This window comes from Diceros bicornis, chromosome 7 (assembly GCF_020826845.1).
Source record: "Diceros bicornis minor isolate mBicDic1 chromosome 7, mDicBic1.mat.cur, whole genome shotgun sequence".
In the NCBI taxonomy this organism is placed as follows: Eukaryota; Metazoa; Chordata; class Mammalia; order Perissodactyla; family Rhinocerotidae; genus Diceros; species Diceros bicornis.
Window position 1 is genome coordinate 75,103,896 of NC_080746.1, and position 115,834 is coordinate 75,219,729.

At 50.0% G+C, this 115,834-nt stretch overlaps 3 protein-coding genes across 4 annotated transcripts; 1 reads left to right on the forward strand and 2 right to left on the reverse strand.

Moving 5' to 3' along the window:
* The first annotated feature begins 13,536 nt into the window (after nt 1-13,536).
* On the forward strand, nt 13,537-24,931 carry NCR3LG1 (natural killer cell cytotoxicity receptor 3 ligand 1). Of its 2 annotated transcripts, XM_058546075.1 has the most exons (5): nt 13,537-13,924; nt 15,738-15,811; nt 15,959-16,085; nt 21,640-21,966; nt 23,493-24,931. In XM_058546075.1, exons 1-5 carry the CDS (start codon nt 13,831-13,833, stop codon nt 23,588-23,590), a joined length of 720 nt encoding a protein of 239 aa, XP_058402058.1. In that variant the 5' UTR covers nt 13,537-13,830; the 3' UTR covers nt 23,591-24,931. The 2 variants fall into 2 exon arrangements, with proteins under 2 accessions (XP_058402058.1, XP_058402057.1); XM_058546074.1 differs by having other exon boundaries at nt 15,738-16,085.
* A 7,708-nt stretch (nt 24,932-32,639) lies between these two features.
* On the reverse strand, nt 32,640-35,219 carry KCNJ11 (potassium inwardly rectifying channel subfamily J member 11). Its single transcript, XM_058544694.1, has one exon. It carries the CDS (start codon nt 34,945-34,947, stop codon nt 33,775-33,777), a length of 1,173 nt encoding a protein of 390 aa, XP_058400677.1. The 5' UTR covers nt 34,948-35,219; the 3' UTR covers nt 32,640-33,774.
* A 4,169-nt stretch (nt 35,220-39,388) lies between these two features.
* On the reverse strand, nt 39,389-114,600 carry ABCC8 (ATP binding cassette subfamily C member 8). The gene is made up of 39 exons (XM_058546076.1): nt 114,413-114,600; nt 112,948-113,089; nt 108,084-108,205; nt 102,768-102,934; nt 100,660-100,902; nt 99,568-99,756; nt 92,211-92,375; nt 89,295-89,450; nt 85,124-85,258; nt 84,633-84,795; nt 75,525-75,565; nt 73,886-74,031; nt 71,616-71,721; nt 71,339-71,455; nt 70,887-70,962; nt 70,018-70,123; nt 61,611-61,646; nt 59,970-60,005; nt 59,148-59,246; nt 57,994-58,078; nt 57,219-57,299; nt 55,476-55,613; nt 53,938-54,063; nt 52,926-53,025; nt 52,456-52,697; nt 52,199-52,365; nt 51,051-51,120; nt 50,393-50,550; nt 48,511-48,603; nt 44,536-44,638; nt 43,828-43,941; nt 43,323-43,443; nt 43,059-43,189; nt 42,448-42,526; nt 42,137-42,245; nt 41,620-41,723; nt 40,688-40,821; nt 40,154-40,216; nt 39,389-39,610 (listed from the first exon to the last, which is right to left on the reverse strand). Exons 1-39 carry the CDS (start codon nt 114,558-114,560, stop codon nt 39,473-39,475), a joined length of 4,749 nt encoding a protein of 1,582 aa, XP_058402059.1. The 5' UTR covers nt 114,561-114,600; the 3' UTR covers nt 39,389-39,472.
* Nucleotides 114,601-115,834: the final 1,234 nt, after the last annotated feature.

Consider the following 115,834-nt stretch of genomic DNA (forward strand, 5'->3'; position numbering starts at 1 on the left):
GCTCTTTGATATTAATAATCCTTCTCCTGAGAAGACCACAGTATTCCCCAGTGCTTCTTGGTAACTGTTTTTTACTTTCAACAACGTTAACTGCTAGAAATTCTTGTACTGAATAGCTTTTGCTACCAGTTCAGGTCATTTTTCATTCATATTTTCACTTTATACTCTATCATTTAAGATCAGGTTCTGCAACATATAAAGAAAAGCCAAAGATAAGAGTGGTTTAAACTAAATAGGAGTTTTTGCCTCTTACATGAAAGAACTCTGGATGTAGGTGGTATCCAGGTTACTATCTTTCTGGTCCGCTATCCTCAGCACATGGTTTTTATCCTCGAGTTACCTCATTCTCACCATCCAAGATTGCTTCTGGAGGCAGTGGGGAAGGGCAAGAAAAGGAACTTTCCCTGGTTAAATCAGCTTCCTTTAGACAGTTTTCCTAGAGAACTGCACAGCATTTGAACTTACAGCTCATTGGCCAGAACTGAGTCACATGGCCACCTGCTGCTAGGGAAGCTGAGAATCCATGTGGCAATGTAACCAGCTAAAAGTTAGGCTTCTTTAACTAAGGAAGAAGGAAAGAGGGAATGTTTGGTAGGCAACTTTCAATTTTAACCCAAACAGCTTTGTTGGCTGCCTAAATATCTATGTACATTCTTCTGAAACAGAAGACACTTCTCTCACCCCAAAAGAAAACCACAAAAATCCAATCCATTATTGCATATAGCTCAAAGACCGTATCTGAGTATAGTCCCCTCCGTCAGGTTAGGATGTGGCTTCTTATGCTCTGGCCTTCTACAGACTAAAAAGCAAGGTGTCTGCCCCATTAGCACCACACGCATAATGGTGGTATAGGTGCAGGATAAACTGCAGTCAAGTCGACCTTTTAGAAAAGGGAAAAATGAGAAACGTAGCAGTCACTGATCCATAACAATTAAAAAAATACCGCTTGCCAAAAATAGCAAGGTCTCTCTTCTCTGTCCATAAATATATCTCTTTGTTTTTCCTGATTCACCTTTCTGGGAGGAACTCCCTTGTCTAATGTCCTCAGGGGTCCTTGGTGTTGCCCTCTAGGAAGTTTTTATTGTCCATTAATTTTCAAGGGCACATCTGAGTGGGCATTGGAAAGTGTGCCCTTCTTGGAGCCCGGACAGCCTCAGCACTTCACCGCCTGTTATTGTGGCTTCGGGGGCTCAGGGATTGTTTTAGATAGTTACAGGCTGTTGCAGGCCAGGTTTAGGGTTTTTATTTTGTTTTGTTTTGGCAAGACAGTTTTAAAAACTTGGTAAGTTTCTGGTCTGTTCTCTTCAATTATTACTGTGAGTAATGACAGTCAAAGATCTTGGCAAGACATAGTTTTTAATAAAACACCTCATCTTGTACTTGCTGGCCTCTGTTCTCTCTCTCCCGTGGAGTCTTAAATGAATGGGACCTACTTGGGACCTTGGATGGGATGACAACAATCTTAATCTGATGTTTTTTCCTTGGGATGGCTCCCACTACTTGGCAGAAAATTCTTAAGGGAAATATCTTGAAAAAGGGTGAGGAAGCTTTAGTAGCTTCCTCAGAACCTTTACTTACAACTGTTTCAGTTTGGAGTACGGTAGTAGTAGACTTTTTCAATTCTTCAGGGCTCCAGATTTGGAACTTGGTCAATGTATTTTGTAGACAGAAAACAATTCTCTCAGCAAGGCTATATTCTCTTCCATCTCTGCAGACTTGTTAACCTTAGCTTGGTCACATCTCTCTTGGAGGCCTTTGCTGAAAGAGGCAAGAAGCAGCTAACACAGGCTAGCATTCTGAGGTTCTACCAGCACTTCCTCTGATAGCTTAACCTCAGTTGGCATGAGCTCTCACTGCCCAAAGCCCTGCCTCCTCAAGTAAGCCAACTCTCTTGTTAAGATCCTTTTACTTGCTGCACCTTACTTCTAACTACCAAATTCTGTATGGGTCAAGATTCTTGGTTGTAGGTAATAGAATCTTCTTTAGCTATTAGATGGAATGGGGTTGATTAAGGGGTCTATAGAGAGCTCACACAATCTCTGGGAGGGCTGAAGAAACAGAATCTAGGCTGAGCTTCTAGGAACTGCATAACAAGAGTGAGCTGCCAAAGAAGCTGGTGCTTTTGGAACAGTTGAGAAGCTGCCTGCCAGGTCAGGAAGCCACCTGCTGGATTAGGAAGCCGTGAACAGTTGCCAGCTCCAGAAACACACCACCTTTGCCTTGCTTTGTGGTGGCGAAAATGGCTACTTCGTGTCCTGCCTCTCTCCCCATGTGACTCGGTTCGGAGTAAAAGTCTCAGGTGAATGCATCTGATTGATTGGACCAATCATATCTGGAATCCTAGCTGCAAGGGAGGTTGGGCAATAATCGTGTTTAACTTTCCTTCCTCTGTAGGACAGGAATGCAGGTTTAAGCTGTTGAGTGAACCAATCCACTGTAACATCTCACAATTTTACATTGTTTCTTTTAACATTAATACTTTTCTAAATGCTTAGTTCTCATTTTACAAATTTTAAAATAATCATTGTATACTCCTCCACACATACTTGTGATTTTTTCCCTTAAATCATGGATCCCAAAATCAAATATAGGAATCTAGAAAAGTTCTGCTTATATACAGCTTAAAAAAAACCCCAGGGGCTGGCCCAGTGGTGTAGTGGTTGAGGTCGAGTGCTCTGCTTCGGCGGCCCGGGGTCCGTGGGTCTGGATCACAGGCATTGACCTACACAGTGCTCATTAAGCCCTGCTGTGGTGGCATCCCACATACAAAATAGAGGAAGATTGGCACAGATGTTAGCTCAGGGACAATCTTCCTCACCAAAAAAACCCCCCACTAAAGTCATTCAACAGAGTAATGCTACATGTCTTTAGAGATGGAGAAGAATTCCTATCTAAGGGCCAGCCCGGTGGCACAAGCGGTTCAGTGCGCACCCTCTGCTGTGGCAGCATGGTATTCGCTGGTTCGGATCCCAGGTGCGCACTGACACACCGCTTGTCAAGCCGTGCTGTGGCGGCGTCCCATATAAAGTGGAGGAAGATGGGCACGGATGTTAGCCCAGGGCCAGTCTTCCTCAGCAAACAGAGGAGGATTGGCAGATGTTAGCTCAGCGCTGATCTTCCTCACACACACACACAAAAAAACTTACTAAAAAAAAAAAAGAATTCCTATCTCTATTGTTTAAATTGTAGAAAACATTAAAAAATGGTCTGCAATATCATTTTGTTGATGACTCTGTGATAAGACAGAGATTCTCCTAGGGTAAATTTCTTTAGGTAGTGAACTAGGGTTAAATCATGGAGTAATTGGAAGACAAATTAGAGAAATTTCTTAAAAATGCTTTTTTGGCATGAGTAAATAATGGATGGATATTAATGTAGACATACCTCATAGTTTCCAGCATATTACTATAATTTATATTATGAAAAAACAAGAATATTTAGCTTAACATTATTTATGGACGTAAGGAATTCCAGTTCTTGTGAGTATTAGGCATTTATGAGTGTATATTATTTCTTAGAGAGTTGCTAATAGTACTCTTTCCAGCTCTGTTAGAAAGTATTGGTCCTGTTGAATTTGTTCCATTCTTCATACCTTTTAAGATATTAAATGGTCTTTGGTTTAGCTGACTTAGAGGTGTGTATTATTCATTTGGGGTTTTGTTTCATACATGAATTTTCATGAAGCAAGTCAATTTTATAGTATACTCAGGTGTATATAATTAGAATTTTATTTTAAAAGATGATGGTCCTCTGGAATATTTAACTCTAATTAGAAGTAGTGGTAAAAATCCTTTGAGACATGGCTATACATTTTTTTAACCAAGATTTGTTTACAACAGCATTATTTTTTATGCTAATTGAACAGATGTGTATTACCATAGCCTAAATGCAAATCTGTTTTTCATATGAGGAAAAATATGAAGAAAATTTTAATGTTTTATGATAATGTGATTTTTAAGATAGCCTCGCTAATAAAAGAGGAGGTGAGAAATGTGTTTTTCTTTAGGGAGAAATTTTGACAAGCCCAGTTCTGGTTAGTGTCTAAAATTTAATCTTTGTTTTATAGCTGTGCAGAACAATCAAGAAGAAATGGAAAAAAAGCCAGAGTTAGATGAAGAGCTTCATCATTTTCATGCAATATTTTTATCCCCTGAAGAACCTGCTAGAGAAGTCCACCTTCACTCTTAACCACTGGTGCCTGAACTTAATACTTGAATTCATTGGTTTTTGTTGGAATTGAGAGACTAAGGTAAATTAAGTAAAATGCAAAGTTTACTTTTTCATTCCTTGTGGGTGACAGAATGGAAGACTGTAATGACAACATGCTTTCAAGGTGTGAGGTTTGAAGGAAATTGGATCTTTTCCTTGCTTTTTTAATTTTATTTTTATATGTACAATATCATTAGCAGGATTCCAATCTTTCCCTACCCACATTTTAATTTATTTTTTAAATGAGTAATTAGCTGTGAATTAGTAACCATTTCTTAGAGAATCCAAGAGCTGAGCCAGAGCAAGCAACAGCAGGAAGTGGTGAAGACACCAAATTGAAAGATTTGGATTTATGGTTACCAGCACTGCCAACCTGTTTATTCAGACAAAAGCAAAGCAGAGCAAAACAAAACCAATAAAACTTTTGATTTAATTTTAAGAATTTAGATTTTTTCAAATATTGCCTATAGAATTATGTAGAAAAGCAACTACATTTCATGTTTACAGATGTCTACAGTCTCCACCGCAGAGCTTTTAGCATACATGTTAATTGATGCCAGTCATGTTCTTGATGATGAATGCCGTGTACCAGCTTGGCCGTCAGCCAGCCCTGACAGTGTACTTTTCCTCACACGCTCTCCCTTCTGGATGCCTTCAAAGCTCTGCATGCTTGTAAGCAAGTTTTGTTTTGTTTATAATTTGTTGATAATCTATTGCAAGCAACAGATTTGACTTTTGCTGTGCGAATTTTCTTACCTCCTTTTGTTTTATCCTTAGTAATAAGTATGTTTCCCGAGACTTTCCAGGGTCATGAATATATATCTTGTAGTTAAAGTGGTAAAATATTTTATTTTACAATTCTTATAATTTTGCTACTCCATAGAATTTTAAAATGAGTGACGATTTATTTTCCGCATGATTTTAATGAAGTTATGACTTATCCGAGTGCTTTAAAAGTGAGAGAGAAAAATAAAATTCCATCAGTTCTCCTTGCCATCTCCTATGATTCATTGTATTAAAATGTTATTTTTTGACCCCAGAACCCCCCTTCATGTCCTCTTCCAGCCACTAGCTTCCAAAGACTTGTCACTATTCTGACATCTGTCACCACAGATTAATTTTCTGTTTTTGTACTTTGCATAAATGGAATCAAACATTAAAAAAAATGTTATTTTTGTTCAATTTTAGTCCATTTTAAAAGTTCACCTTTAGTGATATGCGAGTATTGGTCATTTAATTACATCTCTACCCTCACTTTAGATTCCCCATGTATGGAATACGAAGTCCGTGTGCAGCCTGGGCCCGTCTATATTTGTTTGGTACCATGTATTTTTATCTTTTTTGCTGTCTGCTCTTATCCTTCAATTGTTAAAGTGATTTGAGTTTGCTTTGCTTTTGAATTTTATCCTTTCTGTTCTTGGTGTTGCTACTTTGTAAATATTTCCTTATTAGAGTAGTGTTGTCTTATAGATTGTTTGCTTTTTAATACATATTGGCCATGGCTCTGGATGTTTTAAACATTTTTATGGTAGTATTGAAACATTTTTGTCAAGCACAACAATTTAAAACTCCTATCCTTTTTGTGCAGTGATTCCTTCTTGTTCTATAGCATTAAGTAATGTATGTTAGAATTTGTATTTTAATTTTTTTTTCCTAAATCTCAGTTGTCATCCTGTATGCATTTCTTGTTTCCTTTGATGTGTATTTATTTTCACTCTGACGTTCATACTGTTTCACTGAGAGTCAAGGTTGATCTTGGGGAAAAGAAAACCACATTTGTAGGAAAGTCAGGTTTTTGAGAGCTGGTTAGGCGAGCAGGTAGTCATTCCTAGAGTGGTTCTAACCCTGAAGAAAATTTCTAACTCATGAGTCGAGTCCTTGTCTCCTGACTCCTTGCGTTTGACAGAGTGGACCAGCTTATGGAGCAAATGAATATCCCTTGTTCAGTTCTGTAGCTTTTTTTGTACCCTTCTTAAATAATGATAGTTAAAAATACTTTGTGCATCCCAGCAGACATTTTCCACCTTATAGTTGTTAATAAAGAAAAAAAATTTTTTTTGAAATAGAAAGACCAGGACATGAATTCGGCAATCTCTGCTTAGAAGAGAAGTGCATAGGTTATTGTTTCTTAATTACTTTTGCCTGGGTGATCTGAGTTTTAATTAAGTTCTTTCCACTCTATGTACTCTCCCATTTTTCTACTTTTGTATTGACTTATTCCACTATAATGCACCTCCTTCATCACTGGAGAAGGCTTTGAGGGATGTAGAATGTTGTAGCACCATTGCCAGCTGTCTTCAAGTTTCAATAGCCACCAGCTTCATGGGGTTATTATCAGGCCTTTCAAATGAATTCTCCCCTTCCCTCACAATCCAAACGACTCATCTTTTTTCTAAGAGAGTCTGTTGTATTACTAATTAAGACTTTGGGGTTACTTTATTAAAACAGGATTAATTTCCAAAAGATTTATATCAAAGATAAAATAGAGGCTAAGTGTTTTATTTTAAGGACGACTATTGGAAGTCAATTAATGGCCACAGTGACTTTCATTCTTTTGTGATGGCTCTGGTGACTTCTGGAGAGTTCTGTCTGCACCTCTACATCCAGTTTCAGGGCCTAAGAATGGAAGAGCCCTGGAGGCTGAAGTATTGTAGCCAAGGTGGAGGAAAGAGCCCCTTTTCAGAGAAGGTGTTTCTTTCTTCGAAGCTGTTAATCCAGGATCTATTAGCATGTAGGAAAGTTATAAGCCCTTGCAACTTTCAAAGTGTCTGTCTATGTACCAATTTATGTAGCCTCTAATTAAAAAATAATATTTTTGGAAGGAATATGTGTGTGTTTATATGTTCGCTTGTGCCTAAAACAGGTCTGGGGGGAAGACCATTAGTTATTCCATGTCTTCTGAAAAAATTGTCTTCTGGAATGAAAACATGAAAAAAAAACTTTTTTTCATTATTGCTTTTCCTTTTCATGGCAGAAACCAGTGCTGCATAACCCATATTTTTATCAATATTTATTATGTTTTAAAAACCATTTAGGGCCGGCCCCGTGGCTTAGCGGTTACGTGCGCGCGCTCCGCTACTGGCGGCCCGGGTTCGGATCCCGGGCGTGCGCCGACACACAGCTTCTCCGGCCATGCTGAGGTCGCGTCCCACATACAGCAACTAGAAGGATGTGCAGCTATGACATACAACTATCTACTGGGGCTTTGGGGGAAAAATAAATAAATAAAATTAAAAAAATAAAAACCATTTAATAATGATGGTTTATGCATCCTATTTTAAAGTCAGGATTTTAAAGACCTTTTATTTGTTATTACTAATTTGGGGGGATTTTGAAAATTTTTCAATTTAAATGTTGAATTAAAAGTGTAACCTTTTAGGGCTGGCTCCGTGGCTTAGCAGTTAAGTGCGCGCTCTCTGCTACTGGCGGCCCGGGTTCGGATCCCAGGTGCACACCTACGCACCGCTTGTCCGGCCATGCTGAGGCCACGTCCCACATACAGCAACTAGAAGGATGTGCAACTATGACACACAACTATCTACTGGGGCTTTGGGGAAAAAAAAAGGAGGAGGATTGGCAATAGATGTTAGCTCAGAGCCGGTCTTCCTCAGCAAAAGGAGGAGGATTAGGGTGGATATTAGCTCAGGGCTGATCTTCCTCACAAAAAAAAAAAAAAAAGTATAACCTTTTATAAATATGTGGCCAAAAATGTTTTGTTAATTTTAAACTTTGGAAAGAAATTTTATTAGTTTGAAGTGTACTTAGATTTAATTCTTCTTGACTTTTTAAGATAATTGGACTGTTTTTAAAACTACAAATAAATAATTGGATTTTAATTTGATAATCATATAGGTTTGTTATATTTGAATTTTTTTGACTATGTATTGTAAAAATTCTTCTAGTGCAATATTGGAAAATATTCATCATCGTTTGTATAGGTTTATTTTTATATTAAATGTAAAATCAGAAAAATATGTAATATTTGTTATAATTTTCTGGGGAAAAAGACAAATTTGACAACATTGAAAGAATGGATTGTCTGCAAAACACTGACATGGTGGAGTCACGGAGCCGCAGGGCCTTAGAGCTCATTTACCCGTGAAGGAACCCCTTCTCCAGCATCTCCTAGTAGATTCTATCTCCAGCCTCCGCTTCCAATGAGAGCACTGAAGTAGAATTCACAGTGGTTTCCAGGCTTGTCTGCATGTTGGAATCACCTAAGAGTTTCCAAAAATACTGATGCCTGGGTTGCATCTCCAAAGATTGTGATTTCATTCTTCTGGAGTGTGGTCTGGGCTTTGGAATTTTTGAAGATCTCCAGGTGATTCTAATGTGCAGACAAGTTTGGGAACTGCTGGTAAATCATGTGGATAACCACATCACCCTTTTTCAACATGAGAGAATCCACACCGGGGAGGAACCCTGGCTGATGTTACAAAGGTTCTAGAAGCATTTGGGTGTTGCTTCAGAGGATTGACAGCTACATGTACGTGCACACCGGTGTTTGTGTAAGATGTAGGAAACATTTGCACTTAAATTCAAGAACCATTTAATAGGAAGACCTCACTAGTGGCCAAGAATCCATGATTATGGTGTAGTAGAAACTACTGAGGACTGAGTGTTAGGATCCTGGCTCTGTCATTCTCTAATTATATGATTTTTTTTCCTTCTAGAGTTTAGAGGAAAAAGTCTAAAAGTTCTAGACTGTGAGGGTTTAAATTTTTTTCTAACTTTTCAATTTGAAATCATTTCAAACTTATGAAAAACTTGCAAAAGTACTAGGAACAATTCCCATATGCCCTTCACCTAGCTTCCCCAAATGTTACCATCTTACAAAGTTATTAAAATCAGGAAATCAACATTAATTTTATTAACTTATCTGCAAATTTTGCCAATTATCCCACTACTATACTTTTTCTAGGTTAAGAGCCAATCTGGGATCACACATTGTATTTAGTTGTGTGTATATGTGTGTGTTTAATTGTCAACTTTGAAAAAAAAAATTCGAAACCTATCCAAAAAAGTTGCAACAACAGTACAACTAATTCTAGTATGACCTTCCCCTAGACAGATCAATTGTTAGCAGCCTGCCACATTTGCGGTTAAGCTCTCTCTCTGTATAATTCTTTTTTTTTACTGAAGCATTTCAGAATTAAGTTGCAGACATTGTGATCCTTTACCCTAAATATGTGAGTGAGCATCTTCTAAGAACAAGGACTTTTTTTTTTTATAATAACCATCTTATAATTATCAAATTTAGGAAATTTAACATTGTTACAGTACTATTAATCTAACAGATGGTCCATATTCCAATTTCACCAATTGCCTCAATACTGTCCTTTATAGTAGTTTTTTTCATGATCCAGGACCTAATCCAGAATCAAGTTTTACATTTAGTTGTCACATCTCCTTCATTTCCCTTTATCTGGAATAGCTCTTCAGCCTTTCTTTGTCTTTCATGATGTTGATACTTTTGAAGAGTACAGGCCAGTTGTTTTATAGAATGGCCCTCAATTTGCATTTGTCTAGACCAGTGTTTCTCAAAGTCTGTGACTAGTGCTGGTCTACACATCGGTGTCACCCAAGAGTGTCAACATAGAAATAATTTTATGTCTCTTTAATAATAAAAATTGGGGGTGCCAGTGCCAGTCTTCCTCAGCAAAAAAAAAAAAAAAAAAGAGGATTGGCAAATGTTAGCACAGGGCTGATCTCCTCACACACACACAAAAAAATTGGGGGCTTATATTTTTATGTCTTTTGATTTTGTTTTTTTAAGAATTCATTTCTATTATATTTTACAAAATACCAGTCCTCAATGGGTTGGACAGTTTCTTTAAAAAGGGTCCCTCATCACAGCTACTTTGAGCAGCACTCTAGATGAGATTTTGGAGGCTAGGGGCTGTGCTTTATTCATCCCCGAATCCATTACACCCAGACCACACCTGGCAGATTTCAGTAAATGGTTGCCTGCGGGATGATTGAAACGGCCCATACCTTTATTAGAGAAGCTTTTCTTATGCTGAGTCAAAATCTGTCTCTCCATAAATTCTGCATGGGAACCTTAAATCTGTCTTCAGAAACATCATATGACATGTCTACTCCTATAGTTAGGTGTTGGTTTGTCAGAGATTTAAAGATTGATATCCGGGCAGCTGGTGGCGTCGAAATTAAGTTCGTGCATTCCACTTCTGCGGGCTGGGGTTCGTAGGTTCAGATCCTGGGCACCGACCTATGCACTGCTCATCAAGCCATGCTGAGGCGGCGTCCCACATAGAGCAACTAGGAGGATGTACAACGATGACATACAACTATCTACTGGGGCTTTGGGGGGAAAAAAGAAAGGAAAAAAGGAGTAAGATTGGCAGCAGATGTTAGCTCACAGCCAGTCTTCCTCAGGAAGAAAAAAAAGACTAACATCATGTCTTAAACCCCCAGTGTACTCCAAGCAAAACTAGCTCTATTCCTTTTACCATTTATAGTGATTAGGATTAAGTTCTGCTGAAAATGAGAACACCTCAAATACGAGTGGCTTGTTGACTTTGTTTCTTATGTTCCACAAGTTCAGAAGTGTCATTCTAGGGCTGGTGGGAAGTTTCACAAACCAATAGGGACCCAGCACCCCTCTCTTTGCTGTCCCATTGTGCTCAGTGTGTAGCTTCTACACCGTGGTCCAGGATGTCTGCTCATGCTCTAGCTATTACATCTGCATGCCTGCCAGCAGAAGAAGGAAGAGGTGAAAAAGAGCACATTCCTCCCTTTAAGGACATTTCCCAGGAATCACACAAAACACTTCCATTTGTATTACTTTGGTCAGAACTTGGTCATATGGCCACAGTTAGCCCAAAGAGAGGCTTGGAAATGTCGTCTTTTATTTTGGAGGTCTCTGTGCTCAGCAAAAAATTGGTGGCTTTTGTTTTTGGCTAAGATTCACCCTGAGCTAACATTTGTTGCCAATCTTCCTCTTTTTTTTTGCTTGAGGAAGATTAGCCCTGAGCTAACATCTGTACCAATCTTCCTCTATTTTGTATATGGGTCACGGCCTCAGCATGGCTGATGAGTGGTGTATGTCTGTACCCGGGATCCAAACCCACGAACCTGGGCCGCTGAAGTGGAGCATGCCAAACTTAACCACTAAGCCACGGGGCTGGCCCCTGATGGCTTTTTTAAGAAAGAAGGGAAAATAGATATTGGTTGACAAGTAGCAGTCTCTGCCATATTGTCGTCGTATGCGTGTTCTCGTATGTACGTCTCTTCTTAAATCTTCTGATTACTTGTTGGATGTTTTCATGAATTTAAATATAGTTCCAAATTGTATGTGATTTTCCAAAAGCAAGTTGGACATAATGTGTCTTATATAAATGACCTCAGTGTTAACCAGCATTTGAGTACCATGTCTCAATGCTATGCAGCAATAAAGGACATGCAAAGTCAGAGACTTCCATAAACCCCTAAGAATATATACTCATTTGTTTGAGAAGCATTTATGAAGCTTCTGTTGTGTGCTTTGGAGTTGAATGAAAGATTGGCAAAGGTATTAGAAGATATGTTTTCTTGTGTGTTTACAGGAATTAAATAGATGTGAAATTGGTAAAAATGATAACACAGGCATACAAGATTAACATATTTTTATTTTTCTTTAAACCCTAATAAAATATAAATGGTGAAACCTGCCAATATTACTCCTTTTACTTTTTTGGTAATTTCTCCAGTTTCCACAGGGTGATATGTATGTGTCACAACATTGTGAATCACCATTCTGGGCAAGTATAGGGATTCATCATATATTTCCACTGGGGACGTTATTTAACGATGTCAGTAATAGCAGAACAGTAAGGCTCCCTGGAGGAGGTAGCAGTTGAGAAGAGGTGTAAGTTAGGATTTTAGAATTCTATAGCTGGACCTAACCTTGCAGATTTCTACTTGTTAAAACTGTGGCCCCAAATCTATATCCTTCTGATGGTCTATCAGCTAGTTGGTGTCAATGTGGGCACCCTGCTTATTTCCCAGGTCTATGGTCTTTCCAGTATGCACTCTGTTTGTTCTGCAGATAACTGAGTATGTAAATATCTGCCTAGTTACTGACAGTACCGCTAACTCTAAATTCACTATGCCAGTAAGACTACTCTATCAGGGATTTGACCCAAACCTCGCTTGATTCTGTAATTCTTACAAGAGCCCTGCAGGGAATTTTACTATCTCAATTTTAGAGAAGTGGAAGCAGGCTGGGGGTGTGAGGTAACTTGCCCACTGTTCCACAAACATAGCTGGCATAGCTGGCATAGCTGGCATTAGAGTCCAGGTCTGCCTGTGGTTTTCTGTAGATTACACTCTTTTTAATGATGTAAGGAAAAAAAATTAAGTAGGATCAATGAGACTACTGGGATGCAAGATGCTGGGGAAAGAGGCGTGTGCATTTATAATAACAGCAATGCCTCATGTGTTCGGAACTTTGCAGTTTAAGTTGACTATAAATCGGTCTAGAGGTGGTAAAATTTAATGATCTCTGAATGAGCATTTTAGGTTATACTTGACGAGGGAGGTCACAAGCCACTTTTTGGTTAGTAAGGGGATGGGAAATAAAGGACCGCCATCAGACGTTTCACTGAAGCGTCTGGGAGATACAAATTTGGCTTTTGGCTTAGGTAATGTAAGTTTTTTTTTTTTTTTTTTTTGGTAAGATTGGCCCTGAGCTAACATCTGCCAATCCTCCTCTTTTTTTTTGCTGAGGAAGACTGGCCCTGGGCTAACATCCATGCCCATCTTCCTCTACTTTATATGGGACGCCGCCACAGCATGGCTTGACAAGCGGTGCGTGGGGTGTGCACCCAGGATCCGAACCAGCGAACGGAGGCCGCCCCATCGGACCGCGCGCACTTAACCGCTTGCGCCACCAGGCCAGCCCCCTAAGTTTTTTTTTTTTAAGTAATAGAAGTTTACCATATCAATGGTAAGAACAGTCACCCCCAACGCGTGCGGTGGGTTCCTGCATTGCATTCACTAAACACCCTTAGTGGATCCTCATTAGAGCAGCGCCTCAGGCGCCTCGGATCCTGGCCTCAGTTTACAAAGTGAACCGATAGGCTGAACTGTATCCTGGGTCCGGACGCCGCGCGCTTGGAGGTGAGGTCGGCCTGCTCCCTGCGGCGCTCCCAGCCCCACCCGCTCCGCATGCGCCGCCGATCGCTTCCCGCCCAACCCACTCCGCCTGCGCCGCACGCCGTGGCTGAGCGGGTCAGCGATCCTTTCCCGCAACACCGGCTCCCCGTGCGCCGCTGGCGGAGGTGTGGCCGGACGTGTCAGCCGATCGCTTCCAGCCCCACCCGCTGAGCGAGCGCCGCTGGCGGAGCTGTGGCCGGTCACGTGGCTCGCCAAGCGTTTCCTCCCTTGTGAAAGGAGTAACCACAACGGCTTCGCAGAGTTGTAGAAGGGGCCCAAAGATCTAGGAGGTGCAAATGCGCCGTTAGGTAATTCCGTCTGCGTACAAGCCGGGCCGCTGCGCGGGAGTGTTCCTGTCGCCGCGCGGTTTTAGGATCGGAACTTCAGAGAGAGGCTTCGTGGGCGGCGGCCTCCAGGCGGACCTAGGCCGGGGCGATCCCACCCAAACCTCGCCGGGCTGTGAACATGGAGGAGGCGGCAGCAGGCCGCGCATCGTGGGGCTTCGTGCGGCTGCTCCCCGTCCTGGTTCTGGGCCTGTGGAGCACGCTGCCCACCGCAGGTAGGACCGCGGGGCCTGGAAGGGAGGGAAGGAGGGGCAGTTGTCTCTAGGGAGTCCCGCCTGAGGTCGGCATCCCCCTGGGGCTATACTTTAAAGAACCCCAACTCTGAGCTCTCCTTTGTGAAATGCGGATTCATGTACTGATTGGACAATTATGTATTGACATCTACTATGTGCAGAGTCGGCACCTGTAGGAGCCTTGAGACTGAGTTCTTCCTTCAGTGTTGTGCCGAGCGCTCCGTAAACTTAAGCGCCCCTTGCATCATTCTAGGTGCTGGAACTGAGAAGAAAAATCGGGAGGGGGGGAAATAAGTATACTCCACTTGCATACCAATGAGGCATCCTGAGTGTGAGGGGAGTGTTTTAACCTCACGGTGACATTCAGACGTTCCCTTTCACTTTTTTTGGGACACTGATGGACGTTTCTGTCTAATTATCGCACAAGAAGCCACAGGCTGAAAGGCATTTGAAGACATATTTAAACTCATTACTAACAATAGAATAGAAGTTAGAACAATAAGATACCACTTGATACTTATTAGACTGGCCAGAATAGGCCGGGCTATGCCAAGTGGTGGTGGTGGGGCATGTGGCAATCTAAGTGTAAGTGTCTGAGTGTACTTCAGTGGGGATGTCCATGAGCTAAATGTGGATGCTCACCATGGAGAACTGGGCAGCAGCTTCAAGCAATGGGCTAGCTGTACACATAGCAGTGTGGAACCATCTTGAAGGCATAGCGCTAAGAGAGAAACAATGACATAGAACTCAATACCGTTTACAGAAGTTTGAGAAATAAAATAAGACACAGTTTAAAACAAAAACAAAAATAAAGACATTAAACATCTTAGAATGATTGCCTGATAGGGGAGCGCAATGGAAATAAAAAAGCATAGTATTTCTATACATTTGCAATGAGTGATCTGAAAATAAAATTAAGAAAACAATTTCATTTACAATACCATCACAAAGAATAAAATACTTAGGAATAAATTTAACAAAAGAAGCACAAAACTTATTACTCTGAAAGCTATAAAATATAAAACCATTGTTGGAAGAAATTTAAGAAGATCTAAATAAATGAAATGGAAAAACATCCTGTTTTAATCTTCTTGGGCTGCGAGTGGCTTAAACAGTAGAAATTTACTTCTCACAGTTCTGGAGCCTGGGAGGTCCAATATCAAGGTGCTGGCTGATTTGGTTCCTTGGGAGGGCCCTCTTTCTGGCTTGTAGAGGGACACCTTGCTATATCCCCAGGTGTGGAGAGAGAGAGATCATTTCTCTCATCTCTGGAAGTCTTTTATAAGAGCACTAATCCCGTTCATGAGGGCTCCACCCTCATGACCTAATTACCTCCCAAAGGCCCCACCTCCAAATACCATCCCATTGGAGATAAGGCCTCAACAAAATGAATTTTGGGGGGACACAAACATTCAGTCCATAGCACATCCCAAAAACATGTTCATGGATTTGAAGACCACATTGTTAAGATGGCAGTACTCCTCAAATTGATCTATAGATTCAATGCAATTCCCATTAGAATCTCAGCTGACTTCTTTGTAGAAATTGATGAACTGATTCTAAAATTACTATGAAATTGCAAGGGACCCAGAATAGCCAAAACAATCTTGAAAAAGAACAGAGTTGGAGGATCTTACGTGGATTAATGAAGGACTACGAATTCAGGGCCTGTGTACCTGAGACACCCCCTCTCCCCCAAAAAAGGAATTTGTTTCCAATTACATGGTAGTGTTGGAAAGTACCAGGCCTAGTACTTTCCAGGGTCTCCCTTAACTGAATCCTCTTGTTGCCACAGATTTCCTGGAAGTAGAGATGGCAGAGAAGCCTCAGATTGTGTTCCTGAATGACAACGCCACCATCTTTTGCAAGGTCCCTGGTTCCCTACCCCTCGATATCAAGTATATGGGTATCGTCTGGTATCAGAAGAGTCGAGTGTCTAAAACAGAGAGCAAGCTGTTTGAGTTTTTCGGGGACCACCAAGAGGCATTCCGACGTGGAGCCATTGTGTCTCCACAGAGGCTGGAGATGGGAGACGCCTCTCTGCAGCTGCCTGCGGTCCAGTTGAGTGATGCGGGCGAGTACCGATGTGAGGTGGTGGTCACCCCTGAGAAGGCAGAGGGAACAGTCCAGGTAGAGGTTTTGGGTGAGTGCCTGAGGGCAGTGCCCTGTGGTTCCCATGGTGCTGAGGCTTGGGGTGGAGTTGTGGATGGGCTGAGTGGAGCAGAGATTTAAAACATGGGCCAAGGAGTCAGATAGACATGGGTTTGAGTCCTGGTCTTCCATGGACAGCTGGACAACTTTGGGCAGGTTATTAATCATGCTGACCTCAATGTCCTCCCCTCTAAACAAATGTAATAGTACCCACCTTAGAGGATTCGTTGTAGGGAAGAGTCTGCGGAAAAGGCAGGTAAGATGCTTAGCATAGTGCTTGGCCCATTGTAGGTGCTCATAAAAGATAAGCATAATAATTATTATATAATGCACCTGTGGGCATCAGTGTTCACTGAAGAGGTGCCTCTGAGAGGTAGCTGGGAAAGGAGATGCTGCGCTCTGGCTCCACAGCTGAATCCTATTCCAGTTTGGCTGCTTACAAATTGAGTGATGGGGTCAGTCATTTAACATCTTTGGACCTGAATTTTCCCATGTACAAAACGGGGTGGTGAGTCATACCTGCCTCTTAGTGTTCTGAGGATTACAGACGATAATGTATGAACATGCTTAGCTGAGTGCTGTTGTGAGGTAGGTGCTCAGTCAAGACTTATAACAATATCCCCTAAGCACCTCTTTGAGCTCCACTTTATTATAAATAGGTCTGATATATGTGAATTTGCTTGGGAGGTGTATTAGTTTGCTAGGGCTCTCATAACAAAATACCACTGACTGGGTGGTTTAAATAAAAAAAGTTTATTTTCTCACAATTCTGGAGTCTAGAAGTCTGAGATCAAGGTGTCAGCAGAGTTGGTTGCTTCTGAGGTCTCTCTGCTTGCCTTGTAGATGCCTGTCTTCACATGGTCTTCCCGCTGTGCAGGTGTGTCCTAATCTCCTCTTCTTATAAAGACACCAGTCACATTAGATTAGGGCCCAACCCAATGACCTCATTTTAACTTAATAACCTCAATAAACCCCTGTTTCTGAATAAAGTCACAGTCTGAGGGCGTGGGGTGAGGACTTCAACATATGAATTTTGGGGGGCCACAATTCAGCCTATAACAGGGAGGCAATGTCTATGAGCCCTCCAAAATTGTACTTATGACTTTTAATATTTTACACATGTTGATTTTGGGGATAGGGATTTATATTAGTTAGGGTTCATGTCCTCTGCAGTTGACAGAAAGCCTAAAATAAAAGTTTTTATAAAAAAATTAATAGACTTTATTTTTTAGAACAGTTTTAGATTTACAGAAAAATTGCAGATAACAGAGTTCCCATATTACTCCCGCCTCCACACACCACTTTCCCTATTATTAACATCTTGCATAGTACAGTATATTTGTTATAATTAATGAACCAATACTGATTACTTACTATTAATTAATGTCTGTAGTTTATTCAGATTTCCTTAGTTTTTAACCTGACGTCCCTGATAATTTTCCTTGTTCTGAAGGCTGCTTTGAAATTCATATACATAGCTATTCCTGCTTTCTTTGGATTAGTGTTAGTGTAATGTATCTTTCTCAATCTCTTTACTTTTAACCTACCTGGGTCTTCATGTTTAAAGTGGGTTTCCTATAGAAAATGCATATTTGAAGTCTTTTTTTTTTTTTAATTCACTCTGACAGTCTCTGTCTTTTGGTTGGTGAATTTAGACCATTCATTTAAAGTGATTGTGTCTATAGTTGGATTACTATGTCCCATGTTTGTATCTGTTTTCTATCTGATGTACCTGTTCTTTGTTTATTTTTTTTATCTTCCTCTCTTTTTATGCCTTCTCTGGTTTTAATTGAACATTTTGTACGATTTTATTTTCTCTCCTCTCTTTGTATATTAATTTATACTTCTTTAAATTTTTTTTTTTTTTTAGTGGTTGCCCTAGAGTTGCAATGTACATTTACAACTGATCTAGGTCCACTTTCAAATAACACTGTACTGCTTCATGGTGGTGCAGATACTTTATAACAGAGTATTCCTAATTCTTCCCTCCTATCTCTTATAACATTACTGTCATTCATTTCACTTATCCATATGCTATAACCACCCAATACCTTGTTGCTATTATTATTTTGAATGAACAATTACCTATTAAATCAATTAAGCATAAGAAAAATATATGTTTTATTTTACCTTCACTTATTCCTTCTCTGTCACGCTTCCTTTCTTTATGTAGATTCTAGTTTCTGACCTATATCATTTTCCTTCTCTCTGAAGAACTTTTTAATATCTTCTAAGGCAGGTCTACTGGTGGCAACTTCCCTCAGTTTTCGTTTGTCTGAGAAAGTCTTTATACTTCACTTTTTGAGAATAATTTTTCTGGATATAGGATTCTAGATGGGTGAGTTTTTTTCTTTCAACACTATTTCACTCCACTCTCTTCCTGTGTGCATTTCAGAAGTCCTTTGTCGTTCTTTTCCTTGTTCCTCTATAGGTATGTTATTTTTTTTCCTTTGGCTTCTTTCAAGATTTTCTCTTTGTTTTTGTTTTTCTGTGTTTTGAATATGATATGCCTTGGTATAGATTTTTTGGTATTTTCTGTTCTCCAAGCTTCCTGGATCTGTGCTTTGGTGTCTGTCACTAATTTCGGAAAATTCTTAGCCATTCTTTTTCTTTTTCTTTTCTTTTCTTTTTTTTTTTTAAATCTTAGGGAGTTTACTTTATTTTATTTTATTTTTTTTTGTGAGGAAGACCAGCCCTGAGCTAACATCTGATGCCAATCCTCCTCTTTTTTGCTGAGGAAGACTGGCCCTGGGCTACCATGCATGCCCATCTTCCTCTACTTTATATGGGACGCCGCCACAGCATAGCCTGCCAAGCAGTGTGTTGGTGTGTGCCCAGGATCCGAACTGGCAAACCCCGGGCCACTACAGTGGAGTACACGCACTTAACCGCTTGCGCCACCAGGCCAGTGCCAGCCATTATTTTTCAAAATATTTCTTCTGCTCCTTTCTCTTTTCTTCCTCTGGTATTCCTATGACGTGTACATTACACTTTTTGCAGTTGTCCATAGTTCTTGGATATTCCGTTCCCTTCTGTTTTTTTTTCCCCATTCTTTTTTCTCTTTGCATTTCAGTTTGGGAAATTTTTATTGACATCTTTAGCTAGCTGATTCTTTCCTTGGCATTTTTTTTTTTTTTTTGTGAGGAAATCAGCCCTGTGCTAACATCCGCCAATCCTCCTCTTTTTTTGCTGAGGAAGACGGCCCTGGGCTAACATCTGTGCCCATCTTCCTCCACTTTATATGGGACGCCGCCACAGCATGGCTTGCCAAGCAGTGCGTCGGTGCGCGCCCGGGATCCGAACCAGCGAACCCTGGGCCGCTGCAGCGGAGCACGCGCACTTAACCGCTTGCGCCACCGGGCCGGCCCACTTTCCTTGGCATTTTTAAGGCTACCGATGAGCCCATCAAAGGCATTCTTCATTTCTTTTATAGTGTTTTTGATTTCTAACATTTCCTTTTGATTCTTTCCTAGAGTTTCCATCTCTCTGCTTACATTATCCATCTGTTCTTGCATGTTGTCTGCTTTTTCCGTTAGTACTTTTAATTTTAATCATAGTTATTTTAGATTCCTTATCTGATAATTCCAAAATCTGTGTCATACCTGAATCTAGTTCTCATGCTTGCTTTGTCTTTTCACACTTTTCAGCATGCCTGGTAATTTTTTGCTGAAAGCCAAATGTTATGTATCAGGTAATAGGAACTGAGGTAAATAGGCTTTTTGTGTGAGATTCTGTGTTAATTTGGCTAGGAGCTGGGCTGTGTTTAATGTTAATGCTGTAGCTGTAGGCACCAGAGACTTCACTTTCCTCTAGTGTCTTTTTTCCCCCTTCCCCGTTTTCTTTGAGCTTCCCAATGAACTCCTTCTTAAATAGAGTCTGTGTCTTGCAGCTGTCTCAGTTGTAATCTGCTGTTATTATGCTGGAGCCCTGTTGATGTGATTGGGAGGGGAAGCGGTTTATAATCTTATGATTAAATCTCATTCTTTGAGTGGCCTGAGCCCCTAGGCTGTGACCTTCAGAAGTGTCCTGGGTGGGACAGGAAGGTTAGAGGGGGCTGGAGATGGCTAATCATCCTTCTCTCAGGCCAGATAAGGCTCTGTCATGGAGAATACACTGGGTATATTTTTAAATCGTATTTTTCCTGTCTGAGTTTTTCTTGAATATTCACTGTGAGAACCTGGTGGGGTTCCTGGAGATAAAACCATTAAAGTGTGGTGGCCCCCAAGAGTTTTTACTCTCAAACTAGTCTACACTCATCCTTTAGCAACTCATAGTAAGAGTTACTGCTTAAGTGCTTGTACCAGTTATGGCTCCAGCAGCTTCTTTTTACGGTAATATGATTTTGACTGTGATTCTCTCAATCTTCCTGTCTCTCTAGTTTTCAGGGTGGTGGTTTGGCCTGCCATCTCAATTCTCTGATGGATCTAAGAAAAGTTGTTGATTTTTCTTTGTTCAGCTCAGCTTTTTTTCTTGTTTTGAGGATAGGAGCGATGACTTCCAAGGTCTTTACACATCAGAGGGGAAACCAGAAGTCAACAGTGACTTTTAAAATGGTAGTTTAGGGGGCCGGCCCAGTGGCGTAGTGGTTAAGTTCGCACGCTCTGCTTCAGCAGCCCGGGGTTCGCAGGTTTGGATCCTGGGCATGGAACTACGTACTGCTCATCAAGCCATGCTGTGGCGGTGTCCCATATACAAAATAGAGGAAGATGGGCACAGATGTTAGCTCAGGGCTAATCTTCCTCAGCAAAACGAGGAAGATTGGCAACAGATTTTAGCTCAGGGCCAATCTCCCTCACCAAAAAAAAAAAAAAAAAAGGAATTACATTAAAAAAATAAATAAATAAAAGAGAAAATGAAAAGGTAGTTTATTTTTCTTCCACACAAATGTAGCCAAACCAGGGCAGGTATGGCAGTTCTGTGATCATGTGGGACTCAGGACCCTTCTATCTTGTCACTTTGCTGTCCTCAGCTTGTAGCCTCCACCTTGTGTTTGGAAATGGCTTCTCCATCTCTAGCCATCGCATGGTATTCCAGCCATTCTGCAGGAAGGAGGAAGAGTAGGGGGAGAGAAGGGCACAGTCCTTTTCTTTAGGATACCCTTATTATTTAAAGATACTTCCTGGAAGTTGCTCTTGCCGCTTCTGATACATCCAAACTACTAGAAACCCTGTGTTCACATGGCTACACCCAGCTACAGTGGAGGTTGGGAAATGTAGCTTTAACTCAGATGTGACATTGAAGAATGGAAATTGGCAGCAATAGCAGTCTGTACCACGACAGTATTCCAAGGCTTTCCTCAGATTCTCAAAGGTGTCTGTGACACAAAGTAGCTTAAGAAACTGCTTTATAAAATTGCTGTAGGAGTCAAGGTCACAGCATATCAGCACCCTGCTGGCACGGGGACCAAGATATCCAGAATATTTAGCCTGAGCAGAATCCCATTCAGTTCACTGGCCTTTCCTGCAGGCTTGCCAAAGGTAAGACATTGGGCTGATAATAAGGTAGTCTCTACCTACCTTCAAGGCATGACTTCTGTCCCCTGGCAGCTCACCCCGTCAGCAGCTTGTTTCTGAAGCAAGCCATGGTGAACAATAATGAAGACAAAGTTCTTTTGTGTAAGTCAAGTGGGTTCTACCCAGAGAACATTAATATAACGTGGAAAAGGTGGACCCAGAAGGACCCCCAATACTGGGAGGTTTCTGACAGCATTATCACTGGTCCCACTGTCAAGAATGAGGATGGTACCTATAATGTCACCAGCTCCTTGATGCTGAAGCCCTCTCTGGAAGACAATGTGGCCATCTACCAGTGTGAAATTTGGCACATATCTGTGACCATCTCCCAGAAGCTCAACTTCACCCTGACTCTGAAAGGTAAGCATCCCCCTGGACATTTTGCCTACTGTTCACCTTGAGGGGGTATAACATAAAACTTTGGTTCCCAGACAGTCTAGCTGAAGATGAGGGCCAATGGGAAAGGAGAGAAAGCTTGGTCTGGCTTAGCTCAGCCCCAAAGTCAGCAGTCCAGACTAGGTCCCTAAGCCAGGGTAGATGGACTAATAGTGGAGAGTGCTGACAATAGTCCTCATGTGGAAACAGGGCTACTTGTTCGCTCATGGCCGTTTAAGTGATCTGAGTAGTCTATATGCCTTGAAGTGGGAAGCTTGCCAGCTGCTGGGAGAAAGATGACAGTATCCTGTCCATGTGCCCTGAGGATAAGGGTCTGTCAGGGGCCAGGAACCCAGCCCTGGCAGCAACTCTTCTGGTCAGGCTCCAGGTGCACTGCAAACTGTTGGCTGGTAGAGGCTGAATCAATAGTTCTGTCTTACAGGTTGTGCCCAAGATGAGGAGGCCATAGTAGGGTGGTCCTGCAGATGCCCAGGACTTTCCCCAGGCACACTGGATCCTTAGCTTAGGATGACACAACTCACTCCAGAACCCCTCCTGCTGATGGGGTGGGGTTCATTGAGCTCATATCCTGGCTTCTGTGCTCATGGCTCTGGTCCTGAGTGGTTAGATGCATCTGCGTGGAGCTGAGAGGGGTGAGTAAGGCAGGAGCTGACCAGGGGCCCTGGGAGATGTGGTATTTCTGGCAAGTGCTAGCTGGGGACTGGGATAGTCCTGGAGGGAGAGAGGAATTATTCTTGGAAGTGAGGGCTGGGGTGTGTGTGGGTGGTGTGTGCAGGGTATGTGCAGGGCATGTGGAATGTGAAATTGAGGTATGCTTTATGTGTATGGTATAAGGGGTTTTCCTGGGTGATATGTATGTCTTAGTCCATTTGGGATGCTATAACAAATTGCCACAGACTGGGTAGTTTATAAACAACAGAACTTTATTTCTCACAGTTTTGGAGGCTGGAAGTCCGAGATCAGTGTGCCAGCAGGATTGGGCGAGGGCCCTCTTCCAAGTTCAGACTTCTCATTGTATCCTCACATCGTGGAAGGGGTGAGGGAGCCTGCTAGGGCCACTTTTATAAGGGAACTAATCCCATTCTTGTGGGCTCCACCCTCACGACTTAATCACCACCCAAAAGCCCACCTCCTAATACCATCACTTTGGACATTAGGATGTCAACATATGAATTTTGGGGGGACACAGACATTTAATCTCTAGCAACATATAAACAGTATAAGACAGTGTAGTAGTGTGGAAGCTCTGAACGTTGCGTTCATGTGTAGGTGGTGTTTGATATTGCGATGTATTTCTGGCAAGTGCTAAACACACTGTTCGATGTGTGGAGGTGTGTGTGATAGGAATGGAGGATGTCACTACGTGTGGCAGAGGGTTGGTGGTTATCTCTCTGACAGGAAAAGTGACACACAACCGCACAGATCCTAGCAGCAGTTGTGTGGTCTCTCTGGGCTTCCTCTTAATGTTCTCCTCCTCTTTTTCTCTGCAGAATCCGAGAAGATAACCCACTTGGAGATCATTGTTTCCTCTATTGTAGCAATCTTAACTGGATTGATTTTCTTATCTTGGTGGCTTTGGAGAAGGTAAGGGCTCCAAGACAGAGTTTAGCTCTGTGCTGTGGTGTTGGCTCTGGGAGTTCAGGGGTCATGGCCAGTGGATGGGGTTGGGGAGTTCTCAGGGTTGATGCTGTGGGATTCCAAGTGTAGTGTGTGGTTTTTGCTGGTGCTGCGTTGGGAAGGACTTTCTCATCTGATCTCTGTGTGGTAGCTTGTGACTCTGGGGAGACGCACTGCAGAGCTCCTCTGCCTCTTCATAATAATCATCTCACTGTGAATTGAACCTGACCTGATTCGTTCAGATGAGGCCTTTGAACTCTGTGTGGGCAGCATTGTTGTTCTCACACAGAGAAGCCATGGCTCAGAGAGGGGAATTCTTTCCTCCAGGTGCTCAGATTTTGTTCATAGCTCAATGGAATAACTTACCACCAGATTTCACTGGCTTCATCAAGAATTTCTAACCCTCACCCTCAACCCTCATGTTCCCAAACTAAAATATGTTTCCAAATATCCTTATCCCTGACTCTGGCCCAAAGAGCCATTAAAAACACTCAAGCTGTAGAGGCCGGAGACCAGTGTAAATGTGTTGGTTAAAATGGTTCTAGACAATAAAATTGCCCTCAGCTATTTATAGGCCTGCCATGGCAGAATATGTGCAGTAGCTAAGACCTCTCATTATAAAAGCTTTAGGAAAAGCAGAATAATCAATTAATCAAGAAAAAAGGCTGTTTGTTTGTCTAAAGTTGGCCAACTGATTCATGGGACTTATTCTCCTGATTGGACCTAGGCCAATGAGAAAACTGGATATAAAGTGGTTTTCAAGTGTTTCTGGTGATATTTGTGAATGTTCTCTTTTTTCTTGCCTTCCTCTGGCTTCTGATATCCAGGTGCTGTTGTGTGACATTTGGCAACGATATTTGTTGAAAAAGACACTAAAGCCTTCATGGTCAGCCTGGGTTCTGTGGTTTGTAATGATGGCTCCAATCCTTCAGCCTTCTCTGTGTCTGTGTCCTCTGCCATGTAACTTTGCGGTGTTCTCCAACTTGGGGCTGCCCCTTGGGCTCAACCTTGTGACTCGCTTTGACCAATAGAATGAGACTGGAGTAAAAGCGTGCCAGTTCCAAGCCTAGGCCTCAAGAAGCACTGTGCGTTTCCATGTGCTCTCTTTTGCACTTCTGACGTTACTGAGAGGACATGTCCAGGCTACCCTGCTGGAGGATGAGAGACATTGGACGCTACAACTAATTGCTCTGGTGGAGGCCAGTCTGGGTCAGATGACAGCCACCCAATTCCCAGACACGTGAGCAAATCTAGCTGAGATTATCAGTGCTGACAAAGCCAACTCTCAAATGTGTGAGAAATACTTATTTTTTTAAAGATTTTATTTATTTATTTTTTCCCCCCAAAGCCCCAGTAGATAGTTGTATGTCATAGCTGCACATCCTTCTAGTTGCTGTATGTGGGACTCGGCCTCAGGATGGACGGAGAAGTGGTGCCTCGGTGCGCGCCCAGGATCCGAACCCGGGCCACCAGCATCGGAGCGCGTGCACAACCACCAAGCCACGGGGCCGGCCCAATACTTATTTTTTTAAAGCCACTGCATCTTAGGCTTGTTTACACAGCAAGAGCTAACTGATACAGCTCCTCAGGAAGCTGAGTTTTGACCAAAAGGTATGGTTGCCATGGAGATGTGCTGCTGAGACCTCCTTCTAGAGCCTGCTATGAAGAGTGTATTCAGTCAGCGTGCTCCAGCTGTGGCACCTCAGGGATCTGCTGCAGTATTTAAGCTTATGCCATGTTCCCCTGGGCAGCTCCAGCCAGTGGCTGAGCAAGGCAGGAGTCTTTGGCGCTCTCTGTTGGGATGGCTGAGACTGTCTCAGAGTTGCACTGTAGTCTGAGGCTCTTGCTACCCGATCCTCCCTCCTCCTCCCTTCACAGATATCAGATCTGCATCGTGCTCTGAAGGTTTTTCCCGCCTATTCCTGTACCCTCTCCCCTTTATCTTTCACACGCACTACCTCCAATAACTCTCTTGTACTGCCAACTCCATCTGGAAAGCTGCTTCTCAGAAGACCCACACTGAACAAGGAGGGACTGAAGAACTATATCGGGGTGCTTTCACTATGGTGCATTCGTGGCTTATTCAGATGAAGGAACCACTAAAAGGACATTAGCAGTTCTTACACAGAGCCAGACAGCAGAGACCACAAGGTTCCTCAGAGAATGCCTAAGTAACTGAAATTTCTTTTCCTGATGACCCAGACAGCTTGCTTAAGAGCTGACTGTTCAAGCTGCCCTCCTTGATAGCCTCCCACCAGTCAGCTTATCCAAGAAAATGAAAGCAATACTTTCCAAAGAAGACATACAGATGAACAGGAACATGAAAAGGTGCTCAACATCACTAATCCTCAGGGAAATGCAAATCAAAACTTACTGTTTCCACATACTACAAAGCAATAGTAATCAAAACAGCATGGTACTGGTACAAAAACAGACACAAAAACAGATCAATGGAACAGAATTGAAAGCCCAGAAATAAAACCACACATATACGGACAGCTAATTTTCGACAAAGGTGCTAAGAACACGCAATGGAGAAAGGAAAGTCTCTTCAATAAATGGTGTTGGGAAAACTGGACAGCCACATGCAAAAGAATGAAAGTGGACCATGTGCTATCGCCATTCACAAAAATTAACTCAAAATGGATCAAAGACCTGAAGGTGAGACCTGAAACTATAAAACTCATAGAAGAAAATATAGGCAACACACTATTTGACATTGGTTTTAAAGGAATCTTTTCGGATGACATGCCTACCCAGACTAGGGAAACTAAAGAAAAAATAAACAAGTGGAACTTTATCAGATTAAAGAGCTTTTATAAGACAAATGAAACCAGAATCAAGATGAACAGACAACCAACCAGCTGGGAGAGAATATTTGCAAAACATACATCTGACAAGGGGTTGATCTCCATAGTATATAAAGAACTCACACAACTGAACAACAAAAAAGCAAACAACCCAATCAGAAAATGGGCAGAGGAAATGAAGAGACACTTCTCCAAGGAAGATATACAGATGGCCAACAGGCACATGAAAAGATGCTCAACATCACTAATCATCAGGGAAATGCAAATCAAAACAACACTAAGATACCACCTCACGCCCGTTAGAATGGTTATAATCACCAAGACAAAAAACAACAAATTTTGGAGAGGATGTGGAGAAACAGGAACCCTCATACACAGCTGGTGGGAATGCAAATTGGTGCAGCCTCTATGGAAAACGGTATGGAGATTCCTCAAAGAATTAAAAATAGAGATGCCCTATGATCCAGCCATCCCACTACTGGGAATCTATCCAACGCACCTGAAATCAACAATCCAAAGAGGCTTATGCACCCCTATGTTCATTGCAGCATTATTCACCATAGCCAAGAAGTGGAAGCAACCTAAGTGTCCCTCGACTGACAATTGGATCAAGAAAATGTGGTATATATATATATATACAATGGAATACTACTCAGCCATAAAAAAAGACAAAATCGTCCCATTTGCAACAACATGGATGGGCCTGGAGCGTATTATGTTAAGTGAAATAAGCCAGAAAGAGAAAGACAAACACTGTATGATCTCACTCATATGTGGAATATAAACCAACACATGGACAGAGAAAACTGGACTGTGGTTAGCAGGGGCAGTGGGGGTGGGGGGTGGGCACAAGGGGTGAAGGGAGTCATATATATGGTGATGGACAAACAAAAATGTACAAACCAAAATTTCACAATGTTAGAAACCATTAAAACATCAATAAAAAATATATATATTATTAAAAAAAAAAAAACTTACTGTTTCCAGACTGTGGTCTGTTTCCATTTCAAACAGACTGTGGTCTGTTTCTTCTACTTTGTTCAGGGAACTCAATCTATACATGCCAGTATATGAATAAAAGTATTCAGCTGTCCTTTTAATTTAATATCTCTGAGTTATTCTTTGATGGAAGATAAGTGACTTGCTCCGGTCTCATGGCTAGTAAAGAGTGGAGCTCAGATTCTTAATCAACATGCCATACCTCCAAGGAAGGTCCAGGGAGGGGGCAGGGTGGGGTTGGGCTGTGAAGCATAAGCCTGATCATTAGGTCTGGAGGACAGGCTCACTCTGTCCAGTTCTAGTCTGTTCTTAGTGGAGGACCTGTTGGTTGCTACGTTTGGGCCTTGCCTTGTTTTCTGTAACCAAACCAAGGTGGCTGATGCTCTTCCTAAGTGGATGTAAGTATGGGTGCCTCATCCAGGACAGAGGTTGGCCGGGCTGTGGAGGGTCTCGTGGCAGATGTTGGTCACAGGTAAGATACAGTGTGGTTCTGAGTGCAGTTATCAGGGATGTGCAGTTCTATTTCACAACCTTTGTGGGGCAGAGAAGCCCTGTTCCCATCTCTACTGGGAGTTGGACTAATGAGCCTGAGAAACAGTTCTTAGGTCACTTTGAAGGGGCACAATGAGCACATGGGGGCATAACTTGACATAGAAGTCTCTTGGCTTAGAGAGATGAATAGAACAGACTCCCCGTTGCTGAGCTCCCACCTGAGGGTGATGTGGAGTGGCCTCTAGTGGCGGCTCCCAGGATTGCAGATGTGTTGGTGCCTGTTACAAGAATGTTATGATTGGAGGAGCCGATGAATCTCCAAGTGTGCAACTGGAAGGAGGATCGAGGCAGCAGTCAGAACTGTGGAACAAATGAAGTAGTCCAAAGCTGCTGACAGTGGTTGAAAGAGACAGACACCCTTTGGAAAAAAGGAGTAAGGCAATTAAGATTTTATAAATTTAGTGAAAGAAATTATAATAATTTTGTAGAGATAGTAATAGAGTAAAATAACACAAGGGAAAAAAGGAAGAAAAGAAAATTAGATGAGGAAATCACAAATGGGATCTTTTTATAGGAAGATTAAAAAATTAGATGTAAAATGTGGGGGACTGTCGAATAGGCATTATTGATCAGAAGGGACTCTATGATGCAGAAAAAAAAGGCATCGAGGAGTTACTGAGCTCAGAAATAAGTATGCTGGTCAGACCTTGAGAGACCTGAAGAGAGGCACGAAAGAGGCAGAATTATGGGATGACTTTCATTCTTCTACTTCTAAGATGGATGGGAAGCCAAGGAGACAGTAGGAATTTAACAAAAGAGAATCCAAGCCTCAGTCAGAACTGTATTGCATTTACTTCTCTCTGGGTTACCCTGGAGTAACTTCCCTGAAGATAATGGCACTATGAGAAAAACTGGAATTGATCAGATGAAGTAGAGAGCTTACAGAGGCAGGGTACCCCCACTCTGGTTTGCTTTACTTTCGGTGCTGTTGATCTGCAGAGGAGGAGTTCGGGACGTATCTGTGCTGCAAAGAAGGATACCCTTTCACGAAGGGGCGGTATATGACTAGCATGAACTGAAGAGAGCTTCTGGGTCCTGCTGACCTGATCTGTCCTGTACACAGCTTCTCCCAGGGAAGGTACTAGATTGTGGCGTTTCAAATGCTCTTTGTATCACTGTTCCACTCATTTTCTGGAAGGACCCGAGGTCGGGGAGAGGCAGAAGTTCCCGCTCCTGTACCCAAGATGGCCAGTCCAGACGGCCTGCTGTTCACGTCACACCAGAGGTGGGCCTGCCCAGAGTGAAACAGAATAGGGTGTAGGTGGCACCTGCTTCCCTTCGCATGAAGGGAAGGGAAGGTGGACCTGGCAGAGAGGATGCCAATAATCTAGATTCTAGTGCAACAAACCCACTCTCTGGAACCCAGTTCTGACTTGAATCCCACTGTTCTGCCTTTCCCCAGCTCCTTTCAAGCTGGAACAGATGTGTTGTTCTTCAGACCAGCCCCAGTCTGGGTTCAGCATGACTTGGACGTGCAGAATTCATGTTTTCTTCCCCAAACTCTTCTGCATATCTTGGTACAAAATAGGGTGTCTGATACTTGGACCTGGGGAGACCTCAGAGATGAGCCAGAGACCTGTGGGGAGTCAGGCTACTCTGCTCCTTACAGCAAGCTCCCTAGGAAAGTTCTCCTAAGGGAAAGATGTTGGGGAGGAGCTCAAGTGCAGGATGGAGCTGGAAGGATGCCACCTGTGGAGAGCAAGTGGATCCTGCAGAAGCTTGGTGAGTCCTCTCCAGCAGAAGGGCCAGAGGACCACTTCAGTGGGTCACACTTGGGCCATGTGGTGACTGGCTGGAGATGCCAAATCCATAGGCGTTAGGCCTGGCAGGTTTTCAGTAAGGCTAGTGGGCTGGTTTTCCCAGACTAGCAATTTAGTTTCACTACAGGAAGAGGGTGGCTTGGCTTTCCTCCCCTGTTGAGCTCAGGATTGAGGCCCAGGACACATGTCACACCATCTGGGTGTGGTTGGGGACAGACAGGTGGCAGATGTGCCCCATCAGGCTGCATTGCCATCTGATTGGCCGGGGGAAGGATAGCCTGGAAGGTAGGGACCCCAGTCCTCCTGTAGGAAGGAGGGCGATGGAGGGTTCATCATGCACGTGGGTGAGAGAAAGTGTCAGTGAGGTCCCTCTGGCTCCCTGGATGTCTGGGACATAATCTAGGCTGTCACTTTCACAGCTGAGCCTGCCAACAGTCTCAAATCTGGGACCTCAGGGAGGCCCAGGGGCTTCTGAATTACACTTTCCCTCTTGTTCTTGGTCTAGAGACAACTGTCTCCCTGCTCTCGCCCAACTCGCTCTCTGGATTTGACACTTAGAGCAAGGTGGCACCCCTAGTAAAAGCTGGAGTCCAGGTCACTGGGCCTGTGCAGCAGGGAGAAAGGAGCAGGGTTTTGGCGTGAGACAGACTTGGGTCCAAATCTTGGGCCTGCCACTTACTGGCTGTAAGATCTTAGCAAGTTAATGCCACATCCTGTTTCCTCATCTCCAAACTCGGAGGAGAACAGTGCCTCCCCCAGCACTGGACCACGGTGACACGAGGTACTTCCCTTCCCTCTCCCGGGGGCCCAGAGGAGAGCAGGTTCTGCACACAGGGTGTGGACTAGCTTGGACTGTTCTGTCTGCTCTTACGTGATGCCAATGCTGTCCTGGAGGCAGAATATCAGAAACAAATTCTCAGAGAAGTTCCTGCTGGGCTGAGTGGAGCGCAGGGGAGCTTCCTTGTCCAGTTTAGGCCAGTGCCTTAAAGAGGGGGTGCCCCCGGATGGAGGGAGCACTATCAGTGGGCAAGAACATTCGGGGGGGTCAAGGAAGCCTTGGTCCAGCTGCTCCCTCAATGCCTGGAACTTTCCAGCTCCTCTCTGAGCTAAGCCTTAGGCTGGGGGTCTCTGGAAAGACTAGGTCTAGTGGCCCCTGTTTTCTGGGATCAAGTAGGTCTTCTCTGTGACCAGCAGGTGGCGCTGAGCCCTCAGTTCTGCCGGTTCACTGTCACCAACAGCTTAAGGTGTGTGAGGGCATGGAGGAAGGTTACTCTGGATGGCGCCCCAAGGATGGTGCTGCTGAGGGGCTCCTCATTAGTGAGTCTGGCCCCTCCCCTGGCCTTAAGGACAGCCAAGCTGTGTCCCAAGAGCCAGGCACTGTCCTCGGAACTCTGGGCTGACTGAGTAGCTTCTCATCCCTTCTTCCTCTAAACCAGAAACGGGTCAGTTCAGCAAGGGAGAGGGTCAATTTGCAGGACTGTGTGGGTGCAGGGAGGGGGCAGCCTAGAGCGTGGACCAGCAGCAGCAGCTTCCTGGCCCCTCAGCCCTGCCTCTGGAGTAGCTTGGGACAAACTTGCACTGATCCCGCAAAAGCCCTCTGCAGACCTCATACTGCAGCAATGACCCTGGCTTGTTATCCTGCACCCTCTCCATCATTCATTCATTCAGCACTTACTCAGTGCCAGGCACAGTGCTGAGTCAGACACAGTCTCTGACCACAAGGAGCCAAGGACTTGGGGATGAGGAGGCAGACCCATAAACACAAGAAAAGTAGAATGCCCACAAACACAGAAGAAGGGTAGGGACCATCTCTTTTCAGAGGAATCAGGTAAGGCCTCAAGGAGGCATCATTTGGCCTGGACTTTTATGGATTTCAACAGACAGAGATGAGGCCTGGGTAGTCCAGCAAAGGGAACAACATAAGCAAAAGCTCAGAGGTAGGAAGGTCAATGTTATATACAAGGAGGGGATAGCGAGGCTGCCAGGGGGATGGGTGGCCAGAGAACCATAAGGTTGGAAAGCAGGCTAAGCCCAAAATGGCGGGCTACTGGGTCTAGCCTTGACCCAGAAGGTCATGGGGAACTACTGAAGGTACTTGACAGGGGAGGGAATGATCGCAACCCTTTTAATAAGACCACTCTGGTGGCTGCCTGGCCGATGGACTGCAGGGGGGTGATGGAGACAAGAAGACCAGGTAATAGGCTCTGCCACAGCCCATCATCAGGGTCTGAGCTGGGAGGGGACTCTGTGAAGAACATAAGCCCAAGCAGAGAAACTCAGCACCGAGGGGACACGTAACAGCACCCTCTCTGTTAACATTCGCTGGGTCAGCTGTCTCACCATGTGGCTAATTCAACATCCTAACAGTTAACATTTATCGAGCTGTTATTATGGACGAGGCACTTAAGCATTTTATATATGTTTTCCACTTACTCCCACAACAATTCTATGAGGTAGGTACTGTTAGTATCCCTACTTTATAGATGAGGCAACTGAGGCACAGAGGGTTATGTTACTTGACCAAGGTCTTAGAGCCAGAGCCAGGATTTGAACTCAAGCAGCTGGCTTACGCTTCAGTCATTACACTAACGCATAAGATGTCCCCGCCTTTCTCCCTGAGCACCCCAGCCTTCCAGCAGATCCCCGGGAGTGGAGGCAGGGCCCAGGGCTATAAGCCTGGTGGACGCCCAAAGGTTGAGATGGCCAGACAGGCTGGCAGGGCTGGGCTATCTGAGGCAGAAGGGGAAAGTGTCTCTGAACCAGGGGAAGAGGACCAGCCCCAGGTCTTTCTCCTGGCCTCCCAGCTGGGGTCTATGGCACCTCTGGAATGTGGGCTGGCAGCCCCCACCCTCCCTGTCCACCAGCACACCCTCTGCCTCCCCAGCAAGAACAGCCCAGAGTTTAGGTCATGAAGGGGGAGGTTTTATTGACAACGGAGAAGAAGGCAGAATTCTAGGCAAGTACACACAGCTCTGTGCCAAGAGTCCAGGCCTGGGGTCAGTCCTGTCAGGACCAAGGGCCTCTTTGCCTCAGGGACCTCACTCACCTCCACCATCCTGAGCTTTCCAACATCTCCTTTTCTAGCGACTCAAAGACCCTCCACGGCCAGCCTCTGGACAAAGTGAGTGGCAGCCACCAGTGGGGAGCCAATACCAGAGTTTGGTCTGAGGCTCACCAAGTGTGGTGGGCCCAAGACTTTCTCTCCTCAGCCTCTCTCTGGCTTGCTGGTGTCTGCCCCAGCCCAGAGTGGGGGACAGAATGGGGCAGGCAGGCACAGCAGCCCCAGCCCATGGAGCCCTCACCATAGAAGCCTTGGTGTCAGGGGCAATGGGCAGGGGCACAGGGCCCCTCTCTTCTTCCCTGTGCCTGAGCAGGGCTCAGCAAAGCTGAGGGTCCTCATGCCATCTCCTTCCCGTCTGAGCCTGCCCCGAGGAGGGGAGTCCTGTCAGCCTCGGCCTGTCCCTGTCTGTGTAGGCTCCGCACCTCCAATCCTCCAGCTGGAATGCGCTCCCTCATTGACTGGCAGCCCTCCCCAGCTGGCCGGGCCCACCCTTTAGCCCATCACTTTTTCAGGGACCAAGGGCAGTTGTGGCCTGACCACAGGCATCTCTTGGGACCACAGAAACAGAGCAGTAGGCCCCCAACCTGGGGACCGTTTTTCCCCAGCCACCTGCCCAGCTTCTGGCCAGTCCATCATGGGGGCCCAGGACTGGCAGGAGACCCACCTTTAGGGCCGGACACTTCCCACAGCTTTCCCAGCCTTGGGTGGGGGAAGGAGCACCAACCAGTCCTGAGCTGGGGCTGGGAGGAGCAGGGACAAAAATAACCCAGTACAGGCTCCTGCCGAGGCCAGAAATAGCGTAGTGACAAGTGCCTTGTAACACCCTGGGTGAGCAGCAGGGGGGGAGGCTGAGCAGAGAAAGGCCCAGCCTCACACCAGGTCCTGGCCTGGCCAAGGGGCCCACACCACGTCCACTCTACATACCATACTGCCCGTGCGCACACAAGCGGTGTGGGGCCCCAGGGACCATGTCTCAGGACAGGGAATCCGGAGAGATGCTAAACTTGGGCCTGGCCTTGGCCACGGCCAGGCTGCGCTTGCGCAGGGGCCCACGGGCAGAAGCGAGGGTCAGGGCGTCCAGCAGGCTGTGGTCCTCATCAAGCTGGCGGGCCGTGCAGAGTGGTGTGGGCACTTTGATGGTGTTGCCAAATTTGGAGTAGTCCACAGAGTAGCGGCCATCCTCCTCGGCCACAATGGGGACAAAGCGCTGGCCCCACAGGATCTCGTCAGCCAGGTAGGAGGTGCGGGCCTGGGTGGTGATGCCCGTGGTTTCCACCACGCCTTCCAGGATGACGATGATCTCAAGGTCCTGATGGTGGTGCAGGTCACTGGGCGCCAGGTCGTAGAGCGGACTGTTGGCATCAATGATGTGGTAGATGATGAGGGGAGCCACCAGGAAGATGCTGTTGCCACCCACTCCGTTCTCCATGGGGATGTCCACCTGGTGGAGGGGCACCACCTCGCCCTCCGGGCTGGTGGTCTTGCGCACCACCTGCATGCGGATGGTGGCGCTGATGATCATGCTCTTGCGGAGGTCGCCCACACGCAGCATGAAGCAGAGGCGGCTGTGGCGCAAGGCGATGACTGCATGCTTGCTGAAGATGAGGGTCTCGGCCCGCCGGTGGGCCTGAGCAGTCTTCATGAAGATGCAGCCCAGCATGATGGCGTTGATCATGAGCCCCACGATGTTCTGCACAATGAGGATCAGGATGGCCAGCGGGCACTCCTCGGTCACCATGCGCCCACCGAAACCAATGGTCACTTGGACCTCAATGGAGAAAAGGAAGGCGGATGAAAAGGAGTGGATGCTGGTGACACAGGGCACAGCAGAGCCCTCGTCCGGGGCCAGGTCCCCGTGGGCAAAGGCGATGAGCCACCAGGCCATGGCGAAGAGCAGCCAGCTGCACAGGAAGGACATGGTGAAGATGAGCAGCGTGTGCGGCCACTTGAGGTCCACCAGCGTGGTGAACACGTCCTGCAGGAAGCGGCCCTGCTCCCGGATGTTTTTGTGGGCCACGTTGCAGTTGCCGTTCTTGGACACGAAGCGGGCCTTCCGCTCACGGGCACGGTACCGGGGCTCCGCGGGGTCCTCTGCCAGCCGTGTCAGCACATACTCCTCGGGGATGATGCCCTTGCGCGACAGCATGGCTCCAGCGAGCACCAGGAGGGGCTTCCCCCATGGGGGTGCCCTCCTGTCAGAGCCTAGGGCCTGTCTGTGGAGTTCCCTCCCTGGGCACCCTTCCACTCCGGGACCACCCTCAGTCTGTGCTGGCCTCACTTCTGAGATGCCTCCCCAACCAGCCTCATCCTCACCTCCACCTGGCCCCCGCTTCGCTTCTTTATTCCAGCCTCACACCTCAGCCCACCTGCCCATTGCCTAGTGAGCCCCTACCTGTTCCCCACCTGGCCCTGGATCCCAGCTCAACTCTCCTCCACCCGCTGGCCACCCCTGGGTGTCCCCCTAGGACCCCTACTCCCCACCCAGCCTTCCTTCTCAACCCACCTCTCTCACCTCGGAACGTCCCACCTCCGGATCCTACCAACTGACCAGACCTCACACAACCCCCACCGTGTCTCCCGTCTCACCCATTTCTGCCCCCGGCTCCCCTCCCAGCCCCAGTTTCATATCCTGACCGCCCTCAGTCTCACCTCCAGGTAAGCCCCCTCTTTCCTACCCCACCCCCGTGGCGCTCTCGCCGCTCTTCAAATCCCCCTCCAGCTCTCGTCCTTTCTGTCTCCTTGGGATCCTCCGCCCTCCAGAGCCACCACCCCACCCGGCTCAACTCCGGATCCCCTCGCCCCCGGAGCGACCCGGCGGGGCTCACCCGGAGTCTCTGCCTCCAGCCCCCGCCGCCGCACGCCAGCCGGCGCCGCGCCCCCGCCCGCGCTCGGTCCCCGCCCCGCCCGCCCGTCGCCGCGGCACCTGCTCCTGCTCCTCAAGCCGCAGCCGCCGCCTCCCCGCCCCCTCCTGCGCCCGGGCGCTCGCGGCGGGCCGTGCTCCGTCCGTCTGTCCCTCCGCGGAGACCGACCTGTGCTAGGTGGCGGTAGAAGATCGAGGGCGGGGGGCGCCCGAGGAGTGGAGCGGGGGCCGGGGGCCGCCAGGGGGAGCCCGACCTATTCCGGAGCTGGAGGGGGGCGGACACGGGCGCAGGCCCCGCCCCTCGCCATTCACATCCCCACTGCCCTCCTTCTTCGGACTCACAGTCTGGCCTTGGGGGTTTGCCCAATCAGATGCACCAAAGAGGTTCCTCCTGCCCATGGTATGAAATTAGGGCGGGGGGGTGGGTAGTGAAAGGAGTCGAAAGGAGTCATGACCCGCCCTCCCGGTCAGGGCACCGCAGCCCCTGTCGCCCTGGCTCCCCTCCCCCAATTTTGGCATACTCAGTTGGGTCAATATCCGCCTCTCGCGCAGTGCTGGGCTTTGCGGGTTCCCAGCCAAAGGAGGCACTGAGGGGCGACGTCACCAGCCCGGTGACTGGGGGACTTCTGTAATTAGGTGGCCCGAGGACTTCTCAACTGACCGCTAAGAAGAAAAGACTCTCTGGGGACGCTCTGAATCTTTTCTGAGTCGTGGATCCTTTGAGAATCTGATGAAAGCCACGGACTCTCTCCCCGGAGAAAAATGTACCTTAGTGGGTGTAGAAGCACAGTTTAACACCCACCACAGAGGATGCTGGATGCTGCACCCCGGAAGCCTGGGTGGTTGCATCCTCTCAATAGTGACCAACCCCCCACCCCACTCCTGCATTTTGAAAAGGGTTTGACCTACTGGCGCTTGCTTTACACCTCCCTACACCTGCAGCCTGATTGCTTCTACCTTAGGTAATGGAGGGCATCTGGGTCTGAGGGGCTGTATTAGGGCTGGCTTGGGCACTGGGGGACCCAAGCCCTTGGCCTGGATGTGAGTGGTGTTTCTACTGCAGGCATCAGCCTAGGGTTGCCCTGTGGCTTGGGCCCCAGTGGGGGTCCCCAGTTCTCAGCTGGGCCTGCTAGGTCTCTATGGTTGTGGCAGTAATGGCCCCACCTCCTCTCTGGGGCTCAGGTCCTTATGGAGGAACCCTTGACCCATATGTGTCCATTTATTGGAGTGGCAGCTTGAGGCAAGGGCCTGGAAAGATAGGGACAGTGGGGATGTGGGGCAGTGGGGGAGGGTGTGACTCATATTTTTTCCTCTTTCTTTCCCATTCCCACCTACAGGCAGAGTGAACACTACTACTCAGGGTAAGTGTGATCTTGGGCTATATCACCAGAGGTGCAGTGTCTCAGGTGGGGAGGGGAAAACAGGATGAGCAGAGTGAGGAGCTTAAGGAGACAGGGTTATGCAGGAAACCTCTGGGGCAACTAGAGCTGTTCGGCCATCAGAAAAGGATCCCTGGAGAGCTCCCCAGGGATTTCGGGCACCATTGCAGAAACCCCTGGGGTCCAAGGAGGATGGACCTGTAGTTTTGTGTGACCCAAAGTATAGAGCCAGTATAAACACTGAGTGGGACAGAGGCAGGCTTTGATTTCGCGTATGGAAGAGTCAGTTCTAATAACCAGAGATGACCCACATCCATGGAGTGTCCAAGTCAAGGTTGGCAGACGGTCAGGGATGCGGAGAGGGGTTTGGGCTGGAATGGCCTTGGGCATCCTGCAGGACTTCAGTGTGGGCAGGCCCCTGTGACTTCCCTTCAATCCCATGGAGTATGGTGGGCGTGGAGGGGTGGGAATCCTCTTCCCCCTCCCCAGGCTCTGCTCCTGGGAGACCTCACAGTGGAGGGAGCTGCTGGGCCCCCAGAGGCATCTCAGAGCTGGAAAGGCCAGGCCCTGCCTCACGGTGTGGCTCTGAGGCTCCACCCTTTCCAGGAGGGTGAGCCCCTTACCCAAAAGGCTCAGCCTCCTGCTCTGCTCTGTCCTGCTCCTCCTCATACTCATCTCCCCCAAACACTGCACTTCTCAGGCCCCTTTCTTGCTCAGATAGCTTCTCCACTTCCCTTTTGTTCATCGGCTTATCCCAGACTCCTTGTCCTGGCATTCAAGGCTCTCTCATCTTATTCCCACCTCCCCAAACCCCCCACGATAGGCCCTTTTCTCTAACCCTCTGCCTATCCAATTCCTACTCCTCCCATGCCCAACTCAAATCCTGCCTCTCCCAGGCAGCCTGCTGGGCCTTATAAGACTCTCCCTTCCTGAGCTCCTCTGGCTGCTGGAGGATCTGGAAGGGTCTGTGCTGGGCCCCTCTCCAATGACTGGTGCGTTTTCCTCATGTTGTACGGCTCTGACCCCTCACAGTCAAGAGGGACACAGGCCCAAGACTCCTGGGTCTGCACCCCAGGGCCTGGTACAGCCAGTACTGAAGGCAACGTGTAAATGATAATAAAATGATATGTAAGTGAGCACCTGCCATTTCTTGGCTGAGGGCAGGTGTGCACTCCTGTTTCATGATGCAGATGGTGTCTGAGGACAGCTGTTGTTTGGTCTCCCCTCTGTCTGGGCTCCGGCATCTCTTGGCTACCACCTGGCTGACTTGTGGTATATGCACTGTGCTTTCCCTCTGAAAGACCACCCTTCTCCCACTTCTGAATGTCCCTATTTGGGGAGCAGAGATGGGGACATGTGACCCAGGCCTAGCCAGTCAGTGTATTCAGCCCTCTGACCGCAGTGACTGGGTAGGGGTGGGGATGTGACCCAATTTGATCCATTAAGATTTGCTCCCAATATTTTTGCTGGAACTTTTTTCAAAAGAAAGAAAGGGCATCTTTTTTTCAGAGGGGTAGGAAGTAAATTGGAGCGGCTAGTGGTCATCTGTCATTGGGGAGGGAAAGGAAGATGGAACTCAGAAATGGAGACACATCCCTGATGTCAAGCACCTGGATCCAGCTATACTTGAAGTAGTACACCTCCTGGCCTTCTCAGTCACATACGACAAAAAATTACAGTTTCTGTTTAAGCCCCTTGGAGCTGGGTTCCTGTCATTTGCAAGGGAAATAGTGCTAATCCAGGGTACCAAGGGCCCTACAATTTTAATCCAAGAATTAAAGTGAGAGGGAAGGGGGCCAAGCTATATGGAGATCTGCTACCTTATCTGATGAAATAATCACAAAAATGCTATAACCCTTGTTACGGACTGAATTGTGTTGCCCCCAAAATCATATGTTAAGCCCTAATTCATATGTTGAAGCCTCCCAAGGTGACTGTATTTGGAGATAGGCCCTGTGAAGAGGTAATTAAGTTAAATGAGGTCATAGGAGTGGGGCCCTCATCCAGTATGACAGGTCTTCTAATAAGAGGAGAGAGAGACACCAGGACTGTCTCCAGCCAAGGACGGAGGCCTCAGGAGAAATCAAATCTGCTGACACCTTGATCTGGGACCTCCAGCCTCCAGAACTGTCAGAAATAAAGTTCTGTTGTTTAAGCCGGCCAGCGTGTGGTATTTTGTTACGGCAGCCCCAGCAGACTAGCACAATGCTCATTTCACAGACAAAGAAACATGCTTTGCCCACACTCCCACAGCGTCTTCAGGGCTCCCCGATGCCAGAGTCAGGCTGGCTCCACTGGACCCACGGCCACCCCAGCCCCTGCCCACCAGACCAAGCCCTGTTAGGAAATAGCCAGTCTCTTTATTTACACGTGGTTTACAGTTCGAAAACCCAGGTGGGAGGTGGGGGCAGGGTGGCACGGGCTGCAAAAGGTCACTTGTCTGCACGGACAAAGGAGGCGAAGACGCTGTCCTTCCGGCTGAGCAGCTTCTCTGGCGCGTCGAACTCGAGGACGGCGCCGCGCTTCAGGACAATCACCAGGTCAGCGCTCAGGATGGTATGCACGCGGTGCTGGGCGGGGCAGCAGGGGCTGGTCAGCGTGGGGCACGGGGCGGGGCAGCTGAGCGCACTCCCCTGCAGCTTGGAGGAGGGGGCATGGGGCCAGAATGGCCTGTCTCTGGGGTGACTGCCCTTTCCTGGGGTGGCCCTGACCCCAAGGCCTCCATCCACTATGACGCGTTCTCCCCTCACTAAGTCTCAGCTCTGCCTTCCCCTCTAGGCTTCAAGACTCAGGGATCCCCCAGGCCCCTCATCCCCTACTTCTTGTGGAGAAGTAACCCTAGCTCAGTTCACAGGCCTTGGGATGGGGCGGGCCTTGGAACTTGGAGAATGAGGGGGAGGCCTGAGAGAAGTGTAGGTGCAAATCCCCCCTCATCCCAAATCCTGCAATCTGGGCTCCCTGTGAGCCCTCTGGACTCCTTGCCCTGTGCTGCTCCAGGGTCCTCTCTTGATTACCAGGCCCAGGTGAGCCCAGGGGCTGTCCACCGATGGCAGCCTCAGGAGGCCAGCCCTCCTTCAGGGTGTCCCACTGTACCCCCTCAGTGGGGCCCTTACCGCGATAGTGACCACAGTGCGGTCTGCGAAGGCCGTCATCACCACCTTCTGGAGGATGTTTTCCTGCCAGGTGGGAGCAGCAGCTGTTGGTCCACCTGCCCAGTGGATGGGTCTGGCCTAGCTTCGGGGATATGGGGCCCAGGTTTGTGGCCCAGCTCCCATCTGACCCCTCCCTCTGTCTGGCTCTAGTTCGCATAGGACTGACCAGGTTCCTGGCATTCAGGGGCTGGACTCAGCCTGTTGGGAGCCCAGCTCTGTGTACATATGTGTGCTGTGGGTGTGTCTGGGGTGTGCTATGTGATGGGTGATGGGTATGAAGTCTTTGTGGGTCTGTGTGCAGCTTGTGTGTGTGTTATGAACATGCCCTCAGACTAGCTGGAGTCGGGGTCCCCCTGGCCCTTTGCCTTTTCTGCCATAAATGGCCCTTGATGTTAAAGGCAACTTGAGCTTCAGGACTATGGTGCACACTTCTCCCTAATGCCCCAAGAAAACCCTCTCCAAGACCCCCATCCCATGCATGTGCCCAGGACCGACCGTGGCCATGTCGATGGAAGCCGTGGCCTCGTCCATGATGAAGATGCTGGTCTTCCTCACGAAGGCCCGTGCCAGGCAGAACAGCTGCCTCTGGCCCTGGCTGAAATTCTCCCCGCCTTCCGTGATGATGGCGTCTGAAATGAGCCCCAGGGACGGGGAGCAGGGCTGAGTTAACCCTGCGTTGTGAGTGGAGTAGATGGTGTGGCTTAGGGGGGTGTCAGGAAATGTGCGTACAGGGGTAAATATGTGGGCGAGTGTCGTGGGTACTGGTGTGTGCAGGGTTGCTGCACCTTACACAGCAACACGGATGCCACATACGTGGAGTACAAAGAGAAGAGCAGCCCCTGGTGTTGTGCACTGCTGTGGCCCTGGGCAGTTCTGGGAGGGGTGTGTGCACTGAGTGTGAATGTGCTGCCTGTGTGTGGGCCTGGAGTGGGGCATTCTCTGAAGCCACCCCCCACTGCCTCAGGGGCTGCAGCAAATATACCAAGTCTCTGTCGACCGCTGGCCGGGGGCAGAGTCTTCCTAGAAGCCTTGATGAGTGACCTGTGCCTGTGATTTCCCAGTCTGTCCTCTCCTTCCTCCTTCCGGCAGAACTGGGCAGGCAGGTGGACGAGGAAGGGCAGGGCTGAGTATACCACCACGGTATCGAGGACTTGCAAGCTCTGTTGCACAGTGACCCCTACTGTCCCAACCCTGTGCCCTGCAGGAGGGGCCAGACCCTGAACTGACCAGTTGTGTGACCTGGGACAAGTCACTTGACCTCTCTGAGCTTCTGCATGATGAGAGGTAGGACTAAATGGTCTCTGGGGTCCTGCCAGACCCCAGACTCCAAAATCTGGGAAAGCCTGAGACATGAATGTGACTTTTCGCTCTGCAGCCCTCACAGGGTCCCTCAGTGCCCAACCCGCTGCTCAGCCAGGAGTAGTTACCGAGGCCTCCTGGCAGCGCCTTCACTACCAGCTTCAGCTGGGCTATCTCCAGGGCCTCCCACAGCGTGCTGTCGGAGCACTTCTTCTCTGGGTCCAGGTTAAACCTGCAGGGAGACCCAGAAAGCCCCTCAGGGAGGGGAGCAGCACCCTGGCTCCATCCCCGGGGTACCCACAGAGGGCGAGGCTGGTGAAGGGAGCAGTGAGGACTGACTGACTTGGGGGCGTGGCTAGGAGAGGGGCACCAAGGTGGTGGCATCCCAGACCTGAGGGTTGGGGGACCCCTACAATGCCTGCCCAAGCCTAACAGGAAAGAGAAGGGCGTGAGGGTAAAACTCCCCTGAAGAACCAGCGCCAGCCCATGGTGCCTGGAGCCTGAGCAGGGCTGCTTGCCCAGGGAGGTGGGTACCCAGCTGAATGCTCCTGGCCTCACCCACCCGCCTCCTCTTTAGGCTCCAGATCCAATGGAGCTGCGCCAGGCCTGGGGCTGTGGCAGGCCTGGCGGGCTGGCGGGACTCACCGGATGGTGCCGCTGAAGAGGACAGGGTCCTGCAGGATGATGGAGAGGCGCGAGCGCAGGGTGTGCAGTGGCAGTTTGGCGATGTCAATGCCATCAATGATGATGCGCCCTGCGTGGAGACCATGTCACAGGTGGGGCACCACAGAGGGCGATGGTGGTCCTGGGGATGGGTTCAGCCTGGGACATGGATCTCAACAAGGATGCAGAAAAAGGCAGTGATTGCTGGGCCTCCTGTGATGTCTGACCATACACCAGGACTGAGGTCCCATCTGGTGGCTGTGTGTATACGGGGTGCCCACCATACAACTCACCTTCGCACACGTCCACCATGCGGAAGAAGGCGAGAGAGAAGGAGGACTTCCCACTGCCTGTGCGGCCACAGATCCCAATCTGGAAAGAGAGGAGCAGGTATGTCGTGGGCACCTGGCGTGGCTGGGAGCTCTAGTGCCAGCTCTGGGAGTGTGCAGGTGTGGGAGGTCACAGCGTTTCTTCCTGTCCTGGTTTTCTGACCAGCTTCTCTTTGGCCAAGGGTGGGCCTGGGGTGTGGGCTTGTTTCCTGCAGTGGGTCCAGAGGTGCCTCCCATGGGGACCCACAGGCAAATGCAGGGTGTAGATGTCCATTTGCCTTGGCCTGGGTGTGGGCCTGGCTGTGCCTGGTATGTGGCCGTGGGGGAGTTGGGGGCACTAGTGTGTCTCTATGTGCATGGGTGTGGCAGGAGGGCATGGGGGGCTGAGTCTGGTGTGCAGGGATGTGTCTGTGTGTCCCACCTTAAACTGGAGCCATCTCTAACCCCATCGCTTCCTGGTCCTTGGGTACCAACAGAAATGACAGTAAAGGACCGATACAGAGACAGAGATAGTGACAGAGACCATGAGGTGACTCCATGAGGCTGTCCAGCCCTGTGCCCTCCGCACCCCTGACCTTCTGTCCTGGGGAGATGAGGGCATTGACGTGCTTCAGCACCGGCTTCAGGGAGCTGTCGTAGCGCACACTGAGGTTCTGGATCTGGATCTTCCCTTGGTCTGGCCAGTTCTTCGGGATCAGCGATGGTTCTGGAGGCGGGGCTGGGGGTCAGCCACCAGGTGTGGGCCACAGCCAGTATCCGTCCTACCCCCAGACTCTTTTGTGGTCCCCCCTAACCCAAACATGCCCCTTCCCTGGAAGCCCTCCTCCTGTACCCCTTACCCAGCAGCCCCTCGTAACTCTCTGCTTCAGTTTTCAGGAGCCCGTGGATGCGTTTCACGGCCCCCAGCTGGATCTCCATGTCTGCCAGGTTCCTCACCATCCAATTGAGGTAGTTGGAGACCTGTGGGGAGTAAGCCAGTCACAGTCAGTGATCACTTGGTCCTATCTTTGGCCGCCAGGTGGCTCTTCCTACAGCTGAGGGGGGTCCAGAGCCCCCTCAAGCCTTTTGCTGCCCTCTGGCTGGCTGTTCAGGGTGGCCCTCCCTGGAGGTACAGGGAGGGTTACAATGAATGTGGCTCCTCACCCAGCACCGTCTGGGGCCCAGGCCCTGGGTGAAGAGGCAGGGCCCTGCAGTCAGCCTTCCTGCCCACATGGTCCCTCTGGCATCAGACTCAGAGTAGCTTAGGGTAAGGCCAGGGGGTGTTTCAGTTGGGGAAGGTGCCCTGGGGTTCTGACTGAGTGCCAGTGTCTGACTGCTCCCGCAGCCCCTTCTGCTGCCACTCACCATTAGGGCGTAGGTGAGGCCCAGGCCCACCAGGCCGGCGGAGAGCTCCCTGTGCAGGGAGTTGGAGATGGAGGTCACGGCTGCGATGAGGACCACACAGGCACCGATGTACTCCTGTGGAGGGAAGGGAGCTGGCTTGGGCCCTTGGGGGTTGGAGCCACAGCACCCCCAACCCCCCAACCCCACTCCCTTCAGGGCAGAGAGCAGCTCAGCTGAGGCTCAACCCCAGCCCCACAACTCACTACACATCATCAGACACACAGGAGGCCTGGGAAGGCTGGAGCCCCAGGAGACAACACATGCACACAGCTTATGCTCCCCCCACTCCCCAGCCCCCTGTACATGCCTAAACACGCACGCATGCCTCACCAGCTGGCCCACACACGTACACAACCATGTGTGTCACATGACCCACCTCAGATCCATGCTCATCCCAGTTAAACACACAACTATTCTCACTATTGGCACACACCTCAGATACTCAAGCCCCTAGGGAGTGATATGGGGAAGAGGGGCTCAGGTCAGACACAAGGAGGACCACCAGGGCTGGGAGAAGCAGGAGGGCTCAGTAACCCCACTGTGCGCACACGAGCTGGTAGTCCATCCTCTCTTCCCACGCACTGGCCTGTGTTTGGCCCTTGCTCTGGCTCCACAGGCCTATCAGAACCCCCTGTCCCGAGGCTTGGGGTTGGGGAGGGTGGCACTTGCCATGCGGACTTCTAGCCATCTGTTGGCAGCTGTAAGGAAGAGGGAGGCAATGTTGTTGGAGTCCGTGTATTCGAGGAGCTTCTGCTGGAACCGGGCTTCGTACCTTGGGGGAGGATGAGGAGGGTCTGAGGGAATAATCTTGGTCTACGTAGCCCTTGAGACTCTCTCTACCTATAGAGGAGACCACCTGGGCCTCACCAGCCCGCAGACCTGTCACCTCTGCCATTTTATCTATGCTGTTTCTCTGTGGAATGCCCTCCCAGCTCCTTTGGACTTATTGAAACCTGTCAAGAGTCCCACCTCCTTCAAACTCTTATTTTTCACCCCAAGACCTGTTCTCTCTAGGGCTTCCCTATTACAGTAAAGGCCCCTCCACCCACCCAGTTGCTCAGGCCAGAAACCCAGGAATCATCTGGATTCACATCCAATCCCTCAGCAAACCCTCTTATTTCTGTCTCCCAAATAGCTCTTGCCTCTGCCCACTTCTCTCCTGCTTTCTGCCCACCACAAACTCACCTGGACTACTGATCAACTTCCAGATAGGTCTACCTGCTGGCTCCCTCAGTCTACTGTCCACATAGTAGCCAGCGTCATCTTTCTAAGTCATAAATTCATCCTACTTCTCTTCTTCTTAGAATACCAATGGCTTTTAGGATAAAGAACCATCTCCCTGCCAGAAGCCTGTGTGAGCTCGCTTCTGCCAACCTCACCAGCCTCCTTCCATGCCACAGATTCCCTTGCTCAAACGTTGCAGCCACTCTGGATTTTCTAGTTTTATGACAATACCAATTTCTTCCCCACCTCAGGGCCTTGTACATGCTGTTCCTCTACCTGGAATGTTTTCTCCTCTGCTCTTCTCAAGGCTGACTCCTCTCAACCTTCAGGCTTTACCTTAAATGGCACCTCCTCAGAGTGGCCTTTCCTGGCCTATTGTTCTCCATCTCTGCAGCCTGTGTGTTTCATAATCTCTGTGCATATACTCGTTTCTCTGGCATATACTCATCCCCCTTACTAGACTGCAAACTCCATGAGGATGGAGGCCACGTCTGTTTTGTTCACCAGTGTATCCCCAGCAACTGGCACTCTCAATAAATAGTTGTTGAATGAATGAGTGGAACCTTCCCTGGCCCTCTAAGGTAGATGGGATCTCTCTACCAGGAACTCCAGAGGCTTCTTCCTGTCCTCGTGGCCACATCACATTCTCACCTGCATGACTGCGTATGGATCTGCCTCCTCTCTCTCCTCAGCCACCCGCTCAGACCTGGCTGGCCTGGGCTGGGCCCAGAGGAGGGGGCAGGAGCACTTGTTTGACGAGGATTAAAGGAACAAATGAAAGCCATCTCAGCCCTGGTCTCAGGGACACGACGGAGGAGACTCGGAGGACTCCAGACGAGCCTTGTCGGGCATTTGCTTCTCCCTCTCGGGAGGTGTTTGGTCTGCTATGATCATTTCTGGGTGGAGGGCCTGTGACTGAACTATGTGTCTGAGGAGAGCGAAGAGGGTCTCTGATGTGTGAGAGAGTGTGCGATCGCACAGCCACGGGTGGGTGTGTGTGACTGGGTGATGTGTCTGAGGTGAGTGTGAAACCGTACATCTGAAGGGTTTGAGTATGTGTTGAAGATGTGTGTGCAAGTGCATGAGTGTGGATGGGAGAGTCTGGGGGAATGTGTGACTGGTCTGCGGGGTGGGTGTGCGTGAGGGTGTGTGTGAGCATCTGTGACAGGTGTGGACGGTGTCAGGGCTGTGGGAGGAGCCCCAGCTTTGGGGTTACGCAGACCCAGGTTGGAGTCGAGCATTATTACTTACTGGCTGTGTCAGGACCGAGACTCAGTTTCCTCATCAGTAAGATGGGGACAGTAATAGTTCCTACATGGACTGGAACAACCTCTGAGCCCAACACTGAGCCCACAGCTGGGCACTCTTGCAACTCTTTTGGGAAAAAGCGGGGCCTCCTGGCAAAGCCCAGACAGGCCTGGGTTCTAAGCCCAGCACCAGCTCTCATCCTGTGTGACCTCAGGTTGGTTACCTGGCCTCTCTGGGTCTCATCTCTTCACCCGTAAAACGTGGCTACTCGTCCCTATGTCACGGGGCTCTTGTGAGGATTAGATGCAGTGATGCACGTACAGCACTTAGCAGAGTGCCTGGCACGAGGTTAGCGTGCGATCAACACACACTAATTGGCTCTCGACAGGGCAGGCTGCGTGGCAAAAGCCAGTGAATTAAACACATGCAGGGGATGATTAAAAAGTCCTTCATTCGAATTTTAAAATCATCCAGTGTGTCAGTGCAGGGTGTGGAGGCCTCGCTGGGCAGCAGTTCCTCGCCGATCACAGGCTTTGGTCTGAGGCTGGTTACAGGATGCTGGGACCCACTCAGATCCCACTGAGAGGGGCTGGCCCACTCTAGGAAAGTCGCCATTTCTCTGCCCCAGTCCTAGCCCGAAGGCCTGCAGGACGCCAATCATAAAAGGAACATCACCAAAACTTAGAGTAGAGGCCCTGGGGTGTTGGGGGGCCTGGAACTGAAGGCACTGGGGAAATTCAGGCTTGAGAAGAGAGGGGGCTGCGGGGAGACCCTAGAGGCGCGCCAGGCCCCAAGGATCTTCTGTGTGGAAGCCAGCCCAGGCTAGGACAGGGGCAGGGGGTGTCCAGGGGGCAGAGCCAAGGCCAGGGCAGAGCCCGGCTTTGCTTTGTGTTGCTTAGACAAGACCCCTAAGAGGACCTCCACTGGCCCTAGATGCCCAGGGAGTGAATGGGGGCTGCAGTGCTGCCCCAGGGGCCTGGGCACCTCGCCCAGGGTTGCAGCTGGATGTTGGGGGTTGGAGGGAGGAGATATAAGCCTCCCTGGACCCCCTTGGTTGGTCCTTGAGCGCTAAGGTTACTCCTGGACACAGGGCTTAGTGTTGCATGGTTACTGTCACACCCCACACAGCTGTGCCATCCTAAAAATAGCCTGGAATCACTCTCTGGGTGAGGCTTAGAGACCAGAACCCAACTATCTGGGTCAGGGGTCTTTGGCCTGTCTGGCTGGAGGAGAGATGCCCTAGAGAGGAGAGACTGGGGCAGGGAGCAACAGTACCCCATACTCCACAGGCAGCCTCAGATGCTCCCCTCCAGCCCAACATCATGACTCAGGGTGGCAAGAGAATGGCAGGCGCTCTGAAGTTTTCAGGGAATTCCTCCAGCCTGGTGATCTCTCACCTATCCTTTGAGTCCTATCTCCCATAACACCTCCTCTATGAAGCCTTCCATGACTGCTCCCTTCTATACTCCCATCGCCTGTGTCGTGCCCCTCACTTTCATTCAGAGTACTTGTCACATGGGTTTGTCCTGGCCTGCGCAAAGCCTGGACTGTAAATGCCTCCAGGCCAGGGGCTCATCTGACTCGGCTCTGTCTTTTTAGTGCCTGGCATGGGGCTTAGCACATGGTGAATGCTCAGTAAATGCTGAATGAACAAGCGGGTTCAAGTCTGGGCTTTGTGGGACCTTACACAGAGAGGTTATAACTCTCTCAGCCTCAGCTTTCTTATCCGAGACATGGGAATAATCACGCTCACCACCTAGGGTTGCAGGTGCAGAATGAATGAGATTGGCATGTAAAACACTCAACATGGTGTCTGGCTCACTGGAGAGCCTCAATAAAGACGCCCTCAGGGCTGGCCTACATGACATAAGGGCCTTTCCAGCATTGACACGTGGGGACTCTCGTCCCAGCTTTGTTTCTTTTCATGTTCCACCTTAGTTCACAGAGGCCCTGGGTTTGGCTGCAGGGCTGAGATCTTCCTTTCTGGATTGCACAGCTGGAGCCGACCTGGCCTGTCCCCTCTGGTGGACATCGTCTGGGCCCTGGGGCCTGAGGACGGTTGGGAGAGGTGTGTCCTGGGCCTTCCTAGGTGGAGCCCTCGGAACTGAATCTCGTGATCTGTGACCCTGGCTCCACCCCCTCCGCACCCCGACCCTGGGGTGAATCTGGTACCTGAAGGCCCGGATGGTAGTGAGGCCTTCCACGGTTTCGGCAAAGTGCGAGAGCAGCGGGAGCTGGGTGGTGTCATCCAGCTGCTGCAGGTCCCTGTGGGGGGAGCAGAGCGGAACGGTTAAGAATGGTTAAGAGGGCAGGCGCATGTCTCAGCCCGGGTCTGAATCCCAGCTCCACCCCCTACTCCAGTGTGGGCAAACGGCTTCACCTCTCTAGGCCTCAGTTTCTCATCTGTAAAGCACCTCCCCATCAAGCTGTCGTGAGTCCTGGGCGAGCTCGTTCATGTAAAATGCTTCAACAGAGCACGCCGGCACAGTTACTGTGATCCTGGGCTCCACCTACCTCACGTGCACCTGTCTGTGCACATCTGCTGCACGGCCTTGCCCTGCGGTAAGGCTCAGCAGACAGTGTCAGTTTCCTTTCACAGGTGAACAACCTGAACCTTGGGGCAGCTGGTCAGAGGAAGAGAAAGCCCAGCTCAAAGCTCTCTGCCCCCTCCCCAGTAACCACAATAGGTTTCGGCACATCACGGCCCAGGATCTAAGGAACTCCTTGAGGGATAAAGGCCAGAGGTTTCCACGGCAACATAATTGCTCCTGCTCCCCACAGCTGCACTTGACAGGCGCGTTAGTGCCCGCGAGGCCAGGTTGGGATACAGGAAACAGCTTTCCTGGGCAAACAGGCCGGGTTGGGATACGAGAAAGAGCTTTCCTGGGCAAACAGTCTCCAGGGCCAGAGTGGGTGCCAGGGGCATGGGGGAGTTTCTCTGGCAGAAGAAATGAACTTTGTAGAACAGCTTGTACACTGTTTAAAAGCCACTGTGATTTTGTGAATATCAACACGCTATGCTCCTCATGAGTACCAGGGGATGAGGATCTGGAGCATCCAGGTAAAAAGCCATTTATACAAATCTTGATCCTTGTGGGCAAGGAAATTGTGGCCAGAATGTATCTAAATTTAATTATTATTATTGGTATTTTGACCTTAGTTTCCAACCAACTATGTGCACTTGGGGAAGGTACTTAATTTTTCTGACCACAACCTGCAGTAAGAAATGCATCTTACATCACAAATCAGTGCACAGACACACACATACACCCCTACACAACCTAAACAAAGATTTCATGTAGCAAAGCCTGCTGTTACTATGTGAATACAGTCTGATATTTTCTGTTCTATTTCATTTTTTAAAAATGCACGTTGCGATCTGTGACACTGATTTCATGACCCACTGATAGGTTGTAACTGACAGTTTGAGAAACACTGGCCTAGAAGTTCTTTAAAATTTTCCCTACAATTCTTTGAATCTATGAGTTTAACACAATCACTCCCAGAAAGAACTTCCTAGAGAATGTTCTTAGAAAATTCTAAGTAGGAAGGAAGCATATGTGGCTCTGAGGCTCATGGGGGCGAAAGTGATCAATTAGAACAGCTGTGAGAGGCTCCCTCAAGTCAGGGCTTCCAGTCACGCTCTGGACCCATGTGGGCTGGGTTGCCATAGCATCCCTCACATCCATGCCCACTGACTTCACATATCAGCAATCAGCCTGGTCCCTGGAATCATACAACACTCCTGGGCAGCATTTTGGCAAAATGAATGAAGGGCATACACATGTGCATTTATCCTGACCTGGCAATTCCCTTCCTGACCACATCTCTCGAGGAAATAGTTCAGATATTAACTGCAGTGTGTGTGTGCTGACAGATGGTTATGTTAGGGTCATGGACTACGAATATTTCTATTTCCTTCATTTCTATTTTCCTTTTTTGGGGACCATGACTCTACGACTTTTATGATGATGACCTTTGTAAGAGCACCAAACTGCCCACTGCAAAGCACATCCCATCCTCCACCCCCTGAGGCCACAAATGCTACCATCACCTGGATGCCACCCGGAAGTACTTCTGGATGAAGTAGCACACGACGGCCAGGGGCAGGAGGGCCACGAGGAACACAGGTGTGACATAGGAGATGACACCCAGAGCAGAGACGCAGAGCAGGGTGGAGCGGCTCAGGCACTCCAGCGTGGACGGGATGTGCTGGGGGGGTGGTGAGAGAGGGAGGCGAGTGTTGCTATTTGATTCTGTGCCGTGTTACCTGCCAACATGTTTTGCTCTCACTTTTTTACAGGCATTGTCTTATCTCCCCAGCTACACTGTAGGCTCCCTAAGGGCAGGAATCAGGACTTTCTTTTCTCACCATTCAGTACGATGGCAAACAAAGAACACAGGCTGAATCAAAATGAATATTCTCCACAAAATCAGTCACCTTGGTTCAGAATATGCTGGAACCTTACTGTGGGAGCCAGGGGGGTCCTGGATGGAAGCCAAAGGGATGTGGTTTCCCTCAGGCCTTATTATGAGGGTCTCTCAGGGGAGGCCCCCGTCCCTGAGGCAGCATTACAATCAGATGGGGGGCTGCTGGCTTCCTCCCACAGGGCTCTGATCACCGGATCTGGGGAGGCCAGCACCAGACAGGAGAAGCTTCCAGGGGCCCGGCCGTTCTTTGAACTGGGGAAATGGATCGCTGTCCTGCGTACCTGGTCGATGGTGTTACAGTCAGATGAAAATCTGTTCAGGATGCTTCCAAGGGGCGTGGTCTCAAAAAACCTAAGAGGCAACCAGAAGGAAAATTACTCATTCGTTTATTGATTTTCTTCCTGTTTATTGAACAAGGGTAGTTATTTCTTTCATTTCAGTGTCTCTGGAGTCATCCCCGGGTCTGGCTTCCCAGGGGCGGTTGCCTTTGCAGGTCTGTAGGCATCTGGCCTGTGTCCCTGAGAATTCCTGCAGCCTCCCAAAGGCTGCTGGCTCCTTGCTAGCCTCGCTGGCTCACGTGTGACCACTGCCACCTTTCTCGGCTGCTCGCTCGGCCTGACTCACCCAGCAGCTGTCCTCCCAGGGACACAGAGTCCTTTCTAGAGGGACAACCCGCCACGGGGAACAGGCCCTGGGGACAGCCTTTTGGCTGACTTCCCTACAAGGCCATTCTGGCCGTCATCACTCTGGCCGTGACTGGGAATAGGCCCAAGCCCAACCAGAGAATTTGAGAACCACAGATCTGGGGCAAATAGAAGGTAAGTAAACTTCAAGGCAATGTCTGTGGGCCGCAGAAAGCTCACGAGGCTGCAAAGTAAAAAGCGCAGTCAGCTGGTGAGGTCTGTCACTGACAAGGGTCAGATGACCTGTTTGCCTGTTGTGTTGTTAAACCAAGAGGGCCAGCCAATTGGGCAGTGACAGCTTTAAACCTCTTTTACACCAGGCAGCCTTCGGAGTTTTTATCCACCCCATTACGGGAGATTAGAACAGCTATCCTGTGTCCCCAGTGTCAGAGCCTGCAGGCTGGCTGAGGGAGGAGAGAGAGGCGGGGAGGGGGAGAGCTGAACTCGTGAGTGGAGACGGGCAGATGGTACCTGCTTGGGGAAGGGAAACTAACATTTATGCAGAGCCTGCAGACACTCACTTGGAAGGGCTGTTGTGACAATTAGATGAGTAACCATGTAAAATGCCTCCACCGTGTCTGGCTAAGTAAATGGCGGTTTCCCTCTGCTTCCTGCACCGAGGAGGGCACTTTCACACACATTGTCTCCCTGGGTCACCCACCCCAGAGCCTGTGACAGAGGTTGTGTATACTTGTTTCATAGATGGGAGAACTGAGGCCTCGAGTATGGCCGGGTAAGAGGGGTACCTCATGGGAGCCAGGATGATCTGGTTCAGCAGGCTGCGGTGCAACCTCTTGGCCACCTTCAGCCCCGTCCACTCTACTGTGACAGATGTGATGAGGCACAGCACGATGCCCAGGCTGCAGAGCACCGTGAACACCATGGCGTAGACTGTCTGATCGAGGGAGCACTCCTGGGCCAGGTAGAGAGTGAGGCGGGGTCCTGGGGGTGTCCGTGGCTCAGCCCTGTCCCCCCAGCCCCTGCCCTGGGGCTGCGGCCACACCTGGCTGAGGGAGCAGTTCCTGGCCGTGGGGCTCAGGGTCAGGGCGCTGTCGGTCCACTTGGCCAGCCAGTAGTCGATGGCCACCAAGACCATGTGCTTGAGCAGCTGGGAGAAGACGAGCAGCGACAGGAGCAGGATGCCGGCGGACGACAGGTACTTGGCGCAGGCTCTCCACGGGATCTTGGCGCGCTGGTGCAGCACCGAGGACAGGTCGTCCTCCTCCTCGCTCTCAGCCGCCTCCTCTGCAGGCCGCAAGAACCCACCCTGTGGCTGCACAGTTCACATCCCTCCAAGGGTGAACCAGGGGGTATGTTATCCCCACTTACAGATGGGAAGACTGAGGCACACAGACGAGAAGGGATTTCATCAAAGGCACACTATCTCGCCACTCCCAGAACCTCTAACCTTAGTCTCCCCACGGCTGATCAGACCTCAGGCCATGATTTCACTCCCAGTCCCACTGTCTGTACCTTCCTCCTCTTCCTCATCCTGCAGGAGGCCATCTCTCGAGGACACGGCCCGGGGCAGGCCCTGGGGTGGCTCTGTGGCTTTTCTCTCCATGACAGTCTCCTGAAAGACAGATGGGGCCTGGCCAAGTCCTCAGGGTGTGCAGAGGGGAAAAGGCAGTATAGGGGGTAGCTACCCCTGGTGATGACCAGTGTCAGTTTCCAGGTTGCCCCTACCTAAGGGAGGGTCCAGATATGTTTCACCCAGAATTTGCTCCCTCCCCTTCATCAGCTAATAGCACCCCAATATTCCTGTGGGAGACCACCTCTCCCCTATCCTTAGTCTCTGTGATTCAGGTGGGCTGATCATTCTCCCTGGCTCTGGGGGTGGCCATGTGCACCAGGACTGGCCAGTCTGTGCATTCCACATCCCTGGCCACAATGACTTGTTCAGGGGTGGGTACTTGGCCAAAGTGGACCAACAGGAGTCAGTCCTGGGACTTTTGCTAAACTATGGTGAAAGAGACACTCTCTTTCTGGCAGAGTTGTTGATCTGGGAGAATGTAAGCTTGAGACTGCTGATGGTCCTCACTGCTACCATGAGAATGAAGCCCGTTTGAGGGCAGCAGAGCTAAGGGATAGGGAGAAACAGATTCCTGATGACATTGTTTGACACCCTGGATCCAGCTCCACCTGAAGCTATGACACCCCTGGACTTTTCGGTTTCATGAGCCAATAAATCCTTAATTTACCCCCTTTTTTCCTTTACTTAGTCAGTTTGAATTGATCTTCTGAAACTTTGTAACTAAATGGTATCTGACTATCTCAGGAAAGGGGATGGCGTCCACCTGAGTCTGCCTTGGGTAGCTGGCACAGGTACTGGCTCTCCTCTGGCAGGAGTGAGTTCATGCCCAGCTGCCACATCTGTCCTTGGGGGGTTTCCTGGATCAACGAGGGCGGGAAAGCCTTTACGTGTTCAGATTCTAGCAGAACCATCCCCTTGGGAGTGGCTGCCTGGCCCCCAGGATATAGCTACCTTTTCCAGCTCTTGGTCTTGCCGGTTCATGAGGGTCTTCCAGTGCTCAAAGAGCTGGCACTCAGACCTCTGGAAGTCCTTGAGTGTGCCCTCCCTCTGGATGGTGCCGTCCTTCATAGCGATGATCTGGAAAGGGGGAAACGGGCTGGCTGGGGAGGAAGCATGGCGGTCACACAGCCGCCTGACCGAGGAGTCTGAGATGGACACTCGCACATCCTTACCCCCCAACAAATGGCCTCCCGCTCGTCCACTGCAGTGAGCCGGTAGTGATAACCTACCCTTACCAACACACTCTCAGGATTAAGAGCTTGGCACATCTTGGTGTAATTCTCACTGGCTGCCCCATACTTGATAAGAGCAGAGCAAATCAGTGCATCCTAGTCAAGCTGTCTGGGTACCCACAAGGACGCCACCAGTGGCAGCTGTTTGCATATACTTAACAGGCTATTGCACACTACCCTTAGCTCCTCACAATGGAGGGTCTGGTAGGTTCCACCAGTGTTTGGTGAAGCACCTGTTGTGTGTGTGTGTGTGTCCACGCCTCTTTGAAATCAATAGAACTTATTTTATTTGAAATGCTCAATCTTTCATACTTCTGTAGACTCGTCATTAATTCAGAAACCTGATCTCTCACTCGCGCTGGGGTTTAGGGAGGGGTGCCCAGGAGTCCTGTTCACTGGTACTTTAAGGAACCAGGCACCTCCGTGTCCGCCTTCTTTTGACTAAGGATTGTCCTGAACTGTCTTGCAAGGGTCACCACTGAAACCCAGACACAAACCTTCTGCACCTATTTTAACAGCTTTTGTTAAAAATCTGGATTTTTAAAAAATCTTTTCCGATACATAGAAGGAAGACTTATTTGGGGAAAATTAGCAGGGCCCTTTGGCACTGGCCTGAAGCTCAGGGATGACCTCAGTGTTCAGAGACAAATTTATATAGGAGTCAGGCAAGGCCCAGAGGTCAAAAGTTGTATGATTTCCATCTTAAAAAATTAAATGCTTTCCAATTAATTGAAAAGTGACTATTGTCTACATGTTGAGGAGTATGGGAATTTAATTAATGTGAGGTTTCCCCAAATTGCATTCTATTGATAACATTGAAGTTTCTATTACTACTGCTATTGTTTGTTTCCAGATTTTCCATCTGCTCCTAACTTGAATCCATCTACCCTCAATGGGTCAGAGGGTAGGAAGATGGCTCTCCCATCCAAATGGGCACTTGCCAAGGCCAGGGGGATGAGTCATCAACTGGGCAGGAAACAGAAGGTAGGAACTGAGTGTCTGCTTCTTTCTCAGACTCCTTGTGCTAGCCTTGCGTGTACCCACAGGGGCCCCAGGCCAGGAGGGGAATGTCTGCAGCTCTAGGTGACATCAAACCCTTGATCCGTGCAGGGCCTGCATGAAGCCATCCAGTGCTCACCTCTTCTGCTTTGCGGCCCTCAGCAATTACTACTGAGACACTAATCAACTCCTTGGAAGATGTTCGACCGACTCTCCCACCTCAGCCCTCCACAGCTCAGGCCTCTTGTGGCTCCTTACCCAGTCTGCATGCGGCAGGTACTGTAGCTTGTGGGTCACTAGGACCACTGTCCTATTATCATCTCGAAGCAGCTCAAGGATCCCAGCCTGCATCAGGTGGTCACTCAGATGAACATCCAGAGCTGAGAAGGGGTCATCCTGGGCAGAGGGAAGAGTGTAGGGGCAAGTGTGGGGGGAGGGGGTAACAGTGAGTGTAAAAACCATCAGAGTTATACCAGCTCTGCTCTAGGGACTGACACTAGTTAGCTGTGTGGCCTTGGATAAAGCACCTTACCTCTCTGGGCCTCAATGGCCTCATTTTAAAATGGGGCTGTTAAAGTTATCACTCTCAAGCACATCCAATCACAAGCACTTCCTGACTCCTGAACCTCCAGTGGCCCCCCATTGTCTATAAAGTCCGAATTCCTTAGCAATAGTCCAGGCCCTTTACAGCCTGCTCAGTCTTCCTTTCCAGCCTCCCTTCTCATCTGTCTTGTCTAAGCTCCCTATACTCTAGGTTTCCAGGGAACTTGCCATTCCAGGCCGTTGCCTAAGCTGTTTTGCCTTTTGTCTTCCTGATGAACTCCTACTCATCCTTCAGTGCCCCACCTAAGCACTAGCTCTTTCTGTGTCCTTTCCTCACCCCCACGCCTAGCCTTCCCTCCTCTCTGTTCCCGTGATTCCTGCACAAAGTCAGATCTGGTAGTTTGTCCACTCCTAACCGTGAGGCCCCAAGAACTGAGACCCCATGTGCCTATAGCTGGTACAGAGTAGGAGCTTAATAGAAGTTTGCTGAAATAAATGAAAATATCCACTTTATTTCTCTCTAACAAGGTTGTTTGAAGCTCACATGGGATCATGAATGAAGTAATTCTTTGTAAAATGCTGTGCATATGTCAGAAGATAACAAAGACCATGAACTTTACATTATGAAGTGTGTTTAGTGGGGAGGATTTGTGTGTATTGGGGGGGAGAGAGAATAAAGCTGGGATCAGAGACCTGTGTCCAAATGGCCTCCCTCTTTCCTTCTGTTTAACTGACTCACTCTTCAACGCCGTCCTCCAGGAAGTCCTCCCTGATTAGCCCTCATAGTTGTCTCTCTGGCAAGGACCATCATAGCCTGTGCCACACAGTTTGGCTTTCAACTGGGCTGTGGCTCTTGAGTGTGAGAGAGCTCTGTCTCCCTAATCAGACTCTAAATCTTTGAGGCCAACGGTTGGGTTTTAGAATTTTTCAGTATCAACTAAGGTGCCTAACAGAACTCGGCATGAAGTAGGGCAGGGATAACTAAGAAGTTTTATCTCTTGTGTGATTGCTAGTGGTTATCTGGAGGGAGAAGGATTCTGAGGCCAAGTTAAGATTCTATGGGAAAGAAAGCCCTGATTGAATAGCAGTGTCTGCCCTGGCATGAGATGGGAAGTGGCAGCACACAGTCCACATATTTGCCATTCTTATAGTCGGGTGAAATAAGTGTTGATAGCTTGGGGCTGTCCTACAGGGAGGCGGCCTGTGACTACTACTCGCCTCCCCTCACAGCCACTGCAGAGCTCAGCGTGAAGTCCACAGCGGGTCATCGCACTATCCTTGCCTCAGCTTTCCCATCAATAAGATGAGTAGGCAATGTCTCCAGCAGGAGAGGTTTGCTCCTGGAGAGGGAAGCTGTTGGGTGATGGTGTGTGTGTGTGTGTGTGTGTGTGTAGACAATGAGCCAGGGAGGCAGCCAGGGACAAGGGCCCCAAGGGAGGTGCCGGCTGGTGCACTCACCAAGAAGACAACGTTGGTGTGCTGGTAGAGGGCTCGGGCCACACTGATTCGCTGGCGCTGGCCACCAGACAGGTTGATGCCCTGTCACCAAAGGGGAGGAAATGTCATGCCCTCATAGCCCTTCAGGAGAGACTGTCCTGGCACCTTCTCGACTGTGAGCTCCCTGGGATAGAGGCCTGGATCTCTCCACCTCCGTGCCTCTCCTCACCTCGCAGAGAGGAGGAACCTGCACGTGTTTACTGGATTCATTCGGAAGTGGGGAGTATGATCCCCAAGTCTTTGAAGATTCATCATGTAGGTGCTAGGGACCATCTGACCAGTGAAAACCAAGACACAGGAAGTAGGGATTTAAATCACATACAAGGAGGACAGCCATGGGAGGATCCTATTTGTTTAAGTTTTTGGAGGACGGGTCCCACCTGGAGAGGGAACAGGAGAAACATAGCCCCGAGCTAGCACAGCGCTGTGTGGGCTCTCAGGATATACTCGGGGCTTGAATGAAGGACAGGTCAAGTTGTCTCCAGCCTGGGAAGGAGCTCAGCTGACCTTTGCACCAAGCAGGGCTGTAAACTGGTCAAGGTCAGCCACCAGCCCAGGCCTCAAGGACATCCTTTTGACCCCACTGCAAGCAACTCTTCAGCCTTCACCCTCTCTCGTTTCCCAGTTACCTGCTCTCCCTGAGAAGGATCTCAGGGCATGGTGGTGGTGATGGGTGGGGAGCAGGGGAGATGGAGGGCCCCAGCTTCGAGAAAACCCCGTGGAGGCTGCTACGAACCCGTTCCCCAATCTGGGTCTGGTCTCCATGGGGCAGGATGTCGATGTCCGGCTGCAGGGAGCAGGCTTCGATGACCATCTTGTACCTGGAGTGGGGTGGGGCGGGGACACAGCCGATCAGCCTGGACAGAGTTGTGCCTGGGCACTTCCAGAGGGCCATTAGCCTCTGGGCAGCTGTGCCCAGGGTGAGCAATGGCTTTAATGGGCCTCCTGATGGAGTGCAAGCAAACACCATGTGAGCTCGAAAAGAGCTGAGGGCAGCACCTCACACAGTCTCGGAGCAAGTTAAATATTTGAAGGATGAAATTGGACGGGAGCAAATATGCCACATAGGTGACAAGAGAGGGCCTGTGGCCTCTGTGTGGTGGGAAAGGCTCCAGCCAGAGCCCACGCTTGGGGCACTGCCAGAGGAAATCACTGCTGGTTGGTTTCTGCAGTAATGATGATGGCTGCTCAAATATTTGCCCAGCCTGCTCCTCTCATACTTCCCTGGCGAGCTCTTCACCTGGGCAGGTGCCAGCCAGGGTTCATGCAGGCATCAGAGTGTCTTGGTGACACATTCTTGGGTGTCAGGCAGCCTTGGATTTGAGACCCATTTCTGTCACTTACTAGCTGGGTGGCCTTGGGCAAGTTCCTAACCTTTCTGAGGCTTGGTTTCCTCATCTGTAAAATGGGGATGATAACAGCACCTGCCTGCTGGGGTTGTCACTAGCATTAGAGGAAATCACGTGTACAAAGAGCTTGGCACCTGGTAAGAGCTCAGTCGATGTCAGCGGTTATTATTATCACAGGAGGGAAAATAGTGCATGGGCTGCGGAGCTGGGGGAGGGAATCACGAGAATGGAGGGTCACAGAGAGCTGGGTCAGCCTTCCCACTGGCCACAAGAAAAGGCAGCGGGACTCCTCCCCTCCTGCTCCCTCACCCATGGGAGCTGGACTGCCCCATGCCCAGGCACATCTGGATCGTTTCCAGATGGACCATATGGAACAAGCCGAAACCCAGATAAGCAGGCTGGAGAGCAGGATGGCTGGGTGTGGAGATTGAGGGAGGGGCAGGGCAGCTGGTGGGGCTTGGGGACTGGGGGCAGGTGGCTAACGCTGCCCACAACCAATTTCTCCCCTCCCCCAGCCTGCCTCCCTCTGAGAGGCTTTTACCGTTGTTTGTTGAAGGGACTCTCAAAGGTGATGTTCTCCTCCACGGTGGCATTAAGCAGCCACGGTTTCTGAGAAGCATAGGCCACGGGGCCTCTCTTCCTAGAAAAAGCAGGGTGGGAGCAGGGGAGACACTCTCAGGGCTGATTCTCAGAGGCAGTTGTCCAGCTGATGGCTTAGACGGGGGCACGGGGTGGAGGCAGCTCTAAGAGGAGGAGGTGCAGTTGGCAGAAATCTGCTTTGTGTGGCCCCTGGTGGCCTCTCCTTCCCCCAGGGCCGGTGGCAGGCTTGGGTGTCAGGTCTTAGCTGACTGGAGGGGATGGGACCTCAACCCCTCCCTGCCTTATAGCCTTGCCTGCCCTGCCCCTGCAGTCCTTTCTCCTTTCTGAGTCTCTACCCAGAGCCAGGAGGAGGCCAAAGTGTGACCAAACCAAGTAACCACTGGACCCCTGGTCCCCTCCTTCCTTGAGTGGCCCTCAAACCGCTCGACTTTGATGTTAGCAGGGGACTCTCATAACGGAACTTTTTAAAAGAGCGGAACCAAGGAAACCACATTTAGTGTGATGTGGTTTTGAAGACAAAAAAAAATAAGAAAAGGAAAAGATGACCACCAGATAGAAGTGATCTGTTGTGCAGGGAGCAGCTTGATGTACAGATGCAGTGGAGGCTTCCAAACCACCTGATGGAGCACAGAGCCCCCCCTGGCCTCCTCTGCAGCTGGGCTGGGACCTGGGGGGCTGCTCTCCAGAGCTCTGTGGCTCCCTCGGCCTGAGAGCCCCTCTGAGGAAGCCTGCCCTGGAGGCAGGTGCTCCCAGGACACAGTACCTGACTTCTGCATCGGCCACCGGCTCCCGCTCTGGGCTGCAGGGAGGAGGAAAGATGCACCTTCAGTGGACCGCATTCGCCATAGATGTCTGAGCTCCCTCAAACCCAGTCTGAATGCTCTTGTAATCCCTGGGACCAAATCTGCGGCCACAAATGCTGCATGAAGAATGGGGTGTGGCCATCCTGGGGGCACCTCCACTGCCTGAACCCGTGTAGTGTCCAGAACCCACGTGGGGTGTGTGAGGAGGGACCCAGGGTTAAGTTAAGGAGAGTAGGGGGAAGGCACCATTGGTGTAGGCTCGGGGGGGGGGGACTTCTTGCGTCAGAGGAGAATGAGGCCCAACATGCGGCTCCCCCAGACCCAGCCTCGCACCGCGGCTCAAACGCACTGGCTGAGGTCTCAGGCCCACTGAGCTGCACAAACAGCTGAGGCAGGGAGTGCTCTCTGGCCAGAGCCGGGCGGGCAGGGCAGGCCAACATCAGCGCCTGCAGTTTATGGGCGGGGCCCTATAGCCGATGGAACTCCGAGAGGCACCTAGAGAGCCCACAGGGGCTCCAGGGTAATTTGCAGCCCCATGTGGCCCTGTCAGAAGACAGCCGTGGAATCTGGGGGGTCTCCGGGAGAGACATGGTCAGCTGCAGTGCCCGTGTGCCCTGGACTGCCCCTAAGTGCTCCAGTGTCAACTATTCTGTCCCGTTGTTCTCATCCACACGTTCACACTTGTCACATACCACGAGCTCTGATTTTTGGCTCAAGAAATGGTCACCATGGCTAGAGAGGCGGGGCCTGTCATCACACCCTGGCACTTGGGGACAAGGGGGGAAAGGGCAGAGGAAACACGGGGAAGTGAAACCTCTTTGGTGTTGGAGAGCGAAGGACAAAAGCTTAAACTTATTTAAGTTTAACCTTCCCAGTCCTGACTTCCCACCATCTCCAGGGTGCTTCGAATGTTCTTGGGGAGGTGACATTAGGAAGGGTTTTGAGGGTCTCAGAGCCGCATTAACCTATTTCACTTGGACTTTTTAGACAACAAGAACATAAAGCACATTGAATGTAAAGCAACAAGACCAAATTTTCTGCTGGCCTGGGGGATACTCACCTCTTCTCCTTACAGCTGTGTTTCTCAACTTTTTTTTCATGATCACCCCCAGGGCCATTTTAGACTATTTTTTCTAATTGTCCTTTCCCTGCCACATTTCTTTTCCAATTCAGTGGTTTTCATTATATACACAAGGCTGTGCAACCATCACCTCTATCTAATTCCAGAACATTTTCATCACCCCCAAAAGAAACCCCGGACCCATTAGCAGCCACTCCCTTCCTCCCTTCCCACACCCCGTGGCAACCACTCATCTACTTTCTGACTCTATCCACCATGAAATTTTAATACCGCAGAGGCACTGTGTGTCTGTTTATATACTATGGCCCACTGTAATATCTAAGTTTTTTCTCTCCCCAAGAACCAGATTTTGCCCTTGTTGAGAACGCATGTCTTATTACAAGGCCTCACGCCTCTGAAATTATGTAGGCTGCACACCCCTGAATCCATACTCAGGATTGCCCCGTAGAGGCACCCCCTGCCCACACCCAGCCCCTTCCCTTTATCAGGACCCACTCCCAACCCAGTTCCAAGGCTGTACCTGGGGTCCTCTCCCCTCTCACCGTCAGGAAGGCTGCTGGGGCACAAATGGGAAAAAACACCACCAGTTAATTCTCACTCCATTGCCTTTCTCTCCATCACACTGGGGCTTTGGGGAAGCAATCCGCACCCCTCCCACCCATCCCCAGGGTCCCTAAGTGGCTTCCTTGGGGGCAGAAACTGCTCTTCTCAACCTTCGTCCTCCCACAGCACCTGGCCGGGCACCCTCCAAAAGCAGGGCTTAATCCACACTCCTGGCACGACTCGGAGCAGCAGGGAGGCTGGCTGGGCACCGAGCTTGTTTTATAGTCCGGAAAGCCAAAGCTCAGAGAGGGAAAGTGACTTTCCCAAGGGCGTAATCATTTCATATGGTGTTTTCAAACTGTGGGACCCAACAATTGGGTCTGAAATAAATGAATTGTAACTGCACTAAATAAAAAATCAGTGTTCACTGCATGTCATCAAGATGTGTATTTTTTTGTGAATTTTTTCCCTTATCGATCCATGCGTGAACTTATGGACTGTGATGTAAAATGCGTCTCATACTGTGGATTAGAGTGAACGTTTTTGAGAACCACTGAGTGAGGTGACCTGAATTTTGGTGCCAACTTTGCCAGTGCTCTTTCCCCTGCCCCAGGCACCACTCAACCTCCCAGAAGCGGCCTCCTGCCTGTGAAATGTGTACTTCTGCACATTTGGGGAAAAACGATCTGCTCTGTTGTCATACAGATCTTACTTTAATGACACTAAAACTGGATAACATTTATTGCACTTTTATAAGCTATTTTATTTATTTATTTATTTATTTATTTTTGGTGAGGAAGATTGTCCCTGAGCTAACATCTGAGCCAATCTTCCTCTATTTTGTATGTGGGATGCCACCACAACATGGCTTGATGAGTGGTGTGTAGCTCCGCACCCAGGATCCCAACCCATGAACCCCAAGCTGCCGAAGCGGAGCACGCGAATTTAACAACTACTCCACCGGCCTGGCCCCTTATAAGCTATTTTAAAGCTCAAAATAACAGTATGAAGGAGTTTTGACTGTCTCCACTTTACAAAGAAAGTGAGGCTCAGAAAGGCTGAGTAACTTACCCAAAGTCACACAGCCAGCAAGGAGCAGAGAAAATAGATTTGTTTGACTCCAAAGCTTCATGCTCTTAATGACCACACTACACTACTCGACAGTGATTACCCATGCCATAGCTCTAATAAATGCCTTCTTGTCAGGAACACCAGGATGGACAAAAACAGGGATGGAAAGAAGCCTGATGAAATTCTTTTCTGTCCTCTGCTGAGCGGCAGAACTGAATGGATATGTAATCACCAGATCCTGTTCTCCAAACTTTGTGGTCTCATTTCACTCTCAACTCAACCTAACCTCAAGTTCCCTAACCATCAGACTGCTGTAATTTATGGACAAGCTGGTAATGTGAGACAGATAAAAAACTCGAAGCTTACAAATTCCAACTCTGCGGCCACAGCCCAGACAACCTTATCTCTGGAGTCTTCTGCCTTGACTGCTTCCAGAGTTGCAAAGTTTCCTCCAGATAAATATCTGGAGGAAAGCGCATCTGCGGCCTCCCTGAGGACCCAGCGCACAGTGAGCTCTCTCGGCCCTAACTCAGTTTGTATCATTGTCTGGGCTGCTCAATTAGCCCTTATAATGGACTACCTTCCTCTCTCATCAACTCCTGTGTGAGTCTTTTATCCCCAGTGGAATTTTAAGGCAGGAAGAGCATGTTTTCAGCCCCCACAGTGCTTAGCACAAGACAGATCTGTAATAAACGGAGGTTGTTAACTGACAAGTTAATCATTTGCAAAGAAGGAGGGAGGGGGATTAGCACTCAATGCGGGCAGTCCTCATGCTGGGCACTGTGTGAAGTTGTTCATATTCACCTCTGCATCCTCCCAACAACCCCAGAAAGAGGTGTCAGGATCCCCATTTTACAGATGGGGAAACTGAGGCTCAGAGTTTGCACACTGTGCCCAATGTTACAGAGCTAGGAAGAGGGGAAGCTGGGGTGTGAATCCAGGTTCATCTTTTCCTCTTTATATTGTAGTCCCAGCCTCCCTAGAATGAACCTCCCCAAGACTTAAGCATGCATATGTTTTAATCTGAAAAGTATAGAATGGTACATGGGACAAGCACTTTCTCTCAGCAATTGCTGGGCTCTTAAATGAGTGTTGGGGGCATTCGATTCCTCCTCTGCCTGCACTTTTGGGACCAAGCACTGAGCTGAAAGGATGATTCCTCCCAGCTCTCCAACCCCGTATCCTTCCCTCCAGCCAGCTACGGGCTGAGTGTGAGAGCCTGCCCCTGGGGGGCCCACCGTCTGCAGAGGCAATCAGACAGGAACAGAAGGCAGAAAGTTATAAGGGCCAAAAGAAAAGTAGGAGCAAGAAAGAATCATAGAAATGTTGGGGTAAAGTACACACAAACACACATGCAAATGCTTAGAGAAAAGACTGGAGACTTCTGGGCAATGGGATATTATGTGTTTTTTATCTTCTTCTTTATACTTGTATATCTCTTCTAATTTAATGTACATGCTTTTAGAATCAGAGAAAAATGTAATTTTTAAAAGTAGTTTGGAGAAGGAAGAAATCTGAGAAAGTGAGGAAGGGCCCCTAGAAGTTACAGCCGAGCTGAGCCTTGAAGGGGAAGGATGGAGACAGTGGCGATGGAGGGAGGGAATTCTAGGCGGGAGGAGGAGGCAGCCTATGGGCACAGGCAGGGCCGAGAAGTGCACAGAACATGGGCTCTAAAGTGTGTGTCCGAGGGGCTTCTCCACTCACTGGGTGTGAAACCTGCAGCAAGTCCCTTTACTTAGGGGAGCCTGTCTTTCCTTATCTATAAAATTGGGGTAACGGTACAAACCTCACAGCGACACTGGGAGAATGTATTATAAATACATCTCCTAGCTGTTTGGAGGGAAGGATGAGGGATTGGAGAGCTGGGGGATTGTCCTTTCAGTGCTTAGTCCCAAAAGTGCAGGCTGAGGAGGAAGGGGACGGCCCCACCACTCATCTAAGAGCCCAGCAGTAAATAAAAAGGGAAGAGGTGGAAACTGAGGTGGGAAGAGGAAGTTAGGACTCATAGGTCTCTGCAGTCCATTCATCCCGCCCCAGACAGGCTTGTTGCTGCCCTGAAATGTTACCTTTCTCCCACACTGCCCTTTCCAATTGATGTCATTGGGTCCTCATGCCAAGCCTCCAGGAGAGGAAAGGGTTTTTCTCATTGTCCAGGTGAGGAAACTAAGCGTCAGAGAGGTGAAGTAACTCGCTCAAGGTCACACAGCAGGCAAATGGCAGAGTCAGGACTATAACCAGAGACCATCCGGTTCCCAAGCCTGGCTCGTCACCTCCACACAGTGCCCCCTCTCCTGTCTGCCACCATCTCACCACACTGCCCCTCCAGGAAACCTGGGGTGCCCCTGAGCCCCTGACCCCAACTCCCAAAGGCTCCAGGAACTGTATGGTCAGAACGGAGGGACCATAGGGGAGTCCTGAGAGGAGCCTATTTCTCACCCCTGGCGAATCAGGGATCTCAGGAGGCAGCCTTCACACCAACCACAACAAGACAACAGCATTCTGAGGCAGGCCCAGGGCAAGCAGGGCCCAGGCCCCCTGAGTGGGCGCAGACAGAAGTAATGAATAGTTGATGTGTGGGAGCCTCCGCAGGTGGTGGGGGCGGGGCAGCAGAGAGCTCCTCATAAGTCAGATCATCTTCCCCACCCCCCCTCGCCCCAATGCTTTCCTGGGGCCCTGCTTCCTGCTGGTTCCCAGGGGACATTTATAATCATTCTACTGTGGACGTTAATGGCCCTATTCTTTATTTCTAGGCAAAGAATTTCACTTGAGCATATCTGCTAAAATTGACTTTTTATCAAAATGTTTTCCTCTTAGATATTAAGAAGAAAGTCTGCAAATTCCCACGTTGACAGTGCATTGAAGCAGAGAGCCAGGCAAGGGCAGGTGACTATTATTAAAGTGGATGTCTGGGAGCCGCATGGTTCTCCCTGAGACCCGGGGCCGCGTGGCTGATGTGACAGATCTGCTCAGGGCTGCAGCGTAACTCTCCCACCTGGAACTCAGAACCTCACCCCACGGACCCTCCGTGCCCACCCCAGGGCTCTGTCTGCATGCTTCTGTCCACCCAGGACTGGTGAGGTCCCTGAGGGCAGGCCTAGGTCTTCTCTGTAGCTTACATGGAGTGGTTCACAGAATACACATCCTGCGCTGGGCACCTGGGGTACAATGTGGAATAACCCTCCAGCCCTGTCCTCAAGGAGCTCTGTGTGAGGGGGGAGACAGACGCATCAGCAGATAACCACAATACAGTGCAAGGCACGCACTAATGGGATTCATACATTCCCGATGCTGATGGAAAAGTTGGTGGCAGAATTCTGGACAGCTTGGGCAAAGACATGTGGGAAGGAGAGAGATGTAGAGATGCTCCCATAACATTATAACTTTATAATAGCAGTCTCTTGAAGGTCATAAGTTGCCCCTGGTTCATTCATTTAGCAAATGAATTCATTTAGCAAAGGCACTGTGGATATGGAGAGACAAGTAAGATATAGTCCCTGTCCCCAGGGAACTCACTACGGTCTCTCTTGGGAGACTGGCTGGAGTCCAATTAAAGAGTAGTAGGGGACTTATGTTCCTGGCATAGAAGTACATTGTTGAAGAATAATATTTATCATAATATTTATAGGGCATTTACCATGTGCTAGGTTAAGCCTCACATCAACTCCATGGGTAATAAGAGAAAACCGGTAGAGAAAGGCCATGGAATTTCTCAAAGCACAGCGCCCAGATTTGAACCCAGGCAACCTGCCTCCAGAGCCTTTGCTCCTCTCTGCTCAGCCATACTGCTCACTTGTTCATTGAAGGAATAAGTGAATGTTGTACAAACAAACCAATGTCCCCAGGGCATTCTCCATTCTGTACTTCCTAATCCCCCAGCTGCCTGCCTCGTGTCCCCTGGAACCTTTTCTGGCAGCCTAGTCACCAGGTCTTGGCCCCAGTGTGGATGAAAAACCTCAGAGCAGCCTGGCATTGCCCTTGCCTCTGGCTACAGCAGGCAGACTCAGGGGAGGGGCTGCTAGGTCAAAAGCTATTGTGCACTGGGCTCACTTTGCATGTGCATCATCGCCCTGCAGACCTGGGGCCCAGTGTTTGAGGCACGGAGCTCCTGCAAGTAATGGAGGGCAGCCCTCAATACTCAGCCCCCACACTTAACTCACTGCCCAGAATAGGTGGGCTGGACAGAGCTGTGTATGAGTCCAGGGTTTTGAGAGGCAGACAGCAGATGAAGCTGAGTGGTGTCTGCCCAGATTCCTCCTCCTCCCAGCCACTGTGATGAGCTCCTAACCGATCTCCCCGCCCACAATCTCTCTCCGATTCCTCATCCTTTGTCACCAGCATGATTCTTCAACAGCCTTCAGGCTAAATCTTATTCCCAGGCCTGGGATATAGGGGTGTCTGGCCTCAGCCCAGCCCACTTTGTCAGTCCTGTCTTCCCCCACTGCACCCCACACACCCACAGCTCCAGGCACCAGAACCACGTTCTTTCACATCAGCAGCCTTTGCCCATGCAGACACTCCTGCCTGGAACAGCTTCCTCTCCCGCCCCTGCCTTTTCCATCTGATGACACCACACTCATCCTTCAAGGCTCAGACACCACATCCAGATGAGCCTTCTCTCCTTGACAGCAAAGTTCACTGTTCCTCCTCTGCTCCATTATGGCACTGACCTGCTTTCCCCTCCCTTAAGAGCAGGTGCTAGGTCTAATCATCTTTGCAACCCTATTGCTGTGCCCAGGGTCTGGCACACAGCAGGTTCTTAATAAATATGGGGTGAGTGAATACATCAATGTAGAGAGACCAGAGCATGAGTTTAGCATGAACAAATTCCCACAACTTCCTAGGGTTGCCTGCAAGCTAGCCTGATGCGTCTCACTGTGCCTGGGAGGAAAGTGTGCCGTGGAAGAGGGCAAACCAGAGAAATGAGGACGTTCTCACCACCACCCCCTCCCCCCGCCCTGAACAGAGCCCGGAGCTGGGTCCCAGGCTGCCTGTTGAGGAGAGTGAGTGTCGAAGAGGACAGAGCTGTGAGCACCCGTGCAGTGGCTCTGCTGAGGAGGTGGGGGTGTGTCCCGGCCAGAGGGGCTGCTGGCCTTGGGACTGTCACACCAGCTATTTCTTCCTGTTGCTCCGGAGCCCCTTCCCTCTCAGCACACACTGGAAAGCCCATGCACTCGAGCACCTGGGCGCAAATCCCTCTTTTGCCATTCAAAAGCTGGGTGCCATGGGCAACTTGCTTCACCTCAGTTTCCTTATCTGTTAAATGGGGATAATGACAATATCTACCTCACAGAGTTTGAAGACTGACTGAGACAATGAGGTAAATACAGTGTCTTGCACACTGTCTGGCACATAAGAGGCCTCTTGTATCCCCTGGGCTGGAGCAGAGGTTTCTGAAGAGAGTGGAGACAGCAGCCAGACCCTGAGGGTTGGCACGGCTTGGAGAAGAGATGGGGGCAGAGGCAGGGAGGGGCTGAGCTGCTATCCAACATGCCTTCTTCCTCTGCAGAGGACAGATTGGTGCTGATGCTGGCGTGAGGGCAGCTGAGAGTGAGGGGGTTGGGGAGGAGAGGAAGAAAGTGGGGCGAAGGACCAGACTCACAGAGGGTTTGACTCAGGCTGAGTGGGACACTCGGGCTCTGTAATCCCATCTAGAAGAGGCCTGCCCTGAGAGAGGACCTGAATCCATCTTGCCCTCTACGTGGAACTTGGAGCATAATCCTTGGGACAAGGACCCGGGGGCCCCGGCCTAAGGCAGCACCCAGGCTTGAGGGCAAGAGCCCGGGCTTTGTTCCCTGCTCCACGCACTGACATGTAAGTCACCCAACCTCTCTGCCTTCAGTTCCTCCTTCTGTGAAATGGGGGGATAACATCCGCGGGAGGCTTCAATGGGCTCATACTTGCAGTGCACTTCACAAAGGGCCCGGCCCATAGCAGGTGCCCAGTCAATGCTGGCTGCTTTCTTCAGTTCACAGTTCACGGGGGGGCTCCTGTCTTCCTGTCACAGACACACACTGTCAGCCAATGGGCCAGGCTCCTCACTCCAAAGCTGAGGGGCAGTAGGCACAAGGGACTGGCAAAGTGACCCCAAACCCAACACCTGGACCTTCCCAGTCAGGCTGTGCTGAGAAATCCCCAAATAAGACAGGGAATGGAGGCCAAGAACCCTCTGCCCGCAAACACACGACAGTCCCTGATGGAATTCAGGCTCCAGAGACCGAGGTCATGGGAAACCCAAGAGGCTCGTCTGCCAGCCCACAGCCCCGTTGAGGAGGGAAACTTGCCATCTGTTGGATGCACCATTCAGGGACATTCTGGAATAGCAGGAAAGGGGGGTGCATGCAGGCGTTCAGACACTGGGCCTAAGGCCTTTCTGCTCAGTTTTGTGCTCACACTTATGAAAAACCTGACATCCTGAATGATAATTTCCCCCTAGAAATGATTGCTAAAACTTGCCCTCTGCTGAACTGGCTGCAACCTTTGTTCCTGAAGGAGCTTTACAAACCTCCATCAGTCCCTCTTCCCCTCGGTTACTGGGGGGCTCCCAGCCAGGTTTTGTGTCGACTGCATCCTCTGCAGCCATCCTCTGCCGCCCAGCTGTCTGAACTCCTTTCCACCCTCTTCATTTCTCAGCTCTTCTTTTCTTACTTTTTAAAAGGCTTTTATTTTATATGTATCTATATCAACTAGTTTTAAGTGCTTTTTGGAAGGAGGTGGGTATAAATAATAGATTCATGATGGACTCAGCCTGGGGTTCTGCTCTTTAATTAAGACAGTGATCTTTGCCCAGACACCCACGTTTGTCTGGGTTATCTCTGGTTCCTCAAAACACCCACTGAACGGTGTGTGTCAGCTTTGCCGATGACCCAGCCGGAAACCAACGTTTGTGCTGTTGCTCCTCACGCTGGGGTCAATGCAGCCGAGTGAACGTGGGATCTGGAGTCAGACAGAGCTGAGCTCGAATTCCAGCTCTGCCACTTATTAGCTAGGTGAACTAGGGCAGGTAGTTTAACCCTCATCTATAAAACAAGAACTGTTAACAGTGCTTACCTTGCTGGTTGTCACAGGATTAAATGAAATAATGCATGCAGAGGACTTAGCAAAGCACCTGGTACATAGTTAGGGTTTACTAAATACCAATGACAACAACGAGAATAAGAATTAACTGCATTTATCGAGTACTCACTGAACACACAGGAGGTACTCAATAAATACACAATGCATCCTCAACTGAGAAGGATGGTTGAAAGGGGGCTGCCCATCTGCCCACTGTTAGTCTCTCTCCACTAGCTGAGCCCTGAGGATGCATTTAGTACCTGTTCCAGAAGACAGCCCCTGAGATCTTCTGCATCTCCCCTAGGGTGGCCAGGAGGAGAGAGGACTTGCCGCAGCCCACCTGCCCCACGATCATGGTCAGCTGGCCTGCAGGGAGGGAGGGCAGCCGATGGGAGTGGGGCCAGGAGGGAGTCTGAATGACCACCACCCTGAGAGACATACAGACAGATACACCCAATCCTGGGGCCCCCATTTGCTTTCCTCCTTCCTAGAATCCCCAGGGAGTCCTTTCCCCCTTTGAGCCTTTCCTTCTGGAAACCTACATCCTCCTTCTGGTTCCCCAGGTCCTTCCTCCATGGCTGATCCTCCTGCCCCTTCCTAAGCACTCACTTCTCCCTTTCTGTGCTCCCCAGTGTGAGTCTAGCTCCTCATGGTCCCAACAAAAGCCACCCTGGGTCTCACCTTCATCCCACCTCCCTGCTTCGCTCATGGTGCTGCTTCTGCCAGGATGGCCACCCTGCCTCATGGCCCGAGGGACCCTGCTCATTCTCAGAACCGCCACCTCTTCCACAAAGTCCTCCCTCGCTGCTTGGGACGGCTCTTCTTTTTGTGAAGTGCCCACACTGTCTGTCACGGATGGTTTGACATCAAAGCCTCGCTGTCTTGCCCTGTCCTTGCTGCAGCACTCCCACCTAGCACACGGACTCCTCGAGGATGTAGCCCACACCCTCGCTAGCCTTCATTTCCCAGAGCACCCACCAAGAGTGTGCACAGAGAGCAGGTACTCAAGGAAGGCTGATTTTCCCTTTTCTCTCCATGTCATTCAGTGGGACATGGGGAGGGGGCACTTCAGACATGACTCCAAGGGGGATGCTCCCAGACCATGATGGAGAGGTGAGCTGGGCCATACCTCGGGGGATACGGATGGTGATGTTGGACAGTGTGGGGATTCCATCGGGGGTCCACGTGAAGAAGCCTCCGATGATCTTCATTGGCGGCACCCCACCACCCAGAAGAGAACAGAAAGGCAGCTGGGTTCGCAGTGTGACTAGTCTCTTGCCTCCTCTCCCCCATGAAAGCCAAAAAACACTGATTCCAGTCCCTGGATCACTTCCAGGACAGGGGAGGGAGGAATGGCCTTCTCATGCAGATCCCTGCCCGAGGCACTCACCCCCAGGGGACAGCCATGGGCCCCCCACTAGGTGGAGATGGAAGCATTGTCCCTGGTCTCGGGACTCCTATGGACCCCACAGGCAGGTAGGGTGACCTCCGGGGCAGAGGACTCAGCCCTTCAAGTGCTGAGCTCCCTCCTGGAAACGGCGCTGGGGGGCTGGGCATGGGGGTGCAGGATCTAGGACTCACTTGGACACAGCAGTTGTCAGCATCCCCGTCTGCACCGGGGGCCAGCCTCTGCAGTAGGCCTGGGAGGCCCCGACAATCCTCCCCGGCTGGACGCTTGCGGTTCACAACCTTGAGGGGCTGGGGATGGTTAGGAGGAGGTGAGGGCCCATGGGGCTGGCAGCCATGCAGGGAAGGTAGCCCCCTTCCTGTGAGAAAAGGCTGGAGTACGACACAGCAGGGCGGGAGCAGCAGGCATTAGAGAAAAGCGTGAGTGGCAAGCGGAGGCCCGGGCACTCACCACCGCCGGGTACTTGCTGGGTTGGCCCTGGGGCGCAGGCTCCCGGGGAGCACACTGCTCCTTGCGGATCTCGGCACTGGACAGGAACTCGCTCAGCTTTTGCACACTGCAGAGGAGGCACAGACACACCCCCCACCCTGCCAGGGGCAGAGGGCAGGGGAGAGAGGGGAGGGGGAGGCCTGAGGGAGCAGCTCTGAGAAGGTTCTGGGTCCTAGATGTGGCCCCCACAGAGCCCACACTGGAGGGGGATATGGGCATCCCGTTGAGGGGTGGGTAATAGGTGTTACCAGGATTTGTCAGGGCCGACTAGTCAGCTGGAGTAGGTTAGGGTCTGGATTAGGGTGGGATTGGCTAGTTTTAGAGTTAGTTTAATGTTAAAGTGGGTTAGTCTGGGTTATTAGACTGAAGGATGGTTGGTGTTGAATTTTATCACTTCCTCTTAGAGTTAAGGTTGGTCACTGTTAAGGTTAGTTAGGACTACGATTGGTTGTTAACAATAACTAATATTTTCTGAGCACATACTATATGTCAGACACTGTTAAATGCTTTATAAGCACAGCATTTAACCTCCCGCTGGGGGAGGTATGGGGGAGGTGTTATTATTCCCAACTCCTGGAGGACAAGGCTATCCACCTCCGCCCCCCACCCCCATGGAATTTCCCATGGACCCAGAGAAGGTTCGGAAAGCTTCATTCTTTTGATTCATTCTCTCCTATCCCTGGGGGTGTGGAAGCTTGAGAATTGTTTGTATGCTCTTTCCTCCATTTTGTTTGAATGTCCCTCAGGCCTGGGGCCAGACAAGCCCTCCCACTCTCAAGGCAGAACAGTCTGGGGCTCTAATGGAGCAGCGGCCCCAGTTTCTGTTCTGTGCATGACCCGGCCCTCCACCAGGAGGAGACTGCCAGCCTCTGCCGGCTTCCCCGCCCGTCTGCGCTCCAGCACGCTCTCTGCAGTGACCGGGAGGGTGGAGCTGGCCTCGGGTAAAGCTTCAGGTTGGGTCCTACTCCACCTTCCCCAGAGTCTGATCTCCCTCTTTAAAAAGGCCTCAGCTACCCTGGTGACGGTGAGACTAGGAACGTTTGCATATGGAAATGCTCCTGGATCCGGCAAAGGACTTCCCACAGGTGTAGCGTCCTTGAATCTGTGGTTTCTACACAGAATCACAGGGCTGGGGTGGCGGTGGGTCAGGAGGGGTGATCACAGAAGTCACAATATCATGGCCAATAAAACTGAGCCAGCACAGCCAACCCTGGAAACGGGAGCTAATCCCTTTCCAGCCAGCTACTTCCTGGTCAGAGACTCCTACGACCACAGCTCTGCTGAGTTAGGCCCCCTTCTATCCATGAACTCCTGCCAGAGCTTCCTCATGCAAGCTGCTCCTTCCATCAGCTGCTTCATTCCGACAGCTACTCCTTCCTGCAGGCTGCCTAAGATCTGCCAGGGTCCCATGAGACAGGGGTGTTGCTTTCCTCAAGACTGAAAGGGCTTGGGTATAGAGGACGTTTTACTGTCTGGTTCCATTGGCGATGGGAAAGGACAGAGCCAGCTCTCTCAGAGGCATGGCAGGCCCTTGCTTTCAAGCAGCTATTTCTGAGGCCCAAGGAAATCCTCACACTCCAGCTATGGCATTCCCCAGCAAGAGCCTCAGCCCACTACCTTCAGGCCTGCATGCCCAAGAGGGTGATGGCAGAGTCACCACTGGGCTCTAGAGCCCCGAAGTAGGGACCTCCCAGAGCCGTGGGCCAAGTGGGGACAGGACGGCAGGCACATGGTAGAAGTGCTTCCCTGGCTGGGGCTGTGAAGGCTCTGGGACCCATGGACAGAACAGAGGATGTTCAGCCCCAGGAAGACAAAGATTTAGTGGATACCTTCTGAAATCTGAGGGGCCAACATGTGCAGGAGGGATGGCATTCATTCTGTGTGGCTCTACAGGGCAGATCTAGGACCAGTGAGGTAGAATTATGAGGATATATCAATTTTGGCTCAACGTTGAATTTTTTTTTTTACAGAGTTGTCTTGGAGGTGATGTTGAGTTCCCTCTCCTGGGAGATATGTAAGCAAGTTGACTAGTCCCTTCTCAGGATGGCGTGGAGGGAAGCTACACATGGCCTATGTCCGTCTGACCAACCACGACCAGCTGCAGCAGGCCCAGATCAACGGGGAGGTGTGTCCTGGGACCAAACAGCTGTGGTTGCAGTGGTCACCGGAGCCAGCCCTGGGGCTGCCACACGAGCTGCCTGTCCAGTGCCCTTGCTGGACCCTCCTCTCACCTGACTAGAGCTTTGACTGTAGACCGGACCACACTGGACAGCAGGAACAGCGGTGTGACCAGGATGTGGAAGAGGGAGAGGGAGGCGAAGGCCACCGAGGGGGAGAAGTCAGCCTCTTTGAAGAAGCTGACGTGGCCCACGAAGGTCTGTGGACAGAGGCACACGTGAGATGGGGGTGACTCAGAGCGTGGTCCCCTCCCACACTGGCAGCACTCAGCCTCCGGGAAGGAAACGAGAGGGCTGGAACAGGGGACCCAAGGGGACCTTCGGTTAGAGACACCATCATCATCCTCAGTCTCTCATGGCAACGTCCCCAGCAAGTTCAGGACTTCAAGCTGGAGGGCTGGGGCTGCTCCCTCCCTGTGCTGCCCCCTCCTTGCCAGGAATGACCAGGGAGAAGCCCTCAGGTTAGGTCAGCTCTGCCCCCTCTCAGACCTCAGTCCTCAGTCGGGGAAACGTAAACACCACAATTACAGAACCACCTCCTCGCCTGCCTGCCCCTGGCTACCTGGCTGGCTCATGGCCTCTGTTACCCAGAGTTCCCCGAAGAGCCAGGCCAGGAACCAGCCCGATAAATCATGTCCAAAGTGAATTCCCAAGTGTGCCCGACAGGCTGTGAACTCGCCACAGCTCAGGGACGCCGGCCCTGGGGGACATAAATGCATCTTTTTAAAGAACTGCAGCCAGCACAGAAGCCAGGGATGGGACCCCTGGGTGAAGGGGCTGTGGGCTCCTGGGGGCCCAGGCCTTTCCAAAGGGGGCTCACTGCCACCCCCACTGCTGAGCTCACGCACAGCTTTGGTCCAAATCACTTTAGAAAACCACCATTGTAATATTTAACAACGTAGAGAATTGTTCCTGCCATATTCTTAAATTTTAAAAAGCAGGTTAGGGGCAGGCCTGGTGGCATAGTGGTTAAGTTCATATGCTCCACTTCGTCGGCCAGGGGTTTGCAGGCTCGGATGCTGGGCGTGCACCGACACACCGCTTGTCGAGCCATGCTGTGGCAGTGTCCCATATAGAGTAGAGGAAGATGGGCACGCATGTTAGCCCAGGGCCAATCTTCCTCAGCAAAAACAGGAGGATTGGCAACAGATATTAGCTCGGGGTTAATCTTCCTCACACACACAAAAAAAACCAAAAAAAATAAAATAAAAATAAAAAGCAGGTTACAAAACTGCATGTGCAGCACAATCCTATTTTTGTCAGAATGTTATATTACGTGCCTTAAAAAAAGACTGGAAAGAAATACATTCAAGATGTTGTCAGTGGGATTATGGTTGATTTAAATTCTCTTTGCCTTTTCCTTTCTGAATTTCCCAACGTTTCTAGAATAAATGTGTTTCACTTTTATAATTAAAAAGTTTGATAGCTATTTTTTAAAGAAAGCTTAGTTTCTTCAAAGACTAAGCCTCAGGTCTTCCAGGCCCAAAGGCGAGGCCCTTGTCTGCCTGGAGTGGGGGAGGGCCCTCTCTGAATATAGACTTTCAGTCCATCGCTCTGTTTTCAGTCCCACTGCTGAGCCCATCTTCAGAATTATGTGCAGAGAAGGCCAAACCCTGGGCGGCCTCCCACTACAGACATTCCGCGCCTCCCCCGCCCCCCACAATCCCAGGAGATGGAGCAAGGATCCACTTACGATGAGAACGGCTGCAATGGGGATGGCCGTGTTCATGAAAACTGCGGAGGAAGCACAGGGGCAGTTTAGCGGGAAGGATGAGGCCGCTAAAAATGGTGGTCTGGAGGCAGTGCAGCCTCTGGGGTCCGTTCACCAGCCTGTGGGGTGGAGCTGGGTAGGGTGGGAGCAGAACTCTAGCCCTGTGGCACCTCCGGCTCCTCAAAGCTCCTTGAAGTCCTGTTTCCCTCAGGACTCTCGTTCCACGTCTCTGACTTAAGCCTTTAAATAAAGGCTTAAACGCTCCTATTCTGCTCCACGTGGACAGGGTGAGGAAGCCCCAAGAGAAAGTGGCAGGAGAAGGGACTGGAGAGCTGGCTGCCTGTGGTCGACTGTGAGGTCAGCAGCGTGTGTTTCTGGGGGCACCAAGTTGCTACTCCTTCCTGTGCCTTTGGTCCCTGTATCCCCCTACGCCAGGTTCTCTCTGAGGTTTGGAGGCTTCCTAATCTCCCATGGCTCTTGGGAAGGATTTCAAACTCATTTACACTAAGGTATTAGTGACTAAGGACAGCTTAAAACAGGGTCTCCCTTAGCTCTAAGGCTTAGAGTCCATGAGGTGGGGCGGTTGGTTTGCTGGAACAGAGGTTCTGTCCTTATTCTGTTTAAAGTGTGGCCCTCAGATCCTTCAAAAGGACCCCAGAGAGCAAAGAGAGCTGGACTTAAAGTCAAAGAAGGGTGAAGTCCCTCTCATGTATAAGCTGGGCAGGTCATTTGCCTTCCCTGTGCCTCAGTTTCTTCACCTGATTTTTGTAAACGTGTACTTACTTGTCCACACACTCTGGCTCTCTCCACGGTGAGAGGAGATAATATAGGGGAACAGGCTCTGCGAGCCAGAGGGCTGCCTGAATACCACACCTCATGGGCTACTAGCCTGCTCCACGGGTCACTGCTTCTCCGGCCCAAGTGTGAGATGTCCGAGGTCTGGGCATGGGGTCCTGAACTTCCAGAGACAGCAGCCGCCCCCCCGAGTAAGGGATGACCACCCTAGCTGCCACCTTCCCATCTCATCCTCTTTCCTTCCAGGAGTCTCTTCCAGGCCAGCCCAGAAAGGAGTCTGGTTCTTTAATTAGCCCAATTAAAGCAGAAGGAGCCAGGAGCCAGAGGCCAAGGGCTTAGCCTGTGCACGTGAACTCGATCTAACGAACGGCAAAGTCTCTGACACTCTAAAGTACAAATGGCCAACATCATTCCAAGAAGCTGACTGTCCACTTACTCCAAGAATCCTGCACCTAACTGGTACACACACAGTGCATGCTGGAGATGTGGAACCCCATGTGGATGGAAGAACATGGCCCCTGCCCTCAGGGGGCTCCTAGTCTGAGGAGGGAGACAGAACTATGCTTCCAAGAAGCCCCTGATATGATGGGGAGACAGGGAACATGCCCCTAGGGAGGTCGCAAGCAGAGAGGAAAGATATTGTGCCCATTTTGGGGGAATTCCTAATCTCATGGGGGGAGACACAGCCCTGCCATTGGAGAGCTCCCAGTCTCAAGGAGGAGATATGGCTAGAGCTCTCAGGGCCTGCTAATTTCTCTGACCACAGGCTTTGTATCAACACCAATATCACATACGACTGTGCTTTAACTGCCCTTCCTGAAGAAGGCTCCATTGTCTCCAGTGCCACCACAATGCCATAGCCCTCCCTCCCTCATAGTCTCTGGCAGGGGGCAGTATGAGCATTATTGGTTTTCCTACAGTATAAAGGACCCAGATCTGGGACATAGGACATAGCACAGTCATCCTGGCTTGGGAGAGGGAGGGGGAGGAGGATGCCCATGAGGTCTGGGCCCTTGACCATCACCAACCACATAGCTCTAAGTGCGAGTAGCCTTGCCCATCCCCTCCAGGGCCAGTTATTCCAGAGGGGTCCTGCAGGGCAGGAGCCTCCTGCTGTTCCTTTCCTGCCCATCCCCATCAATTACCCAAGAGGAGGGGCTCAGGCTACAGAAGGCACCTGTGCACCCCCCTCAGTCCCTTGCCCCAGCCTGAGACCCCTCCCACACATTCTGGGCTCATCTCCCAGCCAAAGAACAGGTTCAGAGTCAGATCATCAATCGGCCCAACTCTGCTTGGAAAGCAATCTGGCGCTCTGGAGCCACAGCCACACAGAAGTTCAGACTTCTGATCCCGTAATCCTCTCCTGGGAATTTATCCCGAATAATCACTCACAAAGCCCTCAGCAAGACGGTGTTAGCTGTAGCATTGTCTGTCATAGCAGAACAAAACCCACAAGCACAGCAACCAACCATCAGAAACGAAATACACTGGGAGCATCCATCGAGAGGGCTGCTTTAGTAAGCGTGGTACCTCAGCTCTAGTGGGTCCTGCAGCTGGAAAACGTGGGACAACTGACATTTTGTTCTACTGCATGTTTTCCCTGTCGTAATTTTTTTTCATTTATATTTTTTCTATTTTATTGTCTTTATTCTTGAAGCTGCCTAAAGTCCTTTGAGGAACGAGACAAGCCATAAATAAATATGAAAATGAGTGTTCCAAAGCTGATGCAGCAACATGGAGAATGCTTATGATCGAGTTAATTTCTGCCCTGTTCTGGCTGTTATATGGAGATGCTAAAGAATGAACATGTAATTTTCCACTTCCCTCACCCTCTCCTGGAAGGACGGCCTCTGTGTGGGGAGCTCTGCTCTTCGGGGTGGGGGTTGGGGGAACGGAATCACCAGCTGCTGTGTTTTAAATGCCTCTCTGAAGATCCCCATTGGGCTCTGGGGTGGACATGGCTGAGACTGGGGATGTCAGTGCAGAGACGGGAAGGCCTGGGATGCTAAAGGCTCTGACCCCTCTCTGAGCTAAGCAGACCCCCTGTGTCCTAGTGCAGGTGGGGACAGAAGGGAGCTGGGCCTCCAGCTATCAAGGGTTGAACACCTGTGGCCTTGCCTCCATTTTCCTGAGCCACATAAGGCCCTGAAAGACCCTAAAGGTGGTGGAGCCGTGAGAAATATGACCAGGAATAGATTTCTCTCCAACGTTGGCATGGGGTGGGCTGACTCACTTTGATTTGATCTAGGGAAAAAAGAAAAAGGAAGAACACGACAGTGCTCAAATCTTGAATGTCAGGGGGCAAGAAATACTGAGAAATAACACTAAGCGTAAGCAGAAGATTATAAAATGATGTGTGAGTGTGATGCTGTTATGCAAAAGTTTAGTTGCACGTAGGCAGGCCTGAAAGGCCACCTTCAAAAGCGAAAGCCTTCTGTAATGGTGTGGAGATATGCGTAGGTGTGGTTTTAATCCCCCCAAAAATATTCCTTAAGAAATATTCATTCAAAAATTATGTTTTGAGGGTCTTCCCTGTTCCAGGCATTGTGCTGGGTTCTGGGGGTCCAGTAGCAAACAGTGTGTTAGCTTTTCATAACCCCCCAAACAAAACAAAACAACACATCAACTGGAACCAGAGCCGAGCTCTGCTCCCCCACTCCCCGTGACTTTGCCCAAGGAATGCTGCCTGGCCTTGTGGGTGGCAGACCGGCACTGCAATACAAGGAGCTTTTCATTTCCAAAGCCTCGATAAATATTTCAGAAGCCATGTGTCAGGAAGGCACAGGCAGCCACTCGTGCCTCTGATTAAATTCATCTTTGTCCCCCGAGGAAGGCCCAGGGAGGAGCCGCAGGCCCACAGCCTGGGCGTAATCGCAGCTTGCACCTGCAGGAGGGGAAATGTATTTTGAAACGCAGAGGGCTACTTCCCATTCAGTCTGATAGCAAAGTCAACAGAGGGAGAAGGAATGGTGTGTCTGCCGCCGGCAGCAGGGGCAGAAACATGGCAGGAGGCCCGCAGTCGCGCTGATTTCTGCCTCCTTAATTGATGAACTGCCCCAGCTCTCCATCAGCCACCTCCCCTCCAGGATATGCATCAGCAACCCCCTGTGGCTGCCCAGCTGGTGGAAGGAAGGGCAGATATCGAAGTGGTTCAGAGAGGCTGGAGAAGGAAGGGGGACCAGGTCCGGAGGTCACCTTGCCCCCCAACACTGGCTGTTCTGAGTCAGGGCCTCCACCAAGGAGGACAGAAGGAGCACAAGACATGCCGAGAATGGTCAGGCCCTGGGTTGTGGACAAGGGCAGGTGCTGGGTGCCCTGCAAATGGGGTCCACCAGCACCATCCTGCCCCCGCCCCTCATTCACAGCAGATTTGGGTTTTGGGGTTTGATTTTGTTTTCCAAGACACGGTATGAGGCCAGTCACATTCATCCAGGGAGGGGCCCACCTGACTGTGGTTCAGACCCAACTGGGAAGAGGGAAGACCCCCGGCCACAGAACACTGGAAGAGATGGCAAACACGTCTTTCCTTTACTTAAACTCCTTCACTGGCTCCCCCGCCTCAGGAGAAAGCCAGCGGCCTGAACACAGCACACAAGTTGCTGCCTGATCTGGTCTTGTTATCCTCTCCTGACCAAATTATGTTCTAGTCTTGAACACACCATCGTCCTTCTCACCTCTAGGCCTTTGTGCCTGGAACATTCTTCCCCTCATCTGGCTAAGTTGTACTCATCCTTTGGGCATCAGCAACGGGCTTCACCTCTGACAGGGCTTCCCTGACATCCACCACCCCTAACACTAGGTTGGGTACAACTCTTATGGGCGCCTAGAATACCTCTTTCTGTTACTGTCACATGGCACAGCTGTGTGTCAGCTTCCCTACTAGACTGTGAGCAAGCTGCAAGCAGGGACCAATATTTCTTCTTACCACCATATCCCCCATGCTTAGCACAGGGCCTGGCATACAGTAAATATTTATTCAGTAAATAATATAATATTATTCAGTAATAAAATAATATTCAGTAAATAACTGAATGAAAGAAGCAAAAAGGCTGGGGCCAGATGAATAACACAAAAGAGAAAGTGGGGCAGTTGGAACTGACCCCGTGGCTCTGACCACATGCATGGCCACTGTTCATGGCAGGTCTCCCACCGGTCTGTGAGGGCGAGGACCACGCCTGCCTGCTCTTTAACACCCGGGGCCTCAGGAGAGTCTGGCACAGAGAGAAGGCTCTGGAATGGATGCTGCACAAAGGATAGAACGAATTGGCAGCATGTCAGTTGGTTGATTGGTAAGGCCTAGGACCCCCTCCATCACTCCTGCAAAGCTTGTCCTCAAATACATGTCTGGGCTGGACGCCTGGAGTTATGCTGCTTCTGCAAGGAAAGAAAGATTGAAGTGACTTCTAAGGGGGTGGCCACAACACTTTCTTCCAGCTTTTTCCCACTTTATCTTCTACTTGCGTGGTGCAGCCCAAGCCTCCTCTTGCATGGAGCTCTGTGTGAGCTCCCAGCCCACATGGGCTTCCTTCTTCTCTGTTCTCTGCCATTTGCTGGCTGAGGACCTCAGAGAGTCACTTCACCTCACTGAGCCTCAGTCTTCTGTACTGTAAAATGGGACAATAGAGCTACATACCTCACAGAGTTGTTATGAGGATTGCGTGCAGTCAGGTTTGCTAGGCGGCCAGCACAGAGCCTGCCACACTGTTTCATGTATGTTATATAAACTCCTTGAGAACAGGCAGCACATCTTACTGTCTTTTGCATCCCTCCCAGTACTTAGCACAGGGCCAGGCAAACAGGGCTGGGCTCACACAACACCCACTGAGTAACTTACTTACATCTCTGTTTTTCTTTGATTCTGGATTTTGATGGTGGGGAAATAGTACCCACTTTCCTTTTAGCCCCCTGTACTGCCCTGCTCTGCGTCAGCTCAGGGCTCTACGCACAGGAGCTCTCAGTGATGCTGACAGCAAGACCATTAGATAGAGTGTCAGAGGCAACCCTGTCTGCCTGACAGTCTGACTGCCTGGAGTGCGAGGACCGGAATGAAAGGCCAGCAGGCAGCACCAGGATGGGCGGCATCAGGAAACGGGACCCTAAGGCTCCTCTCTGGCGCCAGGACCCCACGGCTGGCGCCAGGGGCGAGAATGAAAGATGCCCCATTACTTCAGGTCTAATCACCTGTGTCCTGATCCCTGGTGACAGAGAGCAGAAGGCAGGAAGTCCAGGAGGAGGTAAATGAAAACACACTCAAAGCATATACGTGCAGCTGGGAGGTGCCCCAACCCTACCACCCCATCTCTCCCTGCCCCATTGCCCACCAACACAAAGAAACCCATTCCAAGAAGGGCTGCGAACAAACCTGAGCAAACAGCATTTGTCTTTCAAAGCCCTCCTGCAGGGCTCGACCCTTTCCCTCTCCAGTGTCCTCTTCTAGGGACTAGCCTGGGCTGCTCTGTTTATCCTCTAGGTTGCCGAGTCCTGGACAGGTAAGGGGCCCTGGGCAGACCCCTTCTTGGCTCCAGAGCCCCTCACTCCTTCCAGAGTCTCCTCAGCTCTCGACGACATGGAGTGTCCTTTCCCCAGGTCCTCCTGGCCCCAGACCCTTCACAAAGCCATCGCTTGACTTCTGAGGCCCCATGGGACAAAAAGCATTTGTTAGATGGGCTTCAGTGGGCTAGCCTGGGAACCTAGGCATCTTATAATGTTGTTTACAAAGGAAAACACGGCTCAGGTTGCAGTTTGGAATGCAGGAAATGAGTGCACATCTCCTAGAAGCAAAGCAGCCGCCACCTGCCTCCAGCTATACAACACGATCTGCCCCTACTTTGCTGCCAGGAATCTTGGGGAGACAGTGCCCCCAATCCCCGTGCTGCTTCCCTCCCCTCTCTCTTATTGCAGCAACGGTGAGCCTGCCCCACCCCACCCTGCTGTGTTATTACAGAGAGGAAGTCGCCTGGCTGAGGGGAAGCCCTCCCCCACCTCAGCAGCTGTTCCCGCGGGTGGGGTGTCTGAAAGCCAGGTGTCTGAAAGCCAGGTGGCTGTAACTCAGGTGGTGTACACAGGGTGGGGTTACTGTTAACACAACCAGACCCGGGGGCAGGCAGAGTTGGCAGAGAGGATGGAGAGGGCCCGGGGTGTGTGGACACTGATTTCTGAGCTCCCCAGATGGTCCTTCCCAATTTCTCCAGTCCTCTGGAGAGTCTCTGAGCACCACAGGGTCAGGGATGAGGGTTGAGGGGCGAGACCAGGAACCCGGAGTGTCTTGGTGAGGAATCTAGAGAGCAATGGCTGCCTGCCATACTCACAGCTCCATTCTGAGAAAATCGGGTCCTAGCAAGACTTTCTGCAGAAAGATGTGCTGTGTATGGTGAATGGCCTGGCCACTGCTGACTGGACCAGGGTCCCGCCAGAGGTACAGGACGCCAAGGTCTGGCTGGACACGGGGAGGCGGGACGCCTGGGGGGCTCAGTGCAAGCCCTGCCCTGTCAGAACCTTTGGGTTGGATGATGGCTACCTGGCCCTACCAGACCCTCTCTAGGCAGTATGGACGCCAGGAACACACAGATGACCTGAGGGACCGTCTCATCCTCCACGAGCCTATCGGGGAGACACAGCTAACACACTCTCCACTACTGCCCCACCACCTGCCACCCCCACAGGGGTGTCCCTTCCTGGCACGCCAAAAGAATCAATTTCAGCAGGGGAGGTGGTCAGCAGTGTCCATCTCTCCTAACTTCCTCCCGTTTCCCACTCCCGTCAGAGCCCATTCTAGGTTGTTTCTCTTCTACTAAGAGAAAATAGCCTGAAAATGATGCCCATTGTGTCCTAAATCTTCTTCACCCCATATAGGTTCTCAGCTCTGTGGAAAATAACACAAGGCCAGGAGGTAAGAGACTGTGGAGGATTTAGTCTGAGCCATGCTGTTAACCTCAGGAGGGACCTGACCTCAGGAAGGCGCCTGGCTCTGGGCCTCAATTTCCATCTGTAAAACCATTCTCCCAACTTGCATAAAACATTTTCCATTTACCTCTCCTCGCCACAGTCTGTATAATTTCCACAGCTCTACCTTTTAAATCACAAATTCTCTCTTCAGCTCTGTTAATTCATTTAACCTGTACACTGAGTTGCTGTTGGTTTACTTTTTGTTTTCTCTCTCTGGGGGCTTCCTCTTGGCCCTTCCTATCATAATCGTTCTTAAACCCGACAGGTCAGGGAACCAGCTGCTAAAGATCTACATCCCAATTATGCACTTGAAAAGTAACCACCATGGGGTGGGTCCATGGAGCCACCAGACCAACTGGGAGAAACTTGGGCCAGGACTCCATCAGCCACCTGACCTCCATCAGCCCTGACTCTGACCTGGGGACTATTCTCCACTGAATTAATTTCAATGACAAAACTTTTAATTTCTAGAAGTTCTTTTGGCTCTCTTTTCCCCCAACACTTTCCTGTTTTGTCTTGTGGGTTTTATACTTCCTTAAGCTCTTTAATTATTTTAAACATATTTATTTTATTCTCTTCTTTAGACTATTCTGTCATCTCCAGGTATTGAGGGACCAATCCTCCTATTTGTTTCTGCATTTGCTGACTTTCACTCTGGTGGAGCACTTTTCTCTGGTGGACTTTTATTCTTTATTATTAGCTCCTCGTTCAACAGGAATGTTCACCATAGGAGCCCTATGTTCTCTGAAAAGTGGTTTTAAACGTGTGTTTGCTGGGACCCTACGAGTTTTATTAGTTTTGGTCTTTTTTTCTCTATTTTCTGGGTTTGGGGTTCCCAAACCACTTGGTTAATGTAAATTCAGTCCCTGCACCTGTGAGTACCTCAAACTTGAGCTTCCGCTCTTGAAAGAGCAAGTTTCTCCTTCTCACAGCCCTGGTAGATGGAAGCTTCCTGGGGCAGTGGAAGCTCAGGCTGACTTATTGAAAGGAAGTCCTCACGCTTAGGAGGATTCAAGATGGTTGTTATTTATTCGTTTATTGCTGTCTGTAATAACATATCAGCTCAACAACATGTCAAAGACCTCATCTGTCTTTCTCATCACTGCATCCTGAGGGCCAGCACAGTGCCCCGCACACAGCAGGCTCTCAGCACATATTTGCTGGATAAATGACGGAAGAACACTGTGATTTCGCGGGGCTGTGCTACAAGAGGAAGTCTGAGGCTCGCCTGGATTGGATGATCCCCAAGCCTCCCGCTTCTGCCACCCCTACCCCCTCACCCAAGCCCTGACACCCTATCCTAGAATTCAGGCAGCAGCACGCAGGGCTGGCTGGTTGGGGTGGACTCACTGGAGATGGAGGTGTAGACGGCGAAGGCCCTGAGGCTGGTCATCTCCTTCTTGCGGGTCATCTCCACTCGCGTGCGGAAGATGTTCTCCCAGGCGTACAGCTTGAGCAGCTTGATGCCACGGAGCATCTCATTGGTCTGCTTCAGCCTCTCGTTGGAATACTCCTGCCAGGGGTCACCAAGTCAGAGAAGGGTTTCCTCTGCCCCCATCCCACCCAGGAGGAAGGAGATGAGTCAATGCTCTCACCATTTCACAGATATGCCCAGCTCCTGTCCCACAGGGATGCCCCTTCCCTTCTCCATTAATCCCATTTCACAGACAAAGAAACTGAGGCCTGGACAATGATAGTGTGGATGTGTGTGTGCTGGGGGGCTGTTTGGTGGCATCTGGGGGAAGAATGAGGAGACCTGCTGATGTGAGGGGGGAGGGAGCAGGCAGATACATGGGGGAAGGATGGGGAAAAGGGCCATGTGTGCATCTGTGGACACTCACCAGTGTGCTCCGCTGGGCCTGAGAGAGCTTGGTGGCCACAAAGTACTGGACAGGGGCCAGGAGAATGATGACAGTTGCCCCGATTAAGGCACTGACTCCGAGGATGTAGTAAAGGAGAATCACACCCACGATGATCTGAGGGAGGGTCATAGGATGAGTTCTCTTTGACCTGGGGGCTGCCCTGCCAGGGAGCGTTGGCAAAATTCCCCCATCCCCAGTCCCCTAAAATGGGACATGCCTTGGTGCCCGGGTTTCCAAATTGTCTTGGGGGAGAGAGGAGGTGTGACAAAGCAATCTCAGAAGGAGGGATTAGCACGATGGGCTCTCACACAAGCAGACAGTCTCTGGGCTGGTAACTAACTGCTTTTGTCTGCAAGCCTGACTGAAGCGTTAACTCTCTCCCAGTCTACTTTCCAGACGGAAGTCTCAGAGCGGAGGCTGCACAATGAGTGTGACAGCACCTTTTGTTCTGCTTGCTGCTTATCAAGGCTGACATTTCACCCTCATTGGAAAAAAGTGATACATGAGAAAAGGGGCCAAACTGCCACATCCGTGTCACGTAAAACCAGTCCAGGGTCAGAGAGTTTACTTTTCACTCTTATGCTCCTGGTGTCTTTAATTTTTTAGTGATTCTGGCAGGTATTCTCTGAAAAGAGAATTCACTGTTTCTCGCTTTATGTAAATGACTGCCTGCTTCTGAATATTTATGAGAAGTGTAAATTACTCTCACCAGCCCCCAAAGCATCAAGATGACAATTTCTCAGGTTGCCTTCAAAAGCAGGCACTTCTAAATTCAGGGCTTATTCTAGAGGAACAGATGTGCTGTCTTCCTTAATTGAAAAAAAAAAAGTCTGCCTGGGTTAGCCCTGCACTCCCGAGCCCTCTACCAAATCGACACTAAGCTCCTCGCAGTATCTCAAGGACAGAGAAGAGGGAGGGTGGCTCTGTAACTTCCATTAATTAGAGAATGCCTCCTGCATCAGCAGGTTCTTAGGGGCTGAATGGCCCCTTCACCACCTGCCTCCCAGTGGTTAACTGATGCGAAATGCTGGCATGGATGGGCAGAGGAGCACATTAGGAGATGAAGAACCGCCCACTCCTGCTGGGCCCTGCTCCCATCACCCTCCTGGCAAAGTATTCCTGGCATCCAGTCCTTTCATTAGCTGCCCTTGTATGGAGGCAATCAGTGTGCCATTCAGCCAACTCGGGTTGATCCAGACACCAAGGAAGCTCCCAGGGCACTCCCAGAGTCACCACCAGGGCACCAGCTGGGGTCGGTGCCTGCACCCCCACCACCTCAAGTGCTGGCAGCCACTGGGGCAGGGGCTGTGCCCACCCCTCGTCCCGCTCCCCAGACTCTTCTGGTCACTCCTCTCTTCTGCATGGGTCTGAATGGACCCCACAGGGGAATATTCCAGAAATCAGGAATTCTGAGTGTGCACAGCAAGTGTGGGGAATAAAACTGGTATTTTACCTCCTAGTCACAGGTTAGGAAAGCAATCTAGTGTAGCAGTGGGGAGATCACCATCCCTGGAGTCGGTAGCCCAGAGTTTGAATGCCGTCCCAGCACTTATTGGCTGTGCAATCTTGGGCAAGTTACTTAACCTCTCGGAGTCTCAGCTTCTTCATCTTTAAAATGGTGATTTTAATGCCCACTTAGCATGACTGTTGTGAAGATTAAATGAACACATACGATGAGCACCTAGAATAGCGCCTGGTACATAGTTGGAGACCAGGTGGCAGACCCTCCTTCTTAAAAACAAACAAACAAACAAACAGGTCTCATGGGAACCCTGTCACTAGGGAACCACAGAAAGGAGATACCTGGGTATGGTGCTGCTACCAGTTTACTGTGTAGCCCAGGGTAAGGCCCCTGCCCTCTCTGGGCCTCTGATGCCCACGGGATGAGGAAATGCAGAGCCCCTCACTATGGCTGAGTTTCTTCCCCTGGTGTCCATAGCTTCAGGGGGCCCATAAAGCCCCTGAAATTGTAGGCAAAATGTGTTAATGCACATTTGTTTTTCTGAGAAGGTTTCATTAGATTCTCAGGAGTATATGTAGATTATATATATATGGTGGTCTAGGGCGGAGGTAGGGATGAGGAGTGACCACCAATGGGTATGGGTTTCTTTTTGGGGTGATGAAAATGGTCTAAAATGGTGATGATGGTTGCACAATTCTGTGAATATGTTAAAATCCATTGAACTGTATACTTTAAATGAGTGAATTATATCTCAATAAATCTGTTATTTAAAAAAAGGTATATGTGACCCAAAAATGATTAAAAACCAGGGAGAGCCCTTGGGGACAAAGGAATGGGCTCCTGAGCTAATTTCAATATTATCGAAAGCCTTGTGTGCACTGTGGCCAACCAGGCTATACCCGGAATTCTGACCAGGTTGAAGGGATTGTATCATAACTCAGTTTGGTAACACTGGGTCTTGAAGGCTGGTCAAAGCTGTAAGTGGCAAAGGCGTAGCCCTTGAGGAATTAAAAATGGAAAACCAAGTCATACTTCATGATAAATAAACAAAGGTAAGTAATTAGTGGAGATAAAAATTCCTACCCCACAGTGTTGCGAGGGTTAATTACACAGGTGAGAGAGGCTGGGGCAGGGCCAGGCGTAGGCCAGGGTTCTTCGTTATTAGTCAGTATTTGTTAGTATTGTTAGCAAGGTGCATGTGCAATAAACATTATAAGTAACAGTAACGATAACAGTGCAACAGGTTTGGTGGACAGAATCTTTTGAAACAGGTTGTTCAGGGGACATAACAGAAAGGATAAAAGGCTGGTGACTGTATTGGATGAACCCTCCAGGCCCTTCTGTAGATCTTGTAGTCACTGATCCAGCTTGGCAGAGTGGAAGGGGACACAGGGGTCTGGGCCTGGGTAAGTGGGAATGGGGCATGGCATACAGGGCTGTTTCCATAAAAAGGACCACCAGCTTCCATGTCCCACACCCCCACCTTGTCTAGCTGCCTCCCTGTCCGAGCCTTTCCTCCTATTTTCCTTTAATGTCTTTTAAATATAAGCTTTACAAGTAAGGAGGACCAATAAAAGTCACTTGAGATTAAGGTTTATGGAATCTGCATCCAATGGCACCAAGAAGCAATGGCGTCTGGACTGGTAAAGTCCTCACTCCCACCACAGTGTGCAAGTTAGAGGATCTGATCTTGACTGAGTGACTGCTCTGTGCTGGGCACTCTGCTCGCTGCTTTACTTACGTCATCTAACTGAATCGTCATAGCAACTCCAGAGGGTAGGGATCCCCCCCATTTCATAGATGAAGATACCGAGGCTCAGAGGGGTTACGTACTTGAATCAGTCTTCTCACACAAGTCTAGGGGTCTATGAGACTTTCCTCTATGCCAGGCAGACCCTGTGGAGCCTGCAGGCCCTTTGGGAATGGGTCCACTTCCAGCCTGAGCACCAAAGCAAAGATTCACTCCCAGGCACGGGACAGGAATCCCAGACTCCGTGGTGGAAGACCTCCGTGGGAGTTAGAGCAGACGAGGCCGAGAATCAAGTAAACCACCCGGAGAATCCTCCCGCTATCACGGGGGAGAATGCACCTCCCTCAGAGCCAGCCCCAAAGGTTGCTTGGCTTTTAAAACAAGCATGTTTCTGATTTTCAAAAATAATACATGTTTATTGGAGAAATAAATGCATAAAGAAAATAAAAATCACTTGTAATCCCACCATGTGGCCTTCCAGTTCTTTTTTCTGTGTGAATCTGTGCACAAGTATACATATAGACATTCCAATTTAGTAGGAAACACACCGAGTATACTATTTTGTAATTTACTCTTTTTGCTTAAAAATACATCATGAACACTTTTCAATGTAATTAAGTACTTTGCTACAACATAACTGTTAATGTCTGCAGAAGTACTCCACATGTGACTATTCTATAGTTTTTTTTAAAGTTGGCTGCATTTTAAAAGTCTTAACGACATTGCCTTCTCTGATCATCAAGCGAGATGCTAGACCACTTGCAGAGTGTGAGACAGTATAGGGACCCAGGGGTACACCCCATGGAGACCCCAGAGGGTGGAGGGTACAGGCGAACATAGAATGGAAGATGGTAAGCTCCCAGTCACCGGTCATGTACCAGCAGATTCTGGTTTGTGTCCCCTCCCACTCTCCTCTCCACAAAGCACACATCCCTTACCTGTACCGGCATAGCCCAGAGGTTTGGGCACAAGAAGAAAAACCACATGAGCTGGTTGGTGTCAATGGCAACCAGGTTACAGATCTGCCCGGCAGTCATTTCCCCCATGGATAGGTTGGAGGTGGACAGGTGCATAATTTTATTGTAAATCTTGGTCTAAAAATGAGAGCAGAGTGTTTCATATTTGTCATCATCATCATCCTAGTCACCACCACAGATGTCACAAGTCTACAATTTGCCAGGGACTTCTCAGACAGTCTCCGTGGAGCCCCAGGGCAGCTCCATAAGGGGCACTGCATTATTGCTCCAATTTTACAAATGAGGCACCTAAGGCTCAGAGAGGTAAAGGCTTTGATTACAGATCAAGCAAGTCAGAGAGGCAGCATTCAAACGAGGAATCCATGCCAGCATGGCAAGCTGCCTACCCAGCAAGCAAGATCTCTCCCTTGGGGACAGGACTTTATTAACTCTTAAATCTTAAAAGCAGATCTTCATGTTCATGTGTTTTCTTGATTTACCAGAAGCCAGTGGAGAACACGCTTCTGAGCCATAAAAATGATGAGGTGGGGCAGCCGTGTGTTTTAGTGTGGCCATCTCTACCCGGGGCAGGGGATATGCTCTGGGGCCAAGTCTTGTCTTAACTGAGCCTTGAAACAAAACAAGGGTTCAGCCTTGTCACATGTGAGGTCACATGTGAGGCACGACACATGAGTGTCGATCAGCCCTGGCACTGTCCTGGAGTGCAGCCCCTCCAAGGATCTTGTTCTGCCTCCTGGAGCAGATGGGGAACAGCATGGTAATGGCTCCCCATCAAAGTTCTGAACCTCAAAGCTCTACGTGCAGAGTGATCATGCCTCCTAGAAAGATGGCAATTTTCAGGCTATGTGCTCTTGAACAAGGGAAAACGCACTCCTGTCTTAAATGTCCTAGGGATGCCTGCTCTTGAATCAGATTCTATTGTGCATTCTGTGGATTCCCAGTCCTTAATTCATCTTTTGTGTAAACCCAGGCTTTTTTATGGGTCAGCTTTGCTTAAAGTACGAAATTATTCTATGTATTTTTGTGATTTTATATACACCACAGGTAAGGTTTAAAATAATGGCAATGACATTTCTGGACAAATCTATGCACATCCTAGATTATGTGAAATCAGTCTTCAAAGAATAATAATAAACGTTGTTTCAGTGAAGTAGGGACATAGAGTAATCTATCAAACAAAGCATTATTAAGTAAAGACCAGGGTAAACAGAAATACACAACCGACTGACAGCTAGTATATCTCAGCTATGTACAATATAGGAATTTTGCTTAATAACTTTTCATGCAAGAAATGTGGTTATTCTCAAATGCATGAAGACATAGACTCTTATCTATAATTTTCTGTAAATCTTTGAAAGGAAGAAGGGTTTTCCCCTAATTTGTTTGCATAATTAATGCCAGTATTAATTGTGTCATATGAATTAATTTCTCATTAATCCAAAAGATTCAGAGAGTGTGAGAAAAACAATTAGATGTTAATACATTAAAAAACCATTTTTGGCTCTTTTAGTGTAATTAGAAATCATTGGGCCAGTGTGTGATTTACGACATACAAATACAAATACAAAACAGATTCAATTACAAAACTGCTTGACTACAAAATTGGCTGCTGTTTGTGGTGATGCATGCCTGCCTGTCTCTGGAGGGGTCTGGGTAGAGGCTGGGATTTTCAGAAAAGTTTTCTGAACTGAGCAATAGCTTGATTCCTCCTAACTCTGAGCCCCTCTAAGTCTTAGAGGGTCTTAGATTTTCCTGGGCTTTTTCCACCATTCTCATACGACATCCTTGAGGAAACGGCTCTGCTTTCTCAATGGAAAACCACTGAGGATGGGCAGAGCTGTCAAGTACAGCTGCACAGGGTGTCCCCTCACACTCTAGGGGGCGCCATTCACATGGACTACACCAAGATACCCAGAGTTTGGACCCTGACATTGTCCCCAGCCCAGGCTATATCCTTCTCCTCTCAGTCCCTTTTCTGCAAAGCCTCTGGTCCTGGCTCCCAGAGGACCAGGCAGTGTTAATGGTTCTGAGGAATATTTCCGAAGAACGAGAAGGCTTTGGGATTTAGTCACAACTTCCTAATGTCCTAATTCCTGGGAATTGCTTGGTATGGCAGAATCCCCCAGTATTCATTCTCTCCTTTTCACAAGGAGAATTTCTAGAAGGCTGGCAGAGCAACATTAGGGAAGGATTCAAGGTCTCCGATGACTGTGTAGCTGCTATACCAGCCCTGACTAAATGTGAAAATAAACCCCTATGCTATTTAAATCACAATCCTCCTCGGCCTCTCCATTCCAACAGCTGAACCAAGATTCTAATGAAAACAGTGGGACTTGGACTTAGACAACTCTCGTCACCACCTTGCCTGCAGGGGCCCTGAAACCTCCCTGACTTTGATTATCTTTCCAACTCACTCTGGGAAGGAAGCCACAAGAGGCAGCAGCAAGAAGCTAGACCCAGGGACCTATCAGGCCAGGTAAGTCTCTGTCATTAAGACCCAAGATCTAAGAGCTCAAATAGATCTTAGAGGCTATCTAGTCCCGTTACGTCAAACACGTTTCTTTTTTTGCACCCAAAGAAGGCTTTCTGGTAGCAGAACTTTGGAGCAGCATCTAGAGAAGGATTCTGAGGCTGTATTTGCGTCCAGCAGGAAAGAGTGCTGTGATTGATTAGTGATGTCTGTCACTTTCAAGGCTGGAAAATGTGGAGGCCTAAACCACTTCCCACCATCCCACACTGCCTTGTCAATGGTTATTGTTGCAAAACACCTTTAAAGGGCAACAGAAAAATAAATTCACAGCAGAATTATTCTTGAGCGTCCATGAGGATGAATAATGCGGGTTTTACTGTGAAGGGCAAAAATAATCATCCAAGTACCTGTATGGCTCCTCTCAAGTTAATTCCGGTTTCAATGGCGACATAGTAGGATGCTTGCAGAAATGTCCTTTGCAGCAGCAGGGCGAGGAACAGAAGGACGGCTAAGACGTAGGCGTTAGCAAGGAACTCTTGGGATGAGACAAAGTAAACCCCGAGAAATTGCGTCTGTTGGGAAGAGAAGTTGAGGTGCTGTCATTGCCAGCAAAATGACGGCCATTAGTACCTGTTACTGTGCCATAATGGCCATTATTAGAGGACCCTCTATGCTTGCAAAGCCTGGTGCAATTGTTTATGAGTGAAATATCAGACAGATAAACCCAACTAAACATTATTCTAACGACAGGGAGGACTGCCTTTACTGTCTTCCTCCTCCCACTGAGGGGCACAGAATGTGGCACAGGTCTAACCTCATGCCCATAAATATGACTCCCAGCATTGTGGCCACTGGACCCAGGGGAGCTCACTCTGAATGGAACAAGAATAAAAAGAGCGAATAGCAGAGCAACCAAAACCAGAACTGCTAGAACAAATCCCACGATGTGTGTTCTCTGCTACAAAAATGGAATCAGCTGAGGCCTTGGCCCACACTCACCCACAGCCTGCTCTCTGGTAATTTCTGGGCAGAGAAGACCAGAGGAAAACACGGCACCGTAGTGCTCCAGGCGAGAGAGGAGAACTCATTGCCTATAACAGACTGGAAAGATCTCAGACCCAAGCCCCCCAGCCTCGTGGGCTCCTGGGACCTCCTTTTAAATTCAAGGTTCTCTTATTGCACCCCAGCAAGATCTCAGATGATAAGCAATGGAAAAAAAGCAAATGTTTTGACTTTTTTGCTAAAGATACCAGGGAACAACAGCATGCCGGTTTCCAAATTCAGCATCAACAGCTCTCAGGAAAACTTTGATCTTGATTAAGTCCCTCACTCCCCAGCAGAGCCACATCAATATTTCCATGAAGACAGAACTCTCCCCTTCCTGAGATTCTGCCCTGAACTCTGCAAGCTATTTGGAAGGCTGTGGGAGCTGCTGCAGGGTAAAGAGTGGTGGGAACAAAGTTAGGAGAAGGAGCCCGAGGGCACATCCGTGACCAAGATCAGGCTGAAAGTGGCAGGACTCTGAGTGGAGTCCTTTTCCTAGAGTCAGCAATCCTTGAATCCTGGATACAGGGTTTCCTAATGGTAGAAAAGATCTTGCCTCTAGGTTCAACAGGGCCCTCTACACCAGCCCTCACTGCTCCAGGGAGCTGGTTCTGCTTATAACCATCTCTCCCTTGCTCTGTGGGACAGGGGTTTCTCCCTTTTGGGGAGAGCAGGAAACAGACACAGGGAGACCATTGAGGGATACATGCAGGACTCTTAGAGGAAGGCCCTACCGAGGCCTGAAGCCCCCAACTCTCTTTCTCATTCGTCAAAGTACCGGAGGGGAAGGCAGAGGGAGAAGGGAGAGGGTGGGGGTGGGCTGGCAGCAGCAAAATGGACCTGAAAATTAGGCTGCAGGGAAGAGGCCTGACCTTACAGGAAAGCGAGGGACAGGACAGAATATTTATCAGGTGCAGAACTCCATCCTCATAAACCCTAATGAGAAGGGTACCATTATTAGCCCAATTTTGTACATGAGGAAAAGTAGTTTCAGCACAGTTAAGTGGCTGGCCCAAAGTCATGTGCCGGTAAGGGAGAACATGTGAACATGAACGTGTGTGATGCCAAAAACCCTACCCTAGACCCACTGCCTAGGCCTCATCCAGCCCTTTGACCTGAGTCTCTTGTTGTCAGCTACAAGCTTGTGGGGGACAGAAACATGCCCACTTGGCTGGTTCTGGGTCAAAAATGAAGGCATGCGGGCTTGGAAAAACCTTATTCTTTTAACACGTCTTGGGATTCTTCTGTCCTACTGCCTTCTGCAGAGACCCAGCTCTGGAGAACAGAGTCTATTATTTTAAAGCAACAAAGCACATCATGGGAATTCCTGCCAAAGGAAATAATTTAACGTAAAGAAATGGCTGTACATGCAAAGATGTCTCTCCCTGGATTAGAGCAGGGCAGAGAGCAAAAATTCATGTAAATGTCCAACCACAGAGAATAGTTAGATATATTCTGATACCCATGGGAACGCTATGCACCCAAGAACACTGATCATCATGAAAGCTCTTGAGCAGCATGGAATGCCGCTCATGTGCCACGTCACAATGATCAGAAAACACAAAGGCTAGAGAATGAGGGCTGGAAAAATCAATGGATCATGAGTGTTGGTTAGGATATGGGTGGTATTTATGAATGCACTCATCAATATTTGTGCTTTTTAAACAAAGCAACAAATTCTCTTTTTGCAGCTCTAAAGGCAAAGACTTAACCCCTTTCCCCTGCAACACATCTCCCCTACGGTCAGAAACTATATTTCTTTGGATCAATAATTTTGTGACCTGTTAAAAATGAAAATCTCCCTGCAGGTATAAGTCATTAGGTCATTATTTGATCTCTCTTCAAAGAGACAGGTTAAAAGGGACGGGGCCCAGAATAACTGTTTTGATTAAGTGGGTACTAGATTAGCCAAAGAGGCCTGCCCAAGGAAGGCGGGCCCTGGTGAAGTCTGGCGAGAAGAGGGTGGTGAACGGGTGTGAGGGCGCTGGCCACCCAGCATGCTGAAGGCCAGAGAGAACAGGCCAAGGACCTACAACTTGACATTTGGTGGGGGGCAAATGCTTTGGAAGATCAGACGCCCTAGTCTCACATTTTCACGAGTTCTCAGGGTAGAATTTGTGTTTGTTTCCGGAGATTTCCCCAGTAGCACTCAATAAATATTTTTCAGTTAATCGATGCATATGATCTTCATCTCGCACCTACTTTCTTCAGAAGTTATCACACATTTCCCCATTTTCCAGTTGAGCCAACTGAGGCCTGCAGCCTGTAGGTGACTGCTGACGAGCACAGAGTCGCTGCAGAGGTAGGACTAGAACTCGGGCCTCTTGACTCCACAGTACCGAACCCCATTGCCCCTGTGGCCAGAAGTGTGGGGGGAAAGGCCCCCTTCCCTTGTCCTCTGGAGCTTAAAGGAGAGGGGGTCACCTGGGGGCTTGCTTCGATTTTGGCAGGGGCCAAAAAGTGAACTCCCCACAGGTCCCAGCCCTGGAAGGCCCTGGGTAAACACAACGAGAACTATCTTTGCCACTCACGGGCCAACACAGCCACCTATCCATCCACAGCCCTTTCACATGTGGGTTAGAGCCTGGACTTTGAGGTTAGCATATCTGTGTTTGAGTCCTGACTCATGATATATTAGCCATTGTGTCCTTAGGTAAGTTCCTCAACCTCTCTGAGCCTCTGTTTCCTCACCTGTAAAATGAGGCCATTAAGGGTTTCTACTTCAGAGAGTTGTGAGAATTCAGTGTAGCAATGCAGATATCTAATGTAAAAGAAACGTTTAGTAAGAGCAAGCACTCAATATACGGTGACTTCTGTATTATTCACTGAAGAGTATTCCTCCTCTGCCTTCTGAGGGTCAGGCACGGAGCTGGGTGCTGGGCACACAGAGGTCAGACAATGCAGTTCCTGTCTTAGGGGACCCAGGGTCGAGGTGGGGAGAGAGACGAGGAATGCTTTCATGGTACAAGCACAGGATGTCATGGGAGCACAGAGGAGGAGCATCAAATTCAACCAGAGGAAGGCTTCCTGGAGGAGGTGACATTTGAGCTGATTCTTGGTGGCTGAGAAGGGGTTAGTGAGGTGAAGGGAGGCACGTCAGGCTGGAGCAGCTGCCTGGGCATTGTCCTGAAGAGACCAACCCACACGCTGACATCACAAAGTCACAGAAATGCATGTAAGTTCACAAAGTCACCCACAGTGATAGCTGCAAACAAGTGTACCAAAATGGGGACACAGACACAAGGAAAAAGACATATCAGGAGACACAGGACAAACAGAGGGACACACATATAGAATCATATGCAGTTCCCAGGAGAAGTGGTTCAGAAACAAACACATACGCACTCACACACCTACACACGTTTTCTCACTGAGGTTTAGAGGCCGTTCGAAGCTTTGGCCCTTAGATCAAAGCCAGATTGTTCTTTCTTTCTCTGCTCAGCTGACAGCCGAGAGCAGTGCCGGCAGGTTTCAGACACCAGCAGTTCTTTATGCATTCAATTCCCTCGCTCTCCAGCCAGATCAGTGGCACCTACGGCAGGTGACAGATTGTGGGTGGGGGTTGGGCAGGAGAGGAAGCTGGAAAGAGACAGATCATGGGCTGTGCCCAGCCTGGGTCCCAACTTTCCCTGGGGAGTGACGGGGGACAAGCACATCAAAGATCTAGCAGGCCATGAGACACTTCCAGTAATTAAAGAAGAAATAAGGAATGTTTGTCCTTGCGGATGCCAAGGGAGGTGTGATTCTTGCCAACTGTGAGTGTCCTGGGAAGGGAAGAGGGGACAAGGCAGCCATTGATAATGAAGTAAACAGTGGTGCCCGGCTGTGCAGACTGCAGCAGGACGGACTCAGGGTGAGCGGAAAGCAGGCTTTCTCACCGCATCGGTTGTCAAACACCACAGCACGTAGCTAGAGCGCTTCCTTCTTTGTAGGTTCATGAAGACCAGAATAGCACCTGCCTCTCCAGATTAGAGCTGCTGGGAGGCAGGGGGATGAATCAAATAACCTCATAAATGACCCCTTTTCCTCATTTTCTGGGCCCAGGAGCCCAAATGAGAAGTAAGCCATATCCCAGGCAACCGCACGATTGAGGACGCCTTGTTGCTGACACGAGACTGTATGTACTTTCCATTTCCCCATCTGTAATTTGCTGATTGTATTTGGGCTGCAGAGAACAAACATTAAATCTGATAAGGCCTGCTGCCACTGAGGCAGGCCATCTGTTTCGGGGATTTACATGCTGACAAGGAACCCAGACAGGAGCATTCCAGTGAGAGGGCAAGGTCTGTGTATAAACAAAGAGAAGGGAGAAGGCAAAGCTGGCGTTCAGATGGGATAAAATTCCAAGTGTTCTCACACCTCTTTGGCGCATCCTGCCTCAGAGCTGTCTCCTTAGGAGACTCCTATAGGAGTTTTGGGGATCACGGGAAGAAGACCATGTGGACAAGCTGATCGAGGACCTCCCTGTGTCACTTCCCCCTAATATTAACAACTGGCTCCATGTTGCTGTGGATTATCAATGCAGAGTATTCTGGGGTCGCCTATGGTCAGACTAACACTAACGGTGACACCCCTGTGGACAAGAGAAGCTGTTTCTTCCCCTCTCTTTTTGGGCCAAGGGAAGCTGAGAGGCTCAAAAGCCATCAAAGTCTAAATAAGCAAAAAGAGTACTCACATTCTGGATTGAACAAGAAATCTGCCCATCTTAGCCTGGCCAATTCATACTCACCTGTCAAGGCCCCATTCAAATTCCCCCTCCTCTATGAAGCTGTCATACCACTGGCTCAGTCAGTCTCTCCCTCTTCCCATATATAGTTCCCTGTATATACCTCCTAATAGTGGTATTTAACACACCATACAAAAATATTTTATTTAGATTTCTCTCTCCTCCACTGGATTTCACAATCCTTGGAGCCAGAGGTGATAGCTTGATAATAATAATAAATGTCAGTTTAGCATCATGGTTGTCCAGACCATGGAGTGAAAGAGACTTGGGTTCAAATCCCGACTCTGTCACTGACTAGCTGAGGGTCCCTAGGGAAAGTTACTTAACCTCTCTGAGCCTCAAGTTCCTCATCTGTAGAATGGGGATAAAAATATCCACTTCGTAAGTTGTATGCTACGTGACATATCTCAATAAAGCTTTTACAAAAAAATTCCCTAAAAGGTTGTTTTACAGATCAAATGAGATAACACACACAGATAACTCCCACATGTAGCCAGGCATGTATTAAGCGGTCAATAAGTGGTTATTATTACTGTTAATAGTCCTCATCATAGCCACTGCCGCTGTATTCCCACAGCCCAACCAAGGCCTGGCGCATAGTAGAGTTCAATAAATGCTTGCTGAACCAATCAGACAAACAGACCTGGAGCATCTCATATTCGCGGCCAAAAGTGCTCAGCTGATTCATTACATCTCTAGAAAAAAATAATATAAACCTTCTGAGGATTAAAGGCTATCTGTGATTTGGAGCCCATGAGATGAATAACATTAAGCAAGGGAGTGTCATAAATTATTGAGATCTCTGATTCTCTGCACCATTTTTGAACTGTCTGTCTGGGGTTAAAAAGTTATAATGATATTCTCGCTGGGAAAACAAAACTCTGAATCTTATTAGAGGTGAAAAGTTTGCCATTTTCTGACCATCTAAACCTAGGTGGCAGCAAAGAAGCAGATGAAAGAATTAAGTACCCCACCCATACCCCCAGAGTGGCTGCCATTGTCCCAAGTGGGGCAAATAAACCCCCAGGAAGATTTTCTGTCTCTTTTGTCCAACAAATGTCAGTTTGCAGCATCTTTAGAGCTGGAAAGGCCATTGGATATCATCTTGTCCAAAGGGTTTCCATTATTTGTAAGACATGGAACGCTTTTTAAAAAGTAATTGTTAGTGGGACAGTCTAACATGTTAATAAAACTGGGGTAGCTTAGAATGAAATCTAGAGTGTAGGGAGAAAAAGGCTTTCTCATGGAGGTTTCCCACTCCCCTCACCTCCGACAGCAGCCCCCGAGATGCCCCTGTAGAAACTCGAGTGCCATGGATATACAGAACTGAAGAAGACAGACCCCTGAAAAGGTATTCAGAGTCTGTTAAGACGACATGAACTAAAAGCCAACACATCCAACAAATCATAGACACTCTAGACACTGAATAAATGCTTCCTGCAACTTTCTGAATGACTAAATAACTGGGAGAGGGGCCAGCCCAGTGGCGTAGTGGTTAAGTTTGCGTGCTCTGCTTTGGTGGCCCAGGGTTCACAGGCTCGGATCCCAGGTGCAGACATACTCACTGCTCATCAAGCCATGCTGTGGCGGCATCCCACGTACAAAATAGAGGAAGATGGGCACAGATGTTAGCTCAGGGCTAATCTTCCTCAGCAAAAAGAGGAAGATTGGCAACAGATGTTAGCTTAGGGCCAATCTTCCTCACCAAAAAAAAACCTAAAAAAAATAAATAGGCAGGAGAGGTATTATAGTGGTGATGGTGTGGTGAGGAGAGCAGGGCACCATAAACCCTCCTGAGGCACAAGCTCGCCTCCTGGCATTTCTGTTGACCGGATGCAGAGCATCTTCTGGAGGGGATGCAGCCAAGGGCCTTGTGCACGTGTGAGGAGCTGCCCAGGGCAGCCACAGCTCACAGACATTGACCTCTTACATGTTCTCATGCACGAGTGAAAACCTTCCGAAGGGTGCCCTGCTCTACCCCTGGGGCAGCCTACCTTGGTCTGGGAGACACGGTTCTCCTTCCCGAGGTGGTCCACGATCCCGAAGATGCACAGCGGTCCGGCAAAGCCCAGCAAGTCGGCCAAGATGCGGAAAGTGCTGCTGAGGACCAGGCGTCTCCCGAAGGCATGGGAGAGTGCCCGCCAGATGGCCCGGGCGCCCTGCATACTCTGCGCATCCTTTCTCTGCCCAGGGAGACCCACAGCCAGGTCAGAGTGACCGAGGACCTGTTCATGGCAGGGCCTGGCCTCCCAGGAAGCCCCTGGCTCTTGCTGCCTGAGGAAACCCAGTGGCCACATCTGCTGCAAACAAGTGAACTCCAGGAAGAAATCATGGAACCATCAAGTGCACCGTTGGGGGGCCCCTATCAATGCCATCATGGTCCAGGTGGGGAAACTGAGGCCAGATGATTGATCAAGGTCACACAGCTGGTCAGGGACTGTGTGACGAGCACAGCACTGCACTGAGGGCGTGGCAGGTGCCATGCTCACTCGTTACCACCAGCCACTGCATCTGCCTCAGTGTCTCCCTGCCGTGCTGGGGCAGAGGCAGCGAAGAAGTACTGGACTGGGAGCTGAGAAACCGGCTCTGCCACCTACCAGCTGTGGGCCAGCTCTGGGCAGGTCACGGCCTTTCTTGGGGCCTCAGTTTCCACCTCAGTGATATGGGGAGACCCCTGCCTGGCCCAACTCAAAGAGTTATTTTAAGAATCAGACCACTAAAACCTTTGCTCTAAAATGGGTGAAAATTCCCACCTTTATAGTCATTGAGCTTCAGAAGGAAGGACACAGAGCCTGGGGCAATCCAATAGGGTCACTTCCCTTCTTGGGGCCTCAGTTTCCCCATCTGGACAATGTGGGTGTTAGATAAGATGACTTAAACTGTAAGGGCCATTCCAGCTGTGACTGGCCTATGAATCTTTAGTCCTGGACTTGTCCCTGGTTCACAGGGCAAGACTCTTCCCCTCACTGGGCCTCAGTTTCCCCACCTGTCTCACCAGGGGTTTGACCTGATGCTTTCTGAAGTCCCCATCTATGACTCTAAACTGGAGGGTGGGGAATGGATGGTGTGGCCGTGCCCCCACTGACCGCCTGGGTGTCGAAGGCCTTGCAGAGCCGCCGGTAGTTGGTGAGGGCCCTCATGGCGATAGGCAGCTTCCCAATGGCTCGGAGATCAATGGGCTTCTTGTGGGCAGTCTTGATGAAGGCGTTCATCCACCAGTAGGTGCCTTTGGACAGCAGGTTCACGAAGGGCTGCAGGAAGCGCACCCCCAAGTCCTGCAGGTCCTCAGGGGGCTTCACCTCCCTTGGCGTCTTGAAGAAGATATATCTCTGTGGGGTACATGGGCCACCAGGGAGGGGTAAGTGCAGCTTCTCACCACTCCCCACTTAGCCCCAGCAAAGACCTGGGCTCATGACATCCCAGCCTTGACCTCTAACAGATGGGGCCATCTCTTGCCTATTCCCAGGAAAAGGATCCCCCCATATCTCTTGGCAACAAATGCCAGGGCCTCCTGACTTGTAACTCTTCATTGAGGTCTACTCTGAATCCCCCTGGCTGGATTAAGTTGAGTTCAAGTTGGGTTGGGGAAGAGCAGGAGTCTCCATATACCATCTTCTCCACAGATCTGAGGATACCACCACGTTTCATGTCGAGTTTGCAGAAAGCAAGTGAAGTCATGCAGACCCGGGTTCAAATCCTGCCTCTTGCACTTACTAGCAAGATGTGTTTGGACAAGTTTCTTCTAAAATGTTTCCTCATCTAAAAAGGGGGTGGTACTTGCATCACAGGGGTGCTGTGAGGGTCAGATGAGGCAGGGAATGTAGAAGGCCTTTGCCCTGCAAATCACCAACTAAAAGCAGAGGAGTCAGAAAAATGCAAATTAAAGTAGTGCTTTATACTCGTGAGACTGGCACAAATTAGAAATGGCTATACTGCCACAGCTGGCTGGAGGAAGGGAGAGGGTTTTCTTATTCATTGCTGGTAGTTTACAGCCTTTCTGGAAGGCAGTCTGCAACATCAATTAAAATTTAAAAGACCGGGCCGGCCCCGTGGCTTAGTGGTTAAGTGCGCGAGCTCCGCTGCTGGCGGCCCGGGTTCGGAACCCCGGGCGCGCACCGACGCACTGCTTCTTCGGCCATGCTGAGGCCGCGTCCCACATACAGCAACTAGAAGGATGTGCAACTGTGACATACAACTATCTACTGGGGCTTTGGGGGAAAAAAATAAATAAATAAATAAAAATTTAAAAGACCCTTTGAACCAGCAACTCCACTCCTTGGACTCTCTCCCACAGAAATAAAAGCAGCAATACATAAAGATATAAGTGTGTTTAATACACTATTATTTGTGAAGGCAAAAACTTGGCAACAAAATGAATACCTATCAATAGGGCAATGGCTGAATAAATGATGGTTCATCCACATGATGGAATATTATGCAGCCATTAAGAAAATTAAATTAGCCATACCAGACTTGGAGGGGAGACTATCTCCTAAGAGATAGATGCTGGGTAAGAAAAGCAAGATGTAGAAAACTGTGTATTGATACCATTTTCATAAAACGAATATTGAGGGAAAAAACCTGCATACTTATATATGTGTTGAGAAAAAAGAACCCCGAATAGATACATGTATTGGCATTATATTAATAAAAACAAAGAGTGGAAAGACACATACCAGGTTGTTAATGTGGGTTACTTGGGGAGGGAAAGGTTGGGGGAGGGGAGAGAAGGGAGGGGGCAAACAAAAATGACAACAAAACAAAGACTTGTATGCAGCCACATGTACTCATCCAGGTACATGTGTGACTATATGAATACATTGAAATAAAAACAAGTCTCCCCTCCAACCCAGAAAACTCCAAACAGCAAACCTCAGGAGAAGCCAGGACCTGAAGCTTTTCCCCTCTCTATGGGATTAAACCCAGAATCCTTCAGCCTCGGCTAACACATCCTGTCCCTTCCTTTCCCTCTGGGAGCCTGGGGTAGAGGGCAGCTGGGCTAGATGGAATGTTCCTCCAGAAGGTTCTCCCCTGGCCTCAACTCCCCTTTTGGGGGCAGGTAAAACAAGCTGACTCCTTCTACTCGGCTGAGAAGCAGGGTGGAGGCCCACTCCCCGGGCAGGACACTGGTCAGAGCCCAGTGTGTCCTCAGGTGGGTGGCAGAAGGGTGGCAGCTCAGGAGTGGCCTGCTTACCCTCACCCTGATGACGTTGACCTCCACGAGGAGCAGCAGCCCGTAGAGAATCACCAGCAGCCCCGTGAGGCAGAAGCGCAGCTGCGAGAAGCCGATGGCGTGGTCGTAGAACTTGACAAACTTGATGGTCTTGGTGATGAAGGCCAGGGTCCAGTAGACTAGCAGGGCTGCCGGAGAGAGACGGGAGAGCACAGAGGACGTGCGTGCACACATTCGCGTGTGTGTGCACTCGCGTGTGTAAGTATGGGGGAGCAAAGGGAAGAAAACGTGTGTGTCAGAGGAGGTGTGTGTGTAATACAAGTGTTAGGGTGTGAGTGTGCACATTTCTGAGGCAAGGGAGGTGTGTGAATATAGGAGTGTGTCATTTTGAGATGACGTACATACATTAAAACGTTCATGATAGGTGTGTTCACAAACATTAATAATCTTAGAAGTCAAGCGGGCCAGCCAAATCTCCCTTTGCAATAAATAAGAAGACAAATAGGAAAATTATTTCTTGAATTTAACTAAGTTACAGGCGCTGTGCCAAGTAAGTACTTTAACACATAATCTCATTTATTCCTCACAATAACCTTGTGAGAGAAGTACTGTGTCACACCCCCATTTAACAGACGAAGGAATCAAGGCTCAGGAAGGTGAGGTAACTGATCCGAGGTCACACAGTCATTAAGCAGCAGGGTAGCATGAGACCTCATCCTACAACGGCTTCCTTTTGGGATTTCCAAGCCAGGAAGATCTTCAAGGTCCTTCAATCCAGCCGTTTCATTTTACAGATGAGGAAAATGAGGCCCAGAGAGAGGAGGTGACCTGCCCGAGCTCACTGCAAGCTAGTGACAGAGAGAGGGTGAGGGCCTAGGTGCCTGGTCCCCGGTCCAGAGCCCACTACAGCATGAGGATGCTCCTCAGGGAGCCTGGCGGGGTGGGGGATACAAAAAAGTGTCACAGTCCTGCGAGGCAGTGCAGATAGTGGTTAGAGCTGGCGCTGCAGCCAGATATGCCTGGGTCAGATCCTATGACTGAATAGCTATGTGACTTTGGGTAAGTCATTTAACCCATCCAGGCCTCAGTGTCCTCATCCATAAGATGGGGATAATGACAGTGTTACCTCTAAGGTTGTTGTGAGCAATGTATGGAAAGCATTTAGCACAGGGAGCCTGGCACACTGGGGGTGCTCTTTGGACAACAGCTGTTAATATTTTTATTATCTCCAGACTTCAGACCTGAGACCATGACCGTCAGAAGCCATTAGTAGATTCTATCCCCTTAATCCTCACCACCACCACCCACTAATAAACCGCGGTTAGTTGGCAACAACCAAACCCAGCATTAACTAAGTGCCCCTTTAGGGGGTGCTTTAGCCCAGGCAGCTGTTCCCCGCTCACTCCCTAGAGCCACCTGCAGATCAGGCCCCTAGATCCCCTAGAGCTCCTCTTCAGTGGAACCAGAGAGGGAAGGAGAGCATCACCCTGCCCCCCATCCCCAGGTGGGCCTGGACGTGAACGCCAGCACGTCTCTTGGGGACGAAAGCTGGGGTCTGCCCCAGCCTGGCTCTGGGCTGGGAACTAGATCAAGATGTTGAACTTGCCTGGGGAGGGCAAATGCCCTCCATCTCAGGTCCCTGGGTGATAGCATTAGGACAGAGGGCAGAAGCATCTGCTTTGTGGTCCCAGCCCTCAGGACTGGGATGATGTTCCCTCAGCTTGGTCTGGTCTCCAGGTCACAAGGACCCCACAGCTGGAGGCCATCCCCCTGCTCCACCCCTACCCTTCCCCAGACAAACTCTATCCCAGGCATCAGAACCTCTGTCACCCTTAGTGACGGTTGTCTTCTGGGTCCACGCCTTGAAAATATGCCTCACACTGGCCTTGCCTCTAACACTTAACAGACAGAGTCTGAACTGATCTTCATAACAACCCTATGACTTAGGCAGGGACTTACATTCCTGTCCAGATGGGGAAACTGAGGCTCAGAGAGCCTGAGTGTCTTGTCTAAGGTCACACAGGGAGTTAGTGATGGACCCAGGACTAAGCCTAGGGTTCTTTCCACAGTCCCATCCTACAGTGCTGAGCCCTCGGCCTTTGCCAGACACAGCAGCACTGGCAAAAGCTTCATGCTTGACTGAGAGAAAAGGAGACAGGGAAGAAAGTGGTGTGACACAGGGGCTGCCGGTGAGTTTAAGCTTTGAATTCCCATTACCCCGCTTCTTCCCTCCCTTCCCCTCCTCAGCCCCACATCCCACCCATCACCAAGGTCTCTCTATTTTACCTCCTGAATCTCTTAAATCCATCTACTTCTTTCCATTTGGGTGGCCACCTGGGTCCCAGCCGCCATCAGGTCTCCCCTGGACCACCTTGAGAGCCTTCTCATGGTTTCCCCACTTCCCCTCCTCCAATTTAGCCTCCTTAAAGCAGCAAATACACTCACATATGATCTCAATGCCCCATGTGCACAGCAGCACTATTCACAATAGACAAAGGTGGAAGCAGCCCAAGTGTCCCTCGATTGATGAACAGATAAACAAAATGTGGTCCATCCATACAATGGAATATTATTCAGCCTTAAAAAGGAAGGAAATTCTGCTACAACACAGGTGAACCTGGACATTATTACGCTAAGTTAAATGAGCCAGTGACGAAAGGACAAAATAGTGTGTGAGTCCACTTATATGAGATACCTAGAGGAGTCAGATTCATAGATACAGAAAGAATGGTGGTTGCAAGGGGCTGGGGGAGAGGGGAATGGGGAGTTATTATTTAACGGGGACAGGATTTCAGTTTGGAAAGATGAAAAAGTTTTGGAGACGGATGGTGGTGGTTGTATAATATGAATGTACTTAATGCCACTGAACTGTACACTTAAAAGTGGTTAAAAAGGTAAATTTTATGTTATGTATATATTACTTAACACACACACACACACACACACAAAACCCAATCTTCAATGGCTTCCCATTGCCCTTGGGATAAAGACCAAGGCTTGTGGTATGGCCTTCAAAGCTCTGCCTGGTGCAGGCTCCACCTGCCACTCCAGCCTTCAAAGTTCAGTTCCCTTCTGCTCTCTGCACTCCAGCCACTGCTTTTCTTCTGGATTCCCTAATGTGCTTTGCTCTTCCTGCCTCAGGGCATTTGCACATGCTGTTCCTTCTGCCTGAAGCACTCCCCTCTCCCTTCTCTCAGTTAGTTCCTACCCATCCTTCAGTTCTCAGCTCAAACATGACTTTCTCCTGGAACATTTCCTTGATCTCATCTGGAGCCCCAGAATCAAAGTTATTTCACGGGACAATCTAAGCCGCACCGTGATTCACCCTTTTGCAGGACTCCAGACCTGTGACCAGACAGTAGTCTCCTCAGAGGCCAGCTGTTCCCACAACACCCACTGCCCTCTATCTCTGCAGCTCCTGGGTACATCCTTTTCACTTCTCCCCGTTCTAGGATTTCTGGCTCCGTAGAGAGCAAACCTCTAACAAAGATGAATGGAAGGAGTTAGCCCTTGTTCCTTGGAGAAGTCCTGGTCCAACCATGGGTGGTATTTGTGCTCTAAGGAGAGAACATTATGAGCTTTCTGAAGAATGAGAAAATGAATTTGCCAGAGGCCCAGACAGAGTGCTTCCGGGGGCACAGTCAGCCAGGCCCTGGTGGTTAACGAGGGCTTCTCTGTGCGTGAGAAGCTGCTTCAGAACCTGGAGCAGGAGGCTCGCTGAAGCCTGAATTTAACACCTCTCAACCTGCTGCCCCCGTGGCCCCCAACCACACTGACATGGGGGCCCCTGGGTGGGGCATCCCTGGATGATCCTGATGGAGCCCAGCTCTCACTTTACATGGGGAGGCAGACCTGTGATCATCTCAGGAAACACCCGCCGCCTGCTCACGTCACTGCACTGTCACTGGGTTAGCACAGAGTGTTCCAGACTCTGGATGTCAACTAGATGCTGTGACTCCTAAAAATCACAGTCTGACTTAATGACATACAGTCTGACCACAGCCTGACAGCCAGATGTACAGCTCCAGCCTTAGTCTTGCAAACTGAGCCCAAAACAGAGGCTGACCTGCGGCCCAAGCACAGCCTGAGGACCCTGAGACACGTGGTCTCAGAAACGGTAAGAACCTGCTCAGGTGCCAGACCCTCAGGATCTAAACCCTGCTCTGCCCCTTGACGGGCTGGGCAGACTCGTGCAAGTCGCGTAACCTCTGAGCCTCGGTTTCCTGACGCGTGAAGGGGAGATAACAATGGCACCTGCCTCATCGCGTGGTTGTGAGGATTAAACGAGTTAATATAAGCAAACCGCTTAGGATCGTGCCTGACACCTAAGGGCTATGCGAGTGCTCACTGTTGTTATTTCTGACCTCTGAGTTTCAAGGGCCACACCTGTAAAACGCGGACAGCAACAGCACCAACAGGGAGATTGTGGGAATTAAGAGAGAGAACACGTGTGGGGAGCTTAGCACCGAGCCTGGCACACAGGACATGTTCAACAGATGTCAACAGTTGTCACTGTTGTTTCTGCCTGGGCCCCAGCCACACAGAGTCGGAGGGTCTAAGCGTCCCTGCTAAATGTTGGCAAACCACAGGCTCTGCTGCTGGGGCCGTTCTCCTCTTTCTCCAGGTGACCTCGTCTGGGTTCGAGCTTTAGACACCACCTGTAGGCCCAGGACTGCTGACTGTGTATCTCCAGCCCTGACCTCCCCCTGAAGGCCCGACTCATTTATCCAACTGCCTGCCTGACCCTTGAGTTGGCTGTTCTCAAACTCGACATGCCCCCACACCCCAACTCCTGCCCCTTCGCCACATCAGTTATTGATACCACCATCCGCCCAGGCGCTCAGGCCCAGAGCCCAGGAGTCATCCTTGCTCCTCTCCTGCCCCCTGACCTCATCTCCTACCATTCTTCCCCTTGCTCATTTGGCTTTGCCACTCTGGCCTCTTTGCCAAGTTTGCTCCCATCAGAAGCCCTTTGCACATGCTGGTCCATCTGCATGGAACACTCTTCCCCCAAGTATCTGCCATGTTCACTCTTGTCAGAGGCCCTCCCCGAGCACCCTATATAGACAGCAACGTTGCCATCACTCTCCACCCCATACCCAGCCTTATTTTCTTCATAGCGCCATCACTACCTATCGGTTGGTTTGTGTATTTACTGTCTTTGCCTGTCTGTCTCCTCCACTGACTATAAGCTCCATAAAGGCAGGGATTTTTCCTTCTCCACTTCTGAACCTCTAGCACCTAGAACAGGGCCCAACACGCAGTAAGTCCTCAGTAAACATTATCTGAACAAACGAATGGAGGAATCCGTCCCTATTCCGCCCCTTCCCCCCCTACCGATCAGCAGCTTGGGGAAGTTGGAGGTCTCGATGTTGTGATAGTAGACCACGGAGGTGACGGTAGCCATGAACGCCATCCCAGCCGGCATGTACAGGTGGAGATGGCGGGATTCGGTCACCCTGAGACAGAGGTGAGAGAGAGAGAGAGAAACAGGATGTGAATGTGCTGAGTTCCCCAACAGAGCAGCCCAGGCCTTGTGCTTCGGGCTCAGCCCCCAGCAGGGCCTCCAGATCACACGTGCAGCTCCGCACCATATACTGGCAGCTCTGCCCAGCCCATACCCCAAACACGCCCATTAACTAAGGGGCCCGAGAGTCCACACAGTGACGCTATGAGGGCTCATGTTCAGGTTTCAGCATTCATGGCCTTCTCTCCCTGGGTCCACGATGACAGAACCTGGCCTAGGGAAGCCGGTGTTGGCAATTGCAGCTGCAAAGCCTCTGGCCTGGAACCAGTTCTCTGGGAGTGAACATGACTGGATCCCTGTCCCTGGTATTCCCTGGGCAGTACAGGGGTCTGTGACCACAGCTCACTGAGTGACAGCCCCATTTAACATGAACAGAAGAAGTCAGCATTGGCACCCCTCCCCAGGTGGTGTAATAACAACACTGATAGTCAGCATTATTGGGCATTTACCCTGTGCCAGGCACTGTTCTAAGCATTTGATGTATCTTAACTCATTTAGTCTTCATAAAATCCCCTGGAGTTGGTACTCTTAGTCTCCTCACTTTACAGTGGAGGAAAGTGAGGCATAGAGAGGCTGAGTAACAAGCCCAAGGTCACTGCTTTTGTTTCCTCCCTTGGATGGGGATGGAGGCAGCCAATACCAGCTCACCCTCTCCCCATTTTAACTCACAGAGGCCTTGGTGGCAGGTGGACTCTGGCCTGGTGATAAGACCCATAGGGGGCCGGAGCTCTCTCCCAGACCTCAGGCTTCCCCATGATGGTGAGGAGGCTCACCTTAACTGGCCCGATCGCGCCCTTCCACGGCTCCCTCCTACAGACCGCAAAACCCTCAGCCCGCAGCCTGGCATCAAAGGTCCAGGTGATGTGGCCTCAAGTCACTTTTCCAGCACTGCCCAGCCTGCTCTTTCTGCTGAAGCTGTGTTGGGATCCCCTCCATTCCAAGAAGGCCTCCTCCAATCTCCTGCCTCAGCGCTGCCCTTGCTTGTGCTGCCGTTTCTAACCAGCATGCCACGGGTCCCTGCCCTCAAGAAGCTGACAATGGGGGTGGCAAGTGGGATGGTGGCAAGTGGGATGGTGGCAACCATGCTCAGAGCTAACTGTTTGACAGTCTAAAGAAGTCTAGGGAAGTGAATCTGCAGATGGACAGAAGGCTGAGAGCACAAAGGAGGGGGTGGGCAACCAGGGAAAGCTTCACAGAGGAGGTAGCACCACGCTGGACTTTGAAGGATGAGCAGGAGTTCAACAGAGGATTGGGGACACGAGAGCCATGTTGGGGCCACGAGTGGTCTGGTAGGACTAGAGTGTAGGCATAGAGCCAGTGTGAGCTGTTCACCAAATACAATGTTCCCTTCTTCCTTGCTAAAGAAACCACAGTTTGCTCCAGCAGCAATGTGCCCAGCCCCAGGGAATGAACGGTGATTGGTTCAAGCAGCCATGCAATTCCACACCCCTTTGCCAGTGATTGGTCCAAGGGTGGTCATATAACCCAATTCTGGCCAATGAGATGTACAGGAAAGTCAGTGGAAGATGATATCCTGCATAAAGAAGAGGCATGTGAGGAGCCTGCCCCCTTTGCCCTTGCCTAAGTGATAGCCGTCTTGTGACGGGGGCGGGGGTTGGGGGGGGGGACGGACACGGGACGGACGGACATGGCGGACACACAGAGGATGGTGTAGAAAAAGAAAGGGAAGAGGCTGGCTTCCTGATGCCATCACTAAGCCATCAAATCAACTGGAAAAGGTGACCTCCAGATTTCTTATTAAATGAGACTGTAAATGTTAATATTCTTGAAGCCTTGATTGGTGGATATTCTCAGCAAAAGGTCTTTAAACTGATACAGGAGGTATAAGGCAATCAGTCACTAGTGGGGATGCTGAGAACAGCCAACACCCTGCCCAGGGCTCTCCAAAACTCTTGCCTCTGTACTCCTTGAAATAATTTAGAAAAACTCTATACACCCTCACACATTTTAAAGTGACATTCAAAGTGTTATATCATAAGTTTAAAGAAATTCTTTTTTTGCAATAGGAGTTAGAAATGATAAAAATTTTATATAAAGTTAAATAAGATAAATAATAATCGTAATTGAAAAAATATTTCATGACATCACAATAAAATAGATTTTGGCTGCTTTAATGAATAATATACACTGAATTAGGTAAGAGATTAGGTAAAAGGGTTAGATCTGGGCTTTTCCCAGTGTATGGTGGGCTGGGAAAACATTCTATATTTAAAAAAAAATCCTCACTAACCTATACTGCTTTGGTTGTTCTGAATTCAGAGCATCACACAGAAATAATACCCACACGAAGACAGGAAGCCCTACAGGTTAATGATACCTTAATTAACCACTGAATGAGGCTGACCCTAAACCAAAGTCAAGTTTGAAAACCACTGCTTTACACAGTCCCCACTCCCGACTGCCCCCTAGCCTTCCAGGCAGATCTGCAACCCCAGGCTGGGGTGGACTGGGGGTGCCCCAGGGCAGGGGCTGTGGCTACTCCTCCCATCTGCTCCCTTCCCATGTCCTTCCTTCATGCTTGGATGCCCAGGGGTGTAGACCCACAGATTGAGGCTAGCAAATACCAGGTAACAAGTGTCCAGTTGAGGAGCCCACCTGCCCGCTGGGGAGGGAATGGTGGTTCGCACTGAGCTGGAGAGGCTTGGGGTACAGATGCAACCCTACATAGGAGGGGCTGCTGGACAGCCAGCACGAAGGAGTCCTCGACCTGATTCATGCCAGTCTCCCACCTTCTGGGAATATACTACCTACCCAGGGCTCTGCCACTCTGTCCGTGCTCTAATTTCATCCTCCATGGCCCTGTGAGGCAGGCAAGGCAGGGATTATGATGCTCATTTCACAGGTGGAGAAAGTGAGGCCCAGAAAGGCTGGGTGGCTTGTCCACAGCCCCACAGGTGGTACATAGCAGAAGCGCTAGCCAAAGACCCAGGTCTACCTTCTCCACGGGAAGGGGATTTTCCTCTCCATCACCCCGCTAATTATAACCCCTTGAGTACCTTCTGGCCTGAGGCCTCAAAGGCATCCCTCCCCTCTCTAGCACTTCTGCTGCTTTGGAAGGGGTGTTGGGGGTGGGGGCTGGGGGGCAGACTTGTCAGCTGCTAGTTACGTGGCAGTGTGCATTCTGGTCTTCTTGCTGGTCTGGAGCTTTGATCATGAGGAGGAGGCCCTAGGCAGGCAGTTGTTACAGAGAGTACTGCGGAAACCAGGATGCAGGGACATCGCGGGTGGGAGGGTGAGGGAGTGTGTGTGGGGGATCCCATCCCCCTGCTGTCCAGCTGCAGGAGCCAGGGCCGGCAGGAGTGGAGTCTGGGCGTAGTCTGACTGCAGCTCAGAGAGGTGGGACCTCAGGTATTTAAGCCAAATACCTCCCACCCTCCACCACCTCACTGAGGCCGTCACTGAGCCTTGTCAATTCTTCGATTCTTCCTTGGTGAGACGGAAGAATTCCATCTCCTCCTTTTCTGCAACCTCAACTGCTGACACACCATTTCTGGCTGCAGTTCTCTCTCACCTAGACTACTGCAGTCACCTCTTAAGAGCAGTTTCTACCTCCAGCCTTTCCCTGCCTCCAACCTACCCTGGACACCCCCTCAGGTTCTCACCTAAAAGTGCTGCGCTGATTACATCTCTTCTGTTCCAAACTGCTGACAAAATCCAACCCAAATACTCAGCCTGGCATTCGAAGCCCTCCTAGAGATGCCCCCAACCCAATTTCCAAGTCTCAGCCTCCATCACTCCCTTGTGCGTGTTTCATGCTTCAGCCCCGCTGCGCTGCTCCTACCCCACCTGCCTTCCTCCCGGTGGCTTTGTTCCTCCTTCCTCTGGCCCCGCTGGCCCGCCCTCTCTGAAATCCTCTGCCTGTCGGAACCCTAGTCATCCTTCCAGGCTCAGCTCAGAAGCCCCCTCAACCAGGAAGCTTGCCCAACCCTGCCTTCCTTTCTCCTCCCAGAGTATTTACTTGTGGCATTATTTCATTCTTTCTCTTAAAGTCAATAAATGTCTATGGAGCTTTGTCATGTGCCTGGAACTGTGAAAACAGAGATGAATAAAACCCAGGTTCCAACTCTGAGGCCTTTCTGTCTTGGGGGGTGGTGGTGGGGAACAGTGTGCAAACAGACATAAGCTGTGACATACAGTGTGATCTATGCTGTGGCAGAGGTACAAGGAGTGTGCTGTGAGGCCCAGAGGAAAGGTGGGCATGAGGAGAAGTCCCCAGGGAATGAGGCTGGAGGCAGGGAGGGTTGACTGGGAGGACTTTGGATGCCAGACTGAGGACTTGGGGCCTTATAAACAACTGGGAACCAAGGAAAGATCTTAAGAAGAATAATTTTTTCCCCCAACAAGGTAACTCCAGCAGCTTGTGGAAGAGGCTGGGTATCTTCCATCAGAGTTGGGGCACTTTGATAAGCTCTAGGACTATTTCACCAAGTCTTGGCAAGCAGATTTGGGTTCCCTCTACCCTGCTGCACTGAGAGCAGGGCCTGGGCCTCACTTTCGTCCAGTGCCTGACACAGAGGTGTTGCGTAAACAGTGGCTGGATTTATCAGCAGATGATACTGGCTCACAGAATGCAGGTGAGCTGAGGCCTCCCTGGGCCTTTCAGGAAGCACCTGGAGTAGATCCCCTCTCCTGAGTCCTCTGAGGGTCACTCACCCGTCAGACAGGATGCCCTCCGCGATCTCACACACCAGGACAAAGAGCAGCATGAAGGTCAGGATCCAGCGCAGGTTGTGTCCAGGGAAGTGGAGCCACGTGCTGTGGTGGATGTGTACCTTGGAGCTCTGACTGCCCCATCCTGCGAGGAGAGACAGGAAGAGGGGGGAAGCCTGGCTCACCTGGAGGGGGGGTGTATGAACCCCAGGAAGGTGCTTGAGCATTGGGGGTGAGGAGTGTACCTATCTGCACATAGGTACAGTGCATCTGTGCATGAGGATGCCTGAGTCTGGTAAACATGAACTAAATGTCCAAGCATGAAGCCTAGACCCGAGCAGGCCCACCTATGCAGGTACCCATTTTACACGCTAATGTCTTGTGTGACAAGTTATCATGTAAGTAAACCATTTGGTTGAGAACAGAAGTGTAAATACTGGTACAATTTTTGATACGCATATGAGCATACATTGCATATGCTTCCTTCCTATTTCTGTCTGTTTGTCTTTGTCAATAACTTTGTCTTGGCTTCTGCAGCATCTTCCTCCTCTTTTTAATTTAATTTTGTGACGATCTTTCCTTTCTTTCCAAAAGCTGTTATCAATGTTAAGATTTGCTTTTTTTCTTGAAATAAATTAACACATTTGGGGGAGGCAAGGGACACCCTATGAGTTGACAGAGCTAGCCTGCTTGGGAAAGTCGAGGTCTTGAAGAGAGATGAGGGGGCCTGGAGTCAAGAGGCACGCATGACTATCCCGGCGGTGGAGCCCAACGTTGCAGATGTCTTTTAAGCAGGGCGCTGGGGGCCGCTGGGGTCCCTGCATCCCTGAGTCGGGGCTGCTCAGCACAGAGGCTGAGAAGTTGTCTTCTGGAGACACACACCCGGTGGGGTAGCATGGAAAGCGCATCCAAGTCCTCAGCTGCCGCCTCTCCTTGACCAGGGCAAGTGGGACCCCGGGACTGTCAGAGGCTACTGACCACCGTCTGGCTCAGCCCCGGGGAAGCACAGGAGTTCGCAGGGCCTCCATCTGGGCCTCCGAGGCGCAGGTTGCACTCTTCCCCGGGCGCAGCTGCGGCTGACAGGGAGGGTGCCTTGGGGGAGGGGTGACCCGGCTCCCTACACAGCACCACTGAGGGTGCAGCCCGATCTTTCCAGCGCGTACAGAAACCTCTTCTTTCCCCGTTCTCCACCCCAGGTCTGGCCTTGCGGTGGCAAAACTTGGGGATCCCCCGGGTCAGGAGCGTCCGCTGTTTGGTGCGGGTTCGGGGGCACCCTGGGGAGTGAGGGGACGTGCCGGTGTGCGAGCGCGGGGACCGCGGGGTAGAGCACACAGCCGGGGACCCCGGGAGCGAGGGGAGCGGCAGTCGCGGGGCCGGAAGAGGACACCGAGCGGCGGGCGCGCAGCGCCTCCCCCTCCTCCCTCCCCGCCTCTGCCCAGCCCTCCTCCGCGGCTCGCGGCGCGCTCACCGATGAAGAGGATGGGGAAGGTGATGAAGAGCAGGAAGACGTGCGGCACCACGTTGAGCGCGTCCACGAAGCAGCCGTTGTTGAGGACGCCCTGGTCCACCCGGTAGGCGGCCGAGTGGTTCTCGCTGCCGCAGAAGGCCAGGGGCATGGCGGCGCGGGCTCGGCTGCGGCTGGCTCCACGCGCCTCCCGCGCCTCTGTCCCTCTCCGCTCCGCCGCGGCCCGGCGGTCAGGCCCTAGCCTCCCGCCCCGCTCCGGCCCCGCCCCGCCCCGCCCCGCCCGCGCTCCCGCTCCCACTCCCACTCCCCCACCCCGCCGCTCCGCTACCTGCGGGGCCGGGCGGGGCAGCCGGGAGCCCCACCCGCCTGGCGGCACTGGGCCCGCGTTCCAGCTGCGGCGGCCCGTGCGCCCAGATGTGCTCGGGACGTTTGTGAGTGCCCCGCTGCGCGCGTGCGCTGGGAAGAGAGGTGGCTGGGCACGCTCGAGTCTGGATGGGAGACTAGGGGGTGCAGAAGAGAGGTGGAGGGTCCCCGTGGGTCCAGAGTGGGAGAGTTCGGGGTCTCAAGTGTGAGCTCACTGCCCGGGGTCTGAGATGGGGGCTGACCTGGGCATGGTGCGGGTGGATGTAGTTAGATCGGAGGGACCTGGTGGGAGCAGAGTGGAGCAAGCGCCCACCCCATATGGGTAAGAAAAGCAGTGAGGAACATTACTTTGGGGGGCGCTTGAATATTTTCAAAAGCGGTCCCAGGCGCGGGGCGCTCATAGGTGCTTTACAGCACATCCAGCCCTTTCAGAAACGGGATCTCCCTACACTCCTGCTGAGTACAAGTTACAATTTCTCCCGTTTTTCTGATGAGGAAACAGACTCAGGGAATTTGCAGGACTGACGCAAGGTCTCACTGCCACCAAGTGGGGAAGCATAACTTGAACCCAGCTCCTCAGAGCCCCCAGCCCCATCTCCCTCAGGCTTGCCTCTAATTCGTTGAAGCCGCCCAGCCACTGGCAGGTGAATGAGTAGAACGGTTCCCGCCCAAGGCTGAAAAAAAGGCGCTTGTGGAATTGTATCCAGCGAAAGCAATGGAGGCAGCCAGAAGGGGTGGCAGAGAGAATGTTGCCCCACGGGCTGTATTCTTAACCTGCCACAGACAGGCTTAAGGAGTTCAAGGACCTGGTGAAATTGTAAAGACAGTGTTATGCCTTCCTAGACTTTTTGGAGAGATTCTCACAAGTCCATAGCCAAAAAAGTTTCCGTCCTATGAAGAAAGAAGAGAAAATGGGATTTTAGGTTACATTTTAGAAGAATTTCCTGAGTGAGGAGTATGGAGCATAAATGCATATGTTCCCAGAAGGGGCCGGGGGACACCAGGAGAAGATCATTGAGGCTCCGTGCCTTTGCAGGATGACGTCAGGCCAGGCCTCAGCTC

Bases quoted from the DNA above. Each gene is read 5' to 3' on its own strand.
- KCNJ11 (XM_058544694.1), bottom strand. From the start codon at position 34,947: ATGCTGTCGCGCAAGGGCATCATCCCCGAGGAGTATGTGCTGACACGG.
- ABCC8 (XM_058546076.1), bottom strand. From the start codon at position 114,560: ATGCCCCTGGCCTTCTGCGGCAGCGAGAACCACTCGGCCGCCTACCGG. The intron at 100,903-102,767 runs GTAAGCAGGCCA...TGTACCCCACAG, and splicing joins TCAACGTCATCAGGGTGAGG to AGATATATCTTCTTCAAGAC. The intron at 41,724-42,136 runs GTGAGTCCCGCC...GTCTCCCTGCAG, and splicing joins CTCTTCAGCGGCACCATCCG to GTTTAACCTGGACCCAGAGA.
- NCR3LG1 (XM_058546074.1), top strand. From the start codon at position 13,831: ATGGAGGAGGCGGCAGCAGGCCGCGCATCGTGGGGCTTCGTGCGGCTG. The intron at 13,925-15,737 runs GTAGGACCGCGG...TTGTTGCCACAG, and splicing joins GAGCACGCTGCCCACCGCAG to ATTTCCTGGAAGTAGAGATG. The intron at 21,967-23,492 runs GTAAGCATCCCC...TTTTCTCTGCAG, and splicing joins CTTCACCCTGACTCTGAAAG to AATCCGAGAAGATAACCCAC.